The following is a 144,179-nucleotide window of genomic DNA, read 5'->3' as shown; positions in this document are numbered from 1 at the left end:
TTTAGACTTTGAAGTACTTACATTGGTTTTCCTAAAACCTTATATGCTAAGCTTGAGATCATCCATTTTCTTTTTGCTTTGAAATCCCTTGGATTGTTTGCTTAAGCTAGTTTTAGCTTCCCATGCTTTGATCAGTATTGTGTTATTTTAAGCTTCTTTTTGGATCACTTGTTTGTTTATCTAACTTGATGGTCCACAAAGATCCTTGTTTTCCTGAAACACCAAAACTCAAACATTCCAAGTTAAAATGTCCTTTGTTTGTTATCACTAAAACTGATTGAAAAACCCAGTTAGGCCAACAATCTCCCCCTTTTTTATGATGACAAATAAGGAGCAAAGATAAAGGTTTCTTTGAAAAATACTCCCCCTTACTATGAGCATCCAATAACAAATAAAGAAGATATCCAAGGAAACATAGCATGTCATATAAATCTTTGTAGGTTCATATGTCCATGTATTCATAGCATGTCATATAAGTCTTTGCAGGTTCATATGTCCATGTATTCTTTGTTAATTTATTACTTTTGACATTCTTTGCATTTTATCTTTGCTAATAACCTTTCTCCCCCTTTGTCATTATTTAAAAAGAACAAGAACAAGTAATACTTAATTGGAAAGATATTATTATAATCATCAAGGAGGTGTTTACATAACGAGGTGTGTCAACCAAAAATCAAGAGATGTTTACAAAAAAAGGAGTCAAAGTACCAATATTGCAAACATCTGAGTTACAATAAAAAAGTTACATAGTAGCTAGTAATCTATGCTAGGTGTTTCCTAATGATCCTATCCTTCTTTTTCAGAGCCGTCTCCTTTTCCTTCTTCTTCTTCTTCTTGGCTTCCTTCTTCTTCAGTTCCTTCTTCTTCAGTTCCTTCTTCTTTCTCCTGGTTGCCTTCTTCTATAGAACCTGCTTCATTGTCCTCAATTTCTTCATCAAAATCATCATCTTCACTTTGGGGGGCGGAGCTAATATCCATAGGATCACTTCCCTTAGAAGATCTAGCCTGATACTTCTCAATGTGAGTGATGCGCTGATCAAGGGATGTAACTTTTTCTTTAATATTTTGAAGTCCAATGCGCACTTCAGATGAGAAACTAGAGAAGTCCTTTTGAAATGATAAAAACCATGATGGTGTATCATGAGAGGATCCTAGATCCTGTGTGGGAGAAGAATTAGCTGCTGCTAAGGGCGAGGTCGAGGCTGAGGCCGCAGGTGCTCGCTGAAGTCTACTTGATTTTAAATACCAACCTGTGCTACCTTTGTCATACCCTATATGTTTGAGAGAGGTCTCATTAAAAAGATCATAGCGAGTTTTTTTTATGAAGAATTCAAAACTGTTGGAGACATGGAGACAAGCCAAAAGAAGAGTAAGGACACATCCATAAAGAAGGACAACTTGGGAGGACTCTAGTTTGGCCAACATCCATTTGATTATTAAACTGGCCAAATCTAGTTTCTTCCCTTTGAGAAGACACCAAAAGACAAAGCACTCAATATAGGAAAGGTGATCAAACGAACCTTGTTTAGGTAGAATGTTATTTGTAACAATTTTGTGCAAAATTTGAGCTTTTAAACTAAGTTGTTTATACAAAGGAGGATGCACAAAGTATATAGGTTCATTTTCCATGATCAATGGGAGGAAGGTTTCAGGGGTAAACCCTTGTTCTAGAATCCAAGATTGAGCAAACATAGGATAGTTAAATTCGCCCGGAGTAAAAATCGGAGACATGATTTCAGAATTCAACAAGATTTTATTCCCTTTGACTTCAGAAGAAATAATCCCATTTTTATTAGTCATATTGGCATAAAATGTTGATGAGGAAAAATTCCTTTTGGTTGCTGGGTGACAAAATGAAACCATCCTATTGCTTTGAATAATGAAAGGATATCTGGGAATTTAGCATTTAAGAATGGGCCATCCAATACTTTACCTAGAATGGGGTCTATGGTGCCAACGGACGCACGGTAACGCAGCCTAGCTTAGGGAGTAACAAGCCATTTGTCTAGATTTTGTGCATCTCTCCTAGACGAAGAGCTATGATTGGCTGCGTGCTTAATACGAGGCATATTCGATGAAGAAACCTGATTGCAGAAACCCTAGGTTTTGTGGAATGAACCTTAGGAGAGAGAATCAAGCTTTGGATTGAGTGATTTCTGGGTGAGGATGAAGAGAAATAGAGAGAACTAGGTTCGGACGAGTCGAACAACAAACTTCAGAAGGCTGAAATTAGGGTCTTAAGATGATTGTTATATTTAAATCCCACGACTTCAGATGACTGAGGATTATCTTCAGTCATCTGAAGATTTTTATTTTTGGAATTTGAAGAGTCAGTAGCTTCCTAGTCGTCTGAAGTTCTAGGTTCAGTCATCTGAACCTGTTTGCTATAGTGTTAAATGGTCTGATGTTCTTAGTTCAGACAACTGACGATCAGAAAAATTTGAAATTTGAAATTTCTTTTCTAACACACTTCTTTACTATGTATTAACCCAAGTTCTCTTCTAATGTGCATAAATATTTCTTCACTTAGGGGTTTTGTAAAAATGTCTGCCCATTGGTCACTTGTATTAATGAATTCAAGAATTATATCTTCTTTTTAGACATGATCTCTCAAGAAATGATGCCTTATATCTATAGGTTTGGTTTTTGAGTGTGAAATTGGATTTTTGGATATATTTATAGCACTTGTGTTATCACACTTTATTGGATTTGTTTTATAATCTAGATTGAAGTCTTTTAAATGTTGTTTCATGTATAGAATTTTTGCGCAACAACTTCCGGATGCTACATACTCAGCTTCAGCGGTTGATAAGGCTATTGAGTTTTGTTTCTTTGAGAACCAAGATACTAAGGATTGTCCTGGGAAATGACATGTGCCACTAGTACTCTTTCTATCAATTTTACATCCGATATAATCAGCATCGGAATAGCTTATCATATCAAAGTCAGTATCCTTTGGATACCATAAACCTAGATCAAGTGTTCCTAGTAAGTACCTAAGTATCCTCTTAACGGCTGTTAGATGTGATTCCTTAGGTGCTGATTGAAACCTAGCACACATACATACACTAAACATAATATCGAGTCTACTAGCAGTTAGATATAGTAAACTACCAATTATTCCTCTATAGTGTTTTATGTCTACTTGTTTTCCTTTTTCATCTATGTCAAGGCTTGTTGATGTACTCATAGGGGTTCCCATGGGTTTACTTCAATCCATATCAAACTTTTTAAGCGTATCTTTAATTTATTTTGTTTGATTTATAAATGTCCCATTTTTTGCTTGTTTAATTTGTAATCCTAGAAAATAATTTAACTCCCCCATCATACTCATTTTAAATTCTTTTTGCATACATGTGGCGAAGTCTTTACATAGTTTTTCATTTGTAGCTCCGAATATAATATCATCCACATATATTTGAACAATTAGCATTTCTTTGTTTTTGGTTTTGATAAATAAAGTGCTATCTACCATTCCTCTTGAAAATTCATTTTTGAGCAAGAATTTACTTAGTCTCTCATACCAAGCTCTAGGAGCTTGTTTCAAACCATACAAAGCTTTTTTTTTTTTAAACTTAAATACATGATTTGGATTTTTTGAATTTTCAAAACTAGGAGATTGTTTAACATACACTTCTTCATTTAAATATCCATTTAAGAATGCACTCTTTACATCCATTTGGTATAATTTAAAATCCTTATGAGCTGCGTAAGTTAGGAGCATCCTAATTGCTTCCATTCTAGCTACGGGAGCAAAGGTTTCATCGTAATCAATACCTTCTTCTTGATTATAACCTTATACTACTAGCCTAACTTTATTTCTTATAACTACCCCATTTTCATCCTTTTTATTTCTAAACACCCATTTAGTTCCTATGATTGATTTATCTTTGGGTTTAGGTATAAGTTCCCACACTTGACTCCTTTCAAATTGATTTAGTTCTTCCTGCATAGCTATAATCCAAGAATCATCTTTTAAGGCTTCTTCAATGTTCTTGGGTTCCTCTTGAGACAAAAAAGCATAATGGTTGCAAATGTTTTTCAGTGAGGCTCTAGTGGTTATTCATTTTGATGTTTCACTAAGAATTTGTTCTTTTGGGTGACTTTTAGCATATCTCCATTCTTTAGGTAGTTCTAGATTTTCTATGATGTTTCCATTTGAAGCTTCATTATTGTTTTCTTCTTTTATTTCAAGATCTTCATCTTTTTGTGAAATATATTTTTTTTTTATCAATTTGAACTTTATTGTCATAATTATTTGATTCATAAAATGTAATGTATATTGATTCAATAATAGTAAGAGTTCTTCTATTATAAACCCTATAAGCTTTGCTATTTGTAGAGTAGCCTAAGAAGATACCTTCATCAGAGTTTGCATCAAACTTTCCTAAATCATCTTTAGTGTTAAGGATAAAACATTTGCATCCGAATACATGAAAGTATGAGATGTTAGGTTTTCTACCTTTCCATAATTCATATGGTGTTTTGTCTATACTTGATCTTATAGATACCCTATTTACAATATAACAAGCTATATTTACAGCTTCTGCCCAAAAGTATTTAGGTAGGTTATTTTCGTTTATCATTGCTCTTGCCATTTTTTGTAGAGTTCTATTTTTTATTTCTACAACTCCATTTTGTTGTGGAGTCCTAGGTGCTAAAAAATTATGATTTATTCCATATTCATTACATAATTTATCAACCTCATTGTTTCTAAACTCCCTACCTTGATCACTTCTAAAGCTTGTTACATTATAGCCCTTTTCATTTTGTAATTTATTGCATAAGGTGATTAGCATGTCATAGGTTTCATCTTTGTTTGCTAAGAATAATACCCAAGTAAATCTTGAATAGTCATTTACTATTACAAAAGCATACTGTTTACCTCCTAGGCTTAAGGTTCTAGTTGGACCAAATAAGTCTAGGTATAATGGTTCTAGGGGTCTTTTAGAAGATATGTACTTTTTCTTTTTGAAGCTTGTTTTGACTTGCTTTCCCTTTTGGCATGCATCACACATCTTGTCTTCTATGAATTTGGTATTTGGTAATCCTTTTACAAAATTTTACTTTGATAATTTGGATAATAGGTCCATGCTAGCATATCCTAGTTTTCTATGCCATAGCCAGCTTATTTCATTCATTGCTTCCAAACAAATTACTTTCTAATTTACTAAGTTCTCAAGATTTATACAATAAACATTATTTATCCTATAAGCTATAAATAAGGTTTCATTATTCTTAGGATTTTGGATAACACATTTTTCTTTCTTAAAGGTTATTTCAAACCCTTTGTCATTTAATTGGCTAACGCTTAAAAGGTTGTGTTTTAATCCTTCTACTAATAGCACATTATCAATAGTGAGAGAAGGTTCTTCACCTATTTTTCCAATGCCAATAATTTTACCTTTGGCATTGTCGCCGAAGGTGACGTATCCCCCATCCTTTTGTCTTAGTGTGGTAAACTTGGTCTTATCACCGGCCATGTGCCTTGAACAGCCGCTATCCAAGTACCACTTATCCGTTGACGGTGTTGTCCTAAAGCATACCTACAGTGAAGGATTCATTGTGTTAGTCTTTGGAACCCAAATTCTCTTAATTTTCTTTGAATTTTTTTTAGTTCCATTATTAGCTCTCCATTCTCCTTGAATTTTAACATATTTTCTTTTTAATGGGCAGTTGAACATTACATGACCTTTAGTCTTGCACATATAGTAAGTGGTGTGTTCATCTTTGTTGTTTGAGGAGGTGCTAGCATAGTGCTTGGCTTCCTTGATGAAGTATCTCATGTATAATTTTTTATTCTTTTTATTTGTTTTACCATTATAACCTATCCTTTCTTTATTTCCATGCAGCTTTTGCTGTCCAATCATCTTTTCAAAATTTTCTTTACCTTTGGTAAAGTTATATATAATTTTCTCCTTATCCTCTACTAATTTCTTAAGTTCATTTACTTCTAAATATTTTTTATTCAAATCATCTTCATAAGTTTTGCTTAACTCTTGAGTTACTTTATATACTTCCTCTTCTAACTTCTTAATACAAGAGTCTTTTTCTTTTTCAATGGTTTTGAATGATTCAAGTTGCTTTAATAGTTCTTTATTTTGATCTTTCAAGGTTATATTTCTCTTGAAAATTTTTATGAATCTTTTATGTAGAGAAAATAACTCAGCTTGTAATTCCTTGTATGAAGGCATACTATCACATGACTCATCACAAGACTCATTGTATGATTATGCTGAAGAGTAGTAGGAATTTACCTCTTCGTCATTCGCCATGAAGCATATATTTGCCATCTCTTGTCCACTTGATTCGTTTTCCATCTCACTAGAGCTTGAGTCATCCCAAGTGGCCTTCATAGCTTCCTTCTTTTTCTTCTTGTCTTTCTTGAGCAACGGGCGGTCCGATTTGATATGCCCTGATTTTTTGTAGTGATAGCATATTGGAGGTTCATTCTAACTTTTATTTTCTTTTCTACTTGTCTCTCCTTTTTTCAAGTTTCCTTTTATTGAACTTTCTAGGAAATCTTTTATTCCTTCTATAGAACTTACCTAGTCTCTTAGTGATGAATGCTAATTCATCTTGATCTAAGTCACTTGTTTCACTTTCCTCTTCACTTGAGCTATGGCTAGATGCTTTTAGTGCAATGGATCTTTTATGCTTTGGTTTAGGATTCCTTTATTTTAAAGCCATTTCATAGGTAAGAAGTGAACCTATGAGTTCATCTAAAGAACTGGTCTTAAGGTTTCTACATTCTGTGATAGCTATAGCCTTTGGTTCCCATATAAAGGGAAGGCCTCTTAGAATTTTTCTAATCATTTCGTAGGTAGTATAAGTTTTTCCTAAGGAACTTAAGGAATTTATTATGTGGGTAAATCTGGTGTACATAATTGATATTGTTTCATCTGAATTCATCTTAAATGCTTCATAGTCGCTTGTTAACATGTCTATCCTATTGTCTTTAACATCAACTATTCCTTCATAAGTAACTTCTAGTTTGTCCCAAATCTCTTTAGTTGTTTTGCAGGCCATGACCCTGTTAAATTCGTTAGCATCTAAAGCACAGTATAAAACATTTATAGCACTTGAATTAATCTGAAGCATTTTATAATCGAAATAGGTCATATCCTTTTTCTCTTTTGGAATCTATTTTCCATCTACTATCTTAGTGGGTATGAAGTTTCCATCCATAACTACTTCCCATGCTTTCCAATCCACGTGTTGGAGATATATTTGCATTCTCTTTTTCCAAAAGGTATAGTTGTGTCCACAAAAGATTGGTGGACGGGTTTAGGATTGGCCTTCACCGAAGGGTGCTACTCCTATATTTTCCATTTGATCTTTTTATAGTTTCTTGTTAAGAATTACTATAACTAGGCTCTGATACCAATTGAAATTAGAGTACTTGTCCCAAGAGGGGGGGGTGAATTGGTTTATTTTAATATTTTGACCTCTTCTAAGAACTTACTTGTTTTAATACAACGAAGAGAAAACAATAAATCAATCAACTAATAACCACAACCAAAATCCCACACCACAAGACACTTAAATTTAAACACACGATCCAATTAACCAAAGTATTCAAATAATCATGCAAGTTTGTCAAGCCTTTAATTAGCTGCTGTGTAGATGTTTGCAACCTACTTTGGATGAGATCTTTGTTTGTGCTTCTCTTGATTAAGATTTCTGCAAATTAACCAACATACTCCCTTTTTTTGTTTTTGCAAACGTTTAATCACAACGTACTTTCTAAATATCAAGTGTCTTCCTTTGATTTTTAATTTCAAGCCTTACAACCTGCACTTTAGTATACACAAAGATATATTGTGCAGAAAAACAATGAATAAGGAAGAGAAAGAGAGAGTCACAAAGATTTTATGAGGTTCGGCTTCAACACAGCCTATTACCTCGCCCTTGGCAAATTACCAAAGGGTTCCACTATCGCAGTTCCTTTACCGGGCGGAACAACACCGATTACAACACTCCTTTGTTAAGGCTAGAGTCTGCCTTCTCCAAACGATGTACTCTCGCTTGGTAAACGATCCAACAACTTGGAATCGTCCAAAAACTATAAGAGAAACAATAAGAGGATTGTGTACAAAGAGTGCTCACACAAAGAGCAAGTTAGTACAATTCAAATCTATGTACTTCAAAAAGTAAATATCAAGAATGAAATACACTTTTGAAGCTTAAGAATGGATTCAACCAAACTCCCTTTACTCCAGATGAGAAATCAGCAAGTATAACTCAGGGATTGATGATCAATGATCTCAGAACACTAGCACTTTCAGTTTGCAAAAGATGAGCAAATTGAGACTTTGAGAGCAAGAGAGTTTATGGCAGATTTTTTAATACTTGGTGTAGTTTTGATTTGGAAAAACATGTATTTATAGGCATTCAAACAAGTTTCCTTGTTGTATTTCCCAAGTTTTTAGAAAGATTGGAGCTCAAGCAACTCAAATTTAAAAAATAAAATTTTGAAAATTTTTGCCCGTTAACAGTGTTCAGATGGCTGAACACTCGAGTTCAGATGGCTGAACACTTGAGTTCAGTCATCTGAAGTTCCTGAGTTAGTTGAAAAAATGAACTAGATACAGGGTAAGATGACCGAGGATAGGTTTCAGATGACCGAAGAGTCGAGTTTAGACGACCGAGGTCAAGGTTCAGTCATCTGAAGTGCTTCTACTAGTTTCTGTTTCTCACCAAAAATTCTTCAGACGGCTGAGCTTATTCTTCAGACGTCTGAAGTAATTCTTCAGTCAACCGACTTGGAGTTCAGTCATCTGAAGTTTTCACTTCAGGCTTCTGAATAGAACTTCAGTCTTCTGAACAGATTTCTTTCTGAATGTTAACTTTCAATAATATAAAATGGTTTACTCTCTTTCATTTATTCTTTATAAAACTTATTTCGGGGTTTTTAATTAGGTCTCTAAGTCCATATAATTTCCTTAAAAAGCTTAAAAAGAGATATTTAAACTTTGAAGTACTTACATTGGTTTTCCTAAAATCTTATATGCTAAGCTTGAGATCATCCACTTTCTTTTTGCTTTGAAATCCCTTGGATTGTTTGCTTGCGCTAGTTTTAACTTCCCATGCTTTGATCAGTATTATACTATTTTAAGCTTCTTTTTGGATCACTTGTTAGTTTATCTAACTTGATGGTCCACAAAGATCCTTATTTTCCTGAAACACCAAAACTCAAACATTCCAAGTTAAAATGTCCTTTGTTTTTTATCACCAAAACTGATTGAAAAGTCTAGTTAGGCCAACACCAATGTTCAACTTTTAAATAAACTTTCAGTTTAACAAGTTAAGGATGATCAACCAACATAGTCCCTTTCAGTTTCCGCAATCAATGCTAATCAAACCAAAAAAAATTATCTTTTGGTCTATTTAACAACCAAATACTCAGAATTTAGAGATTTATAAAGCATCCACGTAGTTTGTAAATTTTATTGAAAAATAAAAAGTAGGTATGAAAGAAAGAAACACAAGGTTTTACAAGGTTCAGGTTCAACACAGCCTATGTCCTCACCCTTGGCAAAAACACCAAAGGATTCACTATCGTAGTTCCTTTACGAGACAAAACAACACCGATTTACATCACTCCTTGGTTAAGGCTAGACCCCGCCTTCTCCAAACAATATTCCCTTATTTGGTCTAATGATTCAACACTCAAACCGTCTATCAATCTGCTACAAAGATTTGAAATAAGACGTACAAGAATTGCTCCTCAAAGAGCTGATTAGTGCAGATAAAAAACTATATACTTCAATAAAAATTCACAATATGAAATTTAGATTGAAGCTCTAGACATTTTTCACCATATGATTCTTTCAATGGATGAAAGAATTAGAAATTGAGGCTCGATATCAGTGAGAAGACCAGAAAGACTTAAGTAAACTTCGAGGAGTTGTGAGCAACAAAGAGCTTTGTGATTTTTAGAATACTTGAGAGAGAGTTTGATTACTGAAATTGAAATCTTGGTTATCAAATCAATGTATCTTGAGGGTATTTATAGATGTAGAAAGGTTTTTAACTTGTTCACCAAGTTTACTTGGAGTAGAGTCCAAGTTTTATATTAGTTTGAGCCTTAAGTAATTGATATTTTAAAAATATGTCCGTTAAGTATTTTAAAATTTTTACGAGACAGATGACTGTGTGGTCTCTAGCAGTCGGCTGTCCATGCATTTCAAGTATAAACTTCACAAATAGTAAGGTGGCAGTCATCTGTCATCAACCAGTCAGGCGTCTGTCACTAAACAACTTAATTTTTAAAAACCATACAAAAGAGTGGCAGACGATTGGTAAAACACTCACAGTCGTCTCGAGTGTCATTGACAGTCGTCTGTCAAGCACTAGACAGTCATCTATCAAGCTACTCTCTTCTTATTAAAGATCTTTTAACACGCCAGTTGACTGCCCATGTGCAGTCAGTTGCCTGACAAACACTTATTTCTCATTTCAAGACATTTTTGATTTCTCTCTTCTTTGTTTATTTAGACTTGGCATCTCAATTTGTTTTTCTTTAAAAAATCAGTTCCAAGACTTAAAACTAAGGTCTCTAAGACTTGTTTACGTAATGAGCTTCAAAATGAAAAATCATATTTAAATCATTCTTGAAGTACTTAAAAAATTTGTCCTAAAAACTGATTTGACTCTTTGCTTTGAGTTCTCTTTGTCGCAAATGTTTGATCTTTCAAACTTCGTTGATGCTTTCATTATGGATCATTTTATTTTATGTAAGGCCTTCCATGTTCCTTGATCCTTGTGAGCTTTCAAGATATGTCATTTGAAGTCTTAGTTGAACAAGCTTTCAGAATTGTCCTTTTTATCATCTCAAATCATCTTTGCCTTCAATAATTGAAATAACATCACTTGGAAGCAAATTAAATAGCCTTTCTTTGTTATCGTCAAAATCAAGAGTTGTAAACCTAACTAGGCCAACAATCTCTCCCTTTTTGATGATGACAAATAAGGAGCAAAGATACAAAAATACTCCCCTTTTCAATAAGCATAATTTCAGAAAGTATTATTACATTAAAGCTCATTTTCAGATTTAACATTGAAGCATAGAAATACATATAAACATAGTTCTACAAACTAAAAACATAATACTTTGCACACACACACACTCCCCCTTTTGACATCAACAGAAAGGCATAATACAACCATAAGCGGAGCATATGTAATATTCAAAACAGCAAAAAGTTCAAACATAAACAAAAAAACTTTAGTCAAGCATGAGAAGCTGTATCACTATCTGCAGCAACTACTTCTGAAATTTTTTTTAATCTTCTCATTGAGAAGATGCTTTGTCCTTTTTCCCAATTGTTTTGATTCTTGGCATGTTGCTGAAGCAGAAATTTGAAGAACCCTAGGTGAGAAGAATTTAGGGTTTGATTGGAGTGAAGTGGGAAGAGGTTTGGAGAAGAGAATCTTAGTGAAGAATTAGAGAGAAAGTATTTTTGTGAGGGTTAGACGAATGGACAGATGTCCGGGACTTTAAAACGAGTGTTTCTCTCATGTAAGTTTGCTGAACCACCGCAAGATAGTCGTTTGTCATCAAGTTGGCAGTCGGCTGTTGATCGTCTTTCCGGATAGACAGTAGCCTGTCAGGTGCCTGCCTGGTATCTGGCAGTCGTCTGCCTTGTAGGAAAATTTTTTTTCTCTTTTAGTTAACCTCTCGTATATGTAACATTCCCAATTCCCGTCGGATAAATACAAATTGATCTTTTGTTAGTGGTTTTGTAAATATATCAGCTAATTGATCGTGTGTGTTAACAAGTTCAAGAACTATTTCTTTCTTATCTACATTATCTCTTTAAAGGTGATGACGTATATGAATATGTTTTGTTCTTGAGTGTGATACTGGATTTTTTGAAATATTTATAGCACTTGTGTTGTCACACTTTATAGGAATTGTTTGATATTGAATTTTGAAATCCCTTAATTGTTGTTTCATATATAACGTTTGAGCCCAACAGCTCTTAGCTATTATGTATTCTGCTTTAGCAGTAGATAATGCTACAGAATTTTGTTTCTTTGAAAACCATGAAACTAGTGAGTGTCCTAGAAAATGACAAGTTTCACTAGTGCTCTTTCTATCTATTTTACACCCCGCATAATCCACATCTGAATAACTTATCATTTCGAAATCAGTTCCCTTTGGATACCATCAACCTAGATCGAGTGTGCCTAGTAAATATCCAAGTATTCGTTTAACTGCGATTTGATGTGATTCGTTTGGAGCCGATTGAAACCTAGCACACATACATACACTGAACATGAAATCCGGTCTACTTGATGTTAAATATAGTTCCTATCATTCCTCGGTAATGTTTGGTGTCTACTTGTTTTCCTTTTTCATCTTTGTCAAGACTTGTTGAAGTGCTTATGGGAGTTCCTATGGGTTTGCTTTCTTCCATATCAAACTTTTTCAACATATCTTTAATATATTTAGTTTAATTTATGAATGTTCCATTTTTAGCTTGTTTAATTTGTAACCCTAGGAAGTAATTTAACTCTCCCATCATGCTCATTTCATTGCATAGTTGTAGCAAATTCATTGCAAAAATCTTCATGAGTTGCTCCAAATATGATATCATCAACATAAATTTGTACTATAAGCATATCGTTATTTTTGGTTTTTATGAATAGAGTGCTATCTATCTTTCCTCTTGAAAAAATATTTTTAAGTGAAAACTTGCTTAGCCTTTCATACCAAGCTCTAGGAGCTTGTTTCAAACCATATGAGGTTTTTGTTAACTTGAATACATGATTTGGATTTTTAAAGTCTTCGAATCCTAGAGGTTGTTTAACATAAACTTCTTTATTTATATATCCTTTTAAGAAGGCACTTTTTATGTCCATTTGATATAATTTAAAGTCTTTATGAGGTGCATAGGCAAGAAGCATCCTTATAGCTTCCATTCTTACTACAGAAGCAAAGGTTTCTTCGTAATCGATAACTTCTTCTTGATTATAGCCTTGTGTTACTAGCTTAACTTTATTTCTTATGACTACCCCATTTTCATCTTTTTTATTTATAAACACCCATTTGGTTCCTATGATTGATTGTTCTTTGGATTTAGGTACAAGTTGCCAAACTTGACTCCTTTCAAACTGATTGAGTTCTTCCGGCATAGCTATTATCCAGGAATCATCTTTTAAGGCTTCTTCAATATTTTTGGGTTCATCTTGAGATAAAAAAGCATAATGCTTTCAAGTATTTTTTATTAATGCTCTAGTTGTTACTCCTTTTGATGGATCTCCAAGGATTTGTTCTTTTGGGTGACTTTTAACATATTTCCATTCTTTCGGTAGTTCTTGATTTTCTATGAAGTTTTCATTTGTGGTTTCATCATTGTTTTCTTGTTTTGTTTCAAGATCTTCTTCTTTTCGTGACATATCTTCTTTTTCATCATTCATAACTTCTTTTTCATAATTATTTGATTCATCAAAAGTTATGTGAATGGATTCAACAATAGTAAAAGTCCTTTTATTATAAACCCTATAGGCTTTACTATTTGTGGAGTAACCTATGAAGATACCTTCATCAGATTTTGCATCAAACTTTCCTAAATCATCTTTAGTATTAAGAATAAAGCATTTGCACCCAAATACATGAAAGTAGGAAATGTTAGGTTTTCTACCTTTCCATAGTTCATACGGTGTTTTATCTAAGCTCGACCTAATGGATACCCTATTTATAATATAACAAGTTGTATTTACAACTTCTGCCCAAAAGTATTTAGGTAGATTATTTTTGTATCATGGTTCTTGCCATTTCTTGGAGAGTTCTATTTTTTCTTTCTACAACTCCATTTTGTTGTGGAGTCCTTGGCATTAAAAAGTTATGGTTTATTCCATGTTCATTACAAAATTTATCAATGTCTTTGTTTTTAAATTCCCTACCTTGATCTCTAAAATTAATTACATTATAGCCTTTTTCATTTTGTAATTTCTTGCATAAGGAGATTAGCAAGTTACAAGCTTCATCTTTGTTTACTAAGAATAATACCCAAGTAAATCTTGAATAGTCATCTACAATTACAAAAGCATATTGTTTGCGTCCTAGGCTTAGGGTTCTAGTGGGACCAAATAGATCTAGGTGCAAGACTTCTAAAGGTCTTTTAGTTGATATGTATTTTTTCTTTTTGAAACTTGTTTTGACTTGCTTTCCTTTTTGGCATGCATCGCACATCTTGTCTTTTATGAATTTTGTATTTGGTAACCCTTTTACAATATTTTTCTTTGATATTTTAGATAATAGGTCCATGCTAGCATGTCCTAGATTCCTATGCCAAAGCCAACTTATTTCATTCATTGCAGCCAAACAAGTTACGTTTTGATTTACCAAGTTCTTAAGGTTTATACAATATACATTATTTATCCTATGAGCTATAAACAAGGTTTTATTATTCTTAGGGTTTTGAATAACACATTTTTCTTTCTTAAAAGTTATTTCAAAATCTTTGTCACTTAATAGGCAATGCTTAAAAGATTGTGTTTAATCCTTCTACCAATAGCACATTATCAATAGTAAGAGAAGGTTCTTTACCTATTTTTCCGATGCCAATAATTTTACCTTTGGCATTGTCACCGAAGGTCACGTATCCCCCATCCTTTTGTTTTACTGTGTTCAGCTTGGTTCTATCACTAGTCATCTGCCTTGAACACCCGCTGTCTAAGTACCACTTATCCTTTGATGGTGTTGTCCTAAAACACACCTACAATAAGGAATTCATAGTGTTAGTCTTTGGAACCCAAATTCTCTTAACTTTCTTTGAATTGTTTTTAGTTCCATTATTTACTTTCCATTTTCCTTGAACTTTAACATATTTTCTTTTTAGTGGGCAATTGAACATTACATGACCTTTATTCTTGCACATGTAGCAAGTGATGTGTTCATGTTTGTTGTTTGAAGAAGTACTAGCATAGTGCTTTGCTTCTTTGACAAAATATCCTACGTATAGCTTCTAACTCCTTTTATTTGTTTTACCATTATAACCTATCCCTTCTCTATTTCCATATAATCTTTGTTGTCTAATTATTTTTTCAAAATTTTTTTTCCTTTGGTAAAGTTATAAATTGTTTTCTCTTTATCCTCTATTGATTTCTTAAGTTCAATTATCTCTAAATCCTTTTTATTTAAATCATCTGCTTGAGTTTTGCCTATCTCTTGAGTTATTTCTTTTATTTCCTCTTCTAACTTTTTAATACAAGAATCTTTTTCTTTTTCAATGATTTGAAGGATTCAAGTTGTTTTATTAATTATTTATTTTGTTCTTTCAATGTTATGTTTCTTTTGGAAACTTTTATGAATCTTTTATGTAAAGAAAACAACTCAGCTTGTAATTCCTTATAGGAGAACATGCTATCGCAAGACTCATCACAAAACTTAGATTCTGTTAAGGAGTAGTAGGAATTTACCTCTTTGTCATTTTCCATGAAGCATATATTCGCCATCTCTTGTCCACTTGACTCGTTCTCCATCCCGTTGGAGCTTGAATCATCCCATGTGGCCTTCATAGCTTCCTTTTTTTTCTTTTTGTCTTTCTTGAGTAACGGGCAGTCCAGTTTGATGTGCCCTGGTTTCTTGCATTGATAGCATATAGGAGGGTCATTTTTACTTTTATTTTCTTTTCTACTTGTCTCTCCTTTTTCAGATTTATTTTTATTAAATTTTCTAGGGAATCTTTTGTTTCTCCTATAGAATTTGCCTAATCTTTTAGTGATGAATGCTAATTCATCTTGGTCTAAGTCGCTTGATTCGCTTTCGTCTTCACTTGAGCTGTTACTGGAAGCTTTTAATGCGAAGGAATTTTTATGCTTAGGTTTAGGATTTCTTTCCTTTAAAGCGATTTCGTAGGTAAGTAGTGAACCTATGAGTTCATCTAGTGAGGTGGTCTTAAAGTTTATACCTTCCGTGATAGCAGTAGCCTTTGGTTCCTATATGGAGGGAAGGCCTCTTAGAATTTTTCTAATCATTTCATAGGTAGTGTAAGTCTTTCCTAAGGCATTTAAAGAATTGATTATGTGGGTAAATCTAGTATACGTACTAGAGATTGTTTCATCTAAATTCATTTTGATTGTTTCATACTCGCTTGTTAACATCTTTTTTCTCTTTGACAATTTATTTTCCATCTACTATCTTAGTCGGGATTAGGTCTCCATCCATAACTACTTCCCAAGCTTTCCAATCCATGTGTTGGAGATAGATTTGCATTATCTTTTTCCAAAATGTATAGTTATGTTCACAGAAGATTGGTGGATGGGTTGAGGATTGGCCATCACCAAAGGGAGCTACTCCTATATGTGCCATTAGATCTTTTTATAGTTTTTTGTTAAGAATTACTATAACTAGGCTCTGATACCAATTGAAATTAGGATGGCTTCCCAAGAGGGGGGGGGGGTGAATTGGGATTTAAAATTTGTTTTTAATACTTCTGAGTAATGACAATAAATACACTTCAAACACAATCACAAAATTAATTCAAATCAACTGCAACTAAGATAAAATAACCAATCACGTGCTTCTTGTAAAAATAGCCTTGTAGCAATGTGTAAAGCTTGCTGGATTTGTGTAAGCCCTGTTGTAAAAATTCACAAACACACTTTTTCCCAATGTTCAACTATTAAATAAACTTTCAGTTTAATAAGTTAAGGATGATCAACCAATGTAGTCCCTTTCAGTTTCCGCAATCAATGCTGATCAAACCAAAACAAATTATCTTTCGGTCTATTTAACAACCAAACACTCAAAATTTAGAGATTTATAAAGCTTCCACACAGTTTGTAAATTTTGCTGAAAAATAAAGAGTAGGGAAGAAAGAGAGAAACACAAGGTTTTACGAGGTTCGGCTTCAACATAGACTATGTCCTTGCACTTGGCAAAAACACCAAAGGATTCACTATCGTAGTTCCTTTACCAGGCAGAACTACACCGATTTATACCACTCCTTGGTTAAGGCTAAATCCTGCCTTCTCCAAACAATATTTCCTTGTTTGGTCAAACGATTCAACACTCAAACCATCTATCAATCTGCTACAAAGATTTGAAATAAGACGTACAAGAATTTCTCCTCAAAGAGCTGATTAGTATAGATCAAAAACTATATACTTCAATGACGAAAGAATTAGCAATTGAGGCTCAATATCAGTGATAAGACCAGCAAGACTTTAGTAAACTTCGTGGGAGTTGTGAGCAACAAAGAGCTTTGTGATTTTCGGAATGCCTGAGAGAGAGTTTGATTGCTGAAATTGAAATCTTGGTTATCAAATCAATGTATCTTGAGGGTATTTATAGACGTAAAAAGGTTTTTAACTTGTTCACCAAGTTTACTTGGAGTAGGGTCCAAGTTTTATATTAGTTTGAGCCTCAAGTAATTGAAATTTTAAAAATATGTCCATTGAGTATTTTAAAATTTTCGCAAAACAAATGACTATGTGGTCTCTGGCAGTCGGTTGTTCATGCATTTCAAGTATAAACTTCACAAATAGTAAGGTGGCAGTCGTCTGTCATCACCCAATTAGGCGTCTGTCACTAAACAACTTAATTTTTTAAAAACCATACAGAAGAGTGGCAGACGACTAGCAAAACACTCACAGTCATCTCAAGTGTCACTGAAAGTCATTTGTCAAGCTACTGTCTTCTTATTAAAGATCTTTTAGCATGGCAGTTGACTGCCCATGTGCAGTTAGTTGCCTGGAAAACACTTATTTCTCATTTCAAGACATTTTTGATTTCTCTCTTCTTTGTTTATTTAGACTTTGAATCTCAATTTGTTTTTCTTTAAAAAAAATTAGTTCCAAGACTTAAAACTAAGGTCTCTAAGTCTTTTTTGCCTAATGAGCTTCAAAATTTAAAATCATATTTGAACCATTCTTGAAGTACTTACAAAGTTTGTCCTAAAAACTTATTTAACTCCTCCTTGCTTTGAGTTCTCTTTGTCGCAAATGTTTGATCTTTCAAACTTAGTTTATGTTTTCATTATGGATCATTTTATTTTATGTAAGGCCTTCCATGTTCCTTGATCCTCGTAAGCTTTCAAGATATGTCATTTGAAGTCTAAGTTGAACAAGCTTTCGGAATGTCCTTTTTATCATCTGAAATCATCTTTGCCTTCAATAACTGAAATAACATCACTTAGAAGCAAATTATATAGCCTTTCTTTGTTATCGTCAAAATCAAGAGTTGTAAGCCCAACTGGGCCGACAAAAATGACTTGATTGAGTTCAAATTTTTAATTATCTATAACAATCAACTCAAATAGTCCAGTATGATCAAGAAGTATTACTTTTAGCATCCAAAAAGATAATATAGTCATACAATGCACAATGAATGACAAAGTATGAAATATAACAGTTAAGCACACAAACAATGTAACTGGTCATTCAAATTTAAAATGATATAACAAACTTGATTAGACTAGAATTACCCACAAACCATAGCAATTTAAGTCATAACAGGTAGACGGTTTGAGCGTAAAACAGTCTAACTAGTTTGTATGCATTTTCATGTGTAGTTAACGAACTAGTTGGACTATTTAAAATTATATGTATATAATAAATATATATCCCCCTTAGGATGTTGTCAAGAAATACTGGGGGTGTGCTTGCTGCAAAAGAAACTTTAATTTAATGCAAGCAAGCACAAATTTTCTGGTTTATGATTTAAGCACACAATATACAACTAGAAAAATACAACCATGTAAATCCTAAAAATATAGAAGATTCAAAACAAGGATCATATGGAAAAACAGATGACTATGGAAAAAATAAACATCATGTTTTAAATTAAAAATTTCAATAATATCATTTCATTTAAGCACATGCCACATAGAGTTTAAACAGATCTAAGTTGAAAATATTGGTGAGCATAACATGATAGGAATTTATGTTTAGATGTTCCTCCTTTCAATTTGAATGATAGCTTAGATGCTTTTAAGTCCTTATACATATAAAAAATTATTTTCCTTTAATAGGCCAAGTAGTATAAGCAACTATTTTGCACTCCTTAAACCAACTATACTGAATATCTATCAACTATATTTATCCTCATCGGTATAGTTGTCCCTATAGACCATAGATGCATAGTAAATGTATACTAAGGTTGCTATGTATGTCATGACCCAAGTACACTCCATATCTAATCATTAATCTTTAAGTGCTGGATATAGTGTTCAAGAATTTTTAGAAGAGCCTCAATATTTCAAAAGAAACGAAATGATGCATATAAGTCATTAATGTGCTTCTTATAGGGATAGGTCTTAGCCTTTCTAAGCATTTGATGATTATGCTAGGATGAATTTTAATATTCAATTAGTTTTCATTCATCCTTTAAAAAATATTTTATCATTTATTTTAACATAATCATCTTTGTACAAGGTTTTATTTGGGAAAAATCTACTAAAATTTCGACAGCATGCCATTTGTAAATTAGACATTTTCCAATAAAACTTATACCTAATAGATCGAAGAAAGCAATATATAATTCAATTTAATCATGCGAGAACCTATAATCCACTACCAACATGCAATTCACATCAACTGCATCCGCCATGCAAGAGGCATTGAACACAAGCATGCAATCCAGTAGTATAATCAACTCAAGATATTCAATATAACTCAATAGCAATTCTTGCTAGGAAAATACATAAACTATCCATCAAAGAAATTTTAACCATTTATTAAATCATGGATAGTGCTACAATGCTATACACATATAGGCATAAAAGCATAAACGATATAAGAATATGAGAGCATTCAAATTTATATAGACATGAACGATAAATGCTCCCCCTCAATTATGTACTCTACTCATTTTATGTCATCATATGCTTTAAATTTCCTAGCCAAGTGACTTAAGGGTATTCAATGATATAAACTTGGCATTTTTTATTATAAGCTTGTCAGACCAAAAAGTCATAATGGATATTTTTCAAGGTCATAAGCCTATCCTGCCCCCTTTTTTTTTTTTTTTATGAATTTCAATATGTGAGAGGCACAAGTTGAAATGAATTTCAATTTAAAATGCGCATGCATAGATCTACTTGAATTTTATACATTCATCTAGATTGAGACCTGCTACAACCAACTTAGCCATTCAACTCATCACTAAGTAAATGAAGCTCTAATGAGTTTGATTTAATGTTTGAGAGCTTATGAAGGAAATAAGAATAAATGCCCTTAAAGATTAAATCTTTATTAAGTTCGAGAGAGTATTTTTCTTTTAAAGCAAGACATTATTTAATATAGGCAAGTTAAAGATTATGTCCTGACCATTTTGGCAAAGAGCATTATAAAGTATATGAATTTTGACTATAGCTCTTTGGAGATAGGAGTGTATCCTTTAGATATAATTATGATATGAAGCAAGGATACAGCTGGTGAGTAGAAGGGATGTCTTATGATGAGCACTCAAAAGATTAGGAATTTACGATCATTTGTGCTTAAGCCTAAGGTGATGGCTAAACCTTTTATTAGGCATTTTAGGCTTTCAAGATGAGTTTAGGACAAGATGATTAACTATAAGGATTCATTTCCTAAAACTCAAACTTGTGCAATGGACAACAGTTACTTAACTTAAGATGTTTACATTTAAGTATGAGTTAAGCATTTTGAATTGTTTACCAAGCAAAAATGCTCTGTCCATTTTGAAAGTGGATTTTATTCAATTTTTGTATTAGCTTGTTAATCTTATGATTCTTAGTATGACAATAGTGTATAGTGAATACATGTACTAAGTTTTGAAATTTTAAGCATGCACCACTTCCCAAGCCTATAGACATCACTACCCCTTAAACCTAGGAACTAAGGAAGACTTTAAAACGAATATTTAATCTTTATTTGATCCCACTCTTCCTCAAGTCCTATGGGGTTCGCTTTCATGATTACCCATGCCATTTCCTTATTTATGCCTCTGGCACTTTTAGATTGATAAGTAGATTGAATGTGCCATTTTATTTTTTGGCATAAGCAAATTTTAGATTTTTGTGAAGGGCTATGCTTATTAATTCTATTTTTGCTCAATCAGGCATTCACATGACAGTGATTTTTAAAATATAAACCTTTTTTTAAAGATTTATTTCTATTAATTCCCAAGGGTTTATTATGATAGATCTTCTCACTTTTAGCCTTAAGCAACACTTTAGAATGATCTTATGTTATTCTCTCCAAGCAGATGATTTTCAATATCTTCACCATTTTTTCTTTTCTAAAGTGGCATGGTAAGCTTTCAATTCTTTTAATTGTTTTCCCATCTTTTTTGTTTTGATTTTTTAAAATAGTTTTATGATAAGACATTCTAACTAGTTACTTATGAATTTTAAATGAATCCTTTTCTAGTTGTCTATTCAATGACATGCTTTCATCATAAAACTCATTGCATGATTCAATACAAGATTTATCTCTATAACTATCACATGAATCAATGGATACAGTACCATCATGAGAAATAGTCGATGATTCATCATAAGATATATGACAGTTATTACATGAATCATTGCATGCTATGTCAATAGTAAGATCACAACATTCAACAGATGATTCATCTAGTATTGTGTTGCAGGAATCAATTGATGAATCATCACATGCAATATTAATTAAACCAGAAGGAGAAGCATATACCTCCTCATTGGTTATTGTTGTATACTTATGATCTGTCACTACCTGATCATTAAGACTTGGAGCATTTGGAGTTGCAATCTTCTTTTCTTGGGATTCTCTGTATTTCTTTTCAAGTTCATCCCATATTTTCTATACACTATGAAATGCCACAAACTCAACAAAAATATTAGAATCTAATGGAAGATATAACATATCCATGGCATATGAATTTGCATGCATCAAACTAATATCATTTTCTACTACCATACAAATTCCCTTATCAATCACCTACCAGACCCTCCAATTCATAGATTTTAAGAATATGCTCATTCTAATTTTTCAATGGGTGTAATTGACACCACAAAATACAGGAGGACTACAAGGTGACTATCTCTCGCTGAATGGGGATACACCAATTTAAGTCATTGCGATCTTTTACAAAAGCTGTTAAACTTAGTGCAACGAGGCTTTGATACCAATTGTTGACCTTGGTGTATTCCCAAGAGGGAGGTGAATTGGGTATTTAAAATTTATTCCCAGGTTTAGCTAATCCAATAATATGTCCATAACCTAAGGTCTGTCTATACAGTTCCACATGCGCAGATAAATAAAACGTGTGGAAATTAAATCATGCACAACATTCACAATATAGCATACACGTGCGGTAAATGAATTACGGAAAAATAAAATGCACACACGATATGTTATCGCGGTTCGACCAACTGTGCCCACGTCCTCGCCTCTAGCTCGCAAGATCAAGGATTCCACTAATGTTCACTTAACGGGTGGAGTGGCACCATTTACAATCAGGTCAATTAATGAGGCCAACCTCAACCTATACCTTACTAGGATGGTGTACCTAAATTTCCTAACCGGGTCTAAGTCAATCTGGGACTATTTCTAGAGCTAGCCTCCCTCTTCAGACCCACGCCTGGAATACATATGATATAAGAACTTACGTACACGTAAATGCTTCTTAACTAAGCAGACTATGTACCGATTCAACAAAAGCACTAATCAATGCACGCCAATCATGCAGGAAATATAAGCTTAATGGTGTTTATGTGCAATCAACACTCAATATAGTGATAATATCAAATATGCATAAGAGTGTTCAAACAAGTTAATCTTTGAAAATGAAGTATACCAAATCTCAATGTCAGATTAGTGTTTCAAAGATGCTAACAATAATGTTCAAACAAACTAAACAATATTTTCTCAATGTAGTAAGCACAAGAGTTGTTTGAAATGAAGCTTGTAAAATATTTTTGCACACAAAAATATAGGCTAAGGCATCTTACAATATCAATTCAAAGACCCATAAGCCATTAAGTTTTCCCCACACAAGATTTATTAGATTAAATCAATGGGAAAACTTATGCTTAACTCTCAATATTAAAATCAATCAACAAACAATACAAATGAGAGTATTAAGCAAAATGACATGGAGTATAAGCACTCAAGGTACTCTCCCACAGCTTGGATGATCAAAGAAATAGGTGTATGAGAATGTATAATATTTGTATGAGCAAAATATGATTTTGAAATTTGAGAGAGTTTTGGCTTAATCCTATTTGCTAATCACTACTAATTTGTGCAAATGAAAGCATATATACAGAGAAGGGGCAAATTATGACCATTGGGGACTTAAGGGTAATTTTAAAATTTGTTTTAACTATGTTGAATAAAATAACCACCTTTTTACCCCTAAGTACCTTGGTTAAAAATTTGCCAACCTAAGTGTTTTGAGTGGCTAAACCACGGTTTGGTCGCCCGAACAGACTCAGTAGAAAAAGTTGCTTTTGATTATTCGGGTACTCGAATTAGTGCTCGGTATGCTAAATTAAGGCGATTTCATTTTGTCTACATTTTGGTTGCCTGGTCTACCATTCGGTCATCCAAGGCCCTTTTGAACGTAAATGGTCGGTTGACTGAGTTGGTGAATAGGATCACCTCAACAGTTCGGTCGCCTGTGGACAGTGTGTTTATTTCAGTTCAATTTTCCAAACTCAGGTCAACTTGTTGACCAGTCCACGGTTTGGGCGCCCGAGGTGTTTTGAACACAATGGGTTCGGTTACCCGACCTCTCATAAATTTGCCAATTTAGTCCAATTCATTTTAATTCTTTCCCCTGATACTGTAAGTGATTATAGGGACTATTTTTTGCATTTGTGTAGGGACTTAAGGTCTTTCTAAGGTCCATGATCTTGTAGTTCCTACATGCATGATATGCAAATTATTACAAACTTAGGAATAAATGATTATTACAGACTCAATTGAATGAAAAAATAAAACACTTAAAAGCAATAAGGGTCTTCGTATTTCTTCGGGTCTCCGAGTGCCATCATATGATATTGTCGATGAAAACCTACACACACACACACACTCGACACTCATTAAATACCGGAGTATTTGTAATTAATCAAAATAGGGTATGACCCATAGGGTTAACAAAATGTGAATTACAGTGTTATCCCAAGAAGGGGGGGGGGGTGAATTGGGTATTTAAAAATATTTTGGTACTTCAATCCTTAATTGAAAACCCAAACATACAAGCACAAACTTGGATATAAACCAATGTTGGCCTTACAAGGTTTAAAATCTTCTTATCTTGTTTTGATGCTAACAAACAAGTGGAATTTAATATATTTGTATGAGTAATGTTATTTTAGGGCTCACATATGAGAAAGTAAGGTCAAAGTGTTCACAAGGATCAAATGAAGCTTAAATGAGTCAAAGCATGGATTTAAAGATGATATATTAAACCTTGAAGAATATGAGGTCATGCATGATTTGTTAAAAGCCAAGGAATGTTTAAAGTCAAAAGAGCCAAAGAAAAGCAAAGTGAGAGAGCTCAAAGAATATTAAAGCTTGAAGACCAAGAAAGGGCCAAAGCAAGCATGAAGACTTGAGCGTTTAGAATGTTAATGTCTTAGAAGTCTCATGTAAGTACTTTAATGTTTAAAATATCGTTTGAAACATTATGAAACTCTTAGGTTAACTTCTTGGATCTAGATACCTTTTAAAATACTTGGAAAATATTTTTATAAGGTCAAAAATTATTTTAAAAGGGTTAGAATCATTTTTGGAATGAAAAGCATCAAAAAGAGTTTTTCCAAATGCTGTCAGTTTTTATACATTTGCATTGAGGTGAATTTCTATCTATAAAAAACTCCTTATTTTAAAATGTATTCAACATGAAAATTGTTGGATTTTCTCTTAGCTTTCTTGTGAAACCAAGAACACCTAATTTAGAGTTATAAAGAAAATGTTATGGTCAAAACACTGAAGCGGGGTCACAGTTGTCAGCCATCTAAACACTATTCATGGGAGGAATTTCAGCTGTCTGAACAGCACACAGAACGACCTCAGACATCTGAAGAATAAGCTCAAACGCCTAAAGATTTTTAGGGATAGAACTGAAACAAGTAGTAGCTGTTCAGACATCTAAACCCGACACTTCAGATATCTGAACTCGACACTTCAGACATCTGAACACTGTTCAACAGGCAAATTTTTTAAAATCTAATATTTTAAATTATAGCCTTTTGAGCTCCAAATTTTCTAACAACTTGGGAAATGATCTAAGGAAACTTTAGCAACAAGGAAACTTGTTTGAAAGCCTATAAATACATGGTTTTGCAAATCAAAATACATCCAAGAATTGAAAAATCTATTTTGAGAAGCTGAAAGCACTCTTGTTCTTCCAATGTTCTCTTCTCTTGCTCACTCATTGCAAAATCTCTTTTGCTGAGATATAATGAAGTGCTAATCCTTCTTTTTATGAATTCCTACTGCTAATCCTCATCTAAGAAAGATATTGGTGAATTCTACACTTGAGCTTCATTCTATTTCATATTGATATTTGACATTGAAGTATATAGTGGTGAAATTGTACTAACTTGCTCTTTGAGAGAGTATACTTGTACGCAGATCTTATCTTGTGTTTCTTGTAGTTCTTTAACGTTCCAAGGATTGTTTGGACCGTTGGCTAAGTAAGGGGATATTGCTTAGAGAGGCGGGCTCTAGCCTAGTTAAGGAGTGACCGGACGAGGGGATAGAGTTTGGAGAAGGCGGGCTCTAGCCTTAACAAAGGAGTGTTGTAAAGGTTTTGTTCCACCCATCAATGGAATAGGTTTAGTGAATCCTTTGGTAGTTTGCCAAAGGCAAGGACGTAGGCTGGGTATAAGTCGAACCTCGTAAAAATCTTCATCTCACTCTCTCTTTCCCTATTCTTTATTTTCAGTGCATATTTAAATTGCGTGGATGGTTTAAATTTGAAAATCATATAAACTATGTATATTTGGAAATCAAACAAACTTAAAGATTAATTTTGATTTGGGTTGCGGAAACCGAAAGGGAGTACGTTGGTTACACCATATCTTGCGGAAACCATACGGGAGTACGTTACTCAGTTAACATCCCAAAGATAAATTTACCAAGAGTTTATTTGAGTTCTAAAAATTTGGAAAGAGTGATTGGATTCATCTATACAGGGCTTTACATCAGCAAGCATAAATTTTCATTCACTATAGGTCTTGGTTCAAATTTGACTAATATCAACAAACAACCATTTTGAGTTTTTATATTACATAAGTGCTGTGTATTGGCTTGTTTGTTTTTTTTCTAATTATAGTTGATTGGTTTGGTTGAATGATTGGATGTTTGTATGGTTAAGGATTAAATAAAGAAATTAAGTTATTGAGTGCTTAACAAATTAAACAAATAAGTCACAAATTGGTTAAAAGAAATAAAATAAGTTTAAGAAATCTAAAAAGAAATTAAATTTTTTTTTAAAAGCCAATTCACCCCCCTCTTGGGAAGCTATTCCTAATTTCACAATTTATTTTAATTCTTTCCCCTGATACTGTAAGTGATTATAGGGACTATTTTTTTTGCATTTGTGTAGGGACTTAAGGTCTTTCTAAGGTCTATGATCTTATTGTTCCTACATGCATGATATGCAGATTATTACAGTCACAATTGAATGAAAAATTACAACACTCAAAAGAAATAAGGGTCTTCATATTTCTTCGAGTCTCCGAGTGCCATCATATGATATTGTTAATGAAAACCTACACACACACACACTTGGTACTCATTAAATACCGAAGTATTTGTCATAATCAAAATAGGGTATGACCCATAGGGTTAACAAAATGTGAATTACAGTGTTATCCAAAGAAGGGGGGGTGAATTGGGTATTTAAAAATATTTTGGTACTTCAATCCTTAATTGAAAACCCAAACATTCGAGCACAAACTTGGATATACACCAATTTCAGTATTATACAACTTAATTGATTTAATTAGTGGATATCTTAATTAATTCAATATTACCTAATTATTCTAAGGTATTTTTGATATTTATATATACCAACATTTAAAACATGCACAGCAGATATAATATGAATAAGAGCGGAAATATAAAAGAGATAGAGAGAGAGCACAGACACCAAATTTTTAGCGAGGTTCGGTCAAACCCAGCCTATGTCCTCGCCTTGGGAAAACCAACCATGGATTCCATTAATCTGCTCCTTAAACCCGAGCGGACTTGCTACTTACAAGAGGGACAACTTCCTCCTACTTCACTACTTACAAGAAGCGTAACTTCCTCCTTCTCGGTTCACAACCTGAACCGTCAATACAATAGATTGATAAAATTCCTAAACACTCAGATGCCTCTACACAAGCTAATGAGTACAATAAAATTCCTAAAACACATTCATAGGATATAACTTCAAGCTCAATAAATGTATGTGATGATTTCAATAATAATCAAATATATGATCTTTGTATATAAAAATATGTATGATGAGTTTTCTCAAAGATCGACACCCAATGCAATATATCTCCAAAAATTAAGTTTTCAAATTATATGTGTTGGAGATCTAGGGTTTTATCAAATAACTTTTGGCATGAATAAAAGAATATTAAATCCATGAATAAAAATAATATCAAGAATGCTTCAAAGATTTAAAGTCCTAGAATGAACTTCTCCTACAAGATTTTTTTTTTCAAACAAAAATATGAAGCTTAGGGTTCTTGCTCTCTTAATAAAAGATTAAATAAAAATATGAGAGAAGAAAAACATTTACAATGAATATTAAATGCTCAAAATATAAAACTTTGTATACCAAACCTTAATATCAAACGTGCTCAGCAAGATCTGTGCATAAATGCCCTTAAACAGTTGAGAGAATGCCCAAAAGATGTTTGAACTTGATAGAGTGTAGGCAAAGTTTGCAAAAGTTTAGCAATCTTTTCAAAACTCTCAAGAGTTAGGCAAAAACTAATGCTCTAGGATTTAGAGGTCATATTTAAAGGTGTTCCCGGCCTAAAGGTTAAGTTCTAGCCATTGGATCAATTTAATCAAGAAAATTCCACGCGTATTCGTGCTAAACCGATGTTCTGCATGAGCAACCTTCAGTGTTTTGGACATAACGTTTACTATAGAACTCCAAATTAAATGTTTTTTGAGTCAAAAAAAAAAAAATCTAAGAGAAAATACTACAACTTGTATGTTGAACACAGTTTAAGATAAGAAGTTATGGATTAAGAAAAATGCCCATCAATGTGACATAAGAAACATGAAGGGAATTTTTCTACTACGTACACCTTTCAGTGTTTTGGCCATAACTTTTTCTATATGATTTAAAATTGGACATTCCTAGTATCAATGGAAATCTAAGAGAAAATCTCACAACTTTCATGTTGAACACTTGTTAGGATAAGAAGTTATGGATTTAGAAAAATGCTCATTTATACTGTCTAGTCGGCTGGTCGGTTAACTAACCTCTTTGTAAAAATTAGTTTTTACCTTCTTTTAACTTCAAAACCATTTAAAAACATTTTTATAAGTTAGGCATTTTATGAAAAAGGTCTTTCATGTTACTTGGAGGTCCTATGGTCAATCTAAGGTCATATTTGAGCTCCCAATTATATCTTAAAATTTAAAATGCAAAAGGATATACAATCAAAAATATTCAGAGTGACAGGGATAGAGAATTTAAAAATCAAGGTATGGAAGAATATTGTGATTCATTAGGAATATCTCATTACTTTTCAGCTTATAGAACACCTCAACAGAATGAAGTAGTTGAAGGAAAGAATAGGTATATACAAGAAATGACCAGAACTATGCTTAATGAACATAAGTTACCTAAGTACTTCTAGGCTGAGGCAGTGAATACCGTCTGCTATGTTCTAAATAGAGTTTTGATTAGACCATCTCTAAATAAGACTCCTTATGAATTGTGGAATGGTCATAGACCAAATAGCTCATATTTTCATGTCTTTGGCTATAAATGCTTTGTGCAGTATAGACAATGAACACCTAGGAAAGTTTGATGTGAAATCAGATGAAGGTATTTTTCTAGGATATGCCTTAGATGGTAAAGCCTACAGGGTATATAATAAATGAACATTAATAGTTGATTAATATTACACTCACTTGAAATTAATTGGATATAATTGAATTTATTGAGATACTAATTTGAATTAATTTCAAGTCCCTGCGATTATTTTGTTAAAAGTTGAAATAGGTATTAAGCAGTAAAATAAACTTAAATAATTTTAAAATACCCAATTCATCCCCCTCTTAGGATAACATCATAATTCAAATAACTTGGTCGAGACTTTTAGTATTTCAATCTCTAGTTCAACTTAGGAACTCCACCTGGTCGCCCCTCAAGGTCTTCCTAGTTGAGCACTTGGTCGAGACTGTCGGTATTTCAAGGCTCAAGAAGCTTCAGTATCTCTACTTGGTCGCTCTTGAGGGTCACATGGTTGAACACTTGGTTAAACCTGACAGCATCTCTTCTTCAGTCTAAACCTTGGAGTCTGTGGCTTTTGACTTGGTCGCCCCTTCTGTTAATCGATTGCACCATATGGTCGAACAGAGTCTTTTTCTATTTTATGTGTCTTGAGGCATGAGGAGTTTGGCTAGACAACTGATTTGAGCTTAAGTATACCAAATACTCCCTTGGCTTCTTGTATCGCTTAACTCCTCGGATTTAACCTATTTTTCATAAAATACAAACAAACCTTACATAACTACGAAATATGATAACAAAGGGCGTATACATAATAAAAGAGGACAAAACAAATGTAAATGAGGGCCTAAAATCATGCATTTTAAGGGCTCATCACAACCTCTAACTTACACTTTGCTAGTCCTCGAGCAAAGCAAAAACTAGAAAACTAAGAAAACTAAGAAAAATCCTATCTACCTCGTCTTTCACAGGAAACACAGTTTCATTTACCATATGCAACAAGGCTTTAAACCCCTAGGTTGATCCTTGTGAATGAGTTGTAGTCTCATGAGGGTTTCTAGGGCAATACCCATAAACACCAACTCAGTGAACATCAAATTAGATTGCATGCAACATAGTCATACCATTTTACATAAAAGAATATAATCTAGTTACATACAGGCCTTTTTATACATGATTCCATTATACACACACTCCTTAGCAATTTACTCATGCAAGTCTCTATAGTATCTAGCCATAAAAAAAAAATACACTCATAGAGAATCACCCAGCAATTGCAATTCAAAGCTAATACTATCATATAAATTCAAGCATATATAGGTTACATCACAAGCCATGTGTAAAGTGTATGATCTGCCACACTCAGGATACCCTTCGACACCAACAAAACGGTCGTCTTGACTCAGCCTCATTGGTATACCCTCAGAAACACTCAAGAAAGATAGGTTCACTCTCATATGTGAGGAAGAATGTCATGATCAAACTTCCCACATATTTTAAAGAACTGACGTTAAGCATGGAGTAAACTAGTCTCATCAGAATGGGGTCCAACTCATTATGAGGTGTCAGGTCCTTCACCCTAGTGTCTTCCCACCTATTCTCCACATCCAATCAAGACCACCCTAGATTGACCTATTCATAAACCAGGCCTGAATACAACTCATGCATCTGACAACTAAAAAGTCTTATAGAATCATGTGTTGTGTCCTTAGCTTGACCTTTTTATCTATGGATCAGGTATTCTACATATTTTTCATTTCTCTTTATTTTTATTCTACTTATTCTTTTCATCATTTTTCTTTCATGGTCAGTTAGGAAAATTTTCACAACTTTTTATGTCTTCATATCATTAATGGGACTTTAAGCTCGAAAAGGGGTCCATAAGCTAAGTCTGTTTCTAGGGGTGGCTCAATTTTCACGTCTTAAGTAGGCAACAAGACCTAGGTTTATATCTCCCCACTAGACATTACCTCTAAGTTATAAAATGCAAGAATTGAGATTAGCGGGTAAAGAAAATCCAAAAAGAAAGAAAAAGTTGAGTTTCATAAACTCATATTTTGACGTCAACAACTCAAGAAATGAATGATGGCTCAACAGTACCTCACAGGGTTTCATAGTCTCCATGGTTGTTCTCTTAATGCTCTCAGGGAACCCTAAGTGCCACAAATCACATGTAAGTGCATTTTTAGCCTTGTGACATACCATGTGAATACAATAGTTTACATAACCACATTAACACAAATGTATCACTAGTCAAATCACATAGAGTGTTATATCCATACATAGGCTATGTTATATGAAACTATGCACAAATAACTCACTACTTCTTTAGTGAGCATAATAAGGTCATATAATTGATAAGCCTATGCATGTAACATCTAAGCAATATAAGAGTATGTAAAGAGTATAATAGAAGTCAACATGGCATAAAATACGCAGTGTTCATAAAAATATTTTAAAAAGTTGTCATTTTTGTGCTTTGAAGTGTGCTATGTTGTGGTTTCCTACCCCCAACTTAAAACTTCAGTGTCCTCACTGAAGTATGGAAAGAAAGAAACTAGGAATGATGGGAGAGGAAACGCGGCATGGTGCAATAAAATTCAACAAGTGCACCTACATAAGTAAGAAACATAAAATCCATACATCGCATGCAATAATACACTAAAGCACAAAGTACATGGAGATACCAAAAATACCATGTATATTCATAGGAAGTACAATATATATAGATTAGAAAGAGAATGGGTACAACCCTTCCAAAAGCATGGTGATGCACAAGACAAAAGAAAATATAAATGAGAGAAAAGAAAGAAAATAAATAGAAAAAAGATAGTATATACACAGAGAGCGCATAAATAAAATCCCAAGAACTAGCCCTGGCCTAATATGAGGCAGTGGCACCCCCAACTTAACTATGACCTACTCTAAGGACCGTAATCGCTATCTACTCTACAATGTACAACCTATAGACTGAAATAAGAAAGAAAAATAAGAAACACAATTGGTTTGCCTCCCACAAGCACTAAGTTTACGATCTTTAGCCAGACGTAGTGAAAGCTCATGTCAAATTCAACCGGGATCAATAATAAGAACCTTATCTACTAATCCCTTACTAGCCCACTTTACACATGTACAAGGCCTTCTCTCTAGACTAGAAGCTGAGTCACAAACAGAAGAAATTTCTCTCTAGACTAGAAGCTGAGTCACAAACAGAAGAAATGTTCTCATATGGGTCCTCTAGGCCTAAGATGGAAGGGCTATTAAGTTGAGCATGATAGTGTTTGCGAGAGGCCGATTGACCTTAACTTGGTTAAATGTGTCCATCATGACCTCAACATTAGCTTTCTTTTTAGACTTGGGGTTCAAGTGAAGAGTTGCATGATATAACACAGTAGGGATGTAGTGGGGGAATGTTCTATCAATTAAGGAGGTGGGTATCACGTGATTACTCACTGGATTGGGAAAAAAAGGGTTGTATGGTTCAACAATAGGCTTTATCCCCATATTCTCCCTACCTATACCTACGTCCAATTTTTTCTCAACCTTGTTATCTACCTCCCTACCACTTCTAAGGGTGGTCACGATTTGGGTTCACTCATGATATGTTGAATGAATTGAAACCCTATTACTCACTACCCCTTATTGTCCTTTTGGGCTGACAAGGGTCTGACTCGACAACTTATCCTTTTCCCACCTACTCATGGATGTAACCAGTTGGCCCATAGTTGCCACAAGCTTTGCTATGTACTGCGCGTGGGAATGGAACAATTGTAGATTAATTTGATGATCAACCTTGATACCCCTAAGGGCTTTCAACATGGCCTCCTAGAAGGAATCGTACTTTAGGGGAGGAGGAGATGAATGCTGAAAATATGATGGTCTAGGGCCAGTAATGGGAGGATTCTGTGAGTTTTGATACGGGCGAGGAGGTGGAGCATTGGGTGATTGTTGAGGTCTTTGAGTTTGGAAACCTGGAGCTTGTGGCCTCTAGGAGAAGTTGGGATGTTGTCTCCATGTAGAATTGTATGTATTGAAGTAGGGGTCATTCGACAGCCTATCGTACCAATTATGGGTAGAGTTAACCTCTTCCTACACAAGCTTAGGCTAGGGTGGCGCATCAAGTCACTTATAATAAGAGTGGGAAGGATTAGCACATATAGCATAGACTTCAACACTTGTCATGGGTTGCGGTTGTTGTGCTAAGGACAAGAGCCGATCTAACTTTTGAACTATAGTGTGTAGCGTGGGTGCTAGTGTAAAGACCTGAAAAAATAATAACAATAAAAATGATAAAGAAAAAGGGAAAAGAAAAGAAAGAGAAAGAAATGTAGAAAAGAAATTTAAAAAGGGGCATCAGCAGGGACTCATCGGAGAACCCATCGTCTTCATTGACTAGCATCCTTCTTGCTCTTGTCAACGAGAACACGTGTCTCATCAACGAGGAGATACTGAGAGCATGAATTTTAGACCATTAAGTACTCGTCGACGACCCTATTATCTTAATCGATGAACTCCCTTCTGTGGTTCGTCGACGAGTCCACCTGTCTCATCGACGAGGTCACATGGACAACTAACTATATATAGGCCTAAAATCATTTTTCAGTGAAAAATATTGCTCTCATTCACTCTCTCCCTCGAGGTCTTGGCCCAAAACCTCTTCTCTCTTCAATTTCGGCTCCATTTTAGCCCGTTTCAGTGATCAGGAACCACCACGATGATCTATGGGTGATTCTCTACAAGTTGACCTAAGCAGATTGTTGATTTGGGGTACTTGGGCACCACTCAAAAATCAGGGTAAGGAAGCTATTTTTTGAGTTTTGCTAATTATTTAAGGAATATGAGTTAAGGAATGTTAAATAGAGAATGTTTTTGGGGTTAATGTGACTTGGTTAGGGTTTATAAATATAGGGGTTTTGCGTGTACACTGCAGGCACATATTAGGATCCTTATGGGCCTTTCCTCGGGGAATTAGGTAAGAGTAATAAATAGTTGATCGTTTGATGTTTCATTGATTAAATGGAGTATGTCGGTCTGAAAAGCTGTGAATGTGATATTCTTTTTTTTGGGGGGGGGGGGGGGATACATGATTTCAGGGTTTTTGAGTTCCGAATGCCATGAGTGAGAGTATAATGTTTTTGCAAGCTTCTTATTAATCAGGTAAGGGGAATAAGTTAAGCCAGTTAATTTAGGGATTTTATTAATTAATGTATAACTTGTGTTTATGGGATTTGAATTTTACATCTGTTATATGTTTGTGAAATTCAAAAATTTCGGGATACAGGAAAGTTTTACAAGTGATATATATTATTTTCATATAACACAAAAATATAATTTTTCTTGTAGAGATTATAGTATAAGAGTTTATTTAAATTGCGTGGCATAAGAAAGAGCAAATATAGTACAAAGATTTAATACAAAATTTTTTATAGTTATTATAAAATCATGATTTATAGTTATTACAGAACCATGATTTACAGTTATTATAGAACCATGATTTACTGTTATTACAGAACCATGATATACAGTTATTACAGAGCTATGATTTACAGTTATTATACAGAATCATGGTTGTAGACACTCCATTTTTACCCAGGCCCAATATTATTATTATTATTATTATTATTATTATTATTATTATTTTTTAATATTATTATTATTTTTATTACTATTATTATTATTATTATTTTATTATTATTATTAGTGCTTTTATTATCTTTATTTTATTATTATTATTATTATTATTAATTTACTATAATTATTTATTATTATTTACTATTAGTAGTAGTAATATTATTATTATTATTATTATTTCCTTATTGATCCTTATATTATTATTATTATTATTACTATTTTCATTATTAGCATAATAGTAAAAGCAGAAAAAGAAAATAAAAAGAAAAATAAAATCAAAAAAGGAAGTTTTTTTAGGATTTTTAGAATGTTTTTTTTTTATATAGGGGCCGGGGGGGGGGGGGGGGGGTGCAGCACGGCAGCAGACAGAGGCAACCACCAAAAACCTTTAATCTTTCCCCCTCTCTCTGGCAGCTCCCGAACTCTCTTTCTCTCCTCCCTCGGACCTCTCCCAGCCTCTCTCCTATCTCTCTTTCTCACTGCAACAGCAGCGGCGCCCTCTCCCATCCTCAGCCTTCACCCATCCTGCTGCAACTCCGGCCACCCTACCCATAGCTCCGTCGCCTTTCTCATCTGCTCACCCGCAACACAGACAACCAGACTGCCCACCATCTGAACTCCCTATCTCCGTAATGATTCTCTCACGAACCAGACGGCCACAGCCCATCAATCCTCGCCGGCGCCAAGCCGAACCAGCCCAGTCTCGCTGAATCTTAACTCCACGCCGCAGATCCGGCCACCATCTCTCATTGCCGTCACCACCACGGCCACAGCCACCCACCGCTGAAGTTCTCTGCTACCAGCTTCTCAAGAACACCCAAATCCAAGCTCTGCTGCAACTATCACCGCACCAACAACTCCTCGCCCAAGCCCCATGCTTGTTGCTCTTCACCGTCTCTGTTCCAGACGCAGCAAGCCGCCACACTGCTCTCCGCCAACCTCCCGGCTAGCCTCTGCTCCAGCCATCGTCTCCGGCGTCCCTCCGTCATGCCCTCCAGTCAGCTTCTAACAGTAGGTACACAAAACACACACGACACACAAACACACACATGCACGTGTGATGTTTTTGTAATTTGTTTATTTATTTATATTTTTTTTCTTCTTAATGTTATTTTGTATATATATTGTATTATTATTGTTTTATTTGTTCTAATATCTAATGTTTGGGGTTCTTTTTGTTTTTTTTTTGTATATGCAGGTATGTAGGTTTCTTTGGTTTTTGTTGGTTGTTTTAATGTTTAATATCCATGATATATTTTTCTTGTTATTATTATTGTATACTTTAATATTGTTGTCATATTATCATTGTGTATTTATTTTGCATATTATTATTATTATATTGCATATTTATTTTATAAATATTTTTGCATATTTATGTGATTATTATTATTATGACCTTATATTTATGTTATTATTGATTGCATATTTTAATTGTATATTTAATTTGCATGCATTGGTATTATTGTCATTGCTTTAATTATTTACTGGCATATTTATATTATCATTTAATTGTATAGTTTACATCTTATTATTGCGATCATCTCGTATGTTTAGGTGCATATTTATGTTACTTTTACCTACCATTCTTATTGTATATTTGATTACATATTTATTTTCATATTATTATCATATTTTCATGTTAGATTTTGGTATATTTCCTAATTATCACATGTTTCCATATTGTACCCATATATATATGTTTGCATAATTGATTATAATTTGAACTGTTCCCATAATTTCACTTGATTTGTTCCCAAATTGTATAGTTTACATGTTAATTATAGGATTAGTTTATTTCTTTAAATATTTCTATATTGTACATGTTATCATTAATTATATGCTAATATTAAGATAGGTTTGTTATTATTAAAATATGCTTATTATTATTATTAATGCTATTATTGCTGTAATTATTATCTTTATTATTATATACATATACATATGTATATTTTTAGATATGTGGTATTATTTTATATTATTATTATTATTATTATCGTTTTTATACAGGTATATATATATATATATATATATATATATGTGTGTGTGTGTGTGTGTGTGTGTGTGTGTGTGTTAAAATAGATGTTATTATTACTATTAGTGTACGTATATATATATTTGAGTTACGTATTATTGTCATATATAAGAGTATAGGTCATTTATTATCATACATACACATTCATATGCTAAAGTAGCGTTATTATTATTTGATATTATTATTAGTATATAATTATTATACTTAATTATTTATGTAGTGTCATTGTGGTATCATTGTATGTTATTATTACAGTATAGCGTTGCAATATTAATATGATATTATTAGTATATGAATATTATCATAGTATTATGTTTTCATTATTGTTACTATTGTTATTACTTTTTATTATTATTAATATTAAATATTCTTAGTATTTTTGTTTCTCAGGTATATTCAAATTTTGTATTATGTATTACGATATTTATTCTTATTATTTTATTTTATAGTACTATTTATTTTCGCGTACGTATATCCCTATGATTTTAATGCGGGGGTATGAGCCTTCGGGCTTCACGTACCTTAAACTCTGAGGGAATATATATATATATATATATTATATATATTTATTTATTTTTCATGTGTAATTATAAATTCATAAAAGGAGTAATTTAAAGACTTTTTAAATTAACTTAGGGATAATTTCAAATTAATTAGGTACCGTTCGTAAGAACGGGCGCGTAGGGGGTGCTTGTACCTTCCCCTCGCGTAACCGAACTCCCGACCCTAACTCTGGTAATGTAGACCCATTCTACCCCTAACGGGGTAGTAATCATGTGTTTTAACCACACTAAAAGGTTAGTGGCAACTCTGACATTTCCTATTTTTCCTTGAAAATTATTAAATTGATTTTAATTTCGCCGCTCGGGGCACACGCGCTCCGGGACGTCGCGACAATGGTTATTTCAGTTTATACAGAATCATGGTAAAACAGTAATATATAGACATACTATTTATATAGTAGTAGATCCCTGATGGATCAGAAGAGATTATAGAGCACGGTGTCATAGCTAATACTGTATAGATAGTGCAACCACACATCTCAGATGGAGTGTGGAATGATAGTTGATTGTGCCTAGAGGAGAGACGAGGAGCTCCTTGGCAGTGAGGACCAGGTTGAGGGGCCCAATCATACTACAGAGGTTGACAATTTGACTTAACCTGGTAGGCCGGTCAGAGTTAAGTCCAGCACACGGGCCGAACAACCCGAGCATGTGGGGTTAATTCATGCATACAATTATCCATCTAGGGAAGCTTTCACAATTATATAAACAAATGTATATAGTTTTATAGAGAAAATGAACTATCTATTATAGTTAAAAGTATGTTCAAATAGAAAACTTGTTTTAAAAGGCATAGGTGTGAGTTATGATATGTTTTACATTGAAATGTTATCACAGTTATAGTTGAATTAATAAATATGTTATTCAAGTAAAACTCATTTTCCGCACACTGGTTATAATTTATTCCATCTTACTAAGAGGTGTTGGTGTCTCACCCCAAAATTCCAAACTTTTCTGGTGATTCAGATAGGTGTGCGAAGCGAGCTCCGAGATAGAGGGGAACTTTAGTACTACCCTTGCTAAAGGGTAAGTGTTGTATTAGGAGATGTATTTTGGGCATCCCTAGAAGTTTTTGTAGATTTTGTGGGAGATATTTATGTATGTTTTGGGAAATACTAAAACTCTGGTATGTTGAATAAGGATAGTGTATTTTTATGTTTTCCGATGCATAGGCGGTATGTTTTGTGAATAGGTATCCTCGATACCACTTGAGATCTGAGACGCTATAGTGGATATTATTATAGGTAACAAGTGTGTATATATATATATTGGTATTAGATTTTTTTGGTATCAGAGCCTAGGTTGTTAGGTTCTATAGACTTTAGTGCACAACAGAAAACATTACCAGAGTATAGGAATTGATTTTATAAGGATAAGTAGAGGATTGTCTAGGATTTTGGTAAAGTTAATGTGAGGGATTAGTATGAGAATTTAGGATTTTATCTCGTAGTTTGGAGGTCGAAACTTCGGGGTGGTTTCTTTGATTTTCCTTGGGTGACGATTTCAGGAAAGTCTTGGTAAACTATCATCGGTTTTTTGGATTGGTGGTATGAAGATATGTTATGATTCTTAGTTAGATTAATGTAAATGTGTATGTTCACATTGAAATTTAATTCAATAACACAATTTTGCATTAGCAAGGGGGAGAAGTAAATTGAATAACATAAGGAGACATATTTCACAGTACAATTTTGAAATATAAAGGTTGCATATTTTTTTAAAGATGAGATATAATTATGTCAAAACATTTTTTTATACCTTTTTGTTGACATCAAAAGGGAGAAAAGAATATAGGAATATAGCAAAAATAGTTTGGTTTGCAATGAGTTATGCATGCAAAACTATTGCCTATTTTACACTGTGCTTAATGTTATATTATGCATTATTTGAGGGGGAGCCTTGTTAGGCGTAACTCATTTTATATTTTTTCTTGTATATTTGTCATCATAAAAAAGGGGGAGATTATTGACTCTATGAGTCTAATCCTATTTTGATAATGACAAATCACTTGGTATTTGATCTGTGCATTGAGATTGTGAATAGGAACAATATTTCGCATGCACATAAGGTTAGGAAGTCGTGGAAGTCATGAGGATTCAAGAATATACAATTTGGCACAATCCATGGAACTAAAAGAGTAGAAAAGTGAAGATGCAAGCGTCAAGTGCAAGATCGTCATGGGAATATGTATTTAGAATTGATTGTATTTGCATATTTTATATGATATAGCTAGAAGCTCAAAATATGCCCTACACATGCATCTCATGAAAATCTTCTAGGGTTAAATATGGACTTAGAGACCTTATTTTGAACCTCGAAAAAAGTTTTGTAAGGGATCAAAGTAAGAGAGAAAAATTGATTTTGAAACTAAAAAAAAAAAATTCTGAAGTTGGTTTGCCTAGACGACTGAGGTGTACCCTTAGAAGTCAGAAGATGCAACCTCAGACGACTGAAATTTTCTTTAGATGTCTAAAGAATTTCCTTAAAATATTGAAGAATTAGTTCAGTCATCAGAAGATTTAATTATTGAAACACATAATAGGCATAACACCTTCAGATGTCTGAACTTTTAGTTAAGTCGTCTGAGCTAGAACTTCAGAAGACTGAACCCACAGTTCAGTTGTCTCATCCTATGTTCAGACTATAATTTTTAGTGCTTTAAGGAACATCATACGTTTGAACTCGAAAGCTTAATCGTTTGACTCTGTGGAAATTTTAAAAGTCTGAACTTCAGCAAGAAAACACGTGGGTTGTTTACTTAATCTAATTGATCCAACAGTCAAGATTTAACCTAAGGCCGAGATTACTTATAAAAACAAACTCTAAACACTAGTGCCTCACCTTTTGCATAAGATTGAGAGACTTGAACATATTGCTGAGAAATTGCCTGTACTCCAACTGATTCACATCTAGTTTTTGGGTGTTTGCTACGTTGATCATAACAATATTCATGCACGTATTTTGAAATCAATAGTGGTATTGAGGTTTGAGTATTTTGAGCATTTAAATCTGATTTTTGTTTCCACATTCATTATTTTAATATAATTCTTGGGAGCATAAATCAATATTTCGGTGTTGTATATTGATTGATTGGATAAATATTTGAGAAAATTATTTTTGAAATAACTAAATCTTTGAGATATTTTAAAACTATTTCTTTGTTTAAAGAAGTGTTATTTGGGTATTTGATTGGAAATTCTAAGAGCTTCTTCTAAATACATATTCTTGAGGAATATTATTTTTGAAACATAGTGTTTAAATCTTTGTAATATTCAAAGTCGTATATTTATTCAAAGATTCAACTTTACAAATTATTGATAGCTAGAACATAGTGCATTATGCAAGATTATTTTTGAAAGGATCTTATTTTCTAATCTTACATAAAGTATTTTGAAATTGAACCATACGTTTCTCCAAAGCATTTATTTATAAAATCATTTTTGGGAGATTGATTTAAAGGGGAGATTTGTGAAGCTTATCATTCATATAACGATTACATCGTTACATACATACTGAACTTCAAGTTTTATCATATGGATATGTGCTAGGATTTTCTATTATACTCACTAGCATTGTGTAGAACTATTTGAGTGTTTTTGCAGAAATTGTATTTTTATAATGTAATCACGGTTTGGGCTATGAACTGGGTTTGAGGAGAAAGTTGTATCTCTTGAAAGCAGCGGAGTAGCAGGAAGTTGTGCCTCTTGTAAGTAGCAGATTATAAGGGAAGCTCTGTCCCGGTTAAAGGAGCGGGGATTTAGTGGAAACCTTGAGTGGGTTGTTCAAGGCGAGGATGTCGGTCGAGTTGGCTGAACCTCATAAAATCGTATTTGCCTTCTCTCTTCCCTTAAAATTTTAATTTTTCACGTGCATTTAATTATCAATCTTGTATGTTTCTATGTTGATTAATATTGCACTCACTTGAAATTAATTGGATATAATTGAATTTATTGATATAATAATTTGAATTAATTTCAAGTCCTTGCGATTATTTTGTTAAACGTTGAAAGAGGGATTAAGTAGTAAAATAAACTTAAATAATTTTGAAATACCTAATTCACCCCCCCCCCCTCTTGGGATAACACCGTAATTCACACAACTTGGTCGAGACTCTCAGTATTTCAATCTTCAGTTCAGCTTAGCAACTCCACCTGGTCGCCCCTCAAGGTCTTCCTAGTTGAGCACTTGGTCAAGACTGTTGATATTTATGGGCTCAAGAAGCTTTAGTATCTCGACTTGGTAGCTCTTGAGGGTCACATGGTCGAACACTTGGTCAAACCTTACAACATCTCTTCTTCAATCTGAACCTTGGAGTCTGTAGCTTTTGACATGGTCGTCTGTAGCTTTTGACATGGTCGCCCCTTGTGTTAACTAGTTCCACCACATGGTCGAATAGAGTCTTTTTCTCTATTATGTGTGTTGAGGCATGAGGTGTTTTGCTGAACAGCTGATTTGAGCTTAAGTATCCCAAATACTCCCTTGGCTTCTTGTATCGCTTAACTCCTCGGTTTTAAACTGTTTTTCGTAAAATACAAACAAACCTTACATAACTACGAAATATGATAACAAAGGGCGTATATATAATAAAAGAAGACAAAACAAATGTAAATGAGGGCCTAAAATCATGCATTTTAGGGGCTCATCACATCCTCTAACTTACACTTTGCTAGTCCTCGAGCAAAGCAAAAACTAGACAACTAAGAAAACTAAGAAAAATCCTATCTACCTCCTTTTTTGCGAGAAACACAGTTACATTTACTGTATGTAACAAGGCTTTAAACCCCTAGGTTGATCCTAGTGGATGAGTTGTAGTCTCATGAGGGTTTCTAGGGCAATACCCATAAACACCAACTCAGTGAACATTAGATTAGATTGCATGCGACATAGTCATACCATTTTACATAAAAGAATATAACCTAGTTATATACAGGTCTTTTTGTACATAACTCTATTATACACACACTCCGTAGCAATTTACTCATGTAAGTCTCTACAATACCTAGCCATAAAAAAACAATACACTCATAGAGAATCACCCAGCAATTGCAATTCAAAGCCAATACTATCATGTAAATTCAAGCATATATAGGTTACATCACAAGGCATGTGTAAAGTGTAGGATACCCTTTGACACCTAAAAAATGGTTGTTTTGACTCAACCTCACTGATATACCCTAAAAAACACTCAAGAAAGATAGGTTCACTCTCATATATGAGAAAATGTCATGATCAAATTTCCCACATATTTTAAAGAATTGACGTTAAGCATGGAGTAAACTAGTCTCATTAGAATGGGTTCCAACTTATTATAAGGTGTTGGGTCCTTCACCCTAGCGTCTTCCCACCTACTCTTTACATCCAATCAATACCACCCTAGATTGACGTATTCATAAACCAAGCTTGAATACAACTCATGCATCTGACAACTATAGAGTTTGGTAGAATCATGTGTTGTGTCCTTAGCTTGACCTTTTTATCTATAAAGCAAGTATTCCACATATTTTTCATTTCTTTTCCTTTTGATTTCTACTCATTCTTTTTATCATTTTTCTTTCATGGTCAGTTAGGACATTTTTCATAACTTTTTATGTCTTCATATCATTAATGGGACTTTAAGCTCGAAAAGGGGTCCATGGACTAACTTTGTTTATAGGGATTGCTCAATTTTCATGTCTTAAGTAGGCAACAAGACCTTGGTTTATATCTCCCCACTAGACATCACCTCTAGGCTAGCAAATGCAAGAATCGAGATTAGTGGGTAAAGAAAATCCTGAAAGAAAGGGAAAGTTGAGTTTCATAAACTCATATTTTGACGTCAACAACTCAAGAAATGAATGAATGGCTCAACTGTAACTCACAGGGTGTCATAGTCTCCATGGTTATTCTCTCAGTGCTCTCAAGGAACCCTAAGTGCTACAAATCACATGTAAGTGTGTTTTTAGCCTTGTGACGTACCATGTGAATACAATAGTTTACATAACCACTTAACACAAATGCATCACTAGTCAAATCACATAGAGTGTTATATCCATACATAGGCTATGTTATATGAAACTATGCACAAATAACTTGCTACTTCTTTAGTGAGCATAATAAGGTCATATAACTGATAAGCCTATGCATGTAACATCTAAGCAATTTAAGAGTATGTAAAGAGTATAATAGCAGTTAACATGGCATAAAATACGCAGTGTTCATAAAAATATTTTAAAAAGTTGTCATTTTTGTGCTTTGAAGTGTGCCATATTGTGGTTTCCTACCTCCTACCCCCAAGTTAAAACTTCAGTGTCCTCACTGAAGTATGGAAAGAAAGAACCTAGGAATGATGGGAGAGGAAACGCGGCATGGTGCAATAAAATTCAACAAGTGCACCTGCATAAGTAAGAAACATAAAATCCATACATCGCATGCAATAATACAATGAAGCACAAAATACATGGAGATACCATAAACACAATGTATTTTCATTTATATTCAAAGGCAGTACAATGTATATAAATCGTATAGGGAATGGGTACAACCCTTCCAAAAGCATGGTCACGCGCAAGACAAAAGAAATTATAAATGAGAGAAAAGAAAGAACATAAAAAGAAAAAAGACAATATATACACAGAGAGCGCATAAAAAAAAATCCCAAGAACTAGCCTTGGCCTAATCTGAGGTAGTGGCACCCCCAACTTACCTATGACCTACTCTAAGGACTCTAAACGCTATCTACTCTACAATGTACAACCTATAGATTGAAAGAAGAAAGAAAAATAAGAAACACAATTGGTTTGCCTCCCATAAGTGTGAAGTTTACTGTCTTCAGCCAGACATAGTGAAAGCTCGTGTCAGATTCAATCAGGATCAATAATAAGAACCTTCTCCGCTAATCCCTCACTAGACCACTTCACATATGTCTAAGGCCTTCTCTCTAGACTAGAAGTTGAGTCACAAAAAGAAGATATGTTCTCATACGGGTCCTCTAGGCCTAAGATGGAAGGGCTATTAAGTTGAACATGATTGCATCTGCGAGAGGACGATCAACCTTAACTTGGTTAAATGTGTCCATCATGACCTCAACATTAGCTTTCTCTTTAGACTTCGGGTTCAAGTGAAGAGTTGCGTGATATAACACTGCAAGGATGTAGTGGGGCAATGCTCCATCATTAGAGGAGGTGGGTGTCACGGGATTACTCACTAGATTAGGAAAAGAAGGGTTGCATGGTTCAACAATAGGCTTTATCCCCATATTATCCCTACCCATACCTACGTCCAATTTTTTCTCGACCTTGTTGTGTACCTCCCTACCACTTCTAAAGGTGATCATGGTTTGGGTTTTCTCATGATGTTGAATGGCTTGAAACCATATTACTCACTACCCCTTGTTGTCTTTTTGTGTTGACAAGGGACTGACTTGACAACTTATCATTTTCCCACCTACTTAAGGATGTAGCTAGTTGGCCCATAGTGGCCACAAGCTTCGTTATGGACTACGAGTGGGAATGGAGCAATTGCTGAATAATCTAATGATAAGCCTTGATACCCTTAAGGGCTTTCAACATGGTCTCCTGGAAAGAATCGTACTTTAGGGGAGGAGGAGATGAATGCTAAAAAGATGATGGTTAAGGGGCAGCAACGGGAGGATTCTGTGAGTTTTGATACGGTAGAGGAGATGGAGCATTGAGTGATTGTTGAGGTCTTTGAGCTTGGAAACCTGAAGCTTGTGGCCTCCGGGAGAAGTTGGGATGTTGCCTCCACGCAGAACTGTATGTATTGAAGTAGGGGTAGTTCGACGACCTATAGTACCAATTATGGGTAGAGTTAACCTCTTCCTACATAAGCTTAGGATAGGGTGGCGCATCAAGGCACTTATAATAAGAGTGGGGATATGGTACACACTTCTGCATATGTCATGGGTTGTGGTTGTTGTCGTAAGGACAAGAGCCGATTTAAAATTTGAACTATAGTGTGCAGGGTGGGTGCTAGTGTAAAGACTCAAAAAAATAATAACAATGAAAATGATAAATGAAAAAGGAAAATAAAAGAAAGAGAAAGAAATGTAGAAAAGAAATTTGAAAAGTTGCATCAGCAAGGACTCATCAACGAGCCTATCGTCTTCATTGACAAGAATCCTTATTTGTCTCGTCGGCGAGTACACCTGTCTCATCAACAAGGAGATACAGAGAGGAGGAACTTTAGAACATTAAGTATTTGTTGGCGAACCTATTATCTTCGTAGACGAACTCCCTTCTGTGGTTCATCGACGAGTCCACTTGTCTCGTCGACGGGGTCACATGGACAGCTAACTATATATAGGCCTAAAATCATTTTTCATTGAAAAATATTGCTCTCATTCACTCTCTCTCTCTAGGTCTCGGCCCAACCCCTCTTGTCTCTTCAATTTCGACTCCATTTTAGCCCGTTTCGGCGATCGGGAACCCCTACGTTGATCTAGAGGTGATTCTCTACAAGTTGACTAGAACAGATTGTTGATTTGGGGTACTTGGGCAGCACCCCAAAATCAGGGTAAGGAAGCTATTTTTTTGAGTTTTTCTAATTATTTAAGGAATATGGGTTAAGGAATGTTAAATAGAGAATGTTTTTGGGGTTAATGTGACTAGATTAGGGTATACAAATACAGGGGTTTTACGCGTACGCCGCAGGCGCATATTAGGATCCCTATGGGCCTTTCATCAGGGAATGAGGTAAGAGTAATAAAAAGTTGATTGTTTTATGTTTCATTTATTAAATGGAGTATGTGGGTTCAAAAAAATGTGAATGTGATATTCTTCTGGGGGGAGGGATACATGATTTCAGGGTTTTTGAGTTCCGAATGCCGCGAGTGCGAGTATAGTGGTTTTGTAGGCCTCTTATTAATCAAGTAAGGGGAATAAGTTAAGCCAGTTAATTTCAGGATTTTATTAATTAAAGTATAACATATGTTTATAGGATTTGAATTTTACATCTGTTATATGTCTATATAATTCAGAAATTTTAGGATACAGGAAAGTTTTACAAGTGAGCAAATATAGTACAAAGATTTAATACAAAATTTTTTACAGTTATTATAAAATCATGATTTATAGTTATTACATAACCATGATTTACAGTTATTACAGAACCATGATTTACTATTATTACAGAACCATGATATACAGTTATTATACGGAATCATGGTTATTTCAGTTTATACAGAATCATGGTAAACCAGTAATATATAGACATAGTATTTATATAGTAGTAGATCCCTGATAGATCAGAAGAGATTACAGAGCATGGTGTCATAGCTAATACTGTATAGATAGTGCAACCACACATCTAAGATAAAGTGTGGAATGACAGTTTATTGTGCCTAAATGAGAGACGAGGAGCTCCCTGGTAGTGAGGACCAGGTTGAGGGGGCCAATCATACTACATAGGTTGAAAGTTTGACTTAGCCTGGTAGGCCAGTCAGAGTTACGTCTAGCACACAGGTCGCATAACCCGAGCATGCAAGGTTAATTCATGGATACAGTTATCCATCCAAGGAAGCTTTCACAATTATATAAATAAATGTATATAGTTTTACAGAGAAAATAAACTATCTATTATGGTTAAAAGTATGTTCAAATAGAAAGCTTATTTTAAAAGGCATAGGTGTGAGTTATGATATGTTTTACATTGAAATGTTATCATAGTTATAGTTGAATTAATAATTATGTTATTCAAGTAAAACTCATTTTTTGCATACTGGTTATAATTTATTGCATCTTACTGAGAGGTGTCGGTGTCTCACCTCAGAATTCCAAACTTTTCAGGTGATCTATATAGGTGTGCGGAGCAAGCTCCGAGATAGAGGGGAACTTAGTACTGCCCTCGCTGAAGGGTAAGTATTGTATTAGGAGATGTATTTTGAGTAGTCCTTAGAAGTTTTTGTAGATTTTATGGGATATATTTATGTATGTTTTGGGAAATACTAAAACTCTGGTATTGTGAATAAGGATAATGTATTTTTATGTTTTCCGCTACATAGGTGGTATGTTTTGTGAACTGGTATCCTCGGTAAAACTTGAGGTCCGAGACGCTGTAGTGGATATTATTATAGGTAACAAGAGTGTGTGTGTGTGTGTGTGTGTGTATATATATATATATATATATATATTGGTATTAGTTTTTGGGATCGTTACAAGTTTGGAATTAAAGCCTAGGTTGCTAGGTTCTATAAACTTTCGTGCACAGCAAAAAACAATGCCAGAGTATAGGAATGGATTTTATGAGGATAGGTAGAGGATGGACTTGGATTTCGGTAAAGTCAATGTGAGGGATGAATATGAGAATTTAGGGTTTTATCTCGTAGTTTGGAGGTAGAAACTTCGGGGTGATTTCTGTGATTTTCCTGGGGTGACGGATTTAGGAAAGTCATGGTAAACTATCGTCGATTTTGTGGATTGCTGGTATGAAGATATGTTATGATTCTTAGTTAGATTAATGTAATAATTGTATTATGAAGTTAGGATTCTCATATTTTTTTTCGTGTTATAGCATGGACCCTAGAAATAGCAATGCACACATCGGTGGTAGTTGTGATGCAGGGCCTTCTAGTATAGGTGGCAGTAACTCTGACCAGGTGCTGCACTATGTAGCACAACAAGTTATTACCGAAATTGCCTGGAATACTAGAAAACAGGGCTACCCACAAGTTGATCAGGGCTATACGATCCAGTAGTTCACCAACTTGAATCCTCTTACATTCTCAGGGGGAGTCGACCCTGTGGTTTCCAAAAATTGGACGTAGGAAATTGAGAAAATATTGACAGTTCTACATTGTAATGATGATCAGAGGGTCCTCTATGCCATGTATAGGTTGACGGGTGAGGCCAAGAGGTGGTTGACAGCTATGAGACTATTAGAGGAATAGAGACCTGTTCCAGTAACCATGACCTGGAACCGATTCAAGGAAGTGTTCTTCAACCGATATTTCCATGCCACTGTTAGAGAAGCTCAGGTAGAGAAATTCTTGAATTTGACATTGGGGCATGTGACAGTCTAGCAATATGCAGAAAAGTTTAATGAGCTGTCATGCTTTGTCCCATATATTGTCCCAGACGAGGTAAAGAAGGCAAGGAAGTTTGAGAGAGGCATGAGGCAAGAAATCTATGAACAAGTGGCAGTTCTGAAGGAGCAAGATTTCTTAGATTTGGTAGACAGAGCCACTATAGCAGAGCTGAGCAAGCAGAGGGGTGCTGGGATACAAAGCCATAGGAAGAGGTCGACACCTCCTAGGTTTTTGGCAGGTTCTAGCTGGGGCCCATAAAGAGGAGAGCGGTACGACAGAGTTCAGAGGGAAGTGACAAAAAATCGTGGATATGAGGGTGAGCTGACTTGTCCTATCTGCCCTAGATGTGGCAAGAGGCATATGGGAGAATGTCGTATAGGTGAATGTCGTATAGGAGAGAATATCTGCTATCGATATGTGATGCTTAGACACATTGCACGAGCATGTCATGGGCTATTGATCAATGCACCAACTCCTAGACCATTTCGAGGAAATAATTAGGCACCTTAAGGAGGTCAGTAGAGGAACATCGCCCTGATGAGGGTCTATGCATTGACACTGGGAGACATTGAGACTGCGGGCGATGTCGTGGTAGGTACTATTACTTTTTTTTTCATATAAATTTGTTGTTTTATTTGACTGAGGGGCCATACATTCTTTCGTGTTCATGGGGTACATAAAATTATGTGGGGTAGAAACTTAGATGTTAGACACTAAGTTATTAGTAGCTACACTGACAAGGTCAGTAGTGAGGTGTCGAAGGGTGCTTAAAGGTTATCTAGTGGGCATTTAGGAAAGAGTGTTTCCAGTTGATCTCATGGTATTAGATATGTAGGGGTTTGATATGATTTTGGGTATGAACTGGCTAGTAGCAAATTATGCTAGTACTGATTGTCATCAGAAAGAGGTGATATTTAGGCCTCTTGGAAAGAAGGAGTTCAAATTTTTGTGTATCAACTACAGAGAGATAAATAAAGTGACAGTTAAGAACTAATATTGTTAGCTTTACCATGATCCTAAGAGGGGGTTGAATTGGTATTTTTAAAATTTAATCCCTAGGTAAATATTCTAACACCAGTATGTTCACAACCCTATGGTCAATCTAGTGCAAGCAATGTAAATATACTAGAAATTAAATAAAGCAGTTTAATCAACAACACATGCACTAGAGAGCAGTAAAGTAAGAGTGACACACAAAGATGTTATCGAGGTTTGGCCAATTGCCTACGTCCCCGCCTTGGCTAACAAGCACAAGGATTACCACTATACTTGCTCACTTAAACGAGTGGAGCGGCACCTAAACAAATTAGGTCAATTAGCATAGGGTTGACCTCAACCTTTACAACCAATCCTTACCGGGCTGGATTACCGCCCCCTCAAGCCACACCTGGAAACACTCAGATTTTGCAATAAAATAATAATGGTATAGGGATTGTGCCTTCGTGTAAGGTAGATATGTACCCAAATTCGCTCAGTCATATACACCACAAGATGATTTAATTTGTAAGCTTAGTGTGGTCTAATATTTCAACTCTCAAATATATTTGCTATCTATGTAATGAGTGCATGAGAGTGTCATCAAGCAATCTTTGTATCTCAAGATATTCAATCAATCGGGTTCACACAAATATATCAAGGAAGTCTCAAGTACATTAATCAGTAGGATATCTCAATCACGAATATAATGTATATGCTTGGTTTGCAAAGGATATTTAATCTTTGTATTCGGAAAATGATATGTAAGTGAATAAATATTGCAACAAAGACCAATATCACAAACACAAATATCTTTTCAAAAAATATGTCAATATAAATCACACAAGATATTTGAGTATGTTTTTGAAAATGTTTTTGCAACCCAAAAATAAATACAAGCTTCGTAAGATATTGCAACATAACTGCAATACTCAGAAACTAAATGCAAGCTTTCTTAGGATAGACTTATTAGCAAAGCCCCCTAAGAACACTTAGGTTCAATTTTTGTTAAAATCAAATCAATCAACATGAATGGGAGAGAAAACCTATGAACACAAACACTCAATCAACTTACAGAGGATTTAAGAACTTGAAGAGAGTAAGTATGAGTGATTGAAGCAAGAAAATGAGTAGTAGAAGATATTTTGCTTGAAAGAGAATTTTTAATTGGGTTCACTAATCTGGTTGCTAATTTTCCCAAATGAAGGGGCATTTATAGACACCCCATGAATTATGACCTTTGGGGACAAGGCTGGTATTATTAAAAAAGATTAATGACATTTTAGCAATTTTAACCTTATTAAAAAATAGTTAACCACGGTAAAAATTCGGAGCAACCCAAGAGCACCGGTCGACCAGAAGACTTTCGGTCGACCGAAGTTCTTATGGCTTGGTCGATCGGGCCAATTTTGAACTTCAGGGTTGGTCGACTGGAAAGGTAAGTCTGAGGCGATTTTTCCAAAATAGCGTGGTTCGGTCGACCAGGGTAAAATTGAACTAACTGGTCGGTCGACCAGACCGTTGGATTCCCACATATGGGAACTCGATCGACCAAGTTGGTGTAGTATAAAAATATCTCGGTTGACCAGGAAGTCAAACTATTGACTTCAAGGGGTTTCGGTCGACCAGGGTCAAATGAACTATCCTGGCTCGGTTGACCGGACAGTGGTCAACCGGTTGACCCAGAATTGGTTCGGTCGACCAGGGGTAGAATGAACTATATGTTTCGGTCAACTGAAAGTGCATAACTTGTGCATTTCAGTTCTATTTTAATACACATTCACCCTATTCAAGTGCATAACACAAACAAGTGCAAGTGTGAGTGTCCTAGGGTCTTTTCTAGGTCAGTTTTAGTTTTTGATTAATCTAAGCTTACCTATTAGACCATGCACGTGGGGTGTGTGATTATTACAAGTAAAAGTCCTAATTACTATTACAGACCAATTACATGAATGAATTATATATTACAACACAAAGTAATTGGGTCATCAATCTTCACTTGCTTTATGTGCATCAAGATCTGACAACTTAAGTTCCTGCGCATAATCTCAAACACCTTTTAGATATAATGAGTATTTATGATAATCAAAACTGGGCGTGACCTATAAGGTCAACAAATATCCTCTTCCTCGTATAGATGACTTATTTGATCAGCTCCAGGGAACCCGAGTCTACTCTAAGATTTATCTTTGGTCATACCATCAGGTAAAAATTAAAGCAGAAGATTTTTTGAAGACAGCCTTCCAAATCAAGTATGGCCACTATGAGTTTTTGGTTATGCCCTTCGGATTTACCAATGCACCGGCAGCGTTTATGGACCTAATGAATAGGGTATTCCACCAGTATTTGGACTAGTTTGTTGTTATTCTCATTGATGATATTCTGGTCTACTCAAAGAGTTTTGAGGAGCATGAAGATCATCAGAGGATGGTGCTATAGGTGTTAAGCGAAAAGAAGTTGTACGTTAATTTTGAGAAATGTGAATTCTAGCTGAGGGACATTGCGTTCCTTAGACATGTGATCTACGGGGATGGTATTTTGGTAGATCCGAGCAAGATAGAAGTGGTGGTGAATTGGATGAGACCAAGGAATGTTCAGGAGATCCAAAGTTTCTTGCGTGTGGCGGGATACTACCAGCAGTTTGTAGAAGATTTTTTCCAGATTATCAAGTCCTTGACATGGATCATGAGGAAAAGTGTGAAGTTCGAGTGGACTAATGAATGTGAGTAGAGCTTTCAAGAGTTGAAGTAGTGACTTGTCACCAAACTAGTTTTGACCATCCCATTAGGGGATGGAGATTTTGTGATCTACTGTGACAAGTCTCTAAGAGGACTTGGATGTGTATTGATGCCGTAAGGAAAAGTTATGGGATGTGCTTCTCGGCAACTCAAGGAATGTGAAAGGAATTATCCGATGCATGAATTAGAGTTGGCTGTAGTGGTGTACGCCTTAAAGATTTGGAGGTATTATTTGTATGGTGGCAAATGTGAGATCTTTACAGATCATAAGAGTTTGAAATATTTCTTCACGCAGAAAGAGTTAAATATGAGGCAAAGGAGATGGTTTGAGTTAATTAAAGATTACGACTGTTCCATTAGTTTCCACCTAGGGAAATCAAATGTGGTAGCTAATGCCTTGAGCTTGAAATCAGGGAATGCCTTTATGTCAGCAGTGGTGATGCAGTATTAGATCAGAATGGATTTGGAAAGGCTTGGGATAAAACTGGCAGAGGGAGATCACCAAACATTTATTGCTAGTCTGTTACTTCAGTCAACTTTGCTAGAGAAAATTAAGATCACTCAAATGCAAGATATAGAATTAGTAAATATCAGATATAAAGTACAGAGTGGACAGGGAGCCAATTTTACTATTTCTAATGATGGTGCTCTGAGGTTTTGTACCAAACTATGCGTACTTGGAGATATTGGAATTAAAAGAACCATCTTAGAGGAGGCGCATCAAACCTTGTATACAGTTCACCCAAGAAGCACTAAAAAGTATAGGGATCTTCGGGAATCCTTTTGGTGGAACAATATGAAGAAAGAGATAGTTGGGTACGTAGAGTAGTGTTTGACGTGCCAATATGTAAAAGCTAAACAACAAAGACCGGTAGAACAATTATAGCCACTCCACATTCCTAAGTGGAAATGGGAACATATTTCTATGGATTTTTTTATAGGATTGCCCCCAGCACTTCATGGTTAGGATGCTATCTGGGTAGTCATAGACTGATTGACAAAGACTGCCCACTTTCTTTCCATCAAAGTTGGCTACTCTTTGAGTAGGTTGGCAGAGATATATACATATATATATATAGGAGATAGTGAGACTACATGAAGTGCCTGTGTCCATCGTATCTGACCGAGACCCACGGTTCTCATCGCAGTTTTGGAAAAGTTTGCAAAGAGCCATGAGTATACAACTGACATTTAGTACAAACTTTCATCCTAAGATCGATGGATAGACAGAGAGGACGATTAAGATACTAGAAAATATGTTGTGAGTCTATGTATTAGATTTTGGTGGTAGGTGGATCCAGTACATGCCATTAGTCGAATTTTCTTATAATAACAGCTACCCGGCCAGCAATGTGATGACATCATATGAAACGTTATATGAAAAGAGGTGCCGATCCCCATTATATTGGGATAAAACTAGTGAGAGACAAGTTTTGGGGCCAGAGATGTTTCAACAAACTTTAGAGAAAATCAAACTCATCGGAGATAGAATCCGAATAGCTCGGAGTCGACAGAAACGTTATACAGATACTCACCGGCGAGAGTTGGAATTTTGTGCAGGAGATCATGTATTCCTAAAATGACAGCAATGAAAAGGGTTATAAGATTTTGGAGGAAGGGTAAGCTGAGCCCTAGGTATGTTGGGACATTCAAGATTCTTGAGAGAGTGGGTCCAATTGCCTATAGGTTAGCTTTATTACCGATTCTGTTTAGAATCCATGACGTATTCCATATATCCATGTTGAGGAAATACGTCTTAGATCCCTCCCACGTAATCAGTTATGAGGCACTGGAGTTTGGTGATGCCTTGTCTTAGGAAGAAAAGTCAGTGCAGATTTTGGATTGAAAAGAACAAGAATTACGCACCAAGAAATTCCACTGGTGAAAGTGCTTTAGAGGAACCATGTAGTAGAGGAAGCCTCATAGGAGTTAGAGGAGGAAATGCATCAAAAGTACCCATATATGTTTTAGTGGGATTCAGCATCAGTTAGAGGAAGGTAGTTATTTAGGTAAGAAATTATGTATGTGTGTAACTTTATGTTGGTTAATTAGTGAAATGTAATAGTTTTATGTTTTGATGGTTCTAGAAGAGTTTTGTTTGGATATTGTAATCTCCCAAAACCCTCCCTTGTAGCCACGGCATTCCTCCGCCATAAGTTAGGGTAATTAATAAAATTGGAATGTTTACCCTTAAGTTGGAAATGTGATAGATAGCAAATTTCGAGGACGAAATTTTCTAAGGAGGGGAGAATGTAAAGACCAGGAAAAATAATAACAATGAAAATGATAAAGGAAAATGGAAAATAAAATAAAGATAAAAAAAATTAGAAAAGAAATTTAAAAAGGGGCATGAGCAGGGACTCGTCGACGAACCCATCGTCTTCATCAACAAACGTCCTTCTTGGTCTCATCGATGAGTACACGTGTCTCATCGATGAGGAGATACCGAGAGCAGGAATTTCAGACCATTATGTATTCGTCGACAAACTTATTATCCTCATCGACGAACTCCCTTCTATGTTTCGTTGATGAGTACACCTATTGCATCGATAAGGCCACATGGACAACTGACTATATATAGGCTTAAAATCATTTTTCAACAAAAAAAATTCTCTCCTTATCTCACTCTCTCTCTCTAGGTTTCGGCCCAACCCCCCTTTTCTCTTAGATTTTGGCCCCGTTTTAGATCGTTTCGATGATCAGGAACCACCACGATGATCTAGGGGTGATTCTTTGCAAGTTGACCGAAACAGATTGTTGATTTGGGGTACTTGGGCATCCGAAATCCTAAGGAAGCTATTTTTTTCAAGTTTTGCTAATTATTTAAGGAATATGGGTTAAGGAACGTTAAATAGAGAAAACTTATGGGGTTAATGTGACTGGATTAGGGTTTATAAATACAGGGGTTTTGCGTGTACACCGTAGGCGCAGATTAGGATCCTTGTGGGCCTTTCATCAGGGAATGAGGTAAGAGTAATAAATAGTTGATTGTTTGATGTTTCATTGATTAAAAGGAGTATGTGGTTCTGGGAAAATGTGAATGTGATATTATTCTGGGGGATACATGATTTCAGGATTTTTGAGTTCCGAACGCCGCGAGCGTGAGTATATGTTTTTGTAAACCTCTCAATATGGTAAGGGGAATAAGTTAGGCCAATTAATTTCAGGAATTTATTAACTAAAGTATAACATGTGTTTATGGGATTTGAATTTTACATCTGTTATATGTCTGTGAAATTTAGAAATTTCAAGATATAGAAAAGTTTTACAAGTGATATATATTATTTTTATATAGCAAGAAAATACAATTTTTCCTATACAGATTATAGCATAAGGGTTTCATTTGAATTGTGTGGCATAAGAAATAACAGATATCGTACAAAGATTTAATACAGCAATTTTTGCAGTTATCATAGAACCATGATTTACAGTTATTAAAGAACCATGATTTACAACTATTACAGAACCATGATTTTACAGTTATTATAGAACCATGATATATTGTTATTATAGAGCTATGATTTATAGTTATTATACAAAATCATGGTTATTTCAGTTTATACAAAATCATGGTAAAACATTAATATACACAACATAGTATTATATAGTATCATTTCCCTAATGGACCAAAACATATTACAGATCATGGTACCATAGCTAATACAATATAGATAGTGCAACAACATATCTCAAATAGAGTGTGGAATGACATTCAATTGTGCCTAGAGGAGAGACAAGGAGCTCCCTAGCAGTCAGAACCAGGGTGAGGGGCTGAATCATACTACAGAGGTTTATAGTTTGACTTAGCTTGGTAGGCCAGCCAAAGTTAAGTCTAGCCCATGGGCCGCAAAACCTGGGCATGCAGGGTTAATTCATGCATACAGTTATCCATCTAGGGAAGCTTTCACAATTATATAAATAAATGTATATAGTTTTACAGAGAACATAAACTATCTATTATAGTTAAAAGTATGTTCAAATAGAAAGCTTATTTTAAAAGGCATAGGCATGAGTTATGATACATTTTATATTGAAATGTTATCACAGTTATAGTTGAATTAATAATTATGTTATTCAAGTAAAACTCATTTGTCACACACTATTTGTAATTTATTTCGTCTTACTGAGAGGTGTCTCACCCAAAAATTCCAAACTTTTCATGTTATCCAGATAGGTGTGCGGAGCGAGCTCTGAGATAGTGGGGGACTTTAGTACTGCCCTCGCAGAAGGGTACGTGTTGAATTAGGAGATGTATTTTGAGTAGTCCCTAGAAGTTTTTTGTGGATTTTTGGGGAGATGTTTATGTATGTTTTGAAATACTAAAACTCTGGTATTGTGAATAAGGATAATGTATTTTTATGTTTTCCGCTGCATAGGTGGTATGTTTTGTGAACAAGTATCCTCGGTACCACTTGAGGTTAGAGACACTATAGTGGATATTATTATAGGTAACAAGTTTATATATATATAAATTGGTATTAGTTTTTTGGGTCGTTACAGCTAGGTTATGGCATGTGGCCAACTCATAAACTCCCTTAGATTTGGAAGTGGACAGTTCAGAGGGTCTACGAGTAGAAATATCATGTTGTTGAGGATTCTTGGTGAGATTCTTAAAGAGAACCCTGACCTCATTCTCGTGTTTAGTGAGGAAACTCCCTCCACAAGACGCATCTACCAAGGACCTATCTCTCGCAGCCAACCCTTCGTAGAAATTTTGGACCAATTGCCACTTAGGAACCTGATGGTGTGGGCATGTATATAGAAGATCCCTAAAGTGCTCCTAGGTCTCACAGAACAGTTCCTTATCCGCTTAGGAGAAACTAGTGATGGCTCTCCGCAGCTACTTAGTCTTCCCAATTGGGAAGTACTTTTTCAAAAACTCCTACTGCATGGTGGCCTAGTCGGTCACTGAGTTTGACTCTAAAGACGTTAGCCAATATTTGACCTTATCCTTTAGAGAGAACGGGAAAAGCCTTAAGCAGAGGGCATCATCACTAAAATTTTAGATGTGGATGATGGAACAAATCTCGAGAAATTCATCTAGATGCTTATAAGGATTTTCATTACAATTCCCATAAAAGTGGGGAAGTATTGAGATGATGGAAGTATTTATCTCAAATTGCGCCGCCTGAACATCTAGATATCAGATGCAAGACGGCGAAGTGTATGTGTTGGGCACAAAGTAGTCCCTAAGGGGCCTAAGTTGTTGCTCCGCCACCACAAGTTGGCAAGGAGCTTGGGGTTCCGGTATTTGAATAGCGGGAACCAATGGACATTTGGCCTTTACTTTAAGTTGAGACGACTCTGTAAACTCATGATTTGAATTGAGTTTCCTAAGGGACCTTCAGGATCTCTTAATCTCGGGGTCTGTAGGCACTAACTCAAGATCTAGAGAACGCAAACCTAGCATACACAAATTAAGCACATAGAATCAAGACTTTAATATATGTAACAAAAATAAAAATAAAAGAAAAGTCGAGAAAAGAAATAAAAACAAGGCAATAATACACTAACTTAGAAATTGGCTAATAACCGTGACTTAATCCTCTGAAATGGTGCAAAAATTTGGTAGGTTCACCAAGGTTTGGGTCCTTAATTACCAAAAATAATATTTATACTACCTAACAATCCCAAATTCAGTAGAAAGTGGGGATGTGGGGTGTCAATCCACAAGGACTATATCAAGGGGTTATAAACCTTTTCTCAATTAGTTTATTATTGCCTTGTGTAAAAGAAAATTGAAAAAGATGGTATTTTTGCAATGAGTGTGCTAACAACTACTAAAAAGCAAATAAAATCTAAGTTAACCCTACTCCTACAAAGCAATGCTTAGACATGAATTAGATTCAAGATGCCATGCCTCTAACTACACTCAACCGACTATATGTAAGAGTACTAACCCTAGAATCTCAAGCCAAGAGGGAGAGGGTCATTCAAGGGCACAAGGTAGCATGGGTGCACCAACCATATGGAGCACGGTTGGGATCTGGAGTATACCCTATCACAACGATCACACGAACACCTTCGTGGTTTCGTAGCCAACTACTTCTATCTGGTTGAGACTATAGTAGTGCTTATTCTATCATGCAAGACTTCATCAACATCAAAGTAGTAAATCAAAGTAATAAATTGAAGTATGTAAAGGAAAGTAGGAAAAATGGTTTCTTATTGCAAACAGATTCATCTGTCACTAACGATCAGAAATAAAAAAGAGAACCACAACAAGAATGTAAAGTAAAGCGAGTGAATCTACTCTATGGTGGTTCTCAATGGCATTCTAGGTCTGTCACTAACCCAGAATTGGCCAAAGAGGAACCCACATCTAATGTTCGTAGCGAATATTTATAGACTCTAGGGTTTACAAGGTTTGATTTTTAGTTTAGGAAAGTTTGCAGCCAATCTTGCATAGAAGATCGTTGCTGTCAACTAGGTCACTCCCCTATTTTTGTTGGTCAAGTAGCTGGTCGAGATCTAAACCTAGTTGCCCCTCAAGGTCTTGCTTGTTGAGCACTTGGTTGAGACTCTTAGTATTTCAATCTTCAGTTCAACTCACGAAATTGACTTGTTCACCCCTCAAGGGCTTCTTGGTCAAGCACTTGGTCAAGACTCTCAGTATTTTTGGGCTCAAGAAGCTTTAGTATCTTGACTTGGTCGCCCTTGAGGGTCACATGGTTGAATACTTGGTCGAACCTTGTAGCATCTCTTCTTCAGTCTGAACCTTGGAGTCTAGGACTTTTGACTTGGTCGCCCCTTGTTTTAGTTGATCACACCACATGGTCGAACATAGTATTTTTCTCTTTTATGTGTGTTGAGGCACTAGGAGTTTGGTTGGATAGATGATTTGAGCTTCAAGTATCCCAAATACTCCATTGGCTTCTCATATTGCTTAACTCCTCAGTTTTAACCATCTTTTATTGAAACATGAACAAACCTTGCATAACTCAGAAATATGAGGGCCTAAAATCATGCATTTTAGGGACTCATCATTAGGGTGAAGGACCCGACACCTCGATATTAGGCTAGTACCCTTTCTCTTGAGACTAGTTCACTCCATTTTCTTTGTTGTTTATTTGATGCATGTGAGATATTTGATCATGCATGTTTTTCCTCACATATGGGAGTAACCCCATTTTTATGAGTGTTTTTGAGATTATATTGATGAAGTTGAGTCAAGACAACCACTCTGTAGGTGTATGAGGATTATCCGAATGAAATGAGTCATTCACTTTACACTTGTCTTATGATTCTACTTTTTTGTGCTAATATTTATACGATGATATTAACTCTGGATATGAATTGCTGGTTAATTCTTAGAGGTTTACGATATCTGGATGGCCATATCTTGTTGAGGCATGTATAGGTGATTTCCTTTTAGTTGTCATTATAATGGAGGTATTTGTAGAGGGACATGCTTGTGATGGTGCAATATGTCTGTATATGGATGTGTATGTCTGTGTTACTTGCTTGAGGTTGATTGTTATTCACTGGGATAGGTTCTTGTGGGCATCGCCTTAGAAACCCTCATGAGAGCACAACTCGTCCACTAGGGTCACCTAGGGGTTTAAAGCCTTATTGCATAATGTAAATGCAATTGTGTTTCTCACGAAAGAGGAAGTAGTTAGGAATTTATTTCTATTTTGTAGTTTTTTTTTTAGTTTTCTTTGCTTGAGGACTAGCAAAGTGTAAGTTAGGGGTTTTGATGTTTTCCTAAATATGCTTATTTAGTCCTCTATTTACCTGTGCTATGTTTTTATTAACTCCTTAATTACAACTTCTTATTATTGTTCAGAGTTATACATGGTATATTTGATGTTTTAGGAAATCGAAGTTTAAATCCAAGAGTTATGCAGTGCAATGAGTTAATGCAGTAATTTGGAAGTACAAGGCTCAACTAAGTGCAAATCATAGCTCAACTGGGTATCCATGGCCTTGATTCAACTACAGTAGAAGTCCCTTAATCGACTATTTGGTGTGACCAAGAAGTCACAAGGGGCGACCAAGTCGAGCTAGAAGATTCCAGAGTGCTAGTTAACAAGAGGTTCATAGAGGCCCTCGACCACGGAATGACAAGGAGAACTTGGAAGTGCGACTTGGTGGACGATGCCATTGGCTGAACATAAAGAAATAATTGAAGATCTTTCAGACTGTGTCGACCATGGTAGGCCGTGGTCGCAACTATGGTGCAACGAGGTACCCCTTGCAGAAGATGCTCGATAATGAAGGTTCCAAGGAAGAGTTTGACCAGGGAATTGAAGGAATAACGAGTTTAGCATAGTCAACCGAGTAGCACCTTGGATGTGCGAGCAGGTCGACATCGGTTGAGCTCGGAAATTTGTTTGGTGATTTTGTTGCCGATTGTTTCTTGATTTGAATATAAGCGCGTGTAAACCTTAAAGGGTATAAAATTGAAACTTCTAGGAGATATTGGGAGGCCTTCAAGTCATGTTTGGATTTTTTTTATTTATTTTCGAAATGCAATGTTTTAACGTAGTTTTTGTTTTTGAATGAACTCTTTTCACGTATTTGGGCTTTCTCTACAAAATAAAATTCTTGCCAGGATTCAAGCAATTTTATGACAATAAATGAAACATAAATCAAGCACAAGACATAAAATAAAGAGTATAGGAAGAGAAAGCTTAACACTAGAGGTTTAACATGGTTCGGCACCAAGCCTATGTCCATGCCTTAGCACCAAGCTAAAAAATTTCACAATCCACTATAAAACTCTTTCATCGGCTGAGCAAGCCTTACAACTTGGGTATCAAACCCTATACTCAAGAACAAATCCCTACTGTGCTCACCAAGCACCACAAGGATCACCAAGGTGCCTTGTAATTCGGTTCATCAAGAACCTTCACCAAATGGTTCACAAAGAACCTTTTACAAGAAGATGAAATACAAATGATGCCCTTTAATTTAAGATGATACAAAACAATCCTTACACTACTCTCTCAAGGAATGATTCAAACAAGATTAGAGAACAAGAGAGTTTGAGCACTTGTGAATGAATAACAAAGATGCAAAGTGCCTAGGTTTTGTATAAAATGATATTTTTCACTATAAGCTTGTATAAATCACAAAAAACTTACTAAAAAATTCTATGGACTTTTATTTATAGCTAAAAAACCCTTAATAGCTGTTATTGGACTATTGGGAGCAATTCCCAAAAGAACCTAGCCATTTTCTAGTCGTTATTGCACTATTCACCATGCGTCTCGTCGACTAGTGACCCCTACTCGTCAATTAGTGGCACTCTACCAGCAATCGTAAACATTCTACCTAGAATCATTGATGAGTTGCACCCAATCATCGAGGGATGGAATAGCTTTCCAAAGACACCAATATCGTCATTTTTGGATTTTTCTAGCAAAAGTTATACCCCAAATATCGAAGGGTGTTCAGGAAGTTTGATAGGTGCATAAATGAGGTTTTAAGTCCAACCATGAACAAGTTTGTTGACTTTTTGAGTCTGATCCCTAGTTTTGATAATGACAAACCACAAGTTTCTTATGTGTGTATCCGGTGTTTGAACAGGTAACATTTCAGAACACACACATAAGGAGATTGAAAATGGAAGCCAGAAGAAACTAGAAGGACATGTACATCAGCTAGCGTATTCCAAGGAAGTCACAAGAGCAAAGAAGATTGGAGACATTTAAATTCAACTTGTATTGCATTAAGTTTTTATATTTAGTCTATAGTATTTTCATCTGCATGCATGATATGAATAAAGCTCAAACAAGACTGAAGATTGACCATAGGGAACCGAATGACCTTAGGACAGTTGACCGACGCTGGATTTTTTCAGTAGACCTCAAAGGACTTAGACTAACCATAGGACCCTCATATTTGCATAAAAATGTGCCCTAAAATTTTAATATTAATAATCATATGTATAGGGACAACATTATAAAAAAAATTGGACCAAAATACCCTTGAAGGGCATGTTCGGTCAACCGAACATTTATGCATAGGGACCTTCGGTCGATCGAATCTCCACCGGGTCAACATGTTGACTATTCAGTCTACCAACCAGAAGTATATAGAAAAGCCCTGGTCGATTGAACCTCCCTGGGTCAACAAGTTGACCACTTGGTCAACCGACCAAGATTATATGGGCAACGCCCTGGTAAACCAAACCCCCACGTGGGAAATGCCAACCGCCCAATCGACCAAACCTCATAGTTCAAATTAACCCAGTCGACCAAACCATATGGATTTGGAAAATCACCCTTAAACCCTTCAAGTTCGATCGACCATTCTTCTAGTTCAAATTTCTTCCGGTCGACCGAACCTAGCCACTCGGTCAACCGAACCTTCAGTTCAGTTAACCGGTGCTCTCGGGTTGGTAAGAATTACTGAGGTTAAAACATGGTTAAAATTTCATTAACCTCATTTAAACTTTTCTAGAAATCCCTAATGTGTCCCTAACAATCAGATTTTCTAAGAAGTCTATATATACCCCCTCATAACTCAAAATTAGTAAGATGATTAGTTAGAAAATCCTCTCAAAATTTTATATCATTTTTTCATCTTCCTACGCTTGTTTTTCATCCTCTCTTTGTTATATTTTCGAAAAATCATTTTTAAGAGAGTAATATTTATCTTGGGCATTTTATTTTTACAAATCATATTACTTATACTCTCATATTCCATTATTTTCAAAATCTAATCTTGAGAGTAAATCCTAAGTTTTCTCCATATATTTTCATTAATAAATATCTTTGGAGAAAAACTTGTTTATTGCTTGTGAATCTTGCACATATATTGCAAGACTTCAAAGGCTCATATATTCTTCATTGCAAAATTATTTTGAGCAAGAATCCTAATTACCCTAAGCTTTATTTGAAAAACTAGTTTTTGGGAAAACTCCTAACATATTGAAAAGAGTACCTTGAGCTTATTTTTATTTTAATATCTTGCTTGGAACCTCTCTTACTCTTGTTAATAAGAAAATAATTTTTCACACTCGGTCTTTATTGAGAAATAATTTTTTAGTGAAAAATACACATTCTCAGATTGAGCTTTAATTCATATCATATGTGAGTGCATTATTTGGTTGAGCATATTGGTGCAAATTTTCTTAGAGTAAGAAGCACTTTACTTGTACGCAATTTATATTAAATTTATTGTATTCTAGGCACGGGCCTGAAGAGGGAGACTAGCCTTGGTAAATAGTCCCGGATTGGCTTAGATCCGGTTAGGAAAGTTAGGTGTACCATCCTCGTAAGGTGTAGGTTGAGGTCAACCCCATTAATTGACTTAGTTGTAACAGGTTCCGCTCCACCCCTTAAGTGAGCATTAGTGAAATCCTTGTGCTGGTGAGTCAAGGCGTGGACGTAGGCATAGTTGGCCTAACCCGAATAATATATCCTGTGTTGGCTTTTTCTTTCCCTATACTCTTTATATTTCCACAATTTAATTTATGCACATGTATGTTTGTATTTGAATTATTATATAAATGTTGTGCATGTTTTAAATACTGTGAATGATTGGGAAATACTGAGTCTGCTACAGTATTATTTTGTTGGGGTATTGGTATGTGCTTAGACAGACCCTAGGTTGGGAATTACTGATTGTGGAATCTGGCTTAACCTAAGAAGAATTTTTAAATACCCAATTCACCCCCCTTTTAGGAATACACCAAATCTAACAAGGTTTGTAAAAGATTATAACACTAATATAATTAAAAACTTGTCCTTAAGAAATTTCTTTTGAATATAACAATCTTATTCATGAGAACACATTTAAAAATACGTTTTGATATCTTATATGCTCAGTATGCCATTTATGAAAACATACTTGACTTTCTTGAGTGCTTAGGATATAATGCTCATTTTGGCACAACCGAGACTAAGTATAAAAATGTTCTTAAAACTAGGATGTTAAAAACTTGTCCCTTTGAAAATATATTTTGAGTTTAGAATTCTTTTGACAAACACTTTGATTTTAACTTTGAAAACTATTAAAGTTGAATTTGTGACTTTAGGTGAAATTCTATTTACTCATGTGTCCTAGTATGCATGCATTTTCTCAACTCTTACTCCAAAATCATGCAAGAAACACATATGCAAGATTTACAAAATGTTCCTACCTCACACAACCCTTATTACATATAATTTAACTATTTTCTACTCGGTCCAATCTTTGCCTTTGATTCAGTACTTCATGTATTCGTCACTGGAAATTTTACTAAACATGATCTACAAAGATGGAATGCACTAGGAACAACATATAGGTTAATATCATCAAAACATGTAAACCATGATTATGTAGCCCCCAAGGCTAACATCCCAAATTCTCTAATTGCGATGAAGCCCTAAGTTAGATTCGCAAAGCTAGGAGTTGATTGTCCATAATAGGGTGTGATTGCATGATGTTATTTTGACTTTTCTAAATAATTTTTTATAATAAAAGTACTTTGTGTCTACCAAGCCTAATATATGTTTATGCAACAAGATTAATAGAAAGGAATCAGTGTTCGCTAGATAGGGTATACTCGGTTCTCCCGATCGTGCTCCGGATGATTGGTGGGAACCTGGATACACTATACAACTCAAGCAGATTACTTGTCTTTATTTAGAGTTCATCCTATGTGTTCGTATTAGGATGAACCATTGAAGTCCCATTATGGATAATTTACCAAACCTTAATTATTGCGATTTAACGGCTTAGGGTGGATTCGTAATAGGGGAATTACTCTTCTATAGGAACTTTACATAAAGACTTTGTGCTCGTTTTAGTATAGTTGAATTAATTAATTTTCTTTTGTAGTTCTAAATAGAAAATCTAACATTCAACCTTTTCTTATTGTTTCGAGCGTAGTAAATTAGATCAATTTTGGTACACCACTACATTGAATCTTTGAGGATCAACACCCGACTTACTCACTACTCTACTAAACTTAGGAGTAGTTAGGGATCGACACTCGTTTTCACCTTGTAATGATTGAGTAGGAAGTGTGGTAATGTTCGTAGTTAGTGGAATGCTCTTAATCTTATTATAGTCTGACTTGGAGTACTCAACCTGCATTGCCCCCTTTTTCCAACCACTTATAGAAGGAATATCTAAAGGGAGTGCTTCTTTTATTGCATCGTCTTCTAGATGAAACTTAGCATCAACAAAATGAGCCTTTACTTTTAAGAAAGGCTTGACATCAGTCTCCAATTTTCTTACTCCCCTTGAAAATATTTGAAACTTTGATGAACAGTTAAAGGTATAATGCCATTTTCATGAATCCATGGTCTTCCTAACAATAACTTTTAAGTTGTTTTGGCATCAATGACATGGAAGATGACACTAGTCTGTAGGTCACTTGTAATAAATTTTAGGTAAACCATACCAATTTCGTGTTGACCACATTGATTAAATCCTTAAATTACTAGGTGACTTTATAATAACTCATCCATAGTGATTCCAAGATCCTTCATTGTTACATTTGGCATGATGTCAACAACATATTTACCATGATAAGAATTTAGTTAACCTTCTATTCTTGAATGTAACTAAAAACAAAAGTGGTCGATTATGTGATCTTGAAGCCAATAAAAGATATTCATCTGTAAAGGAGATTTTGGACCAATAATTGGCACAAAGGGTATCATCTTCCCTCTCTTGAAGGCTTGAAGGTGTTTGATAGTCAATGTCCTCCACACCTTTAAGGACATGTACTAGCTTTTCTCGCACAACTTTAGGAAGTTTGATGAGGTCATCAATATTGATGTGACATAGTAAACCACTAAGTTGTTCAACAATTTGATACTTATTAGTGGAGTTGGTAGCATTATCTCTTCCATTTCAGTCATCCTCATCATCGATTTCATAATATGTTACCACATTTATCGCAACTTTATTATCTTGGTAAAAGCCTCATGGAAAATATTCTCTAAACGTAACCGGCTCACGAGGTTTTTGTTGCAAAAGATCATTATTCATAATTATGAATTTCTTAGCTATTGATTTTTTTCCTATTTCTTTCTTTGATTGAGAATGTGAGATCTTTTTTTCTTTTTGTCTTTTGGTGGAGTAGGCCTTAGTTGGGCAAGTCATAGTTTCCATCTATTATGTCATGATACTAGTGTCCATCCCTCCTTATTCTCTAATGTTGATCCAATATCATCATCAGATTTAATCTATTGCTTTATATACTTGTACCATACATATACATGCACAATGGATTGAGTAAATAAAAGCATAATATTTAGAAGAAAAGTGTAGCATTTTATAAAATAATAAAATTCAATAATGTTAATGAAGAAAATGGTAGAATTGGGGGGGGGGGTTGGAAGTGAATTGGGCCTTGAGAGGGCTTGGGGGAAGAAATTAAATACACTAAGTCTACCATGTCATTCATAAACTAACACAATAAGGTAAAGATAACTCAAGCATGATGTGAATGGCGTATTCCCAAGAGGGGGGGGGGGGTGAATGGATACTTAAAAAAAATCTTCCTAGGTTAAGTGCATTCAATTTTAAACCACAGCCAGTATTACACAACCTAGGGTCTTTCAAGGCAATCTCAATATCCCAACAATAATTAACAGGGTAGATATTTAGAAACAAATAAAGCAATCTCAGTATTTCTCAATCATTCAAAATATTAAAAATACAAGAATGCAAATTGTGGATAAATAAAAAGAGACTTAAAAATTCCACTATTTAGTTACTTAAGCGGGTGAAGCGATATCGTTTACAATACTCCTTACAAGGTGAAGTCTCCTCGGTTCACTTACGAGCGAAGCCAAACTAGTTCTTCTTACAAGGCAGAGTCACCTTAACTCAATTAACCATGCTAAGCCAAATTGAATTCCCTTTACAGTGAGGATTCTCCTCAGTTCACATGCCGAACGGAACCAAACTAATTCTCCTTACGAGGGGAAGTCTCCTTAACTCACCTAACTGGACTAAAGTCAAACTGGTACACCTTATAGGACGATGTATTCCTATTCAAGCCACACCTGGAATACGAAGATATGAAATTTTTTGTACAAATAAAATGCTTCTACAAAAGCAGAGATGTACAAGTTGAAGCGTAATGCACTCTCGTGTGATATGAAATAATGCTCAGTAGAGTAGGCATTTTTCTCAATATAATTTTGCAATATTTGAATAATATATATATATATATATATATATGTGATGAATACTCAAAAATTCAAACCCTAATAAATATTTCTCCAAAATATTTTTTAATGAAAAGTGTAGGCGAACCTAGGGTTGTTGATTTCAAGAAGATTTTGCAAAAATGATCTTTGATGTGAGGTGAAATATGCAATAGGAACTTCAAAGATCTAAATGTCACTAATATTTTCTCCAACAAAGATTTAGCAATGAAAAGTGTTTGGAGAACCTAGGATTTATGCTCAAAAATGTTTTTGCAATAAATACTATATGAGCTTTTGAATCTTGCAATAGATGTGCAAAGATCCACAAGTTATATGAAGTTTTCCCAAAAAATATTTATCAAGAAAAATATATGGGAGAAACTTAAGATTACTCTCAAGAATGATTTTCAAAAATAAAAGCTTGAGTGAGAGTAAGTGCTTTTGATATAACAGAAATAAATGCCCAAATGAATCTTTCTTTCAATCAACCCTCAAATGCAATCAATATGAATATGAAAGAAGTGAAAGAGAATATTAAAGCTCTCTTAGAAATTATTTGCCAAAGGAAAAACAAAGAGAGTATGAAAGTAAAGCACTAAAAAATTAAGAGAATTTTTGGGCTATTCTTTTGCTTAATTATGCTTATGAAAGGGGTATATATAGAGTTTCTAAAAATATGACTTGTTGGAATTGGTGTGATCCCAAAGGGGGGGGGGGGGGAATTGGGTTTTAAAAACATTTTAGCTAAATTAAACATTTACATCAATTTACCACATATCATATCTCATTTAATATAATAGCGTGTATGAAAAATGATTAAGCTATAAGTATGAACATACACGTGCATCATATCTCATTTAAATAAAAGTGTGCATGCAAATAGTTATGACCATAAAAGAACAAGCATGCACATGCTGAATTTAAAGGAAATAAATAAAATGAGATAAGGAGAGAGCGACACATGATATTTATTATTGAGGTTCAGCCAAACTAGCCTATGTCCCCGCCTTGGGCACTACCCCCAAGGATTTCACTAAACTTGCTTACTTAAATGGGTGGAGCAGAAGCTATTTACATCCCCTCCTTACGGGGCAAGGAAAAATTCAGCTCAATTATAAGGTTGAGCCCAACTTGTCTCACTTGCAGAGCTGAGACTCCCCAATTCAAATTCCAAGCTGAACCTAACCGGTCTCACTTACCAGGCTGAGACTCCCTAGTTCAACTCCGGGCTGAACCCAACTGGTACAATAAAAATCATTTTTGTACGTATTAAAATGCTTCTAAATACAAACGTGGATGTACACATTAAAAGCTCTAATGCACTCTCATATAATATGAAATTAATGCTTAAGTTAGTAAGGGTGTTTTTCAAAATAATATTTCAACCTTTCAAAGTAATTTGTATGATAAACTCTCAAAGGTTTTGACCCTAACAAAATATTCTGCCAAAAATATTTTTCAAAGAATAATCGGAGAACCTAGGGTTTTGGTTTTTCAAATGATTCTTGCAAGATAAACTTTTCTATGAAAGCATAAATGCAAGAAGTAAATGCCTTAAAATAAAGATGCTCCCTTTCAAAATATTTTCCAAAGAATAATAAAGAGAGTTTGGAGAGTATAAAAATTTACCCCATAAAAGATTTTGAAATAGAAATTGAAAAGGGGGAACTTCGATTAAAAAATATTTGAGAGAATTTAAAAGTTAAACAAAGTTTCTAATTAAACAAATGAAAGGGGTATTTATAGTTTTTTTTTTTTTAAATATGACTGTTGGGACGCACTGGGTATTATTAGATTTGCTTAATTAAATTTTAATCTCAGTTACCGTAAATAATTATCGGCAACCCGAGAATTTCGCTCGCCCGATCCTTAGGGTCGGTCATCCAAACAGACACAAAGAGAAAAGTGAATTTTTCGAGTTCGGGTGCCCGAGGGTGAGTTCGGTTGGCTGGTCCAAGGCGATTTTTCAATCGTTCGAGGTTCGGTCGCCTAGTGAATTTTTCGGTCTGCCGAACCTCACAATTCAGTCAATCAAATCATATCATTATTAAAGACCAAATAAAAAATTAAATGCAATACAAATTAAAATTAAAATCTCTTCTTTTTTTGCTCTTCATTTTCCATGGAATTTGCGAGGAGTGTGTGAGCTTTATGTCCCTGCTGGCTTCCATTTTCTAGTTTCATATGTTCATGCAGAAATGATAACATGTTCACACACTAAATGCACACATAAGATACTGATGGTTTGTCAGCATCAAAATAGAGATCGGACTCAAAAAGCCAACATGACCGTTTGGGGACACGGAAGGTATTTTAAATTTGTTTAATTAAAAATTAAACATGTTTTAGTGCTGAAAAATTAGGTAGCCCGAGAGGGTTGGTCGACTGATGACTTCGTCAGTCGGCTAACCTAAGCTAAAAATTCAAATTTCTTAAGGGCTCGGTCGACTGAGGAAGGGACCAGTCAGCTGACCTTGGGCGATTTCCCAACCCTTCGATACTCGGTCGGCTATCCTGATGACAGGTCGACTGGGCTCGACTAAGGTAAGAAAATGCCTAAGATGGTCGGTTGACTGAGCTTTTTAATTCTTTGATTTTTAGTTGAGGGCGTGCTCGGTCGACTGGGGGTTATATAATGTGAACTTGTCAGTCGACTGAGGTTAGTGAACACCTCAATTTTTACCCCAATTTTGATTATAAAATTCATTCCAAAAACCCTTATATGATTTTAGATTTTATGAAAAGGATTTTTTATTAAAGATTAGGTCCCCTTAGGGTTTGGCTATGGTTATTTGAGCATTTAACCACATCATGTGGAGCATGCATTATTACATACCAAATCTAAAATTAAATGCATTACAAATAAGATCTATTCTGTCTTCATCTTCTTTTGCTCCTCATTTTTCCATGGAATACGCTAGGAGTAGGAGCTTTAAGTTATTCATGGCTTCCATTTTCTTTTCCCTTATGTGTTTGCTTGAATTATAAACCTATTCAAGCACTTAAAAACATGCACACGATACTTGTGGTTTGTCAGCATCAAAATAGAGATCAGATTCAAAAAGTCAACAATCTCCCCTGTTTTTATGATGACAAGCATATGAGTGCAAAATGGGTTTAGCCTGAAAAGGCCCCCCCTAACAATATGCATAACTTAAATGATAAGCAGTGTAGCTCAAGCATATCAAAAGATAGAAGACATTTCAAATAATTATGCATTTAGTTTTAACATTAATGCATATTGAAGCTCAGATATTTACCCCATTTTAAATTATTTTCCTTGTAAAAAATTCTCCCCCTTTTGGCATCACCAACAGGGCTAACCTAAGTGTGAAAACAATTTGAGCACTAAAAAAAAATAGCTTAAGAGAACTTCCCCCCCCCCCCCTTTTTTAATGCATCAACTGAGCATAAAAAATTATAGTTTTTTTTTTCTTAAATTGCACTTTTATACATGAAATGGTATAACTGGCCATTTATTTATTTATTTATTTTTTAAAATGTTAAATATGGTCAAACTAGAAATATTCACAAACCATTTCAATTCACACATATCATAAGACCCATAAAATATTTGAGTTCAAAGCATACGACATATGATAGCAAGTGTAGATTTGATCATAAGACTTGTCTAACAAGTTAGCATGCATTTTTAAATATAAAAGAACGAGTCATTCAATTATATATATATATATATATATATATATATATATGAAAACAATAAGGCAAGATATAAAGAATTTTGGTTTTGAAAATAATTTTTGCCCCAAAAGCAATTTTCAAAATATATTTCCCCTTTTGATATTTTCAAGAAGTATTGGGGACGATGGTTGCTAAAAAAGAAACTTTAATACAAAGTTTAAGCAAGAAAACATTTTCCTGGTTAAGCATTTAAGAACAACTCATAATATACCAAAACAATCAATTATATAGATCCCAAAGATATCAGAAGATTTAAAAGCAGAGATCATATAGCAATCAATGAATAGTTGTGGCTAAGCAATATATTTCAAATTAAGATGTTTAATAAAATCATCACATTTAGCACATGCCACAATAAATTCAAAACAAATCTAAGTTAAATGTGTTGGTGAGCATAATCAGATAGAAAGTTAAGTTCAAAGGCTTCCCCTATAAATTTGAATCATAACTTAGATGCAAAGAGCTGCTTATACTACCCAATGATTAATTTCATTTAGAATACTAATCCGTATAAGCAAACATTTTAATTTTTTTAAACTAACTATACTGAATATTTATCAACCATTTATCAGTATAGTCATCCCTATAGGCCACAAATGCATCAGAGATAGATATTAAGGCATGATATAGTGCACTTAACCGAGAACAATCCATATCTATTCATAGAGTTTTAATAGCTGGAAATGATGTTCAAGGTTCTCAGAAGAGCCTCAATATTTAAAAAGCAAGACTTGATGCATATGAGTCTTTTATACCCTTTCTTTAGGGATGGAGCTCAGCTCCCCTATATATGTCCTCATGCATGCATTACCAAACAAGGATGAAGATCATAAATCTATTCAATGCATAGTCATCCTTTGAAATAAATTCCTACATGCAATATATTATGATCATTCAGTACATGTTTACTGTATATTACATTCTATTTAGCACTCGATAGCCAACAAGGCTATACTTAGATAATTATGCAATAATCATGCAGTTTACACACGCATGCACCAAATCATAATCGTTTAAGCACATGATCTGTGGATTTTGATTATTTTGGGAAAATTATAATGAAATTTCGGAAGCATGTTTTCTGTAAATAGAACATTTCCCATCAAAACCTAATCTTTTTTAGCAAGTAATTCGCATAACACATGCAACAACCTAGATCCACTACCAGCATGCATTTCATAATATTGCATTAGCCATGCTGTTGGCATTCCAATTCAAGCATGCAATCGAGTAGTCAAAAGCATTTAACAGAATTGACTATCCATCAGACAATATAAGCATTAAGAAAAAATGGATAGTAAGAGTTCAGTGCATTGATCAAAAACTAGTTATCCATCAAATGAATTTAATCAATCAGCAATATATGGACAGTTTGCTATAGTGTTGTTCTTATGAAGGCATATGGGTAGAAAAAGAGATAATTTAGAACCATGAAAAATAAATACTCCCCCTCAGTTATGTACTCTACCAAATTATGCCTTTTTTCTATTCATCCTTCAAGTAAATTAGCTAAGGGCTCTAAATTTTCAATGATTTAAACTTGACTTTGAATGCATTAGCTTAGAGGACCAAAAAGTCACAATGAATATTTCTTTTAGATGAACTAAGCCAATTTAGTACTTTTTTTTTTTTTTATGAATTTCAATGCGTAAGAGGCTCAAGTTCGAATGGCCTTGAATTTTAACTGCATGTGCAAAGGTTTCCTTGAAATTTGTTTCTTCATTTAGATTGAAAATTTGGCAATCATCTTAGCCATTGAACACCACTTTAAGGATATAAAGCTCTAAATGATTTGATATAAAGTTTGAGAGCTTGTAAAGTGAATAAGATTAAATACTCTTAAAATTTGAAACACTATTAAGCTCAGAAGAGTATTCATGAGAAGCAGGACATTATTCAAATTATTTTTTGTGCTAGTGAATAAGATTAATCTTTCTTAAGCATAGCTCTTTGGTGTTTTTTGATTTATCACTATTAGATTGTATCCTTTAGATATGATCACAATTTAGAATGAGGATATGAACCAGTGAAAGGATGAATCTTTACCAGATATGATCATGGTTTGGTAGAGATTTCCTATGGAGTAGAGGGTGAACCAAGATTAAGGAATGCTTGCATTTTAAGCACAACATAAATATTTTAATAGAACTTAGGGAAAAAACTTGAATTCCATAGTGGATGCTCCCTAATTTGATTATAAAAAGGATGTCCTATGATAAGCATTAGGAATATTAGGAATTCATTATCATTAGTTCTTATGACCTGAGGGATTACTAATTTTTGATCAAGCATTTAAGGCTCCAAGATGAGCTTAGGATAAGATGATACTTAATATATGATACATTTCATAAAACTCAGACTTATGCAATGGACAAAGTATGCTTAACTTAAGGTTTTCATATTTGAGCATGAGTTAAGCATTGAGAATTATTTAGTAGGTAAAGATACCTTTGTCCATTTGGAAGTGGATTTAACTTAGCATGCTTCTAAGATGTTACTTAAGATAATGATTTATGGTTTATATCTCATAAATGTAAGGTTCTAGATATATTTGATGGTTAAGTCCTCAGCCTTTACTTTGAACCACTTAGAGAAATGATATGAATTATGTGGAAACTAACGTCCCCTCAAAAGAGGTTAATTCATTCCTTTTGGTTCAAATTTAGCATGCTATAGCCAATATTTACATATTTCATCCAATCATTATATATATATATATATATATATATATATATACGTTAAGTTCATATTGGATATGTTACTTGAATTTTCATATTAGTTTATTTTCTGATGTTCTTAGTATTCAAAATAGTATGGTGAAGCATATACTAAGAATTTTCATATTAAGCACACACCACTTTCCAAGTCTTTTAGCCATAACTACCCCTAAACCTAGGAACTAAGGAAGGTTTTGAACAATCATGTAATTCCAATTGGAATCCAGTCTTCCTCAGGACCTAAGGAGTTTGCTTTCATGACAACCCACATCATTTCCTTGTCTTTGCCTCTGGCACCTCTAAAGGGACAGTTATATCGAATGTGCCTTTTCCTTTTATAATATAAGTTAGCATTATATGCGTGGGAAGAATTTTGCTTATATCTCCTATTTCTGCTCGATGAGGCATGACTATGAGATTTATAAGATAAACCTTTTTTGAAAGATTTAGTTCTTTTAACTCCTAAGGGTTTAACATGATTATTCTTTTCACGTGTGAATTTTAAACTCATTCCAAAGTAATTTTTAGTTTTTCTTTGTAAGTGAATGATTCTTAAAACTTTCACAATCTTTTTCTTTTCTTAGGTGGCATGATTTTCTCTTAGATTTTATAATTGTATTGCCCACCTTTTATTCTCATTCTTCAAGATTGCTTTCATCTTAGACATCCTAACCAGAAACATATGACCATTAATGAATTTCTTTTGCGGTTTCTGATAGGATGTCATGCATTTAATATCAAATGCACATGATTCACTACAGGATTTATTACAAAAAGTATCACATGAATCAGTGCATGCATCATTATCACTAAATTTAGAAAAATTTTCACAGGAGGAATCTGATGATTAATCACATGATATAACACAAAAATCAGCACAGAAATCATCAATAGATATAGAGTGCGGGTCATATACCTTTACATCTGCTAATGCTACATGCCCATGATTTGCCACTACCTGATCATTTAAGCTTGGGGCTTTTGGAATGGCGGTCTCTTTCTCCTAGGTGACTTCATACTTCTTTTCAAGCTCTTCCCACATTTCCCTCACACATTTGCATGCCATGATCTCAAGAGAAACATTAGAATCTAATGCACGATATAACATTTCCATGGCATTTGAATTTGCATGCATTAACCTAATATCATTTTCATTCATTTGCATATAATTTCCTTTAACAGTTACTTGGCAGGCCTTCCAGTCAATTGATTTTATAAATATGTTCATTTTCTATTTCCACAAGGTGTAATCAACACCACAAAAACATTGGAGGCCTAGAACAAGATTGTCCCTCATCGAATATGGATACACTAGTTTGAGCCATTACGATCTTTAACATAAGCGGTTAAACTTTTTGCAATGAGGCTCTGATACCAATTGATGTGAATGGTGTATTCCCAAGAAGGGGGGGGGGGTGAATTGGATATTTTAAAAAAATTCTTCCTAGGTTAAGTGTGTTCAATTTTAAACCACAACCAGTATTACAGAACCTAGGGTCTTTCTAAGTAATCTCAATATCCCAACAATAATTAACTAAGCAGATATTTAGAAACAAATGAAGCAATCACAGTATTTCCCAATCATTCACAATATTTAAATATAAGCATGCAAATTGCGGATAAATAAAAAGTGTTACCTTAGAGACTACGTAAGCTTAATTATCTTGTTTTGATGATAACAACCCATTAGTGGTTTTAGGTTAGCTTATCTTTTCATATCAAGCCATAGTAAGTATAAATACGAATGCAAAGATTAAGTAAATTAGTAATAGGTTAGACATCATGAAAAAGGGGGAGAATCTTAGCCTTGGTAGCTACACCATTGTTTAAAGTGTTTTGATGATATTAACCTATATATTGTTCCTAGTGTTTTCCTATCTTTGTGTTGACCTTATAGGTCACGCCTGGTTTTGATGATGACAAATACTCCTGTATTTAATAAATATCTAGTTCATGTGCAGGTTCATATTAGCATATCATCAATGGCACGTGAAAGCTCAAAGCTTGAAGACAATCTCATGCTCTTGATTGTAATAATTTTTAGTGAAATTTATCTGTAATAGTAATTAGATTATTTGGTTTGTAATAAGCACACACATCACATGCATGGTTTATTTTGTAAGCTCAAACTAGATACAAACCAAAAATGACCATAGAAAGACCTTAGCGTATTCCCTTCGGTCGACCGACACCGGACTTTTTCGGTGTCTTCAAATTGGACCCCAAGTGACCCTAGGACACACACACTTTCACATATTTTTGTTAGGCACTTGAATAGGGCTTGTTTGTTTTGATACGGGACCAAAATGCACACACGATGCACTTTCGGTCGACTAGTCAAGCCAGTTCATTTTGGCCTGGTCGACCAAAACACCCTGGGTCAAAAGTTTGACCACCTGGTCGACCGAACTAGGTAGTTCAAAAGGCCCTGGTCGGCTAAAACTCCCTAGGGTCAAAAGTTTGACCACCTGGTCTACCGAACCAGGTAGTTCAAAAGGCCCTTGTCGACTGAAACTCCCTGGGGTCAAAAGTTTGACCACCTGGTCGACCGAACCAGGTAGTTCAAAAGGCCCTGGTCGATCAAAACCCCCTGGGGTCAAAAGTTTGACCATCTGGTCAACCGACCACTTTTGTACTACAACTACCTGGTCGACCGAAGGGTTCTTGGGAGAATTCTCAGCGGTCTGGTCAACCAAATCAGCCAGTTCAAAATAGCCTGGTCGACCGAAACTCAAAAAATTAGGAAATCGCCCTCTCCTAGTCGACCGTGCCCTTAGTTCAATATTTCCTGGTCGACCGAACCATTTGAGACTTGGTCGGCCAAAACATTTTTGGTCAGGGTTAAATATTTTTAAACAGGGTTAAATTGATTTAAATGCCATTAATCTTTTCTAACAATCCCCAATAGATCCCCAACGGTCAAAATTTTCAGTATGTCTATATATACTCCTTCATTTGGGAGAATTAGGGGTAATTTAGCAAAAACAAAAAATCAAATTTCTCTCTCAGGCTAAATACTTTCTATTGCTCATACTATCTCCAAATCCACTCAAACTTACCTACTTCATCTCAGTATCATTTGTAAGTGTATTTGAGTGTTATTGGTTTGAGGTTTTGCTCTCTTATTCTTTGATTGTTTGAATCGATTTTCTTGAGAGAATTACCTAAGTATTCTTAGGAGGCTTTTCTAATAAGCCTATCCTAAGAAGACTTGTTAGACTTCCGAGTGTTGCATTCTCATTGCAATAACTTAGGAAGTTTGTATTTGCCTTTGGTTTGCAAAACTATTTTCAAACATATTCAAATATCTTGTGGTATTCATATTGATATTCTTGAGAAAAGATATTTGTGTGTGTTATATTAATCTTTGTGGCAATATCCATTCAAATCTATATCATTTGCTGAAATACAAAGATTACATATATCTTGCAATCTAAGCATATACATATTCATGTGATTAAGACATTCTATTGATTGATATTCTTGAGGATTGTTTGATATTTTGTGTGAACACGTTTGATTGAATATTTTGAAATACACAGATTATTATTGATACTCTCATGTACTCACTACACTGATAGAAAACATCTTGAGAGTTAAACTATCTAGACCACACTGAGCTTACATTATTAAATTATCTGTGGTGTATGTGATACTGTGCGCATTTGTGGTACAAATCTGCTTTACGTGAAAGCACCCTTGTATTGTACCTTTTGTTTGTATATCTGAGAGATTCCAGGCGTGGCCTAAGGGAGCGGTAATCCAGCGTGGTAAGGATTGGTGTAAAGGTTGTCGGTCAGTCCTATGATAATTTGACATGGTTTGTATAGGTGCCGCTCCACCCATTCAAGTGAGCAAGTTAGTGTGATAATCCTTGTGCTGGTTAGCTAAGGCGGGGATGTAGGCAGTTGGCCGAACCTCGATAACATATCTGTGTGTCACCCTTTATTCATTGCTTTCTGGTGCTTGTGCGATTAATTAAACTACTTTATTAAATTTCTGATATATTTATATTATTCGCATTAGATTGACCGTAGGGTTGTGAACATACTACTGTTAGGAGAAATATCTAGGGGATAAATTTTAAAAATACCAATTCACCCCCCCTCTTGGGATCACGGTAAAGCAAACACTTTGCATATCATGTTTGAAAGTTAAGGTGTTATCCCAAGAGGAGGGGTGAATTGGGTTTATAAAAATTCTTGTAAGTGTTATTAGAAATTTTTGGATTTTTGTATATTTAAGAAAAAACACAAGAATGACTTAATTCTAAATCAACCATAATCCAAACATAAACCAAATATCAATCACAAACACAAATAGTAACCAATCAATCAACCACAATACTTAACCAAGATTTGAGAAAGCTTATTGCACTTTCTTTATTTTCAGCGTTTGCCAATTTTCAACTTATAGTCCTGTATGTATGATTTTTATGTGCTCCTTTTAAACAAGATTTCCGCAAGAAGTTAATCAACATACTCCCTTAAAGGTTTCCGCAAAATATTAACCAACGTACTTTCTTAGATTTAAAAGGTATTCTTCAATCTCAGTTTTAGCCACCCTGCACTTTGAAACACAATTTGTATGTATGCTGAAATTTAAATAGAAAAGGGTAAAGAGAGTGAGACCGAAATTTTTTACGAGGTTTGGCTTATCCCTAGCCTACATCCTTGCCTTTGGCAACTAACTCGTTCCTTTCCGGGTGGAACAAACCGATTACAAACCTTCTTTAGGGTAGAGCCCCCTCTCCAAGCGATACCCCATGCTTGGTTACAATGATCCAAATACCTGAATCGTCAAAGAAATAAGAACAAGAAAACAAATTATTTTGTATAAAGAATGCTCTCAGATAGAGCTGGATGCTCTCAGATAGAGCTGGTTAGTACAATTGAGGAGTCGAGATCAGTGGCCTGAGGTTCATTAAAACTGAAATTTTTGAACTGAAAATAGGGTCAAGTGCCTGTGGTGACAAGGGTCAATCACTTAAGGGTACAATGCCTCTTCAGGAATTCACCAGGAAATTCTTCAAGCACTTGAACTTATTCTTCAGTCACCTAAATAGAAAAATTTCCTGTTTTTTTTGTTTAGTTTTCAAAAATACTTAGCTCTCTTGCATTTTTACTTTACAAAATCATTTTTCAGGGTTTTAAAAACAAGGTTTCTAAGTCTAAGATAAATGCTAATAAGCTTTAAACCATTTCGCATGATATTTGAATATGAAGTACTTACCTTGATTCATCCTAAAACCTTCAGTACTCTAAACTTGAAGCCTTTATAGGTGTCTTTGCTTTGAGTCCTCTTGACTTGAATCTTGAGTCAACTTTAGGTTTCCAAATGCTTTGGATCTTTCTAGTCCACTTGAGCTTCCTTTGGATCACTTTGAGAATGACTAAGACTTTGTGATCATTGGTAATCTTTGAACTTGCATTTCCTTTGATATTTTGAACTTCATCATTTAAGCATTCCTAAAACATCATCACTTAACAACATATGTTAAATCAACCTTCATTTGTCATCATCAAAACGAGATTCAAAAGCCATGTTAGGCCTACAATCTCACCCTTTTTGGTGATGACAAATAAGGAGCATAGATAAGAGATCCTTTGAAAAAGACTCCCCCTTACAATAAGCATGCATTTAAAAAACAAATATGAAAAATGATGATTTCAATTACGAGTAAGTTCAAAAGTAAGGCACAGTTAAGTATATTTCATACAATTAAGTATATTTTATAATAGCTCATTGCATGTATATGTTTGCATTGTATTTTAAATCATCTTCATACAATTAAGTATATTTCATAATAGCTCATTGCATGTATATATTCTTTTACTCCCCCTTTCTATATGCCAAGATTCATATATTTGCTGTATGCTTAAGCATTGTTGCTTGAATCAATAAAAAAATGAGCAGCTTGGAAGCTATCCCAAGCATAGGAGTTCCGTCATATAATATTAAGCCCAAAAGATAGATCGTCTCCTCAGGGAATGCGATTTAATCTCAAATTTTACGTGCTTCCAATTGAAAATAAAAGGTTACTGAACTCAGCTCAGATTCGGGATCTCTAGATTGTTTGAGAATTCTTTTGACAAATTAAACAAATATGCAAATTAAACCCTAATCCTAGCATGCACTGAATTAAATAACAATAATAGAAATCCTACGTCTAATAAGGCAGACATCGAAACACACGTTAAACTTCGGAATAGAAAAATGGTAACTTTAACACGTACACTACAGAAAAACTGGTTTTTGGTGACGAAATTATTAGTGAAGGATTCAAATTCATCCTTGTAATAACTCGAGGAATTTTTCAACATCTCATCGACGAACACAGGGGATTCGTCGACGAGGATATAAGAGGAGCTCATTGACGAGGACAAGTTTCGTTGATGAGAAAATACCAAGAGAGGTTTTTGGGGCAGTCTGAAATTCATCGACGAGGGAGGAAGTTCGTCAAAGAAATTCCGTAAGGACTTGTCGACAAGATAACGTGTCTCGTCGACGAATCTAGGGCTATAAATAGTGAAAACCCAGAATTTTCAACCGAAAATTGGCGCAAACTTTCCCTCCCTCTCTCTAAAATGCACCCTCCCCTTCTCTCTTCAATTCTGGGTCCTTTGCTCGCCATATTGAAGATTTGAGGCCACCACGACGCTCCTGATGAAGTTCTTTACAAGTCTGCTAGAGCTAATCATTGGTGGAGTTAGTTTGGAATTCATACCAAACTCAGGGTAAGGTGTTTTATTTAGAATATGCTTTCCTTGCAGTTTTAGGAAATGTTGTATGTAGGAAAATACTGATGTTTTGTTCTGGGGGATGTCGTTTTCAGGGTGTTGAGTGGAGAACCCTGCGGGTGTAGGGCCAAAGTTCAGTGAAGGTTTTTCAGAAACTAGGTAAGGGAAATATGCTATGCTAGGAAATTTGAATATATTAATGGAAATTTTACAAACATGCATGTATACCAGTATTTATGTAGTTTTTACAGAATATGTGATTTTAAAGTATGTGTAGCCTGAGTAAATATTATTTGATATGGAGTTTTATACAGTTTTTCAGTATATCAAGTTGTACAGATATAGTTAGATATTTATAGATTTTATACAAACAAAATGTGTATACATATACAGTTTTTATTCAAATGATTACAAAGACATATATATATATATATATATATATATATATATATACACACGACAGTATAGAGATGTTTATTGAGACCAATATATATAGTATTTGTAGAATGTTATGTTTTTCCTAAACGCCGTAACACTCAGAGTATACAGACAGATTATACAGATAAAAGATACAAATAGATTATACAGTTATAGCATCAAGTTGCTATAGATATTACATTATTTACATTACAGAATTATAGTGTTATGGTTATTTTGGAAACATGATGAAAACAGTAAAAGAGTATACATATAAATATATAGTATCAGATCCCAGTGAAAAGATTACAGACAGATACAAATATAGAGTATAGATACAGAATACAGAGTACGGTACCGTTGGTAATACAGATAGAGTGCAACCACATATCTCAGATAGTGTGTTGGTACCGTCAATTGTGCTCGGAGAGTATGCAGCTCCCCAGTTCGTTGGGTTAAAGGGGCCAGTTTGACGAGGTAGCAGCCAGTCCTGCACCTAGGAGAGTATGTAGTTTGGCCGAGCTGAGGTAGTATAGAGTATAGTGACTTTCCTGGAGGGCCGACCAGGTTAAGTCCTGCCTACGGGACGCACAACCCTGTCACGATGGGTCAAGTCATGACATACAGAGTTCCAGGGATAAAGCAGAGTTATGTTTATGTATAAAGTTTTACATTATTTGATAAATATAGTATGATATTAGCAGTATGAAAAGTAGAATAACTCAGATGATACAATTATGTTTTAAATTGGGAAAAATGTAAAATATGCTTTACAGATTTATCATTTTATTACAGCTGAGATGTTATTTAAAGTATGTATGTAACTTAGTCGCCACACACTAATAATAGTATATTTCCACTTACTGAGCGTCGACTCACCCTATTATTCCAACATTTTTCAGGTGAGCCAGCTAGGCAAGTAGATCAGGCTCGCAGATAGAGATTTCTCGGTTACCCTAGTTTTAGGATAAGTTGGTGTAGGGTTTTGTATTTTGGGGTAGATATTACTGCAGAGAGATGTATTATATATCTACAGTTTAGAAATACAGATTCCTGGTATTGTATGGTATATGTTGTTGTATGATTTATGTTTCCGCTGTGTAGGTATGATTTTTTGTATACATGATTGTCCTAGTGCCTTCTCAGGCCCGAGTTTCATAGCAGAGGTCATCAGAATAGTTCATATGTAAAAAAAAAATGATATAAATTATGAGGTCGTTACAATTTTGGTATCAGAGCCTAGGTTTCTAGGTTTTGCAGACTCTAGATTGCAATAGGAAAACAATACCAGAATATAGGAAAAAGGCTTCGAGGTTTGTTATGTGGTCTAGATATGGGATTTTTGTGGTGGTTTCTGTGTTTTTCTTGGGGTGACGATTTCAGGAAAGCCATGGTAAACTATCGACGAGTCATGTGTTTAGATTACAGGGTTTGATTGGGATCAGGAACATGAGGGATTGATAATAGTGAATTTGGAGTCTTAGCTCAGTAGAATAAGTTATGTTTGTATGGGAAATAGGATTCTCAAACGGTGTTCTATATATTTTCATGATGGACCTAGGAGGTAGTAGCGCTCATGCTAGCGGTGATGATGGAGCGGGTCCTTCTAGTGTAGGGGTTGGAGATTCAGATGCTGTGCTACATAGTGTGGCTCAACAAGTTATGGTTGAGATAGCACGGACTTCTAGAGAGCAGGGAGGTCCATCTCCAATTTAGGGATGTACCATAGAGAAATTTATGAAGATGAACCCGCCAGCGTTCTCTGGAGCAACTGACCCTGCAGTTGCATAGAATTGGTTATAGGAAATGGAGAAGATTCTGACAATACTTCACTACATCGACGAACAGAGAGTCTTATATACTACATATAGGCTGGCAGGGGAGGCTGAGAGATGGTGGTCAACCACCAGACTGTTGGAGGAGCAGAGGGCGATTCCAGTACCGATGACCTGGGCACGATTCAAGGACATGTTCTTCGAAAGATATTATCCTGCTTCGGTCAGACCCCCGGGTGGGCCAGAATACATATTCGAAGGATCATGCGTACGTGCCTCACCACAGTTGGTATTTGCTATTCAGGTGAGGAGACTACTACAGGGTGGTTGCCAAGGGTATGCTGCATACATAAAAGAATTGCCGAAAGAAGAATTAAGACAAGCTGACATACTAGTAGTGAAAGAATTCCAAGATGTCTTTCCAGAAAAATTGCCTAGTTTGCCACCTGACCGTGAGATTGAGTTTACTATAGATTTGTTGTCGGGATTTGCACTAATATCTAAAGCACCATATCGTATGGCTCCGGTTGAACTGAGAGAATTGAAAGATGTTGACCTTATAGGTGATGCCCAGTTTTGATTATGACAAATACTCATAATATCTAACGGGTATATGAAATTATGTGTAGGAACCTCAATCATCAAGATCAAGATGCACGTAAAGTAAATGAAGCTTGAAGACCAATTTATATATTTATGATTGTAATATATGTTTCTCCTACGTAATTGGTCTGTAATAGTAAATTAAGGTCTTTGGTTTGTAATTAGCACACACACATCACATGCATTGTCTAATACGTAAACTCAAACCAAGAATAACTAAAAATGAACTTAGAAAGACTTTAGGGGTTACCCTTCGGTCGATCGATAGTGTCTTCAAAAGGACCCAAAATGACCCTAGGACACTCACCTTTGCATTCATAAATGTTAGGCACTTGAATATGGTGAAAGTATATTGAATCAGGATCGAAATGCACACTTTGTGCACTTTCGGTTGACCAACCTTGGCAGTTCATTCTGCCTCGGTCCACTGAAATAGGTCTGGGTCAGCCGATTGACCACAGGGGATGCACATCTACCTTTAGAATACTGATTAGAAGGTATGGAGGATTGTATCTAAGGGAAACTATGTCCCTATGAAAACTGAGGGTACAACTAGGGTTCCTAAGACTGAGGATGAATATGATGATGATGATATGAATGTTATTAGTGTTAATGCCGCTGCCATGAATATTTTATATTGTAGTCTTAATGTAAATGAATTTAACAAGAATACTGCATGTTCTACTGTAAAAGAAATATGGGATAAGTTAGAGGCAACATATGAGGGTACTAGAGATGTGAAAGATAGTAGGATAGACATGTTGACCATTGAGTATGAGGCCTTTAGGATGAATGTAGGTGAGTCCATTCAAAGCATGTACACTAGATTCACACACATCATAAACTCACTGCATGCATTAGGAAAGACCTATCCCACATATGAGATGATTAGGAAGATCCTTAGAGGCTTACCTCCTGTTTGGGAAGCCAAGGCTACGACCATTGTTGAGGGTAGAGACTTTGAGGCCACGACCTTAGATGAATTGATAGGTTCCTTGATTACTTATGAATTATCCATAAATGAAAGACTTAATGAGCATAATAGGGCCAAGAAAGTGACTGCACTGAAAGCATCTAATAACACATCTAGTGAGTGCAGTGAGTCTGACGCTGATGATGAAATGGCCACGCTAACCAGAAAATTTAACAAATTTTTCAAGAAGAATAGGAAGCCATTTAAAAAATAAGCACACTCTACTAATGAGAAGGGAGAGTCTAGCAAAAGAAAAGAAAAATCAAATGCTCCTATGTGCTATAACTGCAACAAGGTGGGGCACATCAAACTTGACTGCGCACTGCTGAAAAAAGAGGCTAAAAAAAAGAAGAAAGCCATGAAGGCCGAGACTTCATGCAACAAGCTTAGCAGTAGCAACTCAGAATCAAACCACAGCGACTCGGAGGTCGCTAATCTGTGCTTGATGGCACACGAGGATGAGGTATTGTCTTCTAGTTCATTATATTCATATTGTTCATCTGATGATTGTGATTCTGATTGCATGCCTACATTTAGAGAGTTACAATTTGAATATGTTCGTGTTTCTAAACTGTTAGGCAAAATGACCAAAGAAAATAATGATTTGAAAAGGAAATGTTAAAATTGGTCAAAATTGTTTAATATGAAAAAAACCTCTCATGCTTCCATTTTAAAAGAAAAAGATGTTAAAATTTTTGAGCTTGAGAGAAAATTGGAGGATAGCTCCAAAATCCTTTTTAAATTCACCGAGGGCAAATGCAACTTTGAAAAACTACTGGGTGCCCAAAGAAACTCCTTAAGTAAACAGGGTCTTCATTTTAATGGCGTTGAAAATGTTAGACGACCATATCTTTACTTAGGTCATTTTACATGTCAAAGTCCCATATTCCTCCTAAAGAACCTAAGTGTAGATTAAAATGCTTTAAATGTAAACAAATTGGTCACATTTAGTTTGATTGTCCACATAAGAATAAGCATGCTAAAATTAGGAAAGTATGGGTAGTTAAGGGAGATTATGCCACTAACCCCAGTGGACCCAACAAAATTTGGGGACCAACATCTATTACTTAGCTTATTCCGCAGGTATGCCTAAAATCATCCTCCTCCAAGGACCGGTGGTACTTAGATAGTGGATGCTCATGGCACATGACCGGTGACAAGGGAAAATTCACTTCAATTGTTCCCAAGGATGGAGGCTATGCGACATTTGGCAACAATGCCAAAGGACGCATCATCTGGGTAGGTAAGGTTGGTAAGGATTCCTCTCTTACTATTGATAATGTTTTGTTGGTTGATGGACTGAAGCATAATCTACTTAGCATAAGTCAATTGTGTGACATAGGATATAAAGTATCTTTTGAAAATGACAAATGCATAATAGAAAATAAAACAGATCACAAAGTGCTCTTTACTGCTGATAAACATGAAAATGTTTATACTACCTCTCTTGATAATTTAGCTTCACAACAAGTAACATGTTTTTCTGCTATAAATGAAGCTAGTTGGCTGTGGCATAGGCGTTTAGAACACGCTAGCATGGATTTATTTTCTAAACTTGTTAGAAAAGAATTAGTTAAAGGCTTTCTTAAGATGTCTTTTGTAAAGGATAACATCTATGACGCATGTCAAATGGGTTAGCAAACAAAATCTTGTTTTAAGAAAAAGAAATTTATATCTACTACTAGACCATTAGAGATGCTTCACCTAGATCTGTTTGGACATAATTCTGTGTAATGTCTTGGTGGTAAATTTTATGCCTTTGTAATTGTGGATGACTTTTTTAGATTCACATGGGTGTTGTTCCTTACACATAAAAATGAATCATGTGAACAGTTCACCAAAATTTGTAGGAGAATCCATAATGAAAAGGGATATAAAATTACTCACATAAGAAGTGATAGAGTCACAAAATTCAAAAATGAACGCATAGAAAAATATTGTGACTTAGATGGCACATCACATAACTTCTCTGCACCTAAGACACCTCAACAAAATGGTGTAGTAGAAAGAAAGAATAGGTCACTGCAAGAAATGAGTAGAACTATGTTGAATGAGTATAACTTACCTAAATATTTTTGGGCCGAGGTCTTAATACTACATGTTATGTTATGAATAGGGTGTTGGTTAGACCATCAATTAATAAAACCCCTTATGATTTATGGAACAACCATAAGCCTAATATTTCCTATTTTCATGTGTTTGGTTGTAAATGCTTTATGCTTAGAGATAATGAACATCTAGGAAAATTTGACTCCAAATTTGATGAAGGCATTTTCCTAGGCTATGCACTTAATAGTAAAGCATATAAGGTTTTCAATAAAAGAACTTTAACAGTCATTGAATATATTCATGTTGTGTTTGATGAAACTAATCCATTTTCTAAGAAAGATGATGAAGATGATATTGATATTAGAAAATGCTTAAACAAACTATTTATTGAAATAATACAAGTGAAAACCCAGAAGAAAATGAGAAATCATCTGAAGATAATGAACATCCGGAGTTGCCTAGAGATTGGAAATTCATTAGAAGTCATCCTATAGATCAAATCATAGGTGAACCATCTCGTGGAGTAGCCACAAGATCCTCCATGAGAAATATAGTGAATCATTCTACTTTCTTATCCCAAGAAGAACCTAAAAATATTAAAGAAGCCATAAATGATAAGTCTTGGGTGATGTCCATGCAAGAAGAACTCAACCAATTTGAAAGAAGAAAAGTATGGACCTTAGTTCCTAGGCCTAATGAGCACACCATCATTGGAACTAAATGGGTATATAGAAATAAGAAAGATGAGAATGGGGTAGTAACTAGGAATAAAACTAGACTAGTTGCCCAAGGGTATAACCAGCAGGAAGGGATTGGCTTTATTGAAACATATGCTCCAGTTGCTAGGTTAGAAGCCATTCATATGCTACTTGCCTTTGCCGCTTTTAAAGATTTTAAATTATTTCAAATGGATATTAAAAGCGCTTTTTTAAATGGTTTCGTTAATGAAGAGGTATATGTAGAATAACCACCCGGTTTCGAAAATCATAAATATCTCGATCATGTTTACCAGTTGTCTAAAGCCTTATATGGATTGAAGCAAGCTCCTAGAGCTTGGTGTGAGAGGCTTAGTGGTTTTCTATTGGAAAATGGGTTTACCCGTGGCAAAATTGACACTACACTTTTCATCAAATCCAAAAATGATGATATGCTCCTTGTTCAAATTTATGTGGACGATATCGTTTTTGGGGCAACTAATGATGAGTTGTGCAATGAGTTTGCCAAATGCATGCAAAGTAAATTTGAAATAAGCATGATGGGTGAACTTAGTTTCTTCTTAGGGCTACAAATTAAGCAAGCTAATCATGGAACTTTCATATGCCAATCTAAATATATCAGGGACTTGGTAAAGAAATTTAATATGGAAGATTGTAAAATTTTTGGTACACCTATGACCTCTTCCATTAAGCTTGATGAAGATGAGCAAGGAATTCTTGTTGACGTAAAATTGTATCGTGGCATGATTGGGAGTCTCCTATATCTCACTGCTAGTAGGCCTGATATTATGTTTAGTGTGTGTATGTGTGCTAGGTTTCATGCTGCCCCTAAGGAATCTCACTTAAAAGCTGTCAAATGAATCCTTAGGTATCTAGTTGGGATTATAGAATTAGGCTTGTGGTACCCTAAGCATACTACCTTTGAGATTTTTAGTTACACTGATGCTAACTTTGCCGGTACTAAGGTTGATAGAAAAAGCACTAGCGGCACTTGTCATTACATAGGAAAATCTCTTATTTCTTGGTTCTCCAAGAAACAAAACTCAGTTGCCTTATCCATAGCCGAAGCTGAATATATTACAGCTGGAAAGTTGTTGTGTCCAAACTCTTTATATGAAACAACAACTTATGGATTATGGATTGCACTATGATATGATACCGATTAAATGTGATAATACTAGTGCAATCAATATCTCTAAAAATCCTATCTCACATTCATGAACTAAACACATTGAGATTAGACACCACTTTCTTCATGATCATGTGCAAAAGGAGATGTGGCTCTTGAGTTTGTATGCACAAACAAACAATGGGCGGATATTTTGACTAAACCACTTTCCAAGTATAGGTTCATACAAATTAGATGTGAGTTAGGCTTAATGCATAGTAAAGAAGCTTCTTAGGCTTAAATGTTTCATAACTTGCACAAATTTAGGGGGAGCTCTCTACTGGGAACTTTCCAAGTCTTAGCAACAAATACTATGGTTGACTTATCTTCTTACTTTAGACTTTGTGAAAGTTGATTATTTATTGTGTGTACATGTCAAATATATATCTATTGCATGATCGTATTGAATGTAATGAATAATGATTATCATTTGTGATGCACAACTTGTCCACTTCGTGATCATCTTGAAAGTTTAATCGCTTGTTGGACATTACTGAACTGTTTGAGTGGTTGTGGATAAATTGCTAGGAAATATAAATTCAAATAGGTTACATCTTATACAGGATTTATTTTGGAAAGTCCGATTTACAAACGACACTCGGCCAAAATTTTTAAAATCTTTCCAAAATACATAATGTATAAATGTAATACTTACCCATTGACTAGAGTGTTAAATCACACGACCCTTTTTCCTCTGCCAAAAGGGGGAGATGGAAAGGGGCAAAAAGTAATGGGTAAAATAATTTATTTAAAAATAAATTGGATGCATATTGAAAGGGGGAGTCTTCTTAAGCTTAAACCAATATTTTTGTTGACCATATTTGTCATCATCAAAAAGGGGGAGAATGTTGACCTTATAGGTCATGCCCGATTTTGATTATGACAAATACTTATAATATCTAACGGGTATATGAGATTACGTGCAGGAACCTCAATCATCAAGATTAAGATGCATATAGAGTAAATTAAGCTTGAAGACCAATTTATATATTTATGATTGCAATATATGTTTCTCCTGTGTAAATGGTCTGTAATAGTAAATCAGGGTCTTTAGTTTGTAATAAGCACACACACATCACATGCATGGTCTAATACGTTAGCTCAAACCAAAAATAACTAAAAATGACCTTAGAAAGACTTTAGGGGTTACCCTTCAGTCGACCGACACCGAATTTTTTCGGTGTCTTCAAAAGGACCCAAAAATGACCCTAGGACACTTACCTTTGCATTCATAAAAGTTAGGCACTTGAATAGGGTGAAAGTGTATTGAATCAGGACCGAAATGCACACTTTGTGCACTTTCGGTCAATCGACCTTGGCAGTTCATTTTGCCCTAGTCGACTGAAACGGGTTGACCACAGTTCAGTCAACCGAGCCATGACAGGTCATTTGACCCTGGTCTACTGAACCTCCCAAGAGTCAATAATTTGACTACCTGGTCGACCGAGAACAAAATGAACTCTAACGCTTTGGTCGACCGAGGGTCCTCGGGAGAAATCCTAACTGTCTGGTCGACCGAATTACTCAGTTCAAATCAGCCTAGCCGACCAAACCTCAGAAAAATTGAAAAATCACCTCAGACATGCACTTCCGGTTGACCGAGCCATATGAACTTTGGTTGATCGAAATGGTTCTGGTCAACCGAGCCTCTTGGGTTGCTGTGAATTTTAACCATGGTTAATAATTTTAAAATAGGTTTAAAATGGCTAATACATCATTAAACTTTTCTAATAATCCCGACTATGTCCCCAACGATTATATTTCATGGGGTGTTTATAAATACCCCTTCATTTGGGAAAATTAGTAACAAGATTAGCATACAAAATCCAAAAATTTTCTCTTAAGCAAAACTTTCACTACTATTCCTGCTCTCTCTCAAACCACTCATACTTACCTTCTCCTATTGCCAAAAGTCTTTGTAACTTGATTGAGTGATTATATTGAAAGATTTGCTCTCCTTGTTTCTTTGATTGAAACGATTTTGTGAGAGCCAAACGTAAGTGTTCTTAGGGGGCTTTGCTCATAAGCCTATCCTAGGAAGACTTATCTAAGCTTCTGAGTGTTGCACTCATATTGCAATATCTTAGGAAGCTTGTATTTGTTTTTGGGTTGCAAAATCGTTTTCAAACTTACTCAAATATCTTGTGGGATTTACATTGATATATTTATGAATAGATATTTGTGTTTGTGATATTAATCTTTGTTGCAATATTTATTCAAGTACACATCATTTTCTGAATACAAAGATTGCATATCTTTTGCAAACCAAGCATATACACTATATTCATGATTGAGACATCCTACTGATTGACACACTTGAGACTCACTTGACATCTTGTGTGAACACGTTTGATTGAATATTTTGAGATACAAAAATTGTTGTTGACACTCTCACATACTCACTACACTGATAGAAAATATATTTGAGAGTTGAACTATTTATACCACACTGAGTTTACGTATTAAATCATTCGTGGTGTATGTGATTGAACACATTCGGGTACATATCTGCTTTACTTGAAAGCACTTTTATTTGTACCATTTTATTGTAAAATTTGAGTGTTTCGAGGGGTGGCCTGAGGGGGCGGTAATCCAGCCCGATAAGCATTGTTGTAAAGGTTGAGGTCAGCCTTGTGCTAATTGACCTGGTTTGTATAGGTGCTGCACCACCCGTTTAAGTGAGCACGTTATAGTGGTAATCCTTGTGCTTGTTAGCCAAGGTGGGGACATAGGCAATTGGTCGAACCTCGATAATGTTTCTGTGTGTCGACTTTATTTTACTGCTTTCCAGTGTATGTGTGTTTAATTAAGTTGGTTTATTTACTTTCTTGTATATATTTACATTCTTGCACTAGATTGACCCTAAGGTTGTGAATATACTGGTGTTAGGTGATAGACCTAGTGCTTAAATTTTAAAAATACCAATTCACCCCCCCTTTTGGGATCACCATAAAGCTAACAAAAGATTAGTTACAAGAGTTTCTGGATAAAGGGTTTATCAGGCCCGGTGTGTCACCCTGGGGAGCACCAGTTTTCTTCGTAAAAAAGAAAGATGGAACTATAAGATTGTGCATCGATTATAGGGAGATAAACAAACTGACAGCCAAGAATAAATATCCTCTCGCTTAAAGAATATGAGAAGAATTATCCTGTCCATGATTTAGAGTTAGCCACAGTGGTGTATGCTCTCAAGATCTGGGGGAATTACCTATATGGTGGAAAGTGCAAAATTTTCACGGATCACAAGAGCTCAAAATATTTCGTCACCCAGAAAGAGCTAAATATGAGACAAAAAAGGTGGTGTATCGTCTCCCTAGGATCGATGATTTATTTGATCAACTCGAGGGGAACCGGGGTTATTCTAAAATTGACCTTCGGTCAGGTTACCATCAGGTGAAGGTTATAGCAGAAGATATATCGAAGACCGCATTCCGAACCAGATATGGGCATTACGAGTTCTTAGTAATGCCATTTGGGTTGACTAATGCACTTGCAGTATTTATGGACTTCATGAATCGGGTGTTCCATCAATACTTAAATCTGTTTGTGGTTATGTTCATTGATCATACACTGGTCTATTCGATAAGTTTTGAGGAGCACGAACATCATTTGAGACTGGTGTTGCAGGTATTAGGGGAAAGAAAATTATATGAAAAATTCAAGAAGTGTGAGTTTTGGTTAAGCAAGGTTACTTTTCTCGGTCATGTGATCTTTAAAGCGGGACTATCAGTTGATCCGAGTAAGATATAAGTTGTGGTGAGTTGGGAGAGGTCGAGAAGTATTCATGAAGTTAGAAGTTTTCTGGGATTGGTAGGCTATTACAAACAATTTGTAGATGGCTTCTCCAGATTATCGAGTCCATTAACCCGACTTATAAGGAAAAATGTGAAGTTTGATTGGATTGACGACTATGAGTAGAGTTTTCAGGAGTTAAAGCGGCAGTTAGTTTCAGCTCCAATACTGGCTATTCCTTTAGGGGAGGACGAGTTTGTAATATATAATGATGCATCATTGAAGGGTCTTGGGTGCGTATTGATACAACACGGTAGGGTTATCACGTATACGTCTAGACAGCTTAAAGAATATGAGAAGAATTATCCTGTCCATGATTTAGAGTTAGCCACAGTGGTGTATGCTCTCATTGAAGGGTCTTGGGTGCGTATTGATGCAACATGGCAAGGTTATCGCGTATACGTCTAGACAGCTTAAAGAATATGAGAAGAATTATCCTATCCATGATTTAGAGTTAGCCACAGTGGTGTATGCTCTCAAGATCTGGGGGAATTACCTATATGGTGGAAAGTGCAAAATTTTCACGGATCACAAGAGCTCAAAATATTTCATCACCCAGAAAGAGCTAAATATGAGACAAAAAAAGGTGGTGTATCGTCTCCCTAGGATCGATGATTTATTTGATCAACTCGAGGGGAACCGGGGTTATTCTAAAATTGACCTTCGGTCAGGTTACCATCAGGTGAAGGTTATAGCAGAAGATATATCGAAGACCGCATTCCGAACCAGATATGGGCATTACGAGTTCTTAGTAATGCCATTTGGGTTGACTAATGCACTTGCAGTATTTATGGACTTCATGAATCGGGTGTTCCATCAATACTTAAATCTGTTTGTGGTTATGTTCATTGATCATACACTGGTCTATTCGATAAGTTTTGAGGAGCACGAACATCATTTGAGACTGGTGTTGCAGGTATTAGGGGAAAGAAAATTATATGAAAAATTCAAGAAGTGTGAGTTTTGGTTAAGGAAGGTTACTTTTCTCGGTCATGTGATCTTTAAAGCGGGACTATCAGTTGATCCGAGTAAGATATAAGTTGTGGTGAGTTGGGAGAGGTCGAGAAGTATTCATGAAGTTAGAAGTTTTCTGGGATTGGTAGGCTATTACAAACAATTTGTAGATGGCTTCTCCAGATTATCGAGTCCATTAACCCGACTTATAAGGAAAAATGTGAAGTTTGATTGGATTGACGACTATGAGTATAGTTTTCAGGAGTTAAAGCGGCAGTTAGTTTCAGCTCCAGTACTGGCTATTCCTTTAGGGGAGGACGAGTTTGTAATATATAATGATGCATCATTGAAGGGTCTTGGGTGCGTATTGATACAACACGGTAGGGTTATCACGTATACGTCTAGACAACTTAAAGAATATGAGAAGAATTATCCTGTCCATGATTTAGAGTTAGCCACAGTGGTGTATGCTCTCATTGAAGGGTCTTGGGTGCGTATTGATGCAACATGGCAAGGTTATCGCGTATACGTCTAGACAGCTTAAAGAATATGAGAAGAATTATCCTGTCCATGATTTAGAGTTAGCCACAGTGGTGTATGCTCTCAAGATCTGGGGGAATTACCTATATGGTGGAAAGTGCAAAATTGTCACGGATCACAAGAGCTCAAAATATTTCATCACCCAGAAAGAGCTAAATATGAGACAAAAAAAGGTGGTGTATCGTCTCCCTAGGATCGATGATTTATTTGATCAACTCCAGGGGAACCGGGGTTATTCTAAAATTGACCTTCGGTCAGGTTACCATCAGGTGAAGGTTATAGCAGAAGATATATCGAAGACCGCATTCCGAACCAGATATGGGCATTACGAGTTCTTAGTAATGCCATTTGGGTTGACTAATGCACTTGCAGTATTTATGGACTTCATGAATCGGGTGTTCCATCAATACTTAAATCTGTTTGTGGTTATGTTCATTGATCATACACTAGTCTATTCGATAAGTTTTGAGGAGCACGAACATCATTTGAGACTGGTGTTGCAGGTATTAGGGGAAAGAAAATTATATGAAAAATTCAAGAAGTGTGAGTTTTGGTTAAGGAAGGTTACTTTTCTCGGTCATGTGATCTTTAAAGCGGGACTATCAGTTGATCCGAGTAAGATATAAGTTGTGGTGAGTTGGGAGAGGTCGAGAAGTATTCATGAAGTTAGAAGTTTTCTGGGATTGGTAGGCTATTACAAACAATTTGTAGATGGCTTCTCCAGATTATCGAGTCCATTAACCCGACTTATAAGGAAAAATGTGAAGTTTGATTGGATCGACGACTATGAGTAGAGTTTTCAAGAGTTGAAGCAGCAGTTAGTTTCAGCTCCAGTACTGGCTATTCCTTTAGGGGAGGACGAGTTTGTAATATATAATGATGCATCATTGAAGGGTCTTGGGTGCGTATTGATACAACACGGTAGGGTTATCACGTATACGTCTAGACAGCTTAAAGAATATGAGAAGAATTATCCTGTCCATGATTTAGAGTTAGCCACAGTGGTGTATGCTCTCATTGAAGGGTCTTGGGTGCGTATTGATGCAACATGGCAAGGTTATCGCGTATACGTCTAGACAGCTTAAAGAATATGAGAAGAATTATCCTGTCCATGATTTAGAGTTAGCCACAGTGGTGTATGCTCTCAAGATCTGGGGGAATTACCTATATGGTGGAAAGTGCAAAATTTTAACGGATCACAAGAGCTCAAAATATTTCGTCACCCAGAAAGAGCTAAATATGAGACAAAGAAAGGTGGTGTATCGTCTCCCTAGGATCGATGATTTATTTGATCAACTCCAGGGGAACCGAGGTTATTCTAAAATTGACCTTCGGTCAGGTTACCATCAGGTGAAGGTTATAGCAGAAGATATATGGAAGACCGCATTCGAAACCAGATATGGGCATTACGAGTTCTTAGTAATGCCATTTGGGTTGACTAATGCACTTGCAGTATTTATGGACTTCATGAATCGGGTGTTCCATCAATACTTAAATCTGTTTGTGGTTGTGTTCATTGATCATACACTGGTCTATTCGATAAGTTTTGAGGAGCACAAACATCATTTGAGACTGGTGTTGCAGGTATTAGGGGAAAGAAAATTATATGAAAAAATTCAAGAAGTGTGAGTTTTGGTTAAGGAAGGTTACTTTTCTCGGTCATGTGATCTCTAAAGCGGGACTATCAGTTGATCCGAGTAAGATATAAGTTGTGGTGAGTTGGGAGAGGTCGAGAAGTATTCATGAAGTTAGAAGTTTTCTGGGATTGGCAGGCTATTACAAACAATTTGTAGATGGCTTCTCCAGATTATCGAGTCCATTAACCCGACTTATAAGGAAAAATGTGAAGTTTGATTGGATCGACGACTATGAGTAGAGTTTTCAGGAGTTAAAGCGGCAGTTAGTTTCAGCTCCAGTACTGGCTATTCCTTTAGGGGAGAATGAGTTTGTAATATATAATGATGCATCATTGAAGGGTCTTGGGTGCGTATTGATACAACACGGTAGGGTTATCACGTATACGTCTAGACAGCTTAAAGAATATGAGAAGAATTATCCTGTCCATGATTTAGAGTTAGCCACAGTGGTGTATGCTCTCCTTGAAGGGTCTTGGGTGCGTATTGATGCAACATGGCAAGGTTATCACGTATACGTCTAGACAGCTTAAAGAATATGAGAAGAATTATCCTGTCCATGATTTAGAGTTAGCCACAGTGGTGTATGCTCTTAAGATCTGGGGGAATTACCTATATGGTGGAAAGTGCAAAATTTTCACGGATCACAAGAGCTCGAAATATTTCGTCACCCAGAAAGAGCTGAATATGAGACAAAAAAAGGTGGCTAGAGCTTATTAAAGACTATGATTGCACGATTAGTTACCATCCAGGGAAGGAAAATGTAGTGGCAGATGCTCTGAGCAGAAAGTCAGTGGGACCTGTATTGGTAGCTATGGAGATTCAGCATTTAATTTTGGTAGATTTAGAGCAGCTTAGCATAGAGTTAATAGCGGAGAGTCCCCATGCACTCATAGTCAGTTTAGTGGTTCAGCCTACACTATACAAGAGGATTAAAGTAGCTTAGGGTGATGATGCAGAGTTGACAAAGGTAATGGCTAGGGTGCGAGATGGTCAGGGTGAGGAATTCAGCATATCAAATGATGAAGCCCTGTGGTTCCGTACTAGGCTTTGTGTTCCTGCATACACCGAGATCAATAGAACTATATTGGAGGAGGCTCACAGATCCCTATACACCGCACATCCAGGTAGCACTAAAATGTATCAAGATCTGCGGGAGTACTTCTGGTGGAGTGGAATGAAAAGAGAGATAGGTAAATTTGTACAGCAGTGCTTGATGTGCCAGCAAGTTAAAACTGAGCACCAGAGACCAGCAGGACAGTTGCAGCCATTGTTTATTCTAGAGTGGAAATGGAATTATGTTTCAATGGATTTCGTTATAGGGTTACCATCAGTGCGTCATGGATTGAATGTGATTTAGGTGGTTGTTGATCGTCTGACGAAGACCTCTCATTTCATCCCTATTAAAGTAGGTTGTTCCATGGACAAGTTGGCAGAAATATATATTCAAGAGATAGTCCGCGTTCATGGTGTGCCGGTATCTATAGTCTCCAACCAAGATCCTCGGTTTACTTCACGATTTTGGAAGAGTTTTCAGGAAGCTATGGGTACACAGTTAACATTCAGCACTACGTTTCACCCCCAGACAAATGGACAGACCAAGAGAACAATTCAGACCCTAGAAGATATGCTTTGTGCTTGTGTGCTTGATTTTTGAGGTAGTTGGATTCAGTTTATGTCGTTAGTTAAATTTTCTTATAATAATAGCTATCATACTAGCATCGGTATGGCACTTTACGAGGCATTGTATGGTAGGAAATATTGTTCTCCTCTTTTCTAGGATGAAGTAGGTGAAAGGCAAGTGTTGGGTCTAGAGATCGTACAGCAGGTGTGTGATAAGGTCCGACTGATTAGAGAAAGAATTAATACTGCACAGAGTCAACAAAAAAGTTATGCAAACTCACGTCGCCAGGAATTGGAATTTAAACTAGGGGACCGGGTATTTTTGAAAGTAGCTCCCTTGAAAAGAATCATGAGATTTGGGAAGAAGGGCAAGTTGAGCCCTAGGTATATTGGTCCTTTCGAGATACTAGAAAGAATAGGGTTAGTTTCCTATAGGCTAGCTTTGCCGCTAGCTCTGGCTAGAATTCATGACGTGTTTCATGTAGCTATGTTAAGGAAATACGTCCCAGACCCGTCCCACATAATCAGCTGTGCAGAGATAGAGCTTAAAGGATCTTTAGCTTATGAAGAAATGTCAATTTAGATCTTAGATAATAAGACTCAGAAATAGCGCACAAGAGAGATTCAGTTAGTAAAAGTTTTATGGAAAAATCATGATATAGAGGAAGCTTCTTGGGAGCTCGAGGAGTAGATCAGACAAAGATACCAGCAGTTGTTCCAAAAGGATGGTGATAGCAGGTAAGGTATAAATAATTTGGTAAAATTTCTTTTGCAGATACATGTATTGGGTTAGTTAGTGGGTAGTCTTTTAGTTTCACATGTGCAATCTCCCAGAACTTAGATTGTAACCACAGTATTCCTCCGCCATAAGTGAGGCTAAGTAATAAAATAAGTAGACCATTTTCCTATATGGGATGATAGATGATGATACAAATAGTAAATTTCGAGGATGAAATTTTATAAGGAGGGTAGAATGTAATAACCCAGGGAATTTTTTAGCATCTCGTCGATGAACACAGGGGAGTTATCGATGAGGATATAAGAGGAGCTCGTTAACAAGGACAAGTTTCATCGACGAGAAAATACCGAGAGAGGTTTTTGGGGCAGTCAGAAATTCGTCGACGAGGGAGGAAGTTTGTCGAGGAAATTCCTTAAGGACTCGTCGATGAGATGACGTGTCTCGTCAATGAATCTGGGGCTATAAATAGTGAAAACCTGAAATTTTCAGCCGAAAACTAGCGCAAACTCTCTCTCTTTCTCTCTCTAAAATGCACCCTCCCCTTCTCTCTTCAATTCCGCGTCCGTTGCTCGCCGGATTGAAGATTTGAGGCCACCACGACGCTCCTGACGAAGTTCTCTACAAGTTTGCTAAAGCTGATCATTGGTGGAATTACTTTGGAATTCATCCTAAACTCAGGGTAAGGTGTTTTATTTAGAATATGCTTTCCTTGCAGTTATAGGAAATGTTGTATACAGGAAAATACTGATGTTTTGTTTTGGGGGATGTCATTTTCAAGGTGTTGAGTGGAGAACCCTGCGGGTGTTGGGCCAAAGTTCAGTGAAGGCTTTTCAGAAACTAGGTAAGGGAAATATGCTATGCTAGGAAATTTGAATATATTAATAGAAATTTTACAAACATGCATGTATACCAGTATTTATGTAGTTTTTACAGAATATATGATTTTAAAGTATGTGTGGCCTAAGTAGATATTATTTGATATGGAGTTTTATACATTTTTTCAGTATATCAAGTTGTACAGATATAGTTAGATATTTATAGATTTTGTACAAACAGAATGTGTATACATACACAGTTTTTATTCAAATGATTACACAGATATATATGACATTAAACAAATGTTTATTCAGACCAGTATATATAGTATTTATAGAATGTTATGTTTTTCCTAAATGCTATAACACTCAAAGTATATAGACAGATTATACAGATAGAAGATACAAATAAATTATACAGTTATAGCATCAAGATGCTACAGATATTACAGTATTTACAGTACAAAATTATAGTGTTATGGTTTTTTTTGGAAATATGATGAAAATAGTAAAAGAGTATATATGTAAATATATAGTATCAGATCCCTGTGAAAAGATTATAGACAGATACATAATACAGAGCACGGTACCATTGTAATACAGATAGAGTGTAACCACATATCTCAGATAGTGTGTGGGTACTATCAATTGTGCTCGAAGAGTATGTAGCTCCCTAGTTTGCTGGGTTGAGGGGGCCACTTTGACGAGGTAACAGTTAGTCTCGGGCCTAGGAGAGTATGTAGTTTGGCCGGGCTGAGATAGTATAGAGTATAGTGACTTTCCTAGAGGGCCGACCAGGTTAAGTCCCACATATGGGACGCATAACCCTGTCACGAGGGGTCAAATAATGACATACAGAGTTTCAGGGATAAAGCACAATTATGTATATGTATACAGTTTTACAGTATTTGATAAATATAGTATGATATTAGCAGTATGAAAAGTAGAATAACTCAGATGATACAATTATGTTTTAAATAACGAAAAATGTAAGATATGCTTTACAGATTTATCATTTCATTACAGCTCAGATGTTATTTAAAGTATATATGTAACTTAGTGGCCACATACTAGTAATAGCATATTTCCCTTACAGAGTGTTGACTCACCCTATTATTCCAACATTTTTCAGGTGAGCCAGTTAGGTGAGCAGATCAAACTTGCGGATAGAGATTTCTCGGTTACCCTAGTTTTTGGGCAAGTTGGTGCAGGTTTTTGTATTTTGGGGTAGATATTACTGAAGAGAGATGTATTATATAACTATAGTTTAGAAATATAGATTCTTGGTATTGTATGGTATATGTGGTTGTATGATTTATGTTTCCGCTGCGTAGGTATGATTTTTTGTATACATGATTATCCTAGTGCCTTCTGAGGCCCGAGTTTCATAGCAGGGGGTATTAGAATAGTTCATATGTAAAAAAGAAAGTATATAAATTTTTAGGTTGTTACAGTCCCTAATAGTAGGGTATTAGTGACGGTTTTAGTAACTGTTATTAATACGACACTATTAGTGACGAAATTGAATTCGTCACTAAAAATCGAAAAATATCGCACGAAAAAATTTTTCACGCATAAATTATCCTAGGAAAATATTAGCGACAATTTCTGTTGTTTTAGTGACGAATTAAATATACTAAAAGATAAACATTAGTGACGATTAAATAACCGTCACTATTATTATTTTAAAAAAATAAAAAAATTTAAGTTCAGAGTATTAGTGACGAATTTGTAAATTCGTCACTATTGATCCCTTATTAGTGATAGATTTTAGAACCGTCACTAATACTTCATTTTAAAAATAAAAAATAAAAAAATTTAAGTTCAGAGTATTAGTGATGAATTTGTAAATTCGTCACTATTGGTCCCTTATTAGTGACGAATTTTAGAACTATCACTAATACTTCATTTAAAAAAAAAAAAAAAAAATTAAGTTCAGAGTATTAGTGACAAATTTGCAAATTCGTCACTATTAGTCCCTTATTAGTAACGTATTTGAAAACCATCACTAATACTTCTTTTTTTAAAAAAATAAAAAATTAAGTTCTTTATTAAATTCATCACTATTAGTCCCTTATTAGTTACAGATTTGAGAACCGTCACTAGTACTTCATTTTAAAAGGAAAATAAAAAATTTTAAGTTCATAGTATTAGTGACGAATTTGTAAATTCGTCACTATTGGTCCCTTATTTTTCTCCGTGCGCAATTACCCCTCCATCCTTTCCCAATCTCCAATTTTCCCTCCTTTCCCTCTCCACCTCGATCCCCTTCCTTTCCCTCCTCCCTTCTTTCCTCCTCCCTCCGTCCTTCTTCAAGCACATCACCACCTGCACCTTCCTCACCCAAGAGCCCCAACTAGGTGAGCCCTCAGAGCTGCAACCACCACCGCTGCTACTGTCACTGTCAAGTCCTCTGCCTCCCAACCCCACCTCCGGCTGCCCTCTCTACAGCGACAATTGGTGAAACCAATTCTTTGACCCTTCTCCTCTCATCCTTTGCTGCGCCGTTTGTTGGAGCGATCCAAGGGAGACTCTCTGCAAACATGTTTTTCTATCATAATCTTCTTAGCGGTAATCTTCTTCTTCATCACGATCTTCTTCATATGCTTCATACTTGTTTCTGAAATTGTATATGTTCTATTTTTGTTTGTTAATTAGTATATGAGTGTGGGTTTATTCAATTTTGATCCTTGTTCATATTTGATTTGTCAATTTTATGTGTGTTGTTCCTAATTTCTCCGTGTCACCTTGGTAGGAATTCTAGGTTTTTTTCATTATATATATGTGTGTTCTTTTTGCTCAAAAAGAAATCTTCTGCCTTTCAAGTTTCAGTATTAGATCCCAAGTCAGGTATGGTTTTTTTTTTTATATATTAGATTTGGGCGATTTTTAAGTTTCCCAGTTGAGATCTAAAGATCTACATCATGCTATGGTTTTATTTCTCTCTTGTTTATTTTTGAGATTCCATTAACTCGGTATTAAATCAACATATGGGCAAGCTTATTTTCAACTTTGTTTGGTTTTTGTTTTAGCTCTTTGTTTTATTGTTGCTTTAATTTTGTCTGCTTTTGGCCTAAACTAATTCCGCTTTGATATATTCGGCAGAGATTTCTTGTGATATTCGGCAGAAATTGTTCATAGTTACTGATCATGTTTTCACTCTTATTGTGTTAAATTCTTCTGGTTTTTTATTTTTCTTATAATTATTTTGATAGTCCTGAGTTTAATTATGATTGGATTATGGAGAAATCAATGTGAGGACATTCTAAGACTAGCTAGAGAAAGTTATTGGTGATAATAAGTTAATCAGTAGTTGATTTGATATGTGTTTGTCTTGTCTTGAACAAATTTATTATTTCGCTTCTTATTCATGAGATGGATTGAGCTTTGATTGAAAAGGGGATGAAGGGATTAAGTTAATCAGTAGGCCCATTGGCTTTTATTTTTTTTGGTTTAATTTTAGCCATGATTATGTGTTTGTTGTTGAGAAAGAAAAGGGGACGAAGGGAAAGAATGTTAGATTAGAACGTTAATGGGTTTTCTTTCAATTTGATTCTGTCCGAAATTCTTTTCTCATGCTACTCTTTCACATTTTGTGCTACTTTTCAGTATTTCATTTGAGCCATGATATTTTTGAAGTTTGAGACTGGCGCTAAATGGAATTTAGGGAATGGCTCAAAACTACGAATGAATGTGAGTTTAAAATTTGAGATTTAGTGATGGGAAATTTTTATAATTAGAATGGGATTCATTCAATTGAGAATTTTTGTTGGCATTTTAGATTGGCATATTGTCTTGTTGAGACAACTTCTGATGAAACTAATTCTCTAATGCAAGATTACTTTAAGCTAATCTCCAATGTGATGGAAAATGAAAGTAAAACATACAAAGGGCATTCATATTTTAATATTAATTGTTTTATTATAAATGTAGCCTAGGTCTAGTAGGCCTCCTAACTGAATTTTTTTCTTAAAAAAATAAAACAAACATAACTAATTTTCATGTCCCCTCATTCTTTATCATTTTTGTTTTTAACAAAATGAATTGATCACTTGTCATTACATAAACTTTTAAAATATTTTTTAAAAAGGTAATTATAAGATAATAAGAGCTTACTCCATATGGGATAAAATAAAATAATAACGCAATATTGATGAAACATAATAAAACTCTTGGCTAAACAAGAGAATGGATAAAAGCATAATAATTTGTATTCATTAGTACAATGATCAAATATGAGATAGGATAATTAAACATATATGTGACTTAGGGCACCAACCCTAAATCGGAGATAAATTCAGTTCATAATTAGTTTCTCAAAATTGCAAGTCAGATTTTGTGTTAGCTAGATTTCATAATGAAATAAATCCAAACCTAACCATGTTATCACCTCTACTTTTGTGGGTCATGTGTGTAAGTAAATATTAGAAGCGAAAGTTGTCTCAATTTGGGTATCTCCTCTCATCATTCCGCCAAGAATTTTCTTCTCAACAAGAAATGTAAAGAGTGATCCTCTATATACATATATGTATAACACATATTTACTATCAATAGACATTTAGTCATACAAGTTAAATAGGAATTAGATGACAGTGTCAACGGGCCATGTTCTACACCATGTCAAAATAAAAATCTTTAGCCCATCATTTACTCCATTAGTGGCTAAGACTGGATAGCATTCTCCAATATTAAAGAGTGTTTAGAAAAGGAATTATGGCACAATGAAATGAATCATGATGCCTTGACTTTGTGCACAAGGGGAACTATTGACTTCCTATTGATCAGCTCTTTCATTTAATTTAATCCCCATTGTGTTTTTAGATTCTTCTTTTTGTTTTTTAATTTAATTAATATTATTATCCTATTGTTAGGAGCAAGTGGTCACACAATTAGTATTATAACAACATCATGTTTAGTATTGTTAATTGTCTAATCACCTTTTTATTAGATATTATAGCAATATCTTAATCATCTTAGAATATAAAATACAAGTGAGTTGCCTAGTTGTAAGAGACAACACTCGGACAACTATTGTTTTATTTAATTCTGATGTTTGATTCCTGTGATCACCCTCCTATCACCTCGCTTATGCATTCTGCAACCCAAATAAAATAAAATAAAAGGAAAGAAAAACTTTTTTGCTTGTTGGGCTACTTTTATATTTTGCTTGGACCAAAAACATCATTGTTCTAACACTTTAGATCTATGAATTGTTTATTTGTTTCTCCATACCTTAGCCTCCAAATTTTGTGTTGATGTTTCTGCCATTTAAATAATTCATTTTCTTTTTTTGAAAAATGGAAAATAAGATTTCTCCATGCATTTCCTATTAATTTTGATTTAGTTTTCTTTCTATTGACAAATGATTGGCAAGCTTAGAGAGTTGAAGTTGCATTTGGAAGTTTTTTGTCCAATATAGCAAATCAAGTGCAAAAGCGTGCCAATTCTTCTAAGTAATTTCAAGATAAAAAAAAATTGATCCTTCAATTGCATTATCTTTTCTAGTTTTAGTTCTTATCTTCAATTGTGTTTAGTTTTTTACTTTAAAATGACAATTTTTTTTATCTAACGGCTCTAAAATGAAGCTGACTCTGGGGGAGGGGAGGGGTAGGGTTGTTTAGAATCATTTCTTAGAGGTTTGATGTAAATTGAGTAATGTGAATGCCAATTTTGAGCCTCTTTGCGGATGTTATAGCTATTGAGTTATTTTGTGGGCGGTTCATATGGAAAGGAATGGGTAGTTTTAGGGTGAAGGGGTTTCTTAAGTTCTGATAAATGCATTGTTTGCTAATCTTTTATTATTATTATTATGATTCTTTTTAGTGTGGCCTTTGCTTTGGCCAAAAAAAAAATCATGTTTGGAGAATGACTGGGTATGATTTAATATGCTTCCCTATTTAACCATCGTAGCTATGAGTACTGAAATGTTGGAAATCTTGTCTTGATGGATGGTATTATGTGATATGAATTGTAAATTGAACTACTGAAGTACATGCTTGTGTTGAATGCCAACTGCATAACTGATGCAGTACATTGTGAATTGCATGTTGGTAATGGATTTCGGCTCTCGGATGCTCAAATGGACTGGTATCTGCATGATGCGTATTATTGTGATTTGTTTGCTTAAATCTATCAAGTTTTAGTGCAGGATTTTTTGGGATATGTCCAATTTACAGACGGCATGCTGCCAAAATTTCGTTAAAGTTTTTCTATAATAAAACTATGTAAAAAGAAACGTATGCATGATCAGTTAAAACTTAAAGTCATTCTAATTCGCTCCTCTTACGTGTTGAAATTCATAAGAAAAAAGGCAATCTTAGGCTTATCATTGAAAATCTAAAACACTTGGTTAAGAACAACAATGTATAAAATATAGTGAAAGGTCAAGAAGTAAATGTCATATGAAGTAAAATTCCAAATTAATTACTACCATTTCATGTATTCATTGAAGATTAGACCCGTCAAAGAACGGTTACTATACATTCTATTAGAATTGGTGTATTCCCAAGAGGGGGGGGGTGAATTGGAATTTAAAACTTTTTCTCCTAGGTAAATCTATCCAACAATAGTATATACACAACCTAGGGTCAGTCTATGCAATCTCCAAATACGTAGATAAATATAATGTGGAAATTAAGTCATACGCATCATTCACCCATAACATACATGTGCGGTAAATATACAATGCAGAAATGTAAACAAACACACGATATGTTATCGGGGTTCGGCCAATTGTGCATACGTCCCCGCCTCTAGCTCGCAAGCCCGAGGATTCCACTAATAACTCATTTAAGGGTGGAGCAACACCGATTACAACCAGGTCAATTAGCACAGGGCTGACCTTAACCTTAACCAGGTCAATTAGCTGGGTTGACCTCAACCTACACGCCTTAACAGGACGACGCACCTAGCTTTCCTAACCGGGTCTAAGCCAATCCGGGACTATTCCAAGACTAGTCTCCCTCTTCAGGCCCGTGCCTAAAAATACAAAAAATGTGTATATAATCAGATGGTGCAGTGATTGTGCTTTCTTGTAAAGCAGATATGTACCCAAATACACGTAATTACATACACCACAAATGATATAATATGTAAGTTCAGTGTGGTCAATATAGTTCAACTCTTAGATATATTTTCTATCAGTGTAATGCGTACGTGAGAGTGCAAACCTATATGATCTTTGAATCACTAGATATTCAATCTAAATGCTCAAACAAAGATGTCAATCAAGTCTTGAATATTCCAATCAATGGAATATCGCAATCGTGCAAATATCAAATAATGTGTATGCTTGGTTTGCAAAATATATTTAATCTTTGTATCAACAAATAATATGTAAGTCAATGAATATTGCAACAAAGATCAATATCACAAACATAAATATCTTTTCACAAATATATCAATATAAATCACATAAGATATTTGAGTATGTTTTGAAAAATATTTTGCAACCCAAAGAAAAATACAAGCTTCCTAAGATATTGCAACACAAATGCACCTCTCAGAAGCTTAAGCAAGTCTTCTTAGGATAGGCTTATAAACGAAGCCCCCTAAGAATACTTAGGTTTAACTTTTAAGAAAATTGAATCAATCAAATACAAATAGGAGAGCAAACCGATTTAGACTAACACTCAATCAACTTACAAAGGGTTTAATCAGTATTAGAAGGTAAGTATGAGTGTAGGAGGCTAAAAAATGAGTATTATAGGTTTCTGGATTTTCAAAGAATTCTCTCTAATCAAATTTGCTAATCTCTTTCTAATCTTAGCAAATGAGGGGCTATATGTAGACATTGGAAGAATTATAGCCATTAGGACATGTAGGGTATTATTAATATTGTTTAAAATCATTTTAACCCTAATTAACCCTGTTTTAAAATGTTTAACCATGGTAAAAATCAGGGCAACCCGAGAGGTCTAGTCGACCAGAAAGGATTCGGTCGACCAGATCTCATATGGTTCGGTCGACCAGGGCATTTTTGAACTGAGTGGTCAGTCGACCGAAAGTGCCTTTCCAAAGGCGATTTTCCATTTTACCGAGGTTCGGTCGACCGAGCCATTTTGAACTGGCTGGTTTAGTCGACCAGACCGTTGGGATTTTTTCCGATTACCCTCGGTCGACTAGGTAGTTGGAGTACAAAAGTGACTCAGTCAACCAGATGGTCAAAATGTTAAGCTAGGGGGGTTTCGGTTGACTGGGGCTTTTTGAACTACCTGGTTCAGTCGATCGGGTCGTGGTTAAACTATTGACCCGGACCTAGTTCAGTCGACCGGAAGGATTTGAACTTCATAGTTCGGTCGACCGAACATGCATTTTTGATGCATTTAGGTTCCAAATCCCTTATACATTTACCCTAATCAAGTGCCTATCAATCATAGGAGCAAATGTGCGTGTTCTAGGGTCATTTATGTTCAATAATGAAGACACCAAAAAAGTCTGGTGTTAGTCGACTGAAAGGTATTCCCTAAGGTCTTTCTAGATGCTTTTTAGTTATTCTTGATTTGAGCTTACGTATTAGATCATGCAGGTGATGCATGCAATTATTACAAACCAAAGAACCTTTTTACTATTACAGACCCTTTGAATAAATATGTTAGGTCTTCAATCTTTGATCTTCTCTTTGTGCATCATGATCTGTCACTTAGAATTCCTGCACATAAACTAGATAGCCATTCAATACATGAGTATTTGTCATAATCAAAATAGGGATATGACGTATAAGGTCAACACATTCATACCTAATCGTACATGTGAGATAAATCAATTGTTATAATTCAAATATTATTAGTCATACTATGTTGACTAATAATAAATTGAACATGTTAATTCTTTGTTTCACTTACGATTAGTAATGTTTGTATTTCAACCATTCTTGGATTGTCCAATGTGGATAGTTCAGGAAGTTGTATTTACATTGTTGTCATAATTCACACTTTGTCAATTGTCATTATATATTTCGAGTGTGTCTCTACTTGTGCTCTCTGGGTGCATAGTGGGGGGTCGTGACAATTTGTTAGTGATATAAAACTAGCAACATGTTTACTTCCCCCATCTCGTGTACTTGGAGAGCCATGGGGAGATGCTGCCGAAATTTATATTGACTACGATGAAGGAATTTGAGCGATTGATCACAATGTAAATGTAACATTCTTGAATGGGATAGAATCTGTATCCTTTAGAGTATGATGGTTGATTATAGGATTCATGATGCATGCGTTATAAACATTATGAGAATGTAATGAACACCATTTACTTGAACATGTTATAGGGTAATTAATAAACATAGATAAGAGTTGGATGAGCGCTTGGGGTAGGTTTTTGCCATAATACGTGAAAGGGGTACATGATTTCATAGAGTTTGCGCGTCCTTATGTAGACAAAGCCAGTAGAATAAGGTGTCCTTACAAGAAATGCGAAAACATAACATTCAAACACATTGATTTGGTCCATTCACATTTATTAGACTTTGGAATGGAGAAAAGGTACACAACATAGGTGTTCCATGGTAAAGATTATGCAGTTCAGAGCGATGATGATAACGATGAAGATGTGGGGGCAAATATAGTAGGTGGTGATACATGTTCGGAAGGGTTAATTAAAATGTTAGGTGACTTGCAAAGGGGGATTGCAGTGGACACGGGCGATGTCGGTGTGTCGCGTACTGGTGATGAATCTACTTCAGTAGGTACTGTACCTTGTGATCCAAGTACATTGAATCGACTCAGTAAACCATTTGCTAATTTTATGAGGAATGCATGGATGCCCCTACATCCAAACTCTAAAAGGTTCTCAAAATTAAAGTTTCTGATAAAGTTGCTTCATGCGAGGACAATGCATGGGTTATCTCGGAGCACATTCAACATGCATTTAATCCTCATTAAGGCGGCATTACCTGATGGTGAAACACTTTCAAAGTATTTTTATAATGCGAAGAGATACATCCATGAATTGGGTCTCGGTTACACTCTAATACATGCGTCTAGGTACGATTGTGCACTCTTTTATGGTGAACATGAAAATGCGAACGAGTGCCCAGAATGTGGTGAACCGAGGTATACAACTAATAATAATAAGGGTAAAAAGATCCCCAAAAAAGTTTTTCGATATTGTCCATTAATCCCATGACTGCAATGATTGTATATGTGCAAAAAGATTGCTACAGATATGAGATGACATCAAGAGAAACATCTTCAAGATGGAAACACCCTTAGCCATCCAGTGGACTCCGAAGCTTGGACCAATTTTGATAAAATGCATCCGTGGTTTGCTAGTGATCATCGCAACATCAGACTTGGCCTTACTTCAGATGGGTTCAATCCTTTTGGTAACATGAACAACTCGTATAGCATATGGCCAGTTATGATGATGTCGTACAATATGCATCCATGGCGATGTATGAAAGAACCTTTCATTTATGTCTCTGCTCATTCCCGGACCGAGGGCACCTGATAATGATATTGATGTTTACCTGCGTTCATTAGTTGACGAGTTGAAAAAACTATAGGAAAAGGGAGTGGAGACATTCGATGTGGAAACTGGGACAATATTTCGAATGCATGTTGCAGTGTTGTTGAAAATTAATGATTTCCCCGCTTATGGCAACCTGTCAGGTTGGAGCACAAAAGGTTACTTAGCATACCCAGTATGTAATAAGGATATTGGGTCCTTATCCTTGAAGCATGGCCACAAGTTATGTTTTATGTGTCAACGTCGTTTTGTACACATTGGAGATCCTTGGAGGACTCGTGGCGTCAGAAGCTTTAATGGAAAACTTGAACTAAGGTCACAACCAAAGTGACTAAGTGGGGAAGAGATATTAAACAAGCTAAGGTTGATTGGAGATGTGAAATTCGGGAAACCACTGACAAGTAGAAAAAGAAAACGAGCTGAGTGGGAGTTGAGTTGGACAAAGAGAAGCATCTTCTTTGAGTTGCCATAACTTGGATGTCATAGACATCAAAAAGAACATTTGTGAGAATGTCATTGGTACATTGCTGGATATAAATGGGAAGACAAAGGACACCGTAAATAGTCGTTGAGATATGGAAGATATGGGAATACAGCCTGAGTTGCACCTGTTTCATGATGGGGACAAAATTCTCATGCCATTAGCTTGTTACACATTTTCAAAAGATAAGAAGAATAAATGCTTCGAATGGTTGAAATCAGTGAAGTTCCCTAATGGATATGCATCGAACATGGTTCGATGCATAAAAACGGAGGAAGAGAAGATGCTAGGAATGAAAATTCATGACTGTCACGTCCTTCTACAATGGGTTCTACCCATTTTCCTTCGTGGACACTTGACTAAAGATGTTCGTTTGGTGCTGATTGAGCTGGGGATCTTTTTTCGACAACTGTGCTCCAAAAAATTGAGCATAAACATACTTGAACGGTTAGACGATGATATCATGACCATACTATGCAAGCTAGAGAAAATATTTTCGCCAGCATTCTTTGATGTGATGCTTCACCTAGTCGTCCATTTACCAAGGGAGGCCATAATTGGAGGATCAGTTCAATATCGTTGGATGTATCCTATTGAGAGGTAAATTATAAAGTCCTTGTATAATGGTCACGTGATTCCCTTTTTTTTTTTTTTTTTCTTTTTTGTGTCTACAAGTCTATAATGCTATGTAAAATGCATAGGTTCTTGTCCAGTTTGAAGGGGTATGTGCGCAATAAGGGCTGGACGAAAGGTTCAATCATTGAGGCATACATTGACAGTGAATGTCTTGCATTTTGCTTAATATATCTACATGATATTGGCACAAGGTTCACTCGTGAAGAGTGAAATGTAGACGTTCATGGTATTAATGCTGAAAATGAAGAACTAAGGAGCTCTATATTTTGAGAAAATGTTCGGCCTCTCGATGCACGAGTTTATGATTTCATTGATATGGACGACCTACAAAAGGCTCATTTTTACGTTCTCAATAATTGTGATGAAACTGTTCCATATATCGAGTACGTGGTTCTAAACTCCTTACTTTGCATTGTATTTACATATGCATATTTATATACTTAGTTGACATTAACATGTACTACTATTGCATATAGTGAACATAAAGTTAAACTTCTGGCCCAAAATGAAAGGAATGATGAAGAAAGACTTAAGAAGGAATTTATCAATTGGTTTGGGAGTCGTGTAAGTAACAAATATTGCTTGAGTACAAAACAATATACATTTTCACTATTGACGGTTTATTCTTCTAAACTCCTATTTATTTAATAGATGAAAGTCATGTATTACAATAAGGAACAAACGACAAGTAATGATTTGTACATATTGGCATATGGCCCCAATCAACAAGTTAATTGCTATAGCGTATGCATTGTCAATCGGTTACGATTTCATAAAAAGTCCCTCGAACTACGTTGAAGAACCCAAAATTGTGGGGCTGCGATGCTAGGCACAGAAGAAGATGAAGAAATTGACTACTTTGGTGTGTTGGATGACATTATAGACCTTAACTATGGAGCCAACAAACTTGTCCACCTATCCAAGTGTACTTGGTGGGACATTGCCAGTAAAAAGACTAGGATAAACACGGATGCCTACTTTACTAGCGTCAATTTTAGTAAGTCATGGTATAAAAATGACCCTTTTGTGCTAGCGATGCAAGCAAAACAAGTGTTTTATCTTAAAGACACAAAATTGAAGGGTGAATGGAATGTGGCCCAAAAGATTCCTCCCCAAAGTTTGTACGCTATTATAGAAGTTGCAGATGGGGAGATGAGTGCCAGTGAGGCTGCATTCCAAGAAGATGAGCCATCTGTCAGTGCAGCACCGCAATCTGCTTTAAATGTTGTCGGAGAAGGCCTTGATCTTATACTATTGCATAGGGTTGGTGCCACTGCAGAAGCCGTAGAGACTGCTAACATTACAATTGAACCCTTTATAAACGTTCACTTCATCGACGATAAGGAAACTGATGGGGAAGATGAAACAGGGGTCGAGTACTGTAGTGAAGAGGAAGACACTTTAGAAAGTGAGGATGATACCGATATTGAGGACATGTAAGGGCTAAGAAAGTGAAGGTTCTCGCCAAGTATCTAACATGTGTAAATAACTAAATATATATTTATTATGCATCCATCTAATATTCATACTTTTTATATTTACTTGTCTATTATTTTGCATACCTGGCACTAAGAGGCCATCGTGGCCAACTTCCTTCAATGCTATTGACTACGTCATCGCACGAGGTTAATCTGGTGGCCTTGAGACCAGCGGAGCACGTCGGTGGTGCTGTGGCACCATCATTGTCTGAGCCATTTAGACCTCGGCCAGACATGGATACCATAGATGCGACTGATACGTAGGGTGAGTTGCCAACCATGATGAGCAGTGTTGGTAAGGATACAATTAATTTATTTACATTTTAACTATTGATGTTAGTTATTCATGTGTATGATTATAATGTTATTCTTAATTTAACTCTGCTTTCAGCATCTACATTTGCAGTGAGGTCAGGCCGTGGTGCAATGAAGAACATGTCACTGAAAAAGCACTTGGGGAGAACGAAGCTACGCAGCCCCGCTTAACGATTGGTGCACCTCATGGACCCGAGAGATCGGCATTATATGCCGACAGTATGCTCTAGTCATGGCCTTTAGCTAGACATAGGTGACTCAAGAGCAGCACATGGTTCTTTACTTGCGCATTTTGATAAGTAATCCCAAACCTTTTTTTTTATTTGTTTTTTTACTTTTAATATACTAGCCAATTAACAACTGTCTAACATTCAAATTGTATTACCTATACAAGAGGAGTTCGATATGGACATCCTCAAGGTTGACCATGTGAAAAGGGTGATGGACGTCCAACGGTGTAGTAAATTTAAAACTTATAGCTCGAAAATGCACGAGCATTTTGGGGCGATGGGAGATCAAGCAGAAGCACAACCATACGATAAGATATCCCAAGAGGATTGGGAGGTGGTGTGTCACCATTTCCATTACCCACACTATCAGGTGATGTGTTTGTATTATAATCACTACTTTTTCACATTGATGTCGCTAATAAACCGTCATTACATCTTTTTTGTAGGCCATATGTGAAACAAATGCTAAGAACCGCAACAAACTCCCTGCGACACATTGCGGTGGGTCGAGGTTATTCGTAAATCATCGATGGGTAATTACTATATATAAAACTATCTGACCATTATATTACTTAATATTAATGATGTCTTATATGATAATGTATTGTGATCCCAAGACTAGCGCAGAGGAGCCGCTGTCGGATCTTTATCAGAGAACACACCAACGGCGATCAGGGGAGTGGTGCGAGGGTGCACAAGGCAAACATGTAAGTGAAATAAAATATTTAGTTTATTACTTGATTCAAAAAATCAAAGTTGTATTCTTACTTATTCCTTTTTATCATTTTCATGACTGAATTTAGGCTCGGATGATCGAGCTTAGGGATGCACCTGTTTCAGAGGGAGTCAACAAATGACTGATTTGTTGATAACTGCCCAGGTGCTTGGGGAACGAGCGGGGGGCTGGGTGAAAGGTCTTGGAAGTGGATACATCGCCCCAACAACATCATCATCTATGGGTGCGGCGGCTCGTGCAGACATGGAACAAGCGCATCGAGACGTTGAGTCTCGTGCGGAGGAGATGGTTTGATGGATACAGATGGTGGAAATGGAGAACCAAGAATTGAAAGACATGGTCTCCACCATTGTAGTGGATAACCAGCAATTGAAAGACACGGTGTCCACCTTTCAAGCCCAACTGGAAGCCATAATGAATAGATAAGCGCAGATTGAACAAATGATCCACCAATCTCAACCAGATGATGCAGCAGGCTCCTCTCTAGAAGGTATATAAAACGTAATTTGAACTGCATACTGGTGCACAAATTTTATTGTTTTTATAATTAAACATACGTATGGCAAGCATCATGTTTGGTTTATGGATTGTGTGATTTTTGTTAATGGAACTTAAAAACTGGTTGATTGGTTGGCTAAAAAACATCCAATAATTTCTATTGTTGATAGAAATAGACATGAGGTTATTGAGCATCCAATCAAAATTTTTTGTTTTGGGTGAATGTAGTTATAGTTTGACTTAAATAGAGAAATATCAGTTGAAAAATACCCAAAACACATGTATTTGATTCATTGCATAAATTGTGACTTGGTTGACATCTGATAATTTTAACCTATTAACTTCCTCATAAATAGAGTGTGAATTAAGTTGTGACTCAACTACTATGATATTGAGAAAGACTTCTCTTTAAAGAACATTTGCTCAAATAGGATTTTAAACCTATCAATCATGAGATGTTATAATAATGTTTAAACTTCCTAAAACGATGTCAGGAACCACCAAAAGTATCCATTGGAAACTAGATCGTTAAGCCTCCCCTTGGGAGCCATTTTAAAACCAAAGCCCCTTCGCCTGAGAATCCCAAAATCTCTCCTTCCTCTCCATTGATCTCTTTGCCTATGTGCACTTTTTTCTCAAGAGAAGAGAAAAGAAAAAAAAATTACATAGATGGGTTTGGTCATGGTGATATCTCTGTCTCTAATTCTATTCTGCCTCATGCTTGGCTTCGGCTGCTACTTTTTGGGAAAGGCCAGAGGAAGGCATGATCTGCGCACCAATGCTTAGGTCTGCGACTCCTGCTGCTGCGTTGGCAACATACCCTTCCAAACCAGACTACTCTCCTAATGTTTGATTTGCAAGGTAGCATTTTGTTGGCCTAGTTAGGCTTACAAACTCTTGGTTTTGATGATAACAAAGTAAAGTTGTTTAATGAATTTTCAAGTGATATGATTTGAGGCAAAGATAATTTGCTCAAATTTCACATGAAAGCTTACAAGGATCAAGGAACAAGGAAAGTCACATATGAATACCAGAGATCCAAAATGAAAGCTCATAGAAGTCTGAGAGATTGAAGAGCAGCATTGAAAGGACTCAAAGCAAAGATGTGTCAAATGTGTTTATAGTACAAGCATTGTAAGTACGTCAAAGTTGATTCAAATATGAAATTTTCATTTTGAAGCTCATTAGGCAAAGACACACTCAGAAATCTGAAGTCTTAAAATCTTGGAACATATTTTTCAAAGTTAAACAAGTTTATACTCCAAGAATAACTAAGAAAAAATGAGAGAGATAAAAATGTCTTTAAAAGAAGATAAGTTTGCTGACAGACGACCGTCTGTTACATGGCAGACGATTGGCATATTTTTGAAAGGGTTTAAACATGTTACAGATGCTCGACAGACGACTGTCAAACAGCTGACAGCCGACTGCTAGTGAGAAGTGAGTCATCTATGTGTGTTCTACCAGACGAATGCCACCCTTTTGAGTTTGTTTTAAAACTAAGGTGTTCTAGTGACAGACGACTGCCAAGCTGAGGATAGGTGACTGCCACCCTACTAAGTTGTTTTAAAACTGAATTATTCTAGTGACAAATGACTGCCAACATAGGAACAGCCGACTGCCACCTTTCTACTTGAAAAAATATAAACGTTATACATGGACAGACGACTGCCAGTGACTTCACAGTCGTCTAGCTTGCGACAATTTTCAAAATTCTCAACAGGCATATTTTTGAAATTTAAATTATTTGAAAACCAAATTAATTTACAACTTGGACCCTACTCCAAGTAAACTTGGGGAATAAGCAAGAAGTCTTTCTTCATCTATAAATACCTTCAAGGTTCATAAATTTAGACACCTAGAAATCAATTCAACCATCATACTCTCTCAAAGCTTACTAAAATTCTAAAAGTTCTCCATTGCTCTCATCACTCACAAAAATCTCTGAAGTATTGCTGAGTTTCTCACTGAGTTTGTGCATCGATTGTTGATTCTTTCATTCATTGAAAGATACTTACGGTGATGAATTTCTAGAGCTTCATTCTGAAATTCATATTCTGAATGTACTGAAGTACATAGTTTGTCAATTTGTGCTAAACATCTATTTGAGGAGCAAGTTCTTGTAGGCCTTGTTTTATATTTTGTAACAGATTGATTGACAGTTCGAGTGCTAAATCGTTAGACCAAACAAGGGGATATTGTTTGGAGAAGGCGGGCTCTAGTAGGGGTGAGCATAATTCGGGGAAAACTGAATTAACCGATTTAACTGGCCAAAATTGGTCGGTTCGGTTCAGGTAAAAAATGCAGTTTGGTCAGTTCGGTTAGGATTTACAAAAATTTGATGAATTGATTTCGATTCGGTTAACAGCAAAAAATAATTTGGTTAACCGATTATCGATTTATTAATTAATTAAATTTTAAGTATAAATTATGAATATAATTGTTATTTATTATGAACATGTATAACCTTGTGGAAATTAATGTTGTCGTCGAAGGGGACGACGACGCTGAGCTTGGTGCGGTTGCGGAGGAAAGTGATGGTGTTCCGGCAGACATGGAAGAGGATGAGGACCATGTTGAACTTGAGAGTCTTGGCAGCGCCCTTGGCAGTGGTGATGCAGTAGCCCATGACATCGAACACCACCCGGTGCTTGTACTAGATGAACTTCTAGGTGAAGAGGGCAGCGCAGACAGCGAGCCATAGCAGGATCACCCACATGCGCTTCCACTTGTCCTCCACGAAGTACTGGAGGTTGCGGTAGCCTCACCGAAGCAGGTTGGGTTCCTTTGTGGGCACCAGCTTTTGACTCGGTAGCTGACCCAACTTTTGAGATCCCAAATTAATTCCATCTTGTGAGATTAGATTCCTACTACAGATTGTTCATAGTGGGCTGTAAATTGGATTGCGCTGAAGTGAATTTCTATTGGTCCATTGGGCTCGTTCTTTGAGTCCAACAATGCGCTTGGGTTGAGCACTCTGTTTTTGGAGGGCAAGGAATTCAAGGGGCCTCTATTTGGGCAAATTCAAATCAATGCTAACACATCCTAGGAGGCCCATGCTCACCAAAATTTTGATTAAGCTGGATTTGGTTAAAAAAAATTTATAATTGTATTCTATTTTTAGCAATTAATCCCAAATAATTTCGGTTAAATTCGGTTAAAATTGGTTAACCAAATTACCCGAATTGGTAATTTGGTCGGGTTCGGTTCGGTGTGATTCAGAAGTTCAGTCAGTTCGGTTAACAGTTTTATTTAATCAAATTTTTTGATTAATTCGGTTAATTACTTGAATTTGGCCGAACCGACCATTTGCTCACCCCTAGGCTCTAGACTTACCCAAGGAGTGTTGTAATTGGTATTGTTTCGCCTAGTAAAGGAACGGTGATAGTGAATCCTTTGGTGGTTTTGCCAAGTGCGAGGATGTAGGCTGTGGTAAAGCTGAACCTCGCAAAAACCCTGTTTTCTTCTTTGTCTGCCCTACTCTTTATTTTTCAGCAAAAGATATAATCTATGTGGTTGCTTTAAAATTCAATTCTGAATGTTTAGTTGTTAAATAGACTGGATGGTAATTTGTTTTGAATTGATTGGCATTGATTGCAGAAACCGAAAGGGTCATGTTGGTTGATCATCCTTGACTTATTAATCTGAAAATTTATTTAAAAGCTGAACATTAGGAAGAAGAATAATTGTGATACAGAGCTTATAACAAGTTCAGCAAATTTTCATATTGAAATAGGGCTATTGTTACAAGGATTGAGTGATTGATTATATTACTTTGATTGTGATAAATTTTGTGATTGTGTTTAAGTTTTGGTTATTGTTGTAACTCAAAAGCACTAAGACAAAGGGGAATAAAATTTTTAAATCCCAATTCACCCCCCCCCCCCTCTTGGGAAGCTATTCCAATCTCAATTGGTATCAGAGCCTAGTTATAGTAATTCCTAACAAGAAACTATAAAAAGATCAAATGGCTAATATAAGAGTAGCACCCTTCGGTGAGAGCCAATCCTCAACCCATCCACCAATCTTTTGTGGACATAATTATACGTTTTGGAAAAAGAGAATGCAAAACTATCTCCAACACATGGATTAAAAAGCATGGGAAGTAGTTATGCATGGAGATCTTATTCCCACTAAGATAGTAGATGGAAAATAGATTCCAAAGAGAAAAAGGATATGACCGATTCAAAATATAAAATGCTTCAAATCAATTCAAGTGCTATAAATGCTCTATACTGTGCTTTAATAGGGTCATGACTTGCAAGACGGCTAAATAAATATGGGACAAATTAGAATTGACATAGGAAGGAACAATAGATGTTAGGGACAATATGATAGATATGTTAACAAGCGAATATGAAGCATTCAAAATGAATTCGGATGAAACAATATCAAGTATGTACACCATATTTACCCACATAATCAATTCCTTAAGTGCCTTAGGAAAAACTTATACTACCTACGAAATGATTAGAAAAATTCTAAGAGGCCTTCCCTCCATATGGGAACCAAAGGCTACAGCTATCACAGAAGGTAGAAACCTTAAGAGCACCTCTCTAGATGAACTCATTGGTTCACTACTTACTTATGAAATGGCTTTAAAGGAAAGGAATCCTGAACCTAAACAAAAAAGATCCATTGCGTTAAAAGCCTCTAGTAACAACTCAAGTGGAGAGCAAAGTGAATCAAGCGACCTAGATTATGATGAATTAGCATTCATCACTAAGAGATTAGGCAAGTTCTATAGGAAAAATAAAAGGTTTCCTAAAAAATTTAACAAAAATAAATCTGAAAAAGAGGAGAAAAATAAAAAAAGAAAATAAAGGTAAGAATGAACCCCCTATATGCTATCACTGCAAGAAACCAGGGCATATCAAGCCGGACTACTCGTTGCTCAAGAAAGACAAGAAGAAAAAGAAGGAATCTATAAAGGCCACATGGGATGATTCAAGCTCCAGCGAGATGGAAAATGAATCAAGTGGACAAGAGATGGCAAACATATGCTTCATGGAGAATAACGAAGAGGTTACAATGAGTCTTGTGATGAGTCTTGTAATAGTATGCTTTCCTATGAGGAATTGCAAGCTGAGTTGTTCTCCTTACATAAAAGATTCATAAAAATTTCTAAGAGGAATATAACTCTGAAATATCAAAATAAAGATTTAATGAAGCAACTTGAATCCTTCAAAACTATTGAAAAAGAAAAGGACTCTTGTATTAAAAAATTAGAAGAGGAAGTAAATGAAAAAACTCAAGAGTTAGGAAAAACTCATGTAGATGATTTGAATAAAAATAATTTAGAGATAAATGAACTTAAGAAATCAGTAGAGGACAAGGAGAAAATTATATATAACTTCACCAAAGGAAAATAAAATTTTGAAAAAATGATTGGAACAACAAAGACTACATGGAAATAAATAAGGAATAGATTATGATGGAAAAAAAATAAAAAGAGTAAAAAATTATACATGGGATACTTTGTCAAAGAAGTCAATCACTATACTAGTACTTCTTCAAACAAAAAACATGAACACACCACTTGCTACATGTGTAAGATTAAAGGTCATGTAATGTTCAATTGCCCACTAAAAATAAAGTATGTTAAAGTTCAAGGAGAATGGAAAGTCAATAATGGAACTAAAAACAATAAAACGAAAGTTAAAAGAATTTGGGTTCCAAAGACTAACACAACGAATCCCTCATTGTAGGTATGCTTCAAGTCTACACCGTCAACGGATAAATGGTACTTGGACAGCGGATGTTCAAGGCACATGATCGGTGATAGGACCAAGTTCACAACATTGAAACAAAAGGATGGGGGATACGTCACCTTCGGCGATAATGCCAAAGGTAAAATTATTGGCATTTAAAGAATAGGTAAAGATCCTTCCCTTACTATTGATAATGTGCTATTAGTAGAAGGATTAAAACACAATCTTTTAAGTATTAGCTAATAATTAAGTGACAAAGGGTTCGAAATAACTTTTAAAAAAGAAAAATGTGTTATCCAAAATCCTAAGAACAATGAAACCTTGTTTATAGCCCGTAGGATAAATAATGTTTATTGTATAAACCTTGAGAATTTAGTAAGTCAAAACGTAACTTCTTTGGCAGCATTGAATGAAATAAGTTAGCTATGGCATAGGAAATTAGGACATGCTAGAATGGACCTTTTATCCAAATTATCTAAGAAAAATATTTTTAAAGGATTACCAAATACTAAATTCATAAAATACAAGATGTGTGAAGCATCCCAAAAGGGAAAGCAAGTCAAAACAAGCTTCAAAAAGAAAACAATACATATCTACTAAAACACCCCTAGAACTTTTGCACCTAGACTAATTATTTGGTCCAACTAGAACCTTAAGCCTAGGAGCTAAACAGTACGCTTTTGTAATAGTAGAAGACTACTCAAGATATACTTTGGTGTTATTTTTAGCAAACAAAGATGAAGCCCGTGACATGCTAATCACATTATGTAAGAAATTACAAAATGAAAAGGGCTATAATGTAACAAATTTTAGAAGCGATCAAGGTAGGGAGTTTAAAAACAAAGGAATTGATAAATTTTGCAATGAACATGGAATAAACCATAATTTTTCAGCACCTAGGACTCCACAACAAAATGGAGTTGTAGAAAGAAAAAAATAGAACTCTCCAAGAAATGGCAAGAATCATGTTAAACGAAAATAATCTACCTAAATACTTTTGGATAGAAGCTGTGAATACAACTTGTTACATTATAAATAGAGTATCCGTAAGATCAAGTATAGACAAAACACAGTATGAATTATGGAAAGGTAGAAAACCTAATATCTCCTACTTTCATATATTTGGGTGTAAATGTTTTATTCTTAATACGAAAGAAGATTTAGGAACGTTTGATGCAAAAGCTGATGAGGGTACCTTCTTTGGTTACTCTACAAATAGTAAAGCTTATAGGGTTTTTACAACAAAAGGACTCTTACTATTATAGAATCAATACACATAACATTTTATGAATCAAATAATTATGACAATAAAGTTAAGATTGATGAAAAATAAGATATCGCACAAAAAGAAGAAGATCTTGAAATAAAAGAAGAAAACAATAACAAAGCTTCAAATGAAAACATCATAGAAAATCTAGAACTACCTAGAGAATGGAGATATGCTAAAAGTCAGCCAAAAGATCAAATTCTTGGTGAACCATCAAAAGGAATAACCACTAGAGCCTCATGAAAAAATATTTGTAACTGTTATGCCTTCTTATCCTATGATGAACTAAATAATATAGAAGAAGCCTTAAAATATGATCCATGGATCATAGCTATGCAGGAGGAACTAAATCAATTTGAATGGAGTCAAGTATGGGAACTCATACCTAAACCCAAAGATAAGTCAATCATAGGAACTAAATGGGTGTTTAGAAATAAAAAGGATGAAACTGGGATAGTTGTAAGAAATAAAGCTAGGCTAGTAGCACAAGGTTATAATCAAGAAGAAGGTATCGATTATGAAGAGACCTTTGCTCTCGTAGCAAGAATGGAAGCTATAAGAATGCTTCTTGCATATGTAGCCAATAAATACTTCAAACTATACCTAATGGATGTAAAAAGTGTATTCCTAAATGGTTATATAAATGAAAAAGTTTACATTCAACAACCTCTAGGTTTTGAAGACTCTAAAAACCCAAATCATGTATTCAAGCTAACTAAAGCCTTATATGGATTGAAACAAGCTCCTAGTGCTTGGTACGATAGACTAAGCAAATTCCTACTACAAAACAATTTTTCAAGAGGAAAGGTAGATGCCACTTTATTTATAAAAACCAAAAATAATGATATGCTTATTGTACAAATTTAGGTTGATGATATTATATTTGGAGCAACTCATAAAGACTTGTGTAATGAATTTGCTACAACTATGCAAAGAGAGTTTGAAATGAGCATGATAAGAGAGTTAAATTACTTTCTAGGGTTACAAATTAAACAAGTTAAAAATGGAACTTTCATAAATCAAACTAAGTATATTAAAGATATGCTAAATAAGTTTGATATGAAAGAAAGTAAACCTATAGGAACTCCCATGAGCACCTTAACTAGTCTTGACAAGGATGAAAAAGGAAAACAAGTAGATACCAATCACTACCAAGGCATGATAGGAAGCTTACTTTATTTAACAATAAGTAGATCGGATATCATGTTTAATGTTTGTATGGGTGCTAAGCTTCAATCAGTAAAAGATATAATCTGTGTGGTTGCTTTAAAATTAAATTATGAATGTTTAGTTGTTAAATAGGCTGAAAGGTAATTTATTTTGGATTAATCAGCATTGATTACGGAAATCAAAAGGGACTACGTTGGTTGATCATGCTTGACTTATTAATTTGAAAGTTTATTTAAAAGCTGAACATTTGGAAGAAGAATAATTGTGATATAAGGCTTATAACAAGTTCAGCAAATTTTCATATTGATACAAGGCTATTGTTACACGGATTGAGTGATTGATTATATTGTTTTGATTGTGATAAATTTTGTGATTGTGTTTAAATTTTGGTTTTTGTTATAACTCAAAAGAACTAAGACAAAGAGGAATAAAATTTTTAAATCCCAATTCACCCCCCCCCTCTTGGGAAGCTATTCCAATCTCAATTGGTATCAGAGCCTAGTTATAGTAATTTCTAACAAGAAACTATAAAAAGATCAAATGGCAAATATAGGAGTAGCACCCTTCGGTGAGGGCCAATCCTCAACCCATCCACTAATCTCTTGTGGACATAATTATACGTTTTGGAAAAATAGAATGCAAATCTATTTCCAACACATGGATTGGAAAGCATGGGAAGTAGTTATGGATGGAGACCTTATTCCCACTAAGATAGTAGATGGAGAACAGATTCCAAAAGAGAAAAAGGATATGACCGATTCAGATTATAAAATGCTTCAAATCAATTCAAGCGTTATAAAGGCTCTATACTGTGCTTTAGATGCTAAAAAATTTAATAGGGTCATGGCCTACAAGACGGTTAAAGAAATATGGGACAAATTAGAATTGACATATAAAGGAACAATAGATGTTAGGGCCAATATGATAGATATGTTAACAAGTGAATATGAAGCATTCGAAATGAATTCGGATGAAATAATATCAAGTATGTACACCATATTTACCCACATAATCAATTTCTTAAGTGCCTTAGGAAAAACTTATACAACATACGAAATGATTAGAAAAATTCTAAGAGGCCTTCCCTCCATATGGGAACCAAAGGCTACAACTATCATAGAAGGTTGAAACCTTAAGAACACCTCTCTAGATGAACTCATTGGTTCACTACTTACTTATGAAATGGCTTTAAAGGAAAGGAATCTTGAACCTAAACATAAAAGATCCATTTTGTTAAAAACCTCTAGTAATAGCTCAAGTGAAGAGGAAAGTGAATCAAGCGACTAAGATCAAGAAGAATTAGCATTCTTCACTAGGAGATTAGGCAAGTTCTATCCGAAAAATAAAAGGTTTCCTAGAAAATTTAACAAAAAGAAATCTAAAGAAGGAGAGACAAGTAGAAAAGAATAAAGGTAAGAATGAACCCCCTATATGCTATCGCTGCAAGAAACCAGGGCATATCAAGCCAAACTGCCCATTGCTCAAGAAAGACAAGAAGAAAAAGAAGGAATCTATGAAGGCCACGTGGGATGATTCAAGATCGATCGAGACGGAAAATGAATCAAGTGGACAAGAGATGGCAAGCATATGCTTCATGGCAAATAATGAAGAGGTAAATTCCTACTACTCTTTTACATAATCTTACAATGAGTCTTGTGATGAATCTTGCGATAGTATGCCTTCCTATAAGGAATTGCATGCTGAATCATTCTCCATACTTAAAAGATTCACAAAAATTTCTAAGAGAAATATAACTCTGAAAGATCAAAATAAAGAATTAATGAAGCAACTTGAATCCTTCAAAACTATTGAAAAAGAAAAGGACTCTTGTATTAAAAAATTAGGAGAGGAAATAAATGAAATAACTCAAGAGCTAGGAAAAACTCATGTAGATGATTTGAATAAAAATAATTTAGAGATAAATGAACTTAAGAAATCAGTAGAGGACAAGGAGAAAATTATATATAACTTCACCAAAGGAAAATAAAATTTTGAAAAAAATGATAGGACAACAAAGACTACATGAAAATAAAGAAGGAATAGGTTATAATGGTAAAACAAATAAAAAGAGTAAAAAATTATACATGGGATACTTTGTCAAAGAAACCAAGCACTTCTTTAAACAAAAAACATGAACACACCACTTGCTACATGTGCAAGACTAAAGGTCATGTAATATTCAATTGCCCACTAAAAAGAAAGTATGTTAAAGTGAAAGGAGAATGGAAAGTCAATAATGGAACTAAAAACAATACAAAGAAAGTTAAAAGAATTTGGGTTCCAAAGACTAACACAATGAATCCCTCATTGTAGGTATGCTTTAGGTCTACACCATTAACGGATAAATGGTACTTGGACAGCGGATGTTCAAGGCACATAACCGGTAATAGGACCAAGTTCTCAACATTGAAACAAAAGGATGGGGGATACGTCACCTTCGACGTCAATGCCAAAGGTAAAATTATTGGCATTGGAAGAATAGGTAAAGAACCTTCCCTTACTATTGATAATGTGCTATTAGTAGAAGGATTAAAACACAATCTTTTAAGTATTAGCCAATTAAGTGACAAAGGGTTCGAAATAACTTTTAAGAAAGAAAAATGTGTTATCCAAAATCCTAAGAACAATGAAAACTTGTTTATAGCCCATAGGATAAATAATGTTTATTGTATAAACCTTGAGAATTTAGTAAGTCAAAACATAACTTCTTTGGCAGCATTGAATGAAATAAGTTAGCTATGGCATAGGAAATTAGGACATGCTAACCTGGACCTTTTATCCAAATCATCTAAGAAAAATCTTGTAAAAGAATTACCAAATACTAAATTCATAAAAGCAAGATGTGTGATGCATGCCAAAAGGGAAAGCAAGTCAAAACAAGCTTCAAAAAGAAAAAAATACATATCTACTAAAAGACCCCTAGAACTTCTGCACCTAGACTTATTTGGTCCAACTAGAACCTTAAGCTTAGGAGCTAAACAGTATGCTTTTGTAATAGTAGATGACTACTCAGGATATACTTTGGTGTTATTTTTAGCAAACAAAGATGAAGTCCGTGACATGCTAATCACATTATGTAAGAAATTACAAAATGAAAAGGGCTATAATGTAACAAATTTTAGAAGCGATCAACGTAGGGAGTTTAAAAACAAAGATGTTGATAAATTCTGCAATGAACATGGAATAAACCATAATTTTTTAGCACCTAGGACTCCACAACAAAATGGAGTTGTATAAAGAAAAAAATAGAACTCTCCAAGAAATGGCAAGAACCATGTTAAACGAAAATAATCTGCCTAAATACTTTTGGGCAGAAGATGTGAATGCAACTTGTTACATTATAAATAAAGTATCCATAAGATCAAGTATAAACAAAACATCGTATGAATTATGGAAAGCTAGAAAATCTAATATCTCATACTTTCATATATTTGGGTGTAAATGTTTTATTCTTAATACTAAAGATGATTTAGGAAAGTTTGATGCAAAATCTGACGAGGGTATCTTCTTAGGCTACTCTGCAAATTATAAAGCTTATAGGGTTTACAACAAAAGGACTCTTACTATTATAGAATCAATACACATAATGTTTGATGAATCAAATAATTATGATAATAAAGTTAAGATTGATGAAAAATAAGATATCGCACAAAAAGAAGAAGATCTTGAAATAAAAGAAGAAAACAATAACAAAGCTTCAAATGAAAACATTATAAAAAATCTAGAACTACCTAGAGAATGGAGATATGCTAAAAGTCAGCCAAAAGATCAAATTCTTGGTGAACCATCAAAAGGAATAACCACTAGAGCCTCATGAAAAAATATTTGTAACTGTTATGCCTTCTAATCCTAAGATGAACTAAATAATATAGAAGAAGCCTTAAAAAATTATCCATGGATCATAGCTATGCAGGAGGAACTAAATCAATTTGAATGGAGTCAAGTATGGGAACTCATACCTAAACCCAAAGATAAGTCAATCATAGGAAGTAAATGGGTGTTTAGAAATAAAAAGGATGAAACTGGGGTAGTTGTAAGAAATAAAGCTAGGCTAGTAGCACAAGGTTATAATCAAGAAGAAGGTATCAATTACGAAGAGACCTTTGCTCTCGTAGCAAGAATGGAAGCTATAAGAATGCTTCTTGCATATGCAGCCAATAAATACTTCAAACTATACCTAATGGATGTAAAAAGTGCATTCCTAAATGGTTATATAAATGAAGAAGTTTACGTTCAACAACCTCTAGGTTTTGAAGACTCTAAAAACCCAAATCATGTATTCAAGCTAACTAAAGCCTTATATGGGTTGAAAGAAGCTCCTAGTGCTTGGTACGATAGACTAAGCAAATTCCTACTCCAAAATAATTTTTCAAGAGGAAAGATAGGTACCACTTTATTTATAAAAACCAAAAATAATGATATGCTTATAGTACAAATTTATGTTGATGATATTATATTTGGAGCAGCTCATGAAGACTTGTGTAATAAATTTGCTACAACTATGCAAAGAGAGTTTGAAATGAGCATGATGAGAGAGTTAAATTACTTTCTAGGGTTACAAATTAAACAAAGCTAAAAATGAAAATTTCATTAATCAAACTAAGTATATTAAAGACATGTTGAAGAAGTTTGATATGGAAGAAAGTAAACCTATAGGAACTCCCATGAGCAGCTCAACTAGTCTTTACAAGGATGAAAAAGGAAAACAAGTCGATACCAAGCACTACCGAGGCATGATAGGAAGCTTACTTTATTTAACAACAAGTAGACTGGATATCATGTTTAGTGTTTGTATGTGTGCTAGGTTTCAATCAGCTACTAAGGAATCACATAAAATCGCAGTAAAATGAATCCTTAGATATTTACTAGGCAGACTTGATTTAAGTTTTTGGTATCCAAATGGAACTGACTTCGAAATGATAAGTTATTTAGATGCGGATTATGTGGGATGCAAAATAAATAGAAAAAGCACTAGTGGGACTTGCCAATTCCTAGGACACTCACTAGTTTCTTAGTTCTCAAAGAAACAAAATTTCGTAGCATTATCTATTGCTAAAGCAGAATACATAGCAGCGGGGAGCTGTTGGGCACAAACCTTGTATATGAACAATACCAAACAATCCCTATGATGTGTGACAATACAAGTGCTATAAATATTTCAAAGAATCCAGTATCACATTCAAGAACAAAACATATTAATATACGTCATCATTTCTTAAGAAATAATATAGACAAGAAAGAAATAGTACTTGAATTTGTTAACATTCATGATCAATTAGTTGATATATTTACCAAACCATTAGCTGAAGATCAATTTGTATTTATCTAGCTAGAATTAGGAATGTTACATGTAAAAGAAGTTAACTAAGAGAGAAGAGAACAGTTATTCAGGGCAAACGACTACCAGATAGCTAGCAGACGACTGGCAGGTTACTATTTATATAGAAAGACATTTGACAGCCGACTATCCACTTGGTGACAGACGACTGTCTCACGGCGGGTCGTGTTCATTTCACATAAAAACACTCTTTTTAAAACCCACCAGACGTCTGTCCATTCGTATCCCCTTCTCTAAACGAGCTTCTCTTCATTCTCTTCAAAGTTCCTTCTCTCTAAAACTCCTCCCAGCGACCATCCATCACAACACTAATCCATACACACCTAGGGTTTCCTGAATTTCAGCTTCATGAAAATGGTTCGTGCTAAAGCAGTTGGGAAAAAGGAAAAAGCATCCTCATCTTCTTCAAAGGTTGCAAGCAATAACGATATAGAAAAATGGTTGGTTTCATCGCACGCGAAAGTGTTGTATCAAAATCACATCTCTACAATCGATCCAATGTTTTGTAAGGTATTACATGTCACTTTCTTTGAAGAAAACGTCCATGAAATTCTTGAATTATTCAAAAATATAGGATGGGATAAGTTCATTCTTCACCAAGTTTAGGGGTATTACCTAGATCATATTAAGCTTTTTTACTCAAACTTGGCAAAGAAAGACGTTGGATTTGATACTGAAATTTTTGGCCAAAAGATAACACTTACTCCACACTCTTTACGGAAACTACTTCGTATCAAGCATGGGGATTTTGAGTGTAATCCAGTAGAAAAATAGTGGACTATGGAGCAAGGTTTTTCACCACAAGAATTTTTGCCTCTTGTGATGAACGATCCACCCACCTATTTTGGATATCCTCCACCATATAAGCAGTTCAATCTCAAAGCACAAATCCTTCATAAGATCATTGCTTATAATATAATTCCGAGGTCCAAATCCTTTGATCATGTGTCTTTCTTCAATTGTTTCGTAATTTGGTGCATATTAAAAGGGAAGAAATTAGATTTAGCTAGCATCATACTAAAATGGATAGTCATGAAGCTCGAATCTCCTAGAATTGTACTTTCGTATGGCGGCATTCTTTCCTTGGTCTTTGCTCATTTTCAAGTCCTCTCTCCATCTTCAAAAATAGTGAATCGAACTCATTACCATGTATTCTACTCTACTACACTAAAAAGAATGGGTTACAAAAAGAGTACTGAAGGATGGATGTTTAGGGGAAACAGGCCAGCAAGACCAGCACCAAAAGAACCTAACCCAAGACCAGAAGAAGCTGATATGCCTCCATGGTTTGTTCCATTTTATCAGAATTATACCACCATCAGTTCTGAAATGAGGGAAAATTTTTCTCTCTTTAGGATAAGATCTCAAACATTGATGACAAATACACTTTGTTGGATAATAGCATTGCCAAAATAGAGCACTATGTCACATAAAATGTCACTCACTCAGATAAAGAGAGTAATAAGAACGATGATGAAGACTCTCAGGAAAAATCAGGAGAAGAAGAGGCTGAAGAAGAAGAAGAAGAAGAAGAAGAAGATAGTGACATAGCTTCTGATACATAGACTTTCTATGTTGTTTTTTGCTATTTTGTATGCTACACATGCTTAGTTTTTGATTGTATGCCTTTTTGTTGATATCAAAAGGGGGAGTATGTGTGTGAGCAAAGTCTATGAGTCATTGTATGTATTTTTTTATGCATGTATTTGTTTATGTATGTATTTCTGGTTCTGAATTTTGAACCTATGTGCGCATTTGTATTTCCAGTCTGATGTTCTACGAGCTCTATAAAGAGTTTTATCAATATATATGCTTTAATGATAAATATGAAACTTTTAATCCTAGAACTTTCAAATCTTGTGAACTTATGTATTAATTAGATTATTTTAAATCTATGCTTATTGATAGGGGAAGCATTAATTTTAATTTTATTTCCTTGCTCGTTCTTTGTCATCATAAAAAGGGAGAGATTCTTGGCCTAGTTAGGCTTACAAACTCTTGGTTTTGATGATAACAAAGTAAAGTTATTTAATAAATTTTCAAGTGATATGATTTTAGGAAAAGATGATTTGCTCAAATTTCACATGAAATCTTATAATGATCAAGGAACAAAGAAAGTCACATATGAATACCAGAGATCCATAATGAAAGCTTACAAAAGTCTGAGAGATTGAAGAGAAGCATTGAAAGAACTCAAAGCAAAGATGTGTCAAATGTGTTTATAGAACAAGCGTTGTAAGTACTTCAAAGTTGATTCAAACAAAAAATTTTCATTTTGAAGCTCATTAGGCAAAGACACACTCAAAAATCTGAAGTCTTAAAATCTTGGAACATGTTTTTCAAAGTTAAACAAGTTTATACTCCATGAATAACTAAGCAAAAATGAGACAAATAAAAATGTCTTTAAAAGAAGATAAGTTTGCTGACAGACGACTGTCTGTTACATGACAGACGACTGGCATATTTTTGAAATTGTTTGAACATGTTACAGAAGCCAAACAAACAACTGTTAAATAGCTGACAGCCGACTGCCAGTGACAAGTGAGTCATCTGTGTGTGTTCTGCCAAACGACTGCCACCCTTCTGAGTTTGTTTTAAAACTAAGTTGTTCTTGTGATAGACAACTGCCAAGCTGAGGACAGGCAATTGCCACCCTATTGAGTTGTTTTAAAACTGAATTATTCTAGTGACAAGGATTGCCGACTTCCACCTTTCTTTTTGAAAAAATATGAACGTTATACATAGACAGACAACTGCCAGTGACTTCACAGTCATTTGGCTCGCGACAATTTTCAAAATTCTCAACGAGCATATTTTTGAAATTTAAATTATTTGAAACCCAAATTAATTTACAACTTGGACCCTACTACAAGTAAACTTGGGGAACAAGCAAGAAGTCTTTCGTCATCTATAAATACCTTCAAGGCTCATAAATTTAGACACCTAGAAATCAATTCAATCATCATACTCTCTCAAAGCTTACTGAAATTCTGAAAGTTCTCCATTGCTCTCATGACTCATGAAAATCTCTGAAGTATTGCTGAGTTTCTCACTAAGTTTGTGCATCGATTGTTGATTCTTTCATTCATGGAAAGATACTTACGATGATAAATTTCTAGAGCTTCATTCTAAAATTCATATTCAAAATTTATTGAAGTACAAAGTTTTTCAATTTGTACTAATCAGCTCTTTGAGGAGCAAGTTCTTGTACGCCTTATTTTATATCCTTGTAATAGATTGATTGATGGTTCGAGTGTTGAATTGTTGGACCAAACAAGGGGATATTATTTGGAGAAGGCGGGCTCTAGCCTTACCCAAGGAGTTCTGTAATTGGTATTTTTCCGCCTGGTAAGGGAAAGGTGATAGTGAATCCTTTGGTGCTTTTGCCAAGGGCAAGGACGTAGGCTGTGTTGAAGCCGAACCTCGTAAAAACTCTTCTTTCTCTTCCCTACTCTTTATTTTTCAGCAAAAGATATAATCTGTGTGGTTGCTTTAAAATTCAATTATGAATGTTTGGTTGTTAAATAGACCGGAAGGTAATTTGTTTTGGATTGATCAGTATTGATTGCGGAAACCGAAAGGGACTACATTGGTTGATCATCCTTGACTTATTAATATGAAAGTTTATTTAAAAGCTGAACATTAAGAAGAAGAATAATTGTGATATAGGGCTTATAACAAGTTCAGAAAATTTTCATATTGATACAAGGCTATTGTTACAGGGATTGAGTGATTGATTATATTTTTGGTTGTGATAAATTTTGTCATTGTGTTTAAGTTTTGGTTATTGTTATAACTCAAAAGAACTAAGACAAAGGGGAGTAAAATTATTAAATCCCAATTCACCCCCCTCTTAGGAAGCTATTCCAATCTCTCGTTTATTTACTTAACGGATTCATCGATCCTTTCTACCATATGTATATTCAAATCAGTGTCTTGTGTGTCAAGGGGTTGTTGGAATTTTAGTGAAGAATGTATATCGTTGGGTTTGTAATGTGTGATGAATTGATGGAATTCCCTGCAACAAAACTAGCACACTTCAACAATTTTCATTAGACCACACACCGCAGATTAATCAAATTCAATCATAAGGTAAACACAAGTGATTCTATAAAGCTTAGAAGTTTGTTTCAAATTCATCCATCAATTAATATATATTTTTTTCAGTTAGTTATGCAAACCAACCATATTCTTAACAAAAACCATAATCGTTAGAATCTTATGATTTGCAATTTGAGTCGTATTTGAATCAATCCCATGTTAAATCAATTCAAATCTTACTAAATTCAAAAATAACTAAATTGTTATTGAGTCTATCAATTCACCCCCCCCCCTGAATCTAGTGAATCCATCTGAATCAATTGATTCTCACAATTTCTTCACCTAACAGATCTAGTCAGACTCAATTGGTTTAAAACCTCAAAATCAGGCTTCTTTTTTTTTTTTTTTTGCTTTTTCATCTACATGATTGCCTTCTATCCTTCTCAACATAGGCTCTTTGCTATAAATTAAAAACTTTTGGTCTTCATCACAAAGCTATTCTTCACTCTTGGGGGGGCATAGTGTTCCGCTACTAAGAAGAAGAAGAATACAGTAGGCTAAGATAAGGCGGTACTCTCATTTCACTGTGTTATTAAGATTTTGTTTTTTTTTTAAGAGTTTGTTCAATTGTTTATTAGTTTTGTTTAATTTTTTTTTTTTCGCTTTTTAACTAGTCAAAGCATAGGCATGAAATATGTTTTTTTTTGTAGATAAACCCCAAAATTTCAATTTTTTATTATTTTTTCTAGATTCCTTCCCATATACAACAATGTTCAGTTTTCTTGTTAATTTTTCTTGACTCCAACCCTCACTTTTTATTTTTTAGAAAAAGTATACAAATGAAATATGATTTTTTTATTGTTAAAATTTATAATTATTTTATGGTTTTGTTTGTTTTATGTATAGCAATATATGCATGTAATTTGGAATCAATTTTTGAAACTTGTGCTGAATCTTTAAGACTCAATTCTTGATTCCCAAAATTGGGATTTCAATTCACATTTTGAATCTCGAGTTGACAATGATAAAAACAAATAAACTTGATGCTAGGTGCCATAATACCCATCTAATATATATTCCAATACAAGCCAATTTAAGAGTTAATTTGTAAACTAAATGCAGTACATGGTAAGAGAATAAGGCTAGCAGCGTCTTTGACTAATATGATACATATAACTGAAAATGAGCTACAAATTATACAATCGCATTTATCCTTATATGATAAGCATATTGACACCTGAACTGATCAGTATGAATGGTGCCACTTAGCAATTTTCAAATTTTGACACCATTTTGGATGTTTTTGCATTTTTTCCAGTAGAGTTTGGGAGTTATAGTTTTCAAAATCACAGGACAAATATAGAATTATAGCCAAAAGGGATGGAAGTAATTTATCCAAAATAGAACCATATATAAATATGGTTTTAAATTTCATCAAGTCAAAATTTCTACTACAATTTATAGTTTTCACCATCATCAAACAAAAAAGGTCAATTCTATCTTACAAAATTGCCTTCAAGATGTCCACAGATCATTCAATTTTTATCAAAATCTTGAAGCATTAATGAAACTTAACAAAATTTCAATCAAAATTTTGAATATGATACAATATTTCATAAAAATGGGAATTTTGAGTAGAAATGCTCTTTGATGTTAAAACTCAATATAGTAAATGTTATGTTTGATATCTTCCAATTGTATAGAAGCTTCAATAATGTATATGTAAATTTAACATATTCAAAGAATTTCATTGAAAATGAGAGCTTGAATTAGATGAAATTTTTCAGTGTTTCAAAAAAATAAACTTGATTTTACAAGATTTTCTGTTTCAAAAAAAAATTGAGACTTTTGAAAATAAATAAATGCCTGCTTTAGGTTTTGGGTTCTTTGAAATTGCTTCACTCATCGAACACCTTGCCCATATTGAATTACAATTTCACCAATTCAATGACATGATGCATATATTTTCAATTCAAGTTTATATTTATTTTTTTTCATCGAATAATATTATTTTTTGATGTTTGTTGTTTTAGAAAGCTCCATCAGTGTTGCACTTAGCATCTTAGTTCTTCTAAAAAAACTGGTCCCAAACCTAAGTAAAGGAGGGTTATGCTATGTAGCTGATAGCGTAAAATTTGTTATATCTCCATTATATGAATCCAAGGATGAAAAAAAAAAAAAAAAGTTGGGTACAACGGCACACTCTTTGAATCTCTCCCAAAGGAAAATATACAAAAAGCAACTGTGTGACTTTGTGTGTAAGAGGTAAGTATCACCCACAGATGCAATAGAATGGCTCATGATACAGGTTCATCGGATGATAATGGACTCCAAACATAATGGGTCAAGCACAAACCAATTACTTTTCTGTTATATGAATGGTGATGTAGGACTCCTACATTCATCCTTATTCATCCAACCTAGGAGGACATACAAACAAAGCCAACAAGTTAGAAAAACTTCCAACTCCCCAAAACCTTGGATCATCTACCAATGTATCCTCATCCTTGACTTGTTCCTTGAAGAAGAAACTTACCTAGCGTAAGAAATGATAGGATCTATTTCTCATACCGAGACAAGCTAATTTCTCCCCAACACTGGGATGACATTCCAGTCAGTCATGTTGAAGCAGACGGATCTCCTATCTATACAGACAAGATTGAAGGTCACTTCATATGGGATGTTGACCCATCCATGTGCGATCCAGACTGCTCATGTCGCCAAACACAAAAAAGAGAAACTAGCTAATTTCTCCCCAACACTGCAATCTCTAAAGGAATCCTAGTTGATATTGTTATTCCTCCAATCCTTCTTATTTAGTATAGGTGATCAAACCATGTTCTTATAGCCACAAAGGGTTCCTAATGCCATTATTCTTTTTTGAATATGAAGGTATTCCTTAGCTCCCGCTCTATCTTGGAACCATCGTAATAGAAAAAGTCATGCATCATCCAAAAATTTTGGTTCTCTTTATCCATATATTTAATAATTATCCCACTAGAAAGCCAAGAAGCTCGTATAATTGAAGTAAAAAAAAAAATTAGTACCCTTTATGGAATCAAAAAGGAAGCCAAAGCTTGCACATAAATAATAGAGAAGAAATCAAGGTAGTAAATCGTTCATTGAAAATATTTTCTAAATTATATAGAATCGGGAATCCATCACTTTTCTCATTTCATTTATCTTTTTCTTCTATTCCTTAGATTCCTTTTAAGATTCAAGCTTCCATCCCCTCTTATAGGTGCCCTTCAATGCGTCCACCTAGTGGATGTGTCCCCTTTGTGGATGCACCTGGGATGCATCCTCCTCGTTGACATGTCATCCTTTCAAATGTGTTCTCCTTATGGGCATACCCTCCCTGTGGATGCATCCTTCCTTTTTATGAATCTTCCCTTTGGATAGTTAAATCCTAGTAGGTGCATCCTTATGGATGTGTCCTCCTTTTGAATGTGTCTTCCTTTTGGATGTATTCTCCTTGAAAATGGGATGCACATCCACCTAGTTGATGTGTCCACATTGTGGATGAATCCTTTATGGATGCATCATCCTTGTGAAAACATCCTCCTTGTGGATGTGCCTATGCATCCTTTCTGTGGCTTCAACCTCCTTTTGGATGCATCCTCCTTGTGGATACATCTTCGTTTTGGATGTGTCTTCCTTTTGGATGTGTCGTCCTTCTAAATGCATCCTCCTTATGGATCCATCCTGCTTTTGAATGTTGTTATCTCTAATTACTTGATATGGTTGCATAATGCATACATGTTTTTTTGTTATTGTTATCATAGTTGTATCTTGTTTAGTTGGAAAATTTTCATATGATAGATATTCATCTTGTAAGGATGATAGCTTTACTTGTTGGCATTTCTGCATTAAGCGGTGGTTAGGAAAGCTAGAATTTGGTACTTGTTTGAGATAAAATGTGCACTTAGTTGGGATAAAACTGCTATATTTGGAAAAAAAAAAGTGTAAATGTATGTTATTTGAATGTTATGTGATGGTCACTTTAGATGAATAAATTTCCTAGAATTAAAAGTGTGTTCATGCATACTGTTTTGAATAAAGAGTGTGTTCGTACACCTTATGATCATGCATACATGTAAGACATCATGTGTTAAGTACTGAAATCCTTACTTGAATAAGGATGTGTACTGAGCTTGTGGTTGCTCACCCTATTCCATATGCCTAAATGAAAAATAATACTACACTGAACCCAATACTATCCACTGTTCTCTACTATTTATATTCTTCATTTAATGGATAGATTATATATTGTGATTTGTTGATTACTACTTGATTGCATACTAGTCTAAAATGCCTCCTGCATGGCGGATGCAGTTGATGTGTATTGCATGCTAGTAGTGGATATAGATTCTCGTGTGCCTTGAACTAAATTATAAATGGTTTATTTGAACCTATCATGTATAGGTTTTATAGGAAAATGTCCAATTTACGATGGCAAGCTTCCTAAATTTCATTAAAATTTTTCCAAAAAAAAAAAACCTATGTACAATGATAATTATGATAAAATGAATGTTAAATATTTTTAAAATGATGAGTGAAAGTTAGGAATCATAAGAAAGGAGGCAACGTAGGCTTAGTTCATTTAAAGAAGCATTCATTTATATATTTTTGGTCCGGTAAGCCTAAAGCATTCATTGTCGAGCCTAAATCATTGAAAATCTTAAAAACACTTCGCTAAGGATTAGAAAATTAGAAAAAGACATAAGTTGAATATATACATAACTTAGAGGGAGCATCATCTTCATAATTCCTTAAATTAAATGTTCTAATCATCTCATAACGTTCATGTCCATATTCATTGATGAATAACAATACTACACTGAACTCAATACTATTTACTGTTCTTTGTTATTTATATTCTTAATTTAATGGATAGATTATATATTGTGATTTGTTGATTGCTACCTGATTGCATGCTAGTCTAGAATGACTCCTGCATGGCGAATGCAGTTGATGTGTATTGCATGCTGGTAGTGGGGTTCTCATGTGCCTTGAACTAAATTATAAATGGCTTATTTGAACCTATCAGGTACAAGTTTTATGGGAAAATGTTCAATTTACAGACTGCATGCTGCCGAAATTTCGTTAAAATTTTTCCAAAAAAAAAATCATGTACAATGATAATTATGATAAAATGAATGTTAAAATATTTTTGATAGGATGAGTGAAAGTTATGAATCATAAGAAAGGAGGCAATGTAGGCTTTGTTCATTTAAAGAAGCATTCATTTATATATTTTTGGTCCGGTAAGCCTAAAGCATTCATTACCGAGCCTAAATCATTGAAAATCTTAAAAACACTTGGCTAAGGATTTAAAAATTAGAAAAAGGCATAAGTTAAATATATACATAACTGAGAGGAAGCATCATTTTCATAATTCTTTAAATTAAATGCTCTCATCATCTCATAACATTCATGTCCATATGCCAAGATGAATAACAATACTACACTGAACTCAATACTATCCACTGTTCTCTACTTTTTATATTCTTAATTTAATGGATAGATTATATATTGTGATTTGTTGATCGCTACCAGATTGCATGCTAGTTTAGAATGCCTCTTGCATGGTGGATGCAGTTGATGTATATTGCATGTTGGTAGTGGACAGAGGTTCTCGTGTGCCTTGAACTAAATTATAAATGACTTATTTGAACCTATCAGGTATAGATTTTATGGGAAAATGTTTAATTTACAGACGGCATGCTGTCGAAATTTTGTTAATATTTTCCAAAAAAAAAAAAATCCATGTACAAAGATAATTTTGATAAAATCAATGTTAAAATATTTTTGAAAGGATGAGTGAAAGTTAAACGAAAAGTCATTTCATTAAGCCCTAAATTTGCATCTATTAATATACATGGCAAATCATTTGCTTTTAATTATGGATAAGTATTATCTTTTGTCCACCACCTTCTATTTTGAGAATGAGTTAAAGTGTTTACGTGCATGGTTTGATGCATGCAACAGCATATATTCATACATACGTCATTCACATTCATTTCTATTATTTGTTTAGGATTGAAAATTTTTGTATCGCACACTCTCTATATTTTTTTTTCCTGATTATACTGAGCGCCAACTCTCCATTTGTATACTATTTTTTTTTTTTATGATTCTTAATTTATAGGGTTCCTGACTGTCATAACATCAGTACAATGCCATGCATGCATGCACAACAGTTGTCGGATGCAACTTTTGATTATTTCTTTGTAAATTTTATTGTTATTTGAACAAATGGAATTTTTGTATTTTAATTTGAATTTGTACTAGTATGTATTTGAATTTTGAATATTTTGAAAAAAATTTTATTATCTGAACAGATGTTATTTCTTTATTTTAATTTAATTTGTATTTGAATTTGAAATTTTGAATGATTTACGAATTTTATAGTATTTATGGTTTCACGTTATGTATGCGAAAATGTAATTACAAACTTTTACAGGAATTGATGATTAAAAAAAAAAAGTATTAAAGATTTTTTTTAACTTTTTAATTATTAGTGAATGATTCAAATTCGTTACTAATAGTAGGGTATTAGTGACGAATTTGTAATTTATCACTAATAATAAAGTATTAATGAAAGATTCAAATTTGTCACTAATAGTGGAGTATTAGTGACGATTTTTAGATTCGTCACTAATAGTATGCTATTAGTGAAAGATTCAAATTCGTCACTAATAGTGGAGTATTAGTGACGGTTTTTAGCAGAGCCGATGTAAAATTTATAGTGACGATATTAAGATTTTAGTGACGGTTGTAATTCGTCACTAATAATGTATTATTAGTGACCAATATAAAATTCGTCACTAATAGTTAGTAGTAACTGCAGTATTAGTGATGAATTTATAAGTATTAGTGACGGATTTGATCCTTCACTAATACCTTGATTTTTTGTAGTGGTAATTAAAATACGTAATAATGGAAACTCAATCAAACACATACGCAAATGATAAAAAATCGAACCTTTAAAAAAATCAAGAACTTGAACCAAAATCAAAATTTAAAGGCAACCAAGAACTCGAAAAAAAAAATTAAATCTTTAATGATGCAAACAATAACTAGACACGATAAAAATACAAACTTTAATAAAACTAACCCTAAACTAATTGAGCTTCAACAAAAATTAAATTTTAAAAAGGGCAACTAATTTAATTTCTAAAAAAAAAATTCTTTTTGTATTTTATTCTTTAGAACGAAACCGGACCCTACTTAATTAATTAAATAACTCCAAAATAATAACATCCCCTAAACAATATTCAAAATATAAAATTTCAAATAAACCTCAAAATATAAGATTTATCAATATTCAACTAAATAAATAACTTCAATAACAATAACATCCTCTAAACAATTATTCAAAATCTAAAATTTTCAAATAAACCTTAAAAAAAACAATATTCAGCTAACAATAAAAAAAAATAAAGAGAGAGAGAGAGAGAGAGAGAGAAAGAGCCATGGGTGAGGGTGGCTAGCAACAAAGCTAGAGTTCCCGGGGTGGCTGAAGGCAGTAGTGCAGCAGCTGGTGTCTGTGGTGGTTGTACTGTAGGTGGCTTTGCTGGCTAGTTGGCGGCTGTGCAGTAGTGGGAATAGTCAGCTGGATGAAGGAGGGGCTTCAGGATTCAATAGTAGGATCTAGGAGTAGCAGCTATAGAAAGCTTGGATGGCTGGCTGTGTGGGAGAAGCCTCAAGAGCTTTGGGATATGGAGCAACAGCAGAAGTGTTTTGGAGCAGTCGTGAAGGAGGTTGAGCAGCAATAGTAGAGGAGAATAAGAAGGTGGTTGGATGGAGCAGCAGTAGGGGACCTCCTTAGTTGTGGAACAGTAGCAGACAGGGTGGTCGAAGTTGCAGTAGATAGAGAGAGCTAGAGGAAGAGGGAGAGAAGGGGATGGGAGAAAAGAAAAAGGAAAGGGAGAGTTAGGGGAGACGAGCAGAGAGGGAGAAGAGAGTTGAGAATGAGAGAGTGGGAGAAGGATGGGGTTCGGGAAAGCTGTGTGAGAAAGGAGAAAATATAAGGGGAGGGGGAGAAAAACCTACTCGTGCCCAAGGTCACCCGACCTGGGTGTATGGCCAGGTCACATCAGGTTTACATTTTTATTATTTTTTTTCTTTTCCTTTTTTTTTTCTCATTTTTCTCTCCACGAATGAGACCAATTTTGACCCTCTTAAAACCAGTTTCTCTCAAAGCTCAAAATACAAAAATTGTAGATAATCTTCTTATCTTTCTCCAAAATTTTGAATCATCTCGATCGGAGCTTGGATGGTAAAGATATGCATAAATTACAAACTGATGCCAATTTTAGCTCTCAAAAATTCTCCTATGATAAAAAAATTCCAAAAATTCATAAATTTCTCAATAAAATCCAAATATTATTGAAAACAAAGGTGTAGTCCCAAGAGGGGGGTGAATTGGGTTTTAAAATTTTTCTTTTAACTCTTTTTAGGAATTCTTAACTTATCGTTGATTCTTCACACTTTCAGCAAAAGCTTATTTCTTATTTCAATCCACAACCACACAATCATTCAATCATCCAAGTAATCAATCAACCAAACCAATCAACCACAATTTGAAAGCAAACAACCAAACCAAGATTAAAATATACAACACTTTGATAATGTAAGAACTTGAAATGGTTTGTTTGTTTATATAAGCCTCGTGGATATGAATTTGAACCAATCCCTGCAGTGAATGTGAAATCGTTCCTTCAATGAAAACCTCAACTTAATTTCCAAACAATTTAGAATTTAAATAAACTCTTTAGTTAATTTGTCTTTGGGTGTTTAACCAAGTAACGTACTCCTGTATGGTTTCCGTAAAGAATGGTTTAACCAATGTACTCTCTTTCAGTTTCCGCAATCCCAAATCAAAAATTAAACCTTAAGTTTATTTAACTTCCAAATTATGTAGTTTGTATGATTACCAATTAAACCATCCACGCAATTTAAATTTGCTGAAAATAAAGAGTAAGGGAAATAGAGAATGAAACCGGGATTTTTACGAGGTTTGGCTTATACCCAGCCTATGTCTAAGCCTTTGGAAAACCACCAAAGGATTACCAAAATCAGTTCCTTTTCAGAGCGGAACAACATTGGTTACAACAGTCCTTGAGTAGGCTACCTCTCCAAACGATGTACCCTCGTTCGGTCACTGCTTCAATTAGGTTAGAGCCCACCTCTCTAAGCAATATCCCCTTGCTTAGACAACGATCCAAACAATCCTTGGAATCGTCAATCTACACAATACAAATCAAATATTTGTGTACAAAGAATTGCTCACACAAAGAGCTGATTAGTACAACAATTCAACATCATAATATACTTCGAAATAAATAACAATATAGAATTTAACTTGAGGCCCAAGAAAGTATATCACCGATTAATTATTTTAATGATTGAAAGATTTATAATTTGTAGAACAATATTGGTGAGTGAGAATCAGCAAGACCTCAGCAAACTTCGTTGACAGGATGAGTGAAAGAGCCTTTGGGCGTTGAGAGCAATTGAGAGAATTTTTTGAATGCTGATTTGAATTATTAGTTCTTTGTTAATTAATTCAATGATTTTTTAGGCTTATTTATAGACTTGAAAAGGTATGTAACTTGATCCCCAAGTGACATGGAGTATTCCCCAAGTTTTCACAAAGTTTGAGCCCCAAGCAACCTTATTTAAAAAATTTGTCCGTTATGAAAATTCAAAATCTACCGCGTGATAGTTGACTATCCCTTTTTGGTAGTTGGCTGCCTAGTTAAATTAAAGGGATAGCAAGGTGGCAATGTCCTGAATGAACATGGACATGCATCTCAAAGTGCACAAATAGGCTTCTATCCAAACATGGACAGGCGCTTGTCAAGCTGTCAGCTTTGAGCACCCTTCAATCATTAGGTCATAACATTTTTTTTTGTAACTCCAAATTTGATGGGCTTGGTGTCAAAAGAAATCTAAGAGAAAATCATAAAACGTTTGTGTTGAACATAGTTTAAAATAAAGATTCTTTGATAGAGAACAATGTACATCAATGCGGATGCAGAAAAAGTAACAATAATTGGGAAATCCTCTTTTTGGTGTTTTTCATTCCAAAAATGATTCTAACCTTTTTGAAACAATTTTTGACCTTATAAAAATATTTTGAAAGTATGTTAAAAGGTATCTAGGTCTAAGAAATTAACTTAAGAGCTTCCTACATTCATATTGAAATTATTTGAAGTACTTACAAAACTTGTCCTAAAGACTCTTTTGACTCTTCTTTGCTTTGAGTTCTCTTTATGGCTGAGTTTCAATGATCCTAAATTTGATGTGATCTTTCAAGATTTATTCCTCTTGATCTTTCAATATTGCTTTAGATTTTGAGTTTCATTGATCTTTGAGCTTTCCATGTTGATCACTTGGGCTTTCATTCTTGAAGTTTTATCTTTAATATCAATGCTCTCGTGATCTTCAAGTTCTAATCCATGCCTCAAGCTTGATATAATCATCCTTATTTGAAGTACAAGCTTTCATGAATTCTTTAACCTTGCATTCATCATTGAGTCCTGAAAATACATCACTAAACAAAGCATGTTAAGTTCTACTTGTTTGTTAGCATCAAAATAGGATATTAAGCCTTGTAAGACCAACAATCTCCCCCTTTTTGATGATGACAAACAAGAAGCAAAAATTGGAGTGAGCCTTAAAAAGGCTCCCCCTTTCAATAAGCATCATCTTAACAATATTCGCAAGATCAATATTAATTTTAAAACTCTTTTACAATCATGCTCATCACTTCATTATATAGTCATGCTCATCACTTTATTCAAGTTCAAGTTTATCAATCAATATCAAGTACTTCTGCTCCTTTTGATATATATTATGTTCATGCTCAATTTTTACTTAAAACTTCTCCCCCTTTTGATATCAATAAAAAAGAGAAAAAAAAAATTTATTAAGTTAAAATAAAATAAGATTTTGAGCATATCATCAAACATGCGTATCAAACATATGAACGCACTAAATTTATTATTTTTCAATATAGCATGTGTAGTGTGTTTTAATAGTCATGTATATGAGTTGTAACATCTTTACTAACAGCTTTTCCCCCCTTTGACATTATTCAAGATACCAATTGTTGACTTTATGATACCAATTTAAAATTTAATTCATGATATCAATTTAAAATTTTATTTATTCATGATACCAATTGATTAATAGGGAAACGATCATAATATAAGCAATAAGTCATAACACTCCCCCTAAATTCAATACATTTAGTTTTATTACCAATTATGCTTTTATCATCCCATGTTTCAAAACATTTGTTCACATCATGTATCAAATAACAATATAATGCTAATATCATCTATGTCATACCATGCTCATAGATATAATCATACTTGACATGCTCAAAAACCAATTGAACTTTTAGATTGTGATACCAAGTGAGGTTTTATATTTTGATATCAATAAAAATATTCATGGATACCAAAGTACTTTATAGATACCAAAGTCATTATCACATCATGCATAGTTCATGGATACCAATATAACTATTATATCTTTCATAGCTCATAGATATCAATATAAAGAGTAGTAAGTTTATCCATGTGATGCATCAATAGCATGCATGGTCAAGAATTAATCTCATATCAAAATTCATGCTTATGCTCAATAATCTCATGCTCAAAATTTCAACATTATAAGTCATAAATTTTCAATATAAGTCAGGTCAAGTCAAGTCATACACATGTAGCATATAGCATATCATATAGACATGTAAGCATGTAACATATAGGCTTTCATTCTCAAATATCTTTTTCTTAATCAAGGTACTTATGTAATAAGCTCAATTTGATATTTTCTCAATATTTTCTTAAGTTAAGCCTTGTAAAAATCATCCTATGATATTTGCCAACTATGCCATTTTGAATTTGTTATAATAAGCTCTTAAACTCATCTTTAAGTTTTTCTATTTCAACTAGTTCGTTTGTTGATCATGAATTAAGTTACTTTCTCAATTTTAAAGGGGAATGACTTAATCCATAGAGTTTTTCATTTATGAACTAGTCGTTCATCTTGGTACCCATACTTTCTTAGATCCGGTTGGTTTAATAAAGGATGTTTCCTTAATTCTCCAAACTTGTTTAGTCTTCACACCCTTTCTTTTAAATGGACATTCAAACTTTATATGTCTTTTTTTCTTACATTGATAGCATATAGTGTTAGTGTAGGCATTAGAGGATGTGCTAGCATAATCTTTGGATGTTTTCGAAAAATAACCCATGTAAAGATTCTTTTTCTTTTTATTTTCAATCCTATTAAATCCAATACCTTCTTTGTTTAAGGTCATCCTTTGTGAGCCTATCATTTTGTCAAAGTTTGTCTTTCCTTTTTGTGAAGTTATAAATGATCTTTTCTTTATCCTCAATTTGATTTTTGAGATCATTTATCTCTATCTCTTTCTTGTCGTCAACCTTCTTTAGTGATTTTTCTAATTCTTGAGATAATTTTCTTATTTTATCATCTAATTCAAAAATATATATATCTTTCTCACATACCGTAGAGGATAGGGATTGAAGGTCTTCTATCATTTTTTCATTCTTGCATTCTAATTCTTTGATTTTCAAGTCTTTTCCTTTTTCAGCAAGATTTTTAGCTTCTAATTCTTTTATTGCAGCATCATACTTATTTTCTATTTTAGAAGTTTTGAATCCTTTTCTTTTTCAGCAGTTCTAAGGGATTCTAACTCTTTCATTATACCTTCATTCTTATTTTTCAATGATGTGTTTTGTTTAGTTACTTTAATTAGCAACTTATGAACTTTGAATAAATCATTTTGTAATTCATCATAAGATGGCATAGACTCATCATTGGATTCATCACTACAAGAATTATTTAAAGATTTAGATGAGGAGCTTTCCTCATCATTCCAAGCCATAAAGCACGTATAAGCAACTTCTTGGTCATTTGATTCATTTTTCGAACTATTTGTACTCATGTTGTCCCAAGTAGTGGCTTTCATGGCCTTTTATTTTTCTTCTTAGACTCTTTCTTTAGTAATGGACATTCAGGTTTTATATGTCCAACTTTGTTACAATTATAACACGCAAGAGTTTTATTCTTTGATTTCTTGGTGCTAAAATCTTCTTCTTCTTATTCGAAGTCTTGGTTTCTTCTTTTAATTTTTTTTTCCCTTATAAGGATTTTTACAAGTTTCTTAGATATGAAGGCTAGTTCATCTCATCCATTTCTTCTTAACTACTAGAGTTTTCTTTTGAGGTTTTAAAGGCTATTGATTCTTGGACTTTGGTTTTTCCACTCTTTTCATTCTTTGCCATTTCGTATGTGAGGAGAGAACCTATTAGCTCATCTAAAGAAGTGTTTTTAAGGTTTCTTCCTTCACTTATCGCAGTGGCTTTTGATTCCCATATAGGTGGCAGCCCTCTAAGAATTTTCCTTATCATCTCTTAAGTAGTGTACGTTTTTCCTAAGGCATTTAGGGAATTTATTATGTGAGTGAACCTAGTGAACATGCTAGTTATAGATTCATCTGAGTTCATCTTAAAAGCATCATATTCACTTGTAAGCATATCGATCCTATTATCCCTAAAATCTATAGTGCCTTCGTAAGTGACTTCTAGTTCGTCCCATATTTCCTTAACTGATTTGCAAGCCATTACTCTATTAAATTCATTGGCATCTAAAGCACAATATAAGGCATTCATGGCACTAGAATTTACTTGCAGCATCTTATAGTCTATATTGGTCATATTCTTTTTCTCTTTAGGAATTTGTTTTCCATCTACTCTCTTAGTGGGAATTAGGTCTCCATCTATAACTACTTCCCAAGCTTTCCAATCCATGTGTTGGAGATATATTTGCATTCTCTTTTTTTAAAAGGTATAGTTGTGTCCACAAA

This window comes from Malania oleifera, chromosome 9 (assembly GCF_029873635.1).
Source record: "Malania oleifera isolate guangnan ecotype guangnan chromosome 9, ASM2987363v1, whole genome shotgun sequence".
NCBI lineage: Eukaryota > Viridiplantae > Streptophyta > Magnoliopsida > Santalales > Ximeniaceae > Malania > Malania oleifera.
Note: the sequence above shows the minus strand (reverse complement) of the source record.